Raw genomic sequence first — 112,539 nt, forward strand, 5'->3', positions numbered from 1 at the left:
AGTTTTTGGGGGCAAATCTGGTCATTGATAGTTGGCAAGCTACCCCAGTTCCTACAGCGTATTTTTTTTGCTAGGTCTTAGCGTGCATCTACCCAGGCCTGTAGACTTCATAACCACAAACTGATCTAAATGCTGAACACATCAAGCACCAGAAGGGAAATTGCAGCAGGATGTACTTCTCCTGCTGCTTTGGTTCCCAGTTGCCTACATACTGCAGCCATCTGGACCGTATGACAATGCATCAGAGAGATGAGTGGTGCTATCCAATGCTCTCCCAAGGGCTGCTCTGGTATTTTGTACCAGCAAATACAGAGCCACAGTAATGCACCAGTAACGAACTTGAGTGCTTGATTGTGCTAAACACTGTCTCAGCACACTAAGCAACACAACACAACTCAGAGGTTAGATATTAGAACTATTTCTACTGGCGTTATTTTTTTCAGAGACAGAAGGAGCACAGAAGACTGAGCTGGGAAATCTGTGGGAGTACCAGCAGTTGAGTTGTAGCCTTGCTTCTTAGTCACAGAACTATCTTTCTTCTCTCCATCTACCCTGTTAACTTGATTTTCTTGGATACAGCTTAAAATGCATGAGAGACAGTTGAGGAAAGAGTTCCTGCCCAGTACTCCAGGTATATTAAGCAAGTGTTGTATTGAGAGTTTAACCTGTGTTAGGATGGCAGAGTTGCTTTAGGCAATGTAAGGAGGTGGTGTCAGGAGAAAGGAGCTTGGCACTTGTGTAATCTTAAAATGACCTTAAGCCATTAGCCAGGTAGTTTTTTACTGTATTTCTGACTTTCAGTGCCCTAGAACTGCATCCCATCTTTCATCTGCCGGCTAGCTCAAGGGGTTGGAAAATGCTACAAGAGAATTTATTTTTCAAGCAGCTTCGCTTTCAGTGACTTTGATGTGTGTGAGCAGGTGTAAATAATTTAAACAGAGGTGTCCATTTTGAGCTGCTGCTGCACTGTTCTTTAGTGGATGTCACTCATTACATGTGCCTGTGCCTCACCCCCGTTCAACAAGGCCAGCTTTGAAAAGATAACAGTAAATGGAGTTTCTCTTGTTCAGCCAATACTCAGTTTCCTTTGGGAGTATGGAAACTGTGACCTGATGCACAAAGCAGGAAGAAGTCCAAGTACTTCACTGACAGTATCATGAACGCTTCGAGCCACTTTTAAGAAAAGATGGTTTTTTGTTTTTCATTTGCTGTAATCTCAGAGGGATTATGTGTAGTTTCTCAGAGCTGTTTGTTTGGTTAAGACTGCCAAGCCCCACTATCTCTGTCTATGGGATAATAACCCAGAGGAAGACTTTCTCAGAACTGTTAACAACCATTCTTATTCTCTCAGGAATTTCTTGGCCACGTTGTCTTTAGCAAACCCCTCACAGTTGCTGAACTGGAGTATGAATTACATTAGAGACTTGTGACTTTCACATCTGCTCTGTGAGCCTGTGCGTGCCTGTGTGCAGGCAAATAACGTGAGACCCTATGGATCAGAACCATGACAGGCATTACAGGATAGGAAATACCATGGTTTATTACTCATATGGATATCAACATAGGGAGGTCTTTGATCTAGTTATTACTCCCATTCTGCTAATTCATCATTTAGCTACTATTTATCACGTGGCCATGGCCTCTTTTAGAAATTGTGCATACATTTCAGAGAACCTATGGGGTTGTTTAAAATGCTCTATTCACAAACAAATGTACAACATAAAGAGGGGTGTATGCATGTACATACACCAGTAAGGCTTTTTAAAATCAACTTTATTTGAGGAGCACACGTGTACAAATAATCTCAGCACTTCACAAACATGACACATAACCTCTGAATAGAAATAAATTGTTATAATCCCTCTCACCATTAAAGAAAAGAGTGAAAAATCATGGCTTTGTGTCAAAGGATGCCTATGTGGTTGTAAGGAGCTTGATATGCAATAGCTGATAGAGGTTCTCCTCTGTATGTTGACCCTGATAAAGTGTGTTAAGGCTTTGGGTAGCTGCTATTGAATTCTTAGTCATCTTTGACCACAGAAACATCCCCATGGGATCTCTGTTGATATGAACAGATACCTTTACACCATCTAAGGACAAGATGTAGTGTAGAAAAGTCAGTGCCTTAAATTTGAGTACCTGACCCTTAAAATTATAAATCAGATGAGTCCCTTGTAATCAATTTATGAAGCTAGATCCTCATACTGAGATTGACCTTCAGTGTTTTTCTGCTGCCTGCCAATTTTATCTTTTGCCATTGTCCTTGTTGTCAGGAGGTTTCTGCATTTTTGACTGACAGAAATTTCTGGATCAGATTTCAAAATTTCTTTTCTGCAGACGAGATCTGAGGTGGCTCCAGGTGGGCTGTTCACAGGTCACAGCTAACTTATTTTAAGGAGACTGTCTAGGGTGCTTTCTTTCCTTCTTCCTAGGGAGGGCATCTAAAGTTTTGCCTCTGCTGGAATACTGGGGGCCTCTGCTGGAATACTTCTTCCTCTATGACTAGATTTGATGCATTATTGAAGGACACAGATAATAGCATGTGACTTTGATGAGAATCAGGGTCTACCTATATTTACAAGGTAACTTGGGCTATTTTTGGTCTCTACTGAAATCATCTAGAATGAAAGAGGGAGTGGAGACAGACATAGGAAAAGCAATCAATAAAATTTCTGTTCTCTAGAAAGGAAGTTTTTGACATGTGAAGCTTCAGAGGATCATGGCTTACAGTTAAGGAAAAAAGTGTTCTCCAAACTGTACTGGATGCATACCATAATAGTGTAAAAACCACCAGAAGGAAGTTTTAAGGAATTAAGTAAGATACAGACTGGCAGGTCTTAGATATGTAATTCTGAGTGGCTGTTCTTGAACTCAGAATGTTTGTCTACATGGAAAAAACATGGAGTCTGATGTCCTGCAGAGAGTTGCTTCATGATTCACAAAACCTGTTGCATGACAAGCAAGGGTATCCCTTGCACACCTGAATGGTGCCTGATAGATGTTTGCCACTTAGAAAGCAATCATAGACTGAAACAAGCAAAGCACTTCAGTACATGCTTAAATTTAAGTATATGGGCCAATCCCACTGACACAGGTTGAGTTCAATAATCCTGCTCAGGCTTAAGTATTTTGCTGGATGGAAGCCTGAAGGCAAAATCTGAAGGAAATTATGACTTAGTCCTGCTTAGTATGGAAACTTGTTAATACTAAAGTTCTAGTATTCATACTGAATTTTAGTTCCTCCTCATTTTCTCAAGTAATCTTCAAAGGTTATTCCTCCCACCAGCTCCCACTGCCCATTTTCTTGGCTTGTCCTCATCTTATCTTTTCTCACCATTTCTCTTCCAAACATCAGTAAAACTCATTAGTCTTCAATAGCTATAACAGAGTTTGTTTATATGGTGCTTAGAGTAAAGTTTGGGAGAAAGACACTGAGGTTCTCCCAACATAAACTAAGCAAGATAGAAACCAGACAGCCTTTTTGAAGACAAGGACTTTTCTAAACAGCAAGGAAGCGAGAGGGAAAGTTGCTAGTGGTTTTTCTTTATGCAAAGCTACACATATGCATGTAAAACCAAGAGAGTTTCAAACTACTTTTCTTGAATTTTTTTTCTCTTCCCTTTGCCTTTCCCCTAAGCAGTTCTGGATGCTTTAGCACTGAGAGCCCATGTTCATGCTGGCAACAGCTGGAGACTCTTGAGGATTAATGCCACTTAACAGAGTGCAAAGAAAACTAGATATAAAACATTTTTAGAAATACTCAAGAGAAATTCAAGCTTTGACTAAAATTTTGTAATAAGTATTTCCCTGACAGGTTGAAATAACTTCTCAGGTTATCCTATGAAACTAAGTAGATTATAACTTTGTAAATGTTAGTATTTTTGTTATTCTTTTTTTCCCCCCACAATAAAATGTAGAATTTTCAGAGTGGAGACACCCACTAACAGATTTTAATTAGCAGCAATTCAAACCTCAAGGAAGGACAGAGGGAAAGAAAGAGAAATGCATGTTCCTGTTAAATTATTCACAAAAAATGATGTTGAAGCAGATCTCTGAATGCTATTAACCTACTAGGACAGAAGAAATTGCATACTCTTCCTCAGTGGGAATCAGGAAGCTCCATCTAAATGCAGAGGAGTGACATAGGTAGCAAGGATCCAGACTGAGAGGACACACAAGTCTTTTTTCCAAGTAACGTATAAATTTCTCATCAATCATTTCAGAATTTACAGGTGGGTGCAACATAATTTATAATGTTTTTCTTCGTGGAGAATTTGATTGCAACAAATTTCTGTTAACACTCATAGGGCTGATTGAAACAGAGGTGGTGGGCATATTTTGTGGTTGAGTCATTCACAGGGAAAAGTTAATTGAGTGTATTAAGTTGCCATTAAGTTGTAATGATTTGTCCCATATTGTATTGCTGCAGGAAAGCTGTGTTTGTTTGTTTGTTGTCAACTGTAGCAATATTTATATTTTTTTGCCTCTAGCCAGACAAACAGATGCAGAGATGATTTTTTTTTCTATTATGCTATTGAAGTACATCAGGAACAGTAAAACTTCTCAAGGATAAAATTACCTGGTATTGCCTTTTCTAATGATGTCTTTAAACTCGTGTGTACATGAACAGATGTTTAAAATGCCATAGTAAATAGATGGGGGAAAGTGGTTAGAATTCTAAATGACACAAAGGGACAAAATTCTTACCATTCTTTGCACTAGGACAATGCAAGTGACTTTTATACAAGGGATATCACCATTTATCTAGTAAGCAGATAACATTTGAGTATGAAATCTCAACTATTCTTTCTTTAATATTGATGTGGTTTCTTAATCACAGGACAATGATCACTATAGCCAGCTGTGTTCCCAATTGTGACAGAGAGAGGAGTTTTTATCTAGTTGTAGCATGACCCTTTCCTCATCTTAGAATATCTTGAGCCTTCATTGCCCAAACTACAAGCAAACGGGGAAATGGCAAATGCTTTTTTATGATGTGGTGAAAAGAACAATCAATTCAGAACTTAAGTTCAGTTTGTTAGAGAAGCCATGGCCAGTTCTAGGACTGGGAACATGTAACAAGCAATCTTACTTTTTCTGCCCAGTTACTGCGAGCACGTCCTGAGGATGAGTCCCTGGCACACGAGAGAATCATCCCTTGCCAGTGCTCTCCAGCTGGATGTGGCTGTTCTTGTCTCCACTGCGTTGCTGTTACACTGCAGATGAAAAACAGACAGCTGAGAGTTGCACGTGAAAAACCTCCATGGCTGAGCCTTGACATCGCCCTCCCCGTTTGGGCTGCCAAAATGCAGACGTGCAGAACGTTTCCACTGGCTCGTATTGCTGCCTTATCACAGGAGACAAATATAGCCTGGGGAAAGCGTGCTGAGAAAGGATACCTACAGCTGTGAGAGAGAGAGAATCGGGAATAATCCCATGTGGGAGGCAAGATCAGAGTGTGGGAATTGTGCCCTACATAGATGGCTCTGACACATCCCCTCCTAGTGTCAGGTGGGAAGCCAAGGAGGCTGGTGCCAGCACATGGCTGCCCAGGTACCTGCTGGGAAACTTAGGCTGAAAAATACCTGAGACTGTTTTAGGATGAGTCTCTACCCAAAGAAACTCTGCAAACTCACTACAAACTAATTCCTGTAAAGAAAGGCCTTTCTATCTACTATGTTTTGCAAACTGGTCTCATAGGCTATTTATTCTAAAAACTATGGAACCTGGTACAGCATTCATTCATGTTACTGGTCAATTCTCATTATATTCTCAGCAGGATTTCAGCTCTATCAATCACAGTTGTTTATAGTTTTTGCACACTACAAATTGACTGCCACACTCACCAGTCAGCATTGTTTACACAGCTAATGCTATAGACTCAGACAGTGCAACATATGCTGTTATGAAAACATTCAGCTTCGAGAAAATTTTTTGGTTTTTTTTCAGAAAATCTACAATAAAAGAATATGGCTTCTCTCTTGAGAAGAGATTTACAATATAAAACATTATCTTCAGCCTTGTGGTATTGCCAGTCAGGAAAAACTAATACATGTCCTGAGGGGAAATCTACTTCTGAAAGAAACAGGAATTATTCTCTTTATAACCATTATGAGGAGCACAAAGAACTTTTCCAACTTTTTTTTTCTTACTGCAACAGTGTAGATTTTTCTTTAATTATAGGAGTTTTCATAATGGGTACATCATATTGCTGCCAATAGCTCATACTTTCTTCAGGGCAGTTCTTATAGAGAGATCTGCAGCTGCTTTACATCCTGAATTGATGTGGATATCTAGAATTGATTGCTACCACTTGTATTAGAATAGTGCATGTAAGTGCCACTCAGTATCAGATTCCTGATATGTGTTAAACATTGTCCCAACTCTACACATTGTTGTTTTCCGAGAGAGAATTATCCTATGTAGGAGTAAAAGCAGAATCACAGAATCGCTAGTTTGGAAAAGATTTGGTCGTCAAGTCCAACCCTTAACCCAGCACAGCCAAGTCCACAACTAAACCATGTCCCTAAGTGCCACATCTAAATGGCTTTTAAATAACCCCAGGGATGCAGACTCAACCACTTCCCTGAACAGCCGGTTCCAGGGCCTGAAAACCCTTTTGGTGAAGAAATGTTTCCTAATATCCAATCTAAACTTTCCCTGGCACAAGTTTCAGCTATTTTCTCTCATCTTATTGCTTATTACTAGGAGAAGATCAATCCCCACCTGTCTCCAGCCTCCTTTCAGGCAGTTCTACAGAGTGATGAGCTCTCCCCTGAGCCTCCATTTCTCCAGGCTGAACACAGCTGCTCCTCACAGGACTTGTGCCCAGACCCTTCCCCAGCTCCCATTTCCCTCCTCTGCACTCACTCCAGCCCCTCAGTGTCTTTCCTGCAGCGAGGGCCCAGAACTGGAGCCAGCACTCTCAGTGTGGCCTCACCAGTGCAGAGGGACAATCCCTGCCCCGGCCCTGCTGGCCACACCATTGCTGATCCAGCCAGGATGCCCTTGGCCTTCTTGGCCACCTGGGCACTGCTGGCTCATGCCCAGCTGCTGTCCCCAGCACTGACCTCCCTGGTGTGACGTGGCCTCACCCCAGGGCCTGTAACACTTTAAAACTCACCTGACTATCCACAACCACTCCATTATTCCAGCCACTTGAGGAATTCCTTGTTGTAAGAGTGAAGGATGTTCAAAATGCCGGGCTCAGGGTCAGTCTGTGAGGTGACTGCTCTGTGTTATTCACAGTGTGAAGGACCTGTGACATTTGCACGAACAGCTGAGACACTCCATGACCCTGAATCCTAAGGACACCCTGTTTGCTGTCCAGAGGCTGGAAGCCTGGCCTGTCTCACCAAAGCCTGTTTCCTGTGACTGCCATGGTGTTACTTTCTGTTATTTGCTTTTGCTCCTTTAGAGGAGTTCAGAATTTCCCCTCTTTTCTTTGACTATAAACACTAATTAAATGTGATCCAAACTTGCCAATTGTTTTAGCCCCCTTGTCTCTGCACTATTTTGCCCAGCTTAAGGGGATTTTTAGAAGGTTTGGTACTCAGGCAGTCTTATTTATCGTTGTCACTAATTTTTAACTTTCCTATACAAATTTATAGAGTATGTAAGAAAATATTTTTCTCTTGCTATAGAGAGTGAAAAATAATGCCAAATTTCAAGACTGGAGGGAGTTGTACAGCTGTCTCTTTCTTTCTGCCTTTTTACAAAAGCTACTCAGGTCCTCCTAAATATTGAATAAAGAATTGTTACCCAGAGCAGAGGATCTCTGTTTGGTTTGAGGGTTGAGGCTGTGGACATCTGCCCTAAGTGAGGATATTCAGGAATTACTGCTGCAAGGAAAAGGTGTCATAGACAATTTAATTTCCTGCAGAGCTTCACACCTATAAATCCAGGTAGAGCACTTGACTGTACAAAAAACCACTGTACAACTTCAAGAGATAATGAGCTTCAGGTTCAAATCATCATGAAAATAGGAAAATTATAGAAAAAAAATACTACTGGCTGTAAGCTTAATTACTAAACTATTAAATTAATTTTCTTTATATTTTTTATGGGTATTGATTGTTTTAACTCCCTTGAGCCTCTGAAAATCCCAAATGCATTCTGCATGTGGGTTGAGCTCAAGAGAAATGTCTCCTGAAATAGGCCTTTTAAAATTAATTAGGCATGTGATAAACCACAACAGGGAATTAACAGTATTTGCTATACAGGAACAAACCCCTTGTTTTGGGGTTTTTTTATAAATTCATAATGTGATTTTTGTCATTATTTTAAAAACTGGAATAAATGCTACATTGTTAGCTCTTGAAAATAGAATGAAGAAAATTTTGAAGGGCAAAACTTCATTAAACTACAGCACCCTTTCTTTTCTGCATAAAAAATTTCTGCATAATTTGGTCAAATAGCAGCACAGGATAAACACATTCCAAATCCAAGTCTGAACTGATACCTTTGTTTCTCTCTAATTGTTATGTCAATTTTCCCACTGTAGAAATTGAGGGTAGTGTGGAACAATTCCTGGTGGTCAACAAATAAATCAACTAAAACGCTGTGTGCCTAAGCAGAAAACTGTTTTATATTCTGAAAAAGAAAGATGACATCTTTCATTTGTTTCTAATAATCTTCAAAAAACAATTCAAATCTTAGTTTTCAGTCTTAATTTGTGGTTTTTGAAAGGGTTCCAAGAAAGGCCAATGACTTTTACCCCTGTTAGCTTTTGGAAATTAATGCTGGATATATGTTATAGTTATTTGTTAGTGCATGTAATTCTCTTAATATAAACAGGCAGAATAATCTTTTCTATGCAAGGGGAGCATCATAACAGCACTGAACTGAATCAGTAACTAAAATAATATTTGCTGAAGAATCCCACACTGGAGCCAGCACGCGAGTTGTTTATTGGCACGGGTTAGTTCACAGCACTCAGCTTATTCCCCAGAGGAAAACACAACACTTGTACTACAAGTACTACACAGGGAGTACTCAAAACATTAACCATTTAGATCCTGGAGGTGAAACTAAGGTGTGAGGTGATCAGTGAGATCATGCAGAGATTGTAAAAGTTCATCTGTGCACAAGGATAGTCAGGAGTGAATAGAAAGTTGGTTTAGGGTTGTTGTTGCTGGTGTGGAGAATCCTGGTGATGCAGGAGGGCAGGGAAGCATCAGGAATATCCTTAGGTCAGGCTGGTAAGGGAAAGAGCTCACAGCCCTTCAGGTGATTCACCCTGAGTTGTGCCAGGTAGCCCCAAGTACGCCAGTGTTCGTTTAACACTGCATAGGAGAGTAAATGAACAGAAAAGTGAGATTTTTCACCAGGTTTCAGGGGCCAAGCCAACACTGCTCTGGCTCTACCTGACCAGGAAGCTACTGTTAAACTGAGGAGCTAGTTCAAAGCAAGATTAACTGGCTGGATGTTATATTGGATGTTGGAGAATGTGCTTCATAAAATGACTTAATGATGGAGGTCATTGATATGGCTGAAGCCACAAGATGTCTGAACACACTCAAAGATAAGCAGTTCCAATCTAAAACTTGTCTGAGTGTTTGCCTGAAGATGACTGCCCTACAAAGAGTTTGTATTTTGTTTCCACTCAAAGATAGATCTGCTTACTCATAAGTTCTTTCTTAATTTTTAATGAGGGACAGTAATTAAAAATTAATAAGGCTTATTTAGAGAAAAACAGCTATTTCTGTGAATCTCTGCACTATTATTAAACTGAAAGAGGGCAGGTTTAGTTTAGATATCAAGAAGAAATTCCTCACTATGAGGATGGTGAGGCACTGGCAGAGGTTGCCCAGACAAGTTGTGGATGCCCCTCCCTGGCAGTGTTCAAGGCCAGGCTGGATGCAGCTCTGAGCAACCTGCTCTGGTGAAGGTCTTCCTGATCATAGGAGGGGACTTGGAACTATGCCTATTGCATGAATTTTAATAGCAGCACCTTAGACTATTTTTCAAAGAAATTTCTGAAGTGGTTTTTTTTGTTTGTTTGTTTTTGTTTTTGTTTTTGTTTTTTTTTGGTCAAATGATGTCTTCTATGAAATGATAGGATGGAGTTGTTTGTTTCACAAGAATGAAATAACACTTTTCTCTGGAGGTGATTTTTTCCCCTTTTTTCCCTCAGCCTTTCCCAATGTGCTTCAGAAAGGGATTGGTGACTTCCTGCCACACATGTATATTGCTTTTTCTCTCTTCTTCAGGAGCCGAATTTAATAGGAACCAGAAGCCACAGTTTAGTGGATATTGTTTAGCTAATTCTAAATCACAATAAGAGTCTGCTTTGTTAGCATGTTTTCTTAAATTTCCTATTTATAATTGTCTCATTAATGACTTTAAAATACACAGGCAATTGGAATTTTCCTGCATGATGCCTGCATGATACCTAACTATCATAACTTTGAACATGGGCTGTGGCTGTTCAGAATTTTCAAATTTTGGGGGGTTTTTCTATCTGTGTTTCTAGATGCAAAAAAAAGCACAAAGCTGCATAGTTATCTACAGTAACAAACCATGATTTTTAGGTAGAGAGCATTTCATTGATGCAAAAGAGAGTTCAGTGTGAAGCAGCTGAATAAGAGGAATGAGAAACAAATGACAAAAGTAGGAAAGAAAAAATGAAAGCTCTCACATAAATGAATATCTGTTAAAAACAACTGAATTCTGAAGCCTCGGTGCTTTATTACAAAACCAAAACCTGTCTGCATCCTGTCGACAAAGTAAAAGTCCAAGGCAAGCATAAAAAGTGATTTTTCCTTGAGTTAAAAGTATTGCCCTTGTATCTCTGGAAATCAATTTTATATAATCAAAATGCTTTTAAACTATTTCCAGTCACCTACTGAATGTGCTAGCAGCTGCCAGTATCTAACTTGATGTCTCATTTCTAACATACACTGAAATAGTGAAGTAGGAAAGTGACTTCTTTTGAAATGGAAATAGTCAGGAGTAAGAGAAATAAGATGTAAAGGGACTTCAGTGGAAAATTAGATTGCATTTGCAACATGCAGATAAACGTGGCTGTCTACCTGTTGGTTTCATATTTTCTTTGCCTTTTCTGTACTTTGAAAAGGAATTTTGCTTCACAAAGAAATTACAGTTTTGAGAAAGAAACTATTCCTCTGTGACCTGCTCCAAAGCCCACGGGACCAGCAGAGATAGTGTGGGTAGGAAGGTGCCGTCCTTTGATGCCACAATCACATCTAAGCCTTTCCTAAGAAAAGGATCAAACTCTGTCTTAGCATTATTCTGTGAAGTCAGAAAATGGCTTTCACCGTTTGTGAATGAATAAGGAATTGTTATTTCGCGCTTTAGTAAGCAAAACCAGTATTTGCGCAGATTGCTCACTTTATTTCATTGTAACAGTAGGGACAAAATTGGAACACTGTTATTAGAAGTTTCAGTTATTTAAAGTGTGTGTGTGTGTGTGTGTGTGTATCCCTGCTTTTTGCTATGAATGCTCAGTTTACCAATTTCAGTTTACTGTTTTGATTTCTGTCAGTCTGGGTTTTTTTTCTGTATTTCATTAAGTCATTAATTCCCCATTTAATCCACCATCTCTCTGGTCAGATTGCCAGCACGTTTCTGACTCAGCTTTAGCTCTGTTGTAGGACCTGAATTGAGAACATTCATTTTAAGCCACCACATTAACTATGTAATCCAGGCTGTGTCTGAAAATCATTGAAAAGATAAATTTCAAATTCAAAACCATGGAGTTTCCTGATGTTTTGTTGTTTAAGATACACAGTTTTTTCAGTCTTGTGACTGATGCCTTGTTGTAAAGGAAGATGGTCTAAAGGTTCAGAAAACATGCAGAGGCTGGGTATGTGTGCTCAGTTCTTGGATTTCTTTGCAGATGATGGCAAACTTTAATTTCTGTGTTAAATTCTCTGGCCACAGTTATTTCTTCCACAAATATTAACCATGATTTCAGCTTCCATAGTGTAAACTGCCAAGAGTTCATTGTTGCTTCATATGCAACACAGAGATCTTGTCTCACTTGGGGACTCAGGAAATGCTGAAATATAAATGACTTTTAAATTATCTGCATGTAAACTGCTCATACTGTTTATTAAATAACTATTAGGATAACAGAGCTGAGCTTGACCAGAAGCTCAAATGAATGCTGGATTCTGTCCAAAACTTAAAATAATTATAGTCTTTCCAGTGTGGGTGTAACTTTCACATTTGAGAATACATATACACAGGATTTGGCTTGGGGTTTGTCTTTTAATTTTTGTTCTTAACCACATTGCTGTAGCTCCAAAAGACCATATATAGGAAATAACATTCCATGCAGAGAATTGCTTTTTCTTTGCTCCTGTCCAACAGCAAGATCAATACAGAAGCATGACAAAAGTAATTTTCAGGTCTATTAGTGAAGCTGTCTGTCCTAGAAAATGAATGTATCTTGTTACGTTGAAGGAAGAAGGAAATTTTTCATTTATGGGTTAATTTCCCTTAGAAGCATTGAGCCAACTCACAGCTTTTGCATTTTGAAGAGTGGTGCCCGGATATATGGGCATTATTTGTTTGCATTTCTCTGTAGGATGCATTAAGTTGTGTTAGATACTCAGCAAAGCGATGGAAAAGCACCAGTAGGAATGAAAGGAGTTCCAAGGGAAAGGATTTGGTCATGAATCTTTCTGCTGAGTATTTCATGGCTGTGCACCAGAGATGTTTGAATCTTGGACATCGATTCAGCCTGTGCTGGGAAGTGTGTGCCAGGGGCAGACTTCTGATGCACATCACATTTAATTTCCAGTGCTATCCCCCAGTAGAGAGGTATTTGATCAGAGATTTTGTTTGGCTTTGGCTCAGCTGAGCCTAACTGCTACTGAAGAATAAAAGGGGTTAGAAAGTTTGATTTGTAGATTATTTTGGTGTATATAAAAATGCTTAGGGAGTGATTTGGAGCCCACTCAAATTAATGGTCTGATTCTCAGAGACTGAGGCAGTCTTGGTGGAAAAACAGGGTTTAACTCATTTTAGGGGTGAAAAAAAGGTAGGGCACAAACACAACAGCTGTTCAGGATGTAATGTTGAAGTCTCCTTTGGGAGGAGAGTATACCTGAATACATGATTTAATCTAATAAGGTCTTTATCATTGTGGAGGAAAAAAGCAAAAGCTGACAAGGTTGAAAGAGCACAATCCCCTTAATCTGTGATTCCTCTGCCATCTCTAATTAAGTGTTGGATATTTAATGTCCTGTCATATTAACGATGCATAAAGCACTCAACACCGAGCCCCGAGAGCCCTGGAACACGGGTCGGGAAGGGAAGGGAAGGGAAGGGAAGGGAAGGGAAGGGAAGGGAAGGGAAGGGAAGGGAAGGCTCGGGGCTGTTCGGGGGCGGTGCCGGGGCGGTTCGGGGGCGGTGCCGGTGCCGGGCGGGCGGAGCGGGGCCGGGCCGGGCCGGGCCGGCGCCGCTGCCGGCAGGTGCGGGCAGAGCCGCGGCCGCGCCGGCCCCGCCTGATGTGCGCGGAGGCGGAGGCAGCGCCGGGCTGCGCGCAGGGTCCCGCCATGGCCCTGGCGTTCTGCGGAGACGAGGGCAACTCCACCGCCTACAACGTGGACCACGGCGTGCTCAACAACGGCTGCTTCGTGGATGCGCTCAACGTGGTGCCGCACGTCTTCTTGCTCTTCATCACCTTCCCCATCCTCTTCATCGGTGGGTGCCTGCGGCTCTCCCTTCCCCTGTCCGCCTGTGCCTCTGCTGTTTGCCCCGCTGTCCCTCCTGCCGCTCTCCCCGGCCGTGGCTTTGCCGTGTCCCCCCGCCCGGCTTTGTCTCGCCGTGGGTTTCCCGGTGCCGCGGTTCCCCCGGCCCGCCTGCTGTCCCCTTGCCGTGTCCCCGGCCTGGCCCTGCCCCCGTGAGGCTGCGCTGCTGTCGGGATGCGCTGCGGGATGCGGGATGCTCCCCGTGCCCGGGCTGCCCCGCACCGCCCGCTGTCCGCCCGGGAGCGCTCCCGTGTCCGTCTGTCGGGGCTGGCCGCCGGTGAATCCCCTGGGCAGGCAGGGCAGCACCGCGCGATGCTGCAGCACACCGCAGGGTTTGCCCTGCCGGTTGTGTCGGGAAGCAGAAATAAAGGTGCTATTAGGACAGCTGACAAGTGAGTGTTGCGTTAGGAGATATTGCTCCCAGAAATTAGTGCGGGGTCACAGCCGCCTGGCTGCCCCATCTCATTACGGTCCTGCGGTGCCTGGGGCGGCTGTGATTTGGTGTCACAAGCCCGGCGGGGCCGGTAGGTGGCCCGGTGCTTCAGCACACAGGGCTGTCACTGCTCCGGGTACCGTCCTGCCAAGCCCGGACCGGCCCGCGGCACGGGCTGGAGTGACACCCGGGCACGGGGATGGGAAAGGGTCCGGGGAGGAATAGCAGCCAGCACGGCTGTGAAAACGGGGTCAGCTCAGAGCTGCTGAGGGTTCTCTGCGCTTATCTGGAATCTCTCAGTATTGCTAATTTTTAGTGAGATAAAGCTTCACACCTTATCCTTTTTTTTTTTTTTTTTTTTTTGGTAACTTTTTAAAAGAATCGAAGGGAAAAGAAGTAGTGCATTTATTACAGTGTTTGTGCATATCTATTATAGTGTTGTGTGTATTTGTCTAGACGCTAATATGTTGCTCATTTAAGCTGTGAATAGATTTGAAAAATGCTTAGTGCACATAATTACTTGATAGTAAGTTGCTAGAAGTATGGGAATTTAAGGCTGTGTCCTGTCTGAATTATTGATTTTATTCCCTTTGAAGTGAGGTAATGAGAGCACCGTTCTGATAATATTCAAATACACGTGTGTTTAACAACACAGCTGTGTCAGTGTTGGAATGCATGGCTGTTAAATATATAGTTTTGGGTTTTTTGTAAGCAGGAACTTTATATGTCACTCTTGTTTAGAAAGCTCTCTATAAATCTCTTTTTTCTTTTAGGATGGGGAAGTCAGAGTTCCAAAGTACATATACATCACAGTACATGGCTTCATTTTCCTGGCCACAATTTACGCTGGATACTGACTTTTATCCTCCTGTTTGTGCTGGTGTGTGAAATTGCAGAGGGCATAGTGTCTGATGGGTAAGTGTATATCTGCCTTCTCCTGGTAGCACTGAGCCATTTAAAGGTTTCAGGGTGGCTGTTTCCTCCCTAAACTCTCATCTAAACCATATTCCTTGTGGTTATGAACATATCATCTGTTTTCTTAGTGATTAACCTACCAACCTTGTACCAGAAATTCCACAGACCTTGCCAAGTGATGTACACATGCACAACTGACCTTCATAATTTTTAGTTCAGCTTAATGACACTGTCTTTCCAAAGAGTAATCACAGATAAATCCTAATGATTCAAGCAGATGGTGACATTTTCATGATATGTTTTATGTCCAAGGACCCAGTCCCACAGTCCTTAATTAAGAGGAACTCCCAGGGGGTCACAACATTCACCCCCAAACTGAGTTGTTTTCATCTAAATAAAAGGAATGAATCTGCTGGGCCTTGTGTCACACCTCACAGAGTTTCATCTGATGATTGTGCACTATATCTCTTATTGTTACCTGGAGCAGAGCAGCTCATATTATGTGAGCATGAGCCATCATCTGTTACTCAGTTTAGGGTGTCACTCAACAGAAATCTGTGGAAAAAAATTATTCCAAGTGAAACAAGTGATACAGGAGAGTGATTTATTATGAAAAAAGCTAATTATATAACAATGAATATGATCTCTTCCTATGAAGAGAGGCATGATTTTTCATAACGATTGTGAATTTGAACCCAAGGATTATGAAATGGAAGCTCCTCATTAAATAGAAAACCTCCCCAATTAGCCATCTATATAACAAGTATCCACCAACCAGTGTGAAATGCACTGCAGACTTCTGGTGTAGAAAATTATATCATCATTATTCTTTTATCTTCTCTTAAACATATATAAATAGGATGTTTCTTGGTGCCAGTTTTTTTTTAAAAGGAATTTTTCTCTTGCTTATTCAGAGTTATCAGGGTGTGGGATGCTCAGAGCAAAATCTCCTGCTTTGAGATTTCTCCTTTATTTTTCTCATTTGCAATGCCTCTCATTATGTTTATTTGCTATATAACTTGACTCAGAGCACTGCTGTTAAGTAATAGGTGTCACCTGATGAGAATCAAAGCTGGGAGCTCTACTGGGGGAGTGCCAACCCACAGTCGTGCTTCCCAAGCACTCAGCAGGCTGGCAAGGGCTCCAGTGAATAGAAGAGTTTTGAGACTCATCAGCTTTCTAAGAACCAAAATGGATCATGCTGGTGAGTCCTTTTCACAGCAAATGGGTGCTAAAGGCTTTGGCATCTCAGCAATAGAAGCAGCCTATTGGAGGTACAGTTATATAGGGGAATTCCAGCAACTGTGAAATAAATAGATTTTAAAAAGCCTCCCACTGCTGCAGTGTTACCTTCTGAAGCTTAGGCTGTCTGAAGAAATCTGTTCTTGTTGGCTTTTTTTGTCCTTGCTGAGAATTCAGCCCTGATGTATAAAACCTTCTGGCTTTACTAGGAATTTCAGAGCATCATTTCTCATTTTGCTGTATTGACATCCAGCTCTTGTCAGCAAGAGGAATTCAGTGTTCATGACAGGCTGTGAGTGTGGCTCCTGCCAGCTCTACAGAGTTCACCACAATCTTCATCGAGGGAAGGCTCTCCTTTGTAGAGCAGAGATGCAGGAAATTATTGTCCTGAACCAATGGTTCTGTTGGACATTTGGAATGTTCTGCTCTCAGAAATGTGATGGCCTGTGATGATCTTTCATCTCTTGTCTCTCCAAACTCCACAAAAGTAATGTTTGATGCAGCAAGAAGAAATCCATTCAGAGGACAAGGTGTGAATTTCCCTAAGTGTTTGTGACCAAGTCATCTTGGTGCTTCTTCTGGTGAAGCTGGCTAGGAGACAGAGAAAATTGTAGCCCTTGATAGCACGGGGCACTAAATGCTCTTCGTGAGAGGAAAAAAAGGGCAGAGAGAAGGAAGAGAAAATAAGTAGGAGGAAAGAGTGGGGAAAACATATTTATATTGAATGCTGCACAAACCAACATTGTCCAACAATTTCAGTTTTCCCAAAGGACTGTATTTGGCAGGACCCCTTCTGCTGATACCTGAAGCAAAGCAGCAGCACAGCTTTGCTTTACAGGACAAAAGCATAAAGGTGGGTGATTCTGTTATAGAGATTTATTTTTGATGGCTTGTAGTCACTGAAGACAGACCTCACTGTAAGTAATGCCAGTGCTGTGGTGCTGTTCCTTCTCCCAAACAGAAAAAATGAAACACTTCCACAAAAAATGCTTCTGTAGAAAATCTTGAACTGTGCTGTCAGTTGGTCTTATCTGCATATTTTGATAGACAGCTCCCAAACTAGTTTAGCTTAAATTAACTTTTCTCATTTTGGAGATGAGCTGCTTGTCCTAATTTAAACAATGTTCCAGTTGATTTCAGTAGGAAATAAAAAGAGTCCACACCTTTCATTTTCAGCACAGGAGAGGAATTTGAAATCCAGCTGTGTGATTTAGGAGCATAAATTCAATTAAAACTTGGAGGGGTTTGCATCCATAACTCATGTTAGAAAATCTTGCATCAAAACTGGGTTCAGGGTACAGTTCATTTATTAAAGGGGAAACATTTAAATTGCTGAGAGGTTTGATTTTAACTGTTTTGGTTTGTTTTGTTTTCAAGGGTTTCTGAATCTCGCCACTTACACCTGTACATGCCAGCTGGAATGGCATTCCTGGCAGCCATCACATCAGTTGTCTATTACCACAATATTGAAACATCCAATTTCCCCAAACTGTTAATAGGTATGTCTCAAAATCTCTGCACCTGGAAGTGTGGCTGTGGTGCTGTGTGTCTCCTTCCTCAGTCCCATGTCTTATATGTTCAAAGCTACCCCTCTATGTATGCTCAAACATTTCCTTATTTTTAATGCTTTTAACTTCTAATGATAGTCTGTGTTGTGTTCTTGGGGATTCAATAAGCCAAAGACTTTTCTAGGAAAAACTGCTTTTGGGGGAAAAGCAGCAGTTGTCAACTCTAAATCCAAACCCCCTGCTTGTCAGCCTGCTGTGTGGAAGAGTGATGCAAGAGTGAAGAAATCTTCATGTGCATGGTCTGTTGAAATATGCAAGGAGTTAAGGAATGACATCCCTGACTTCCAGTCATGAATATATTACTCTGCCTTCTTGCTCTTGCTTCCTAAAACTCCCTTTGAAAACTGCTTTAAGGCCTTTTAAATGGAAAATGCTATGAATGAGAATTACCTACTATGTATTTTGCAAGATTGTGAATAAACTGTAGCTATAGAAAAAACATTGCTGCTGTCAGTCATGCAATTGTTCATGTGTTCTCATCTGTTTAAGCAGACTGCAAGCTGGGGATGTCTACATGCTTAATCACATCTTGTTATTTCTTTGGTGATCCTGGCTCATCAAATTTTTTTTGAGCTGGATTTCTGTATCAATAGAGCCTGCTAAAGTTTGTTTTGTGCTTTTGTAGCTCTGTGTATTAAAGTTTTGTTCTAGTTTTTGTCAGATGAGGAAAAGTCAGTAATAGCTAGACTTGAGAAAGCTTTTAAATCTGGAAGACTATTTTGAACTACATGTTGGGGTAAGTGAGAATCCTGTTCTGCAGAAAGAGGCTGTAAATCCTGAAAAAAAGTTCTTCTCCAAAGACTTAGATTTCTATCCAGGCTTAGCAACTTTTGTCTTCTCATTTGGGATTGCTTTTCTTCTTGTACCTTTCTTTTAAGTATGATCTTTTTTATCCTTTATGAACAGGAGAGGTCATTTATTTGCTTTTTAAATAAGTTCTGCACTGTCTTTTTAATGCCTTCTCACAGGAAGGCATTATGCCTCAGGAAGCATTGCTAGCCTATTACAGTTGCCTGTAAAGCAAGCAGTATTTTTTGTGGTTTTGGTTTTTTGGTTGTTTTGTTGTTTGGGCTTTTTGTTGTTATTTCAAATGTATAATGTAGCATTAAATAATTTAGTGTCACTACCACATTCCTGCTGTTAAATCTTTGAGAAGGGTAGCACAAAGTTACAGCTGGTAGTTGATTACCCATTTTTGCATAATTCCTGCTCAGTAGTGATTTCTTTTTTTATGATAATGTTTTTTCAGTGTTTAGAGTGCTGATGCTTGATAAACTCTGGACAATACTTGAATACTAAAAAGGTATACCAATGAATGCCAACACTTACTTAAGTGCTATGGATGAATTTTAATTTCGCAAGAATTTCCAAGGAATAGACTCCCTCAGAAAATCTGGTCTTAATAGCTCTTAGGCAAAAAAGAAAATTGGACCATCAGTCTTTCCAGCTTGGTTTGTCTGATTTGAATTTTAGTCCAAAATCTTCACAAGCTGATGGTCTTTGATTTTTATTTTATTTGTTCTTTTGTTTTTCCTTTATTTGTCCTAAGACAGGCATTTCTGGAAGTCTCACTCCTTTGTTCTTAACTGCACAAACTGTGAGGATTGTAATTTTTCAGTCTTAATTTCAACTGCTCTGCATTGACATCTGGGACCAGATAATGAGCACTTTATGCAAATGAGCCCACCTTTACTCAGCTGTCAACCCACTAGAGTGCAGTATGGCCATGAAGCAGCTTTGCTTTAGAGCCTCACTTGATGAGGTAAATGAGAACCAGGAGGGAAACTTAAGTTGGTAAACTTTTTGCTAGTTGTATGGGAAACAGGTTTTGTGTAGAAGAGATCTAATATTGCACACACAGAGTGCAAAGTAGAATAGCTGATGTGACATCTTGCTGCTTCTGAGCATCAGTGAATTTCCAGCAAACTTCAGGCCATCATCTGCCTCAGCTGGAGGGTGAATGCTCACAGCTGCAAAGAGTTGGTAGCTGTTTAAAGCAGAGACTAATACGGCCTTATCTAAAGTCTATTAAACCCAGCAGGGGAAACTCTCACTGATGCAGTGCAGTGGACCCTTAAGGGTCTGTTCATTAATTCTGAACAGGGTAAAATTTTCTAATCCCATGGAATTTTGAGATGTGCTCTTTTTTAAAGATCCTTTTCACTCTGTGCCTTAAACAAACCAAATCCATTTGTAGCTTTTCATAAAGAAGTAAGAGGCAGATACCTTGAGAGTGTGTTTCCTTGGGTATCCAAAAGGAAGATTCAAAGTTCCTCTACTGATTCTCATCCTGCCTTTCAGTTTAACCCAGGCTATTTTGAAGTAGTCATTCTTAGTATTTCTTATCAAAAAAAGTTGACAAGGTTAGGAATATTTATTCACTGAAGCTATTGATTGAGTTCATGAACGTACTTGAGTGACCCAACTATTTGGAACACCTTGATCTGGTCTGAATGTGTTTTTCTCTGTGTGATTTTGGTTTGTAATTATATTTCAACGAGTGTAGCTGTTCCCATGTGGTGCTGTTTATCAGGGCACTTTCACAATAATGCTTACTTTGATTAGCTCTTTGCACCACATGGTTGCATAACATTTGTACAGTTAAATAGGACTAATTTTAGAATAGTTTTCACCCTGGGTTGGAAAATCTGCTTTCTCAATGTTTAAAATACACAACTGAATGGTAGCACCTGATTCTACTATTTTTAAGTTGTTTTCTTTGTTTAAAAGATAAACCTAAAAAATTAATAGGAGAAAACTGTGAATTACAACAGGACTTTGAGGCTTTAATCTGAAATGGGTGGTAGTGTGGGAACACATGATTTTTTTTTTTTAATATTTTCTTTTTTTAAAACTAATCATAATTATGTGACTGCCTTCCTACTACTAGACAGGGATGTATTTTTCTGATTCAAAATTTTTTGTCCCTTTGCGTTGTATTTGTTCCCCTTGGAATTAGTTTATTCTCTAAAATGGAACTTCCTGCATAAAAATACCGTGTATTGCTTAGTACAAAAAACTTCTCTCCAAACAAGCACAGGTTAAATAATTAATCCTATCCAGTTAAATGGGTGGCTTTTTAGATTGGACTTAATTCAATAAAGGCGTAGAAGAGTCTGAGTTGCACATTCTTATTTTTCATAGGTGTGGCCCAGGGGAGAATCTACACCCTGGTGTTGTGGGTTGAGGTATCTTACCTTATGGCCCAAGAAAAAGTGAGGTCATTTAGGCATCTAGAATAGGTCTAAAGCAGTCCAGTAAATGTAAGTGTGCCTCTGTGGTTTGGTCACTTCGGAGTTCAGACCAGTGGAAGCTCTCAGACATAGTTTCTAAAAACTCTCAGCCAAATGTACTCACCAGCCAGATAATAAAAACATCATCTAGAAAGAATAGAGTCACAATTGTATTTTCCAGGGAGCCTTGAGTGGCCTGTGAACATTCTCCAGATCAGATTTAGATACACTTGTATTCAAAAATTACAAGCTAAGTAAATTCAAATGCTTCTAAGGAAGTGTGACAGCAAGTGGCCACTCATCACCCGAGAATGTTGTGTTTGGCTCTTTATAATACTTCTTAGATAAAAGATAAGTTAATGTTTTAACAATAATAATAAAAGGTAACACAGACCCTTACTTAAACCCTAAATAGGAGAATGGCTCTGCTAGCTCTTATTTACAATTCCAAAACATACATAAACACCCTGATGGCTTGGTCATTTTTTTGGAAGTCCTCCACTGGTGGATATTTTCAGTGTGCAATGCTTAAGTCCCTTTTATTCCAAGAGGGATGTGTTCTTAGCCTGTTGATGGAAGAATGAGACAAAACAGGGTTTAACAGATCAAGATGGTTAAGAGCACAACTGCATGGAATGTAGTTCTTGGATGAAGTGAGACTTCATAGTCAGAACTCCTGTGAATAGGGAGGAATAGTGCCTCAAAGGAAGGAAGCAGTCTGAAATAGGATGAGAAGAATTTAAGTTGGGAAGATGGTATAAAGCCTCACATATAAAAATGCTGAAGTTTTATAAGAGAAATTTGGTATGTATATCTTTCAAACCCTCTCTGCAGCTGCACTGGCCACTGAAGTGCAGTGTGCAGGTACCTGACCACTCAGTGTTTTCCTCTTATGAGCTGGCCTCTTAATTTTAGATGAAGAGAGGCTCCCTTGGCAAATGTCCTAATGCACAGTGTTCCTGTATTGTTCCATTCACTGTCCTCATTTAAAAGAGAGGTTTTAGCTTGTTTACTGTAGAAGCAGGACTGGCAGTCCCAAACCTCACATGGATTCTCTGCATTGAATTTAGCTTTGCTTGGAAAGGGTAGCCCCAGAGTAGATCTCCAGAGAACTTTCTGGTGCCTCAGGGTAGCTGGAACACCACCAATTCTTTGAAATGTATGCAACTTCCTGATGATTATCCATATTTAAGCTAGACTTACAGTTGCTAATGCCTTGGTTGAAGTCTTTCTCTGGTGTTCCAGCAAGACACTTGGAAAGCACATCCAAGCTTTTCTTGGCAGTTGGAGCTCATTCCATCTGTTGCACCCTGGCAGATACAGCAGCAATGAAAGATTCATTGAAAAGAATATAACCCTGTGAGGCATTTCCTTAAGAATAGGGAACAGGAGCTGGCTTATGGTGTGATGAATGGTGTGGAGAGTGCTTCTAAACCACCAGAGTTTATTCCAGCATTATTTATGTGTAGCTGATGGTAGCACAAGCACCTTGAGACAAGAGGTTTCGTAGAACACCAAAAAGTGGAAGTTGTATTCTGTGAATACCAGAATATCCTTCCTTCATGTGAATGTTTTATGCACATTGTGAATTACAGATATAGTATTTGTGTTGAACAATAGTGCAGCAGCAGTTTGGGCAAATATTTTAATATCTGTTCTTAACACATCCCAGAGTTTCAAAGGAAATTTTCATTCAGGCCACATTCATAGCAGTCCTGTCACATTAACCAAAACTGAAGAACATTATTCACAGACATCTTCACTTTTGGGACAACACCCTCCCTTGAGCTGATCATGTGGGCACAAGTTTACAGCAGATGAAATTTCCTTCAGCAGACTTCACTTTGTGAAACTTTTGAAATATCACTAAATCTAATAGAAAAGGCATTTAGAACTGACATTATCATAATATTTTAATGTTTGTGGAATTAAATTAGGCTTCTGTTTAACATGGGAGAGGCCACTGTCTGGTTTTATATATTTTGTTTCAGTCTTCCTTAATTGTATTTTATAATGCCATTGTATGTTTTTGCAACTGTGGAGCTGGTTAATTTGGATTTTTTTTTCTCTACAGCATTGCTGTTCTACTGGACTTTAGCTTTCATAACTAAAACCATCAAATTTGTGAAGTTCTGTGATAATGGGGTTGGATTTTCTCAGCTTCGGTTTTGCCTCACAGGACTCTTGGTTGTTCTTTATGGAATGCTACTAGCTGTAGAAATCAATGTCATCAGGGTGAGGGTAAGTAGCTATGAGAAAAGTCTCCTTCTGTGTTTTTTATTGGTTGCTTTTTGGGTAATTGCTATTTTTTTCTCCTTTTTTAAATTTCCTTTTCTAAATACTTGGTGTAAAATGCTTTACTAAAGGAGAAAGAAAAATCCAGTTAGAAATAGAAATATATTTGACAATTCAAGATTAATACTATTTTACTAGGCCAGATGAATCTAACTTCAAAAAACGACAGACAGTTGTTGTTAATTTAAGATCAATTTCATCTGTTTGAGTTTGCTGTAATTCTTTAAGTTATTCTGTTTCAGTCATGACAGCCAAGTATTTCTGATGCTAGAGAAGACTGGTAGAAAGGAATTGTCTGCTCTGTCAGAGGATATCTTAGACACACAAATAACATCTCTCATTTTCTAGGAGACAATCACAATAAGTGATTTATTTGGACTACTAGGGTTCCTCCCAGCTATAATTTTTTCCCCTTTGCAGTGTCTGCAGTCATAATCTAAACTGAGACTTTGGAGATTGCTGGATACATAAATGCCAAAGTTGCCTTCAGCTGGCACTCACCAACTGTGCACAAATTAAATTTAGGAGGGAAAGAAATATTACCGTGTAAATTTTCTTGCTGCAGCACCAGTAGCTCTGTGTTCTGAGGTAACAAATGTGAAGCAGTGTGGTGGGGGAGATGAATCCCTGTGATAACCTCAGGGCTGTGCCTAAACCCATGTTGTGCAGCCTGGAACTCAAAGCTGTGCTGGGGCTGTACTGTTGAGGGGGTCAGTCTCTTCTGACATGTCTCATGTGAAAGGACAGGAGGAAGTGGCCTTAAATTGTACCATGGAGGCTCAGATTAATTATTAGAATTATTAATAATTATTAATTATTTGCACTGAAACAGGGGGCAGGCACTGGAATAAGTTGCCCAAGGAGGTGGAGGAGTCACCACTTCTGGAAGTGTTCCAGAGGTATCTGGAGATACCATGTTGGGGTGATTAGGGTGGTTCTGGTTTGGTGGTTCAACTGGATGGTCTTGAAGGTCTCTACCAACCATGATGATTCTGATTCTGTGAAGTGTTTTGTTTTTTCCTACACGTATGCAATTTTTTTCACCATGAGCAGAGTCATAGTGAATGATAAGAATTATTTATTTCTAAACTGGATGTCTCTGATGGTCCTCAGTACCTGAGGAAACTGGATTGCTGTATTGGTTGTACTTGAGAGTCTTTTAAGAAACCAAGACTGATGCATTGATTATCTGCAATGTCCTTATCTATTCTTTGTGCACTTGTATTTTCTATGCATTTACCATGATTCTGCTGGCATTTTTCTGGATTTCAGAGGTATGTTTTCTTCAAAACTCCTAAAGAAGTTAAACCTCCTGAGGACCTCCAGGATCTTGGTGTCCGATTCTTGCAGCCCTTTGTGAATCTGTTATCCAAAGGAACATACTGGTGGATGAACACATTCATCAAGACTGCCCATAAAAAACCAATAGACTTGAAGACCATAGGCAAGCTTCCCATTGCCATGAGAGCTCTGACCAATTACATTCTCCTTAACGAGGCCTTTGAAGCACAGAAGGTATGCAAAGCTTGGAGTTACGTCTGTCTGCTTACTCAGAGCTTGTGGTTTTCATCACTTTTTATCATATAAGCATGACACAGAGTTATAAACAGATATGATGCAAGTGAAGTATTCATTTGTCATAACAGTCCATATACCAAGAGCCCACATTCTCAGTTGTACCTCATATAAATAGTGAAATTTCTCTAACATTACTGGTTAAATGTGTATAAAATGTGTACAGCCTCTATTTTGATGTGACTGTGTTCACTGAACACCATTTTTTCCTCCTAATAAGACCTTGGAAACATTCAGTTACACAGTCAGGATTAATTAGGCCTTGCAGGGCTATTTTTTTTCCATGTTATTTCAGTTATAGTTTGTCCATAGGAGAGTTTGGGGCTGAAACCACCTTGGTTCAAATTAATTTTCACTCCTCAGTGGGAGCTGAGCATATACAGGATTTTAAGAGAACTTGTTTGCATCCTACCTAAAAAGTGTATGCTTGCAGTTTCTGTGTTCACCAGAGAACAAAAAACCTGTCACTTCCCTCCCTCTTTATTTCTTTCCTCCCAGAGCAGGCCACAAACAACACACTTACTTGATTCCTATTCAGGGTAGGAAAGAAATCATGGTTCTTTTTGTGGAGGGAAATGCAAATTATTGCTTTGCTCTGAGTATAAAAAGAAACAATAGTTGTAGTTGCTCTGCTTTCTACCTGAGAGATTACAAATGGTTGTCAGTGAATTAAAGCAATATAAATACCAATGATTTATCAGACCTGAGTTTAATGTATAACAGAATTCTTACTAATTTGAATTTAATTCTGACCAGAACAAGAGATCATCATCTCCCCAGGGCTCCAGATCCATTTGGCGTGCTCTCTGCTGTGCTTTTGGAAGACCCTTGCTTCTCAGCAGCACATTCCGTATTCTGGCTGACTTGCTTGGGTTTGCCGGGCCGCTCTGCATCTCTGGGATCGTTCACAACGTTGGCAAAGGAAATAACACCATCCGCCCTCAGGTACTGACAAAGTGTCAGCACAAGAGAGGAGTGGGAAAAGGGATGCTGTGGCTCTGTGGTTTGTTCTCAGTGAGGAAAGAGACTCTGCTGTGTGTTGGTGAATGCTGCAAGTGCCAGTGTGAGTGTGCTGCCTGCTCTGCTCGGTGCTGCCAAGAGGCAGTGGGCAGAAAGTGATGCACAGCAAGTTCCACCTGAATATGAGGAAAAACTTCTTTACAGTGTGAGTGACTGAGCACTGGAACAGGCTGCCCAGAGAGGTTGTGGAGTCTCCATCCCTGGAGATACTCAAGACCAGTTGGGATGCAATCCTGTGCCACGTGCTCTGGGATGACCCTACCTGAGCAGGGAGGTTGGATTAGATGACCTCCAGTGGTCCCTTCCAACCTGACCCATTCTGTGATTCTTTGGGGGGAAAAAGATGTGAGCCATGCATCTAGTCAGCCTTGCATTCCAGAAAATAACCTCATTCAAGAGAACAGAGAAGCATGTCCAGAATCCCATCAGTATCGTAAGGAATTTAGGTACAACTAAATTGAGTAGAGATTGAATCAAGTATGTGACCAAGTGCTTTCCAGAAAAGTGTGCTTTTAATAGGTTTGGCTTTTCATTTCCAAAAATGAGAGCTTTGTCCTCATCATAAAGTGCCAAGTAATTTATCTGTGACCCACTAGTGCCTTTGGGGAGGTTAGTTTTGAAAGATCAACTCAAACACATTTTTAAAGGATGCTATTTAACTGAATGCTCTCCAAGAAGAAGCAGACATATTTCTTGATTAACTAAAAATAAATATGTAACTCAGGAAGCATCTTTTCATTATAAGGTGAGGTCACTCAGGCTGGATTTCTATGAGATAGATCAGTTTATTTCTGCAGCTCACTTAGTGTCTGGTATCAGACTTTATTTCTAAAGTCTGTTGACACTAATGGAAATATACCCATTTGTTCAAGTACACTTTGGATTAGGTCCACTGTAAATATTGAAGTCCATCAGCTGCAGTGCAGAAAATTTAACAAAGGCCTCAGGCAAAAATTAGCTGTTTGTCCATTTTGCAATCCTTATCCTAATATTTGGAAACTTTATTGCAGCAAGTAGGTTCAATGGAAACCAGTTAAAGCAGGAAATGAGAAAATTAAGACTATAGTACTATGTCACAGCAAAGTACTGTGGAAGCTCTTGAGCTTTGCTTTTCAGTAATTTGTTTGGGATACTGTTTCAGCTGAAATTGTGGTTTGATATAATTTACAGATTGTCCATTTTAATTTTCCTATGAAAGTGTCACCTAGTGCTTCTCTGTGAAAAAGAAAAGGTTCAGGTCTGGTCCTGATAGGCCCTAAGCAGAGCTTCATCCTGCCTGGTGTTCTCCCTCACTAGCTAAGCAGTAACTCACTGTCACTGACACCAATTTGGGATCACCTAACAGCAATATACACTGATGGTCATAGTCCACAAGTGACAATTAAGGGTGTACTTTAGCTTTGCTGAAATGTCTCCAAGAAGCTTTTCCTTATGTTTTGACATTGTTTTTTTCTGGTAAGGGTCTAACTACATTTAAGTTTGAAAGTTTCTTTTTCTAAGTGAGATGAAATTTCTTTCTAATGAAGGATTTCTATTCACACTATTTCGAAGCAGGCTGTGCTCCCATGTATGTTCACATGCTTAGCCAACTTTGTCTATTTTGGAATTAAATACACCAGGTCTACTGCTAGGAATGTTATATCCCTGCTTGTAATGAGTCAAAAGAAGAAAACCTTACCTTCTAGTTTGCCACTGTGAGCCTCACAGGTGTAAGAAACAAGCTTTCTAAAATGCTGTCATATGATGGTGAAGATGAGTGCAGGAAAACAGTGTTTGTATTTGAGTTGCCACACAGTGGGACAAAATCACATAAGCAATATAAGTTGTGAGTACAATGGAGGGTGTATTTTACCCATCTCTGACCCAGCTGCATCTTAAATAGTTTAGATTGAGATATTGTAATGAGTCAGCTGTATCTTTCAAAGAGAAATTCTGTTTGTGAAACTGAAGGCACAGAGATATAATAAATGTTCTGTTCCTCAGGTCCTTTGTGACAGATATAAGCCACCATGGAGCTGTAACTCAGATCACATGGGTGTCACAGGCAGTATTAACTGCTCTAGTTAGTGCTGTGGTTAGTCAGAGCACGACAGCATCTTAAATTCTGTCATGCTCTCCATGTTTATTTATAACTCCAGTATCAATATTTATGGCCACCCCAGAATGTTCCTATGACACGGATTTCTCTGAGTGTTAATCATTTCACACTGAAGAAGAGACTGACAGAATGATAACCTTTATAATTTGCTGGTAGCATCTTCCACGTTGCCATGTTAGGATTAGCAGTTCCAGTATTAGGAGTAGCTACTGACATAACACATTCAGAGATGCAGCAAACTCATTATTTTAAAAGCTGTAGGACTCACAGGCCCCAGTATAGCAAAAAGCCCAGTATTGACATTTAGGTTGTGTGAGTCTAGAGTCTTTATGCATTTAAATCCCAGCTTTTTACCCAGCCTTTTACTGGTTAGGGTAACTTTTACGAATTGATCTTACCCTGAAGTTGTCAGGAAGGTGAGACACTGAATATTTTCAAAGCCATTTCTGAAACTAAAACATCTAGTTATTTCCATCAACTTCTAAAACAAACTTATTTGCCTTATATGTGAAAGGTTCAGGAAGTGTTCAGGTATTTGTTTCCTACAGGCTGACAAGTGTGTGTAGACACCTACTGTAGCTTAAACATGCTACAGTAAGCTCAGTAAGCCATAATGGCCTAATAATGCATCTGAGACTGGGCAAACATCTTGGTGCCATCAGCAAGTGTGTGATCTTTATGTATTTGTGTTTGTCCTCTTTCTCTCTCAAGGGAGTATTAGAAGAAAGAATGAAAATATTTGTCTCACTTTCCCTCCTGTCTATTATACAATGTTTTGATGGGAGTCAGTGCTGCACCAGAATCTCATGGCTAGACAAGCGTGATTTGTCAAATATAGTTGTGGGAAAAAAATGTGTTCTTTTACATACAGTAAAAAATGGTATTAGCTGCAGAGAGCAGCGGTGCTGGCCAGATGTGTATGACAGCACTGAAAACCTGAACTTGTAAGATTGTAAATAATCTGGAAGAGAAACTCATTTTTAGCATGTCACAGACTATTTGTAGTATAAAATGCTGCTGTAGCCTATCTGAATTGATATAGAATAAGTAATGGATTAGGGTTTTTAAATTGCTTTAGGGTGCAAATAAGTAAAATAGCAGTTAAATGTCTCTTTATCTGAATTATAATTGCTGACATGCACTGTAATTGTTCAGAGTTTTGCACCGAGTACAGATTTTAAAATTTTCCTCCTTTTACATTACTTGTTACCCCTGCTCCTGTTTTCTCCTTTTGCTTTAACTCTGGCATTGATTGGGCACTCTTCTGGTTCATTTGGCCTATTATTTTTTACCTGTGCTGAGTTTCTTATCTCAATGATTTGAATTGGCTCAGAAAGAAATCCAGTTAGCTCCCCAGTTAGTGCACAGCAAGCAACAGAAGCATGCAGGTTGGAGCAACCTGAATGTAAATAAGAGTAGGGAGAAGTTTGTTCCTTTTCCAGCTGGCTCAGCCAAAAGAACAACTTTAAAAACTAAATTTTGCCTCTGTATGAACTTGCCATATGGTTTTTTTAATGAAGTTAACTGTGAGGTGCAGATCAGATCTCATAAAATGTACAGACACTGAGAATTTGTGAAATATAGCTGATTAAGTGCTATAGCAGTTGTGAAAACTTCAATAGCAAAGAAACTATGTAGGCAAGAAAAAATGTGCTGAGCAAGGGATACAACAGGAGTGCAAGTGGCAAGAAGACTTCTGAAAGGGAACAGTCATCTTCCTAATTTTGCCTTTAGTGGAAACCCAATCCAACAATCAAAGTTTTGAAGGAGCCAAGAGTAGGAAGAGGCAAATGGAGACATTTTAGTTACAGAAGGCTTCCCATAGTGAGCCAACCTCTCAACTTGTGGTGCCACCAAGGGTGTCATCTTGTTGAATATAATCTGAAATCAATGCACTGTTTTCTCATTGAACTGTGAAGAGCTTCAAAATGCACTTTGGTGATCTCATGAGCCTGATTGAAGGTAATGACCATATATAAAAGTGAACAAGATGCTGCAGGCCAAAATAATTTGCATGGTTCCAGGAATTTTGGGTTTTTTACAAGTTCTGAAGGTCATTTTTAGTGTTCATAACCTGAAGTGTTAAAATAATGAGAGTATTTTTCCCAAAGGATGTTAACTGTTCCTTTCTGATGATGGGCAGTGCACATTTTTTGATAAATGACCATATGGAGTTACTCAGTGTTCTAGAGTTTTGGAAGGATATCAGAAATCCTGTAAGCATCATTCAGCATTTAAGTGAGGCTTACTGAGTTGGCATGTTATGAGACTGCTTCTGGAATTGATAAACTGAGGTTTCAGACAAGGTTGGGAGCACTTTCAAAGTAATAAACTGATTATCTCTGCTTATTAATTATGCAAAACTGGGAGTTAAATTACCATTGCACCTAATTCTTTCTAACTTCTTTTTTTTTTAATAGATTAAAATTCTTGGCGTTTTCTTTATTTCATCACAAGAGTTCCTGTCCAATGCTTATGTTTTGGCTGTACTCTTATTTTTTGCCCTTCTATTGCAAAGGACATTTCTGCAAGCATCATACTATGTTGCTATTGAAACAGGAATCAACTTGAGAGGCGCAATACAGGTACCCAATATATTACTAACTGACCTTTTCACACCCTCATAAACATGTTGCTGTAAATATAAATTATTTAGTTGTTAAATTCTGAAATACTTCTCTCCTGAAATGTATTGAATGTACCATTCCTGCTAGAAATGGTTAGCCCTGAGTTGTTCCCTTTACATCTTATTTTGATGGTTTTATATAAGTGTTTATTTTTAATTTCCAATGCTGTATTTCTTCTTACCTTGGAGCAAAAATTTGCTTACAGTAAAACTGAATGTAACTTTTGAAGTAGTTTGGGTGTGAACTGCATCTCTCCCATCTCAAAGGCGTTTTTGGTAATGTCACATCCCATGCAAATAAAACAATTTTAAAATGTATTGTAAATAAATTTTGGACAGAAGGATAGGTTGTATTCCCTATCCTGTGCATGGAGTAGTGTTTTATTCCATGGATCATGGCACAAAATCTGCCAGGCACAGTGGAGTCTGTAAGCACTGAACATAAGTCAGGTTGCAAAAATGGGCTCTGCAATCGTTGTGTAAATGACAAGGACAGATCCAGGTTTGATGTAGCATTAAAAGCCCTGTGCCTGGAAATGAGAATTTGGTGTAAGATTACAGTGTGGGATTGCCTAAAGGACTGAAACCTACCCTGTGACAGCATGAAAGCCAGGCTTAGTGTGACTTATAAGTTACAGTATTTATCCCCTGAGCTGCATGGATCCTGTGGGGAGTCTCTGTGATAGATGGATGCTTTCAATAGCAGCCTAATTGTTTAATTCTCTTTTGATCTTACACTTGGAAGCACTTGTCAGCTGACAGACTTCTGGATTCTATCCACTGGTTTTGCCTGACTAGAGTGAAGTAGAAAAATTCTACTGGAATAAAAATTTGACCCAAAAGTATGAAAAAAAGAACCCAAACCCATTACTTGTATCAATTGGAAGAGCTACAAATGACTGAAAAAGAGAAGGACCAAAGCAAGTGCAATAGGGGAATAGTTGGAAAATAGTGCTAAATAAATTTTGCTTAAGGAAAACGTTGTATTTGCTGTTCTGGATATTAGAGGTCCAGATAATGCCAGCTGGACTATTCAAATTGGAAAATTTTTAGTCAACACTCTAAGCTGCTAAGATCAGTGTCAATGGCAGTCTATGCGCCAGTATTTTTATAATTTTTTCCTATTTTTTTCTTTAATTTTTTTCTCTCCTCCTGTCTTGTGTAAATCTGCCACTGTGTGTCCTGTTTGATTTTTACCAAACTAGTTGGTAGAAGTATGCTTTTATTATTCTGTACTGACATCTGCTTAATTCAGGACAGAATTGTACCTGTGACATTCACTGTCTGTGAATTGAGCTTTGTGATGGAACTGAGTTCTCTAAGCAAAATGTAGCAATGTTCTCAGCCAGGAATATTGTTCTGAGGTTGGATGGGACCTGAATCAATTGCCAGAGAAAAATAACAAGGATTATAATAGATTGAAGGTTATTTATTGAATCTAATAATACCTTAGTGTTAGTTACAGGAAGGGCACTCTGTGGAGATGCTGGAGGTATAAATCATAGTTACTAATGTGATTCTTGGGCATTTTTGGGCAATTTCATTATTTTATTGATGCACAGAGGTGCAAAAAGGGAGTACTTAGATAACCACAATGCAGGTAACAGTGCTGTGCTTTGTGTCAGTGAAGAATAGTAGCTTTAAATTTGATGAAATAATATAAAAGGCCAAATTTTATTCTCTTCATTCAAGTTATTGGAAATATTGTTTTCCCTTAACATGCTGGGCCTGGGGTTTAGATGGAGCTGGAAGTCTCATTTTATTTCTGTATGCTACTACCTTTTGATCTCTCTTCCAGACAAAAATATACAATAAAATTATGCAGCTCTCAACTTCCAACATGTCTATGGGGGAGATGACAGCAGGCCAGATCTGTAACCTGGTTGCCATAGACACAAATCAACTGATGTGGTTCTTCTTCCTCTGCCCTAACCTTTGGGCTATGCCTGTACAGGTAAGGTGATTGAATGTGCTTTTGTTCTTAATGCACATCAGTCTGTAGTGGGTCATTTCATGTGAGCTTTATGAAGGTGGGGATATTAAAGAAGTTGTTCTTTAACTTGAAATAAAATTTCAAGCTATTAACATTTCGAAACATTGCCTGTAATAGTTTCCACATGTGTGACTGGACTTTAGGTATTTATGGTTGTATTAGGATCTTGGCTGCTACCAAAAATGCTTTGCATTTGTAACAAGAATTTATAGGGTACAGCAGGTTGCAGTGCATTTGATTATTACATCAGGGAAGTTAACTGGAAGATATTGCAATCATTTGTCTTCTGAATCCCAGCAGAAGCAAGAGAAGTAGCATAAATATGATTACTTGGAGATGATCCTTTGGACATCCCTTGAAGCTACTGCTGTGTTTTGGATGACAAACTCCACAGCTTGTCATTGTTTTGGTTTTCTTGTGTGTGTATGTGGTTTTTTGTTTTTGTTATAACATATTTGTTACGCAAAATGGTTTTGCTGCTTTATCATCCGGTTTCTTTGGCCTCATGTATCTAAATGCTAGTCTGATCCCTTCAGTTTCCTTTCCCACTTTGCTCACCCTATACTTCTGTTTAAGAATTTCCTGGAAATGCTGACAGTAAAGCATGGTTTCATCCGATACTCAGTACTCTGCAAGTCTTCCTGCTTTCTTCCAGCTACTTGGTGCATTTTTGTTGGGTGTGTTTCGCTGCTAGCAGTAAATACAAACAGAAGAGGTAGTAGGGTTTAAATTCACTTATTGATGAAATTGGTATTTTCTTGGTGTATAATTTAGTTTCAAAAACATGATGAAAACTTGATTGTGTTCATGTCACAAAGGCAGTCTGGTTCCAACACCACACAGAGGCTGATTTGGCTGTGTGTAAATCAGAAACCTGCAAACAATCTATGCAACAGCTTTGCATTTTGGGTTGCTTGCCCTTGCCTAAAAGTTAAATGGTTTTCATGAGACTCTGTATAGACTGCAACTGGCAGATTGGATTTCCAGGCAGTTTATAATGTGGTTTTAGGGGTGTTACTTAGGAGTTTGTGTCCAACAGCATTTTATACTAGTGATTTTCTTCTGTAAGATGTTAAGCTTGTAAGAATATGACATTGAAAAGCTGGGAATGGGGAAGAAAAGCCAGCAGTGTTCAGATGGTTGGGTAAACTGTATGAATGTCTTTCAGAGAGTGAGGTGTTAGTCTGCTGGCCATCAGGATTTTTTCTGACAATAAAAATATTTACTGAAATTGAGTTGTATTTGAGTTTGTAATTGTTCCTGTTAAATACAGGAGGTTTTTATCAAGCTGCTACATATCAGATGAGCAACTCCTCTTAGGATCAGGTCTTCAAATCATCTGATCATGTGATAAACCCAAATAGCTTCCTAACCTGGGGGAAAAAAAGCCTGATTTAGCTATTTGCCCTGAATTTTTTCCCCTCACTGAGGAAAATACTTGGTGGGGGGGCAATGCAAGTCCTTTTTTATTGTCAGTTAAAGTGAGTCTTTGAATTCATCTTGTATCCTCTTGTGTAGTCTCGGTCTTGGGGAATATTCATTCTCTGAAAAACCAATAAGTGTCCTCCTGAAATACTATAAATTTTCACACTTTAGTCACATGTGCTGTTTTACCACAGATTTTTTAGTGTCTCTGGTAGTGGGGGTAGATTGCTTCTGAGCCTGCAGTAGGACATGGAGGAAGAAGTAATCTGTCTGAACCTCTGATAAAACTCTTGCTGGTTCCATGAGACTTGTGCAAAGCCTCCAGCCAGGATAGTGAGCATATTAAGGGGTAAACAATCAGCAGTTTACTGACTGATGGCTTCTTTTAACTGTACTCTCTACATGTGTGAGATGTATGAAACCATGCCTGTTAAAATATTGAGATTTAAAGTGATTGTGGCCATATTGAGGTCACAATGTGGGTGAATTCACACAGTATAAATGCAATTTTCTCTTCCAATGCAGTTACTCCTGCATGGAAGGAGGTATGAACTAGTTCTTCTGATCTATTGGCAGTTTAAAACATTTTGCTTTCTAGAATTAAGGGAAGGTGATGGATATAGCAGTTATCATCTGGATTTTTTCAGCAAGCGACTTATTCTTTGGCATGGTTTCCCTGAAGTTATGGATGGGGGAGGAAAAATGTGAACCACATTATTTTAAGATGGGGAAGAAAAATTATGAAGGAATAGATCCTAATATTAATATCTAATTGCAAAAGGGATGATAATTATAATGAAAATAAATTAAGAGGAAATATGGTATTAAATATGATATGGTTACATATTGACAGTTTGGTAATAATATTGATATCAAGGTATATTTGTTCCTTTTATGGGAGGCACAATAAGAAGTCAGTGACTGTAGACTGCTCAAATGATATTGATGCAAAGCTATGGAGCATTAAGAAGAGTCCACCCCCCTTAATGATAATATCTAGGGTATCAATTATTATAGACAAACTGTGTACAAGCTACCAATTTCATGTGCACTTATTTTCTAAGACCTCTCTGGCAGCTCAGCGTAGTGAGGGCTTTAGTGCAACTGAGAATTAATCCAATTCTGTTGCATATTCTGTAGCAACATTTTGCACTAATGGGCCAGAAGTCACAGACTCATAAAGACTTCCTGACAGTCTGCAGAAAATACAATTATATTTGCATTAAAATTCCCCCTATGATGCTCCTCACCAGATGAGGATGATCAGTGCTGGAGCATGCTCCTGTTTTGTGGGTGGTGTGCTCCTTGCTAAAATATGAGAGTCACATTGGTCACAAGAAATTGTTTTCCAAACATTCGTTCAGTACCTTGTTTTATGAGGCAGTGAAAACAATTACAGGCTGCTTGAAAGATGGCTAATACCATGTTGCACAAACTCCATTATTATTTAAAACAGATTTTTAATTGTTTTGTTGCTCTTAGCTAGCAATCAACATTTCAGCATTTGCTGTAGGTTTTGTAATAGCCATTCATGACAAGTTAGGTTTTCTATACAGTCTGGATAATTTGAGCCCCATCTTTGCTCTGGCTGGAGTCAATAGGAGCTTTATCATTGCCTTAAGTTGCTGTTTGAGTGTCATTGAAATCCATGAGAAGAGGCCCAGGGATGCCAATCAGTTGAAAGATGCCCTCAGTAGCTTGGCTCAAACCCTGGGAGCAAAATGAGACCTTACAAAAGCCTTCCCCCCATGCCTATAAACACCCTTGTTTGATTTCATTGTGATTATTAAAAAATGCTGTATTCTCATATCTCTGGCTCATTGGTAGGGATAGCTTACACTTGTAATGAAAGGACATTTGTCTCTTTCAAAACTGCCCACAAAGCAGTTTCTGGCTGCAAGTATTTGCCATCCTCAATAAATAATCAAGACAAAATAACCAGAGCTATTGGTGAGCTTTTCACTCCTGATATATATCTCTGGCACAGAAGAGCTTTGGGATTTTGATGAAAGAGAAGCAGTGTTTCATTACACAGGCTTTTTTTTTTAAATATTATTTTTGCCTTCTCAGGCATATTAATGAGTGCCTTCCCACCTGCCAGATACTGTCCCCCAGAGCTCAGATGTTATCTGTGTTCTCTTTATTCCTAACTCCATACTTTGTGATGTGATAGAGAATTATGTTCAATAAGATTTCAGGTCAGCTCTTTTCAGATACAATTCTTCACTCTATTTTTCCCATACATGTTGAACATATTTCAAAAGTTTGCCTGTGTTATCACATTATAAAGAAGATGAAAATGGGAACATTTTTAAGCTGTTGGAAACATGGGACTGTTTTATTTTTTAATTTTTTTTTTTTTTTTTGCAAAGCCTGCCCCTCTCAGTAGCTAGGATGAGGGTTGGAAAAGCAGCTGTGAGCTAGCAACTCCCTCTGCATCCAGCTGGGATAGCTTTCTCCTTGTCTATGGGGAGGCTGATGCTCTCTTTTTAGAACCAGGTGGTCCCATAATGTCCTTGACAATCAAGCAGTAGTGAGGGAAAGCAGGAAAAAAGGGAGTCAGTGTTCTGCAGTGGCTTCTCACTCCTCAGTGCTTTCCTGTATTTTGAGTGCCCACAGCATTTGCCGAAGATGAAGCACCTGGGAGTGAAAATCTCCATCTGTAAAGAGCAAGATTTTGTGTTAGGGAGGAGAGCTCTGATAGGAGTATCTGGCAGAGGCCTTGTGTGGTTTGTTTGGCTTCAGACACTCATTAATTTCCTGACTTCAGGTGGAAGCAGATTGCTCACTTACTCATCACTGAAAGGTTTTTTTAATTTGCAATTTAACCTTGCCTCTTACTAGATTTGTGGTGCATCTACAATGGCATTTTACTTTCATGTCAGTGTGTATTGTCTAAGTCAATACTGTGGCTCATTTTGAGAGTCCTCTTTTAGTATAGTTCAGCTGTAGAGAGGCATCACAGGGAAAAAAAATCTTTTTTCTCTCTGTGCTTTAAATTGAGATGTGGAAACTACAAACTCCTTTTTTCATGTAAACAGCAAATTCCTATGAATGTGTGGAAATAGGCAGATGGTTATTGAGCTTGGAAATGATGGAAAACTGCTTCTGTGAAGGTTATGAGTGTGTACAAACATAGCAAGAGTAGTAGATTACACTTTAAGGAAATTTCCAATTATTGAGGGTTTTTTTTATTAAAGGAAATTGTGTAGGAAATTAACTTTCTATCCCTTTGTCTTCTGATAGATTTATCAGCTTACACTTTTAAATACTTAGATTGTCAATGTTGCAGATTGTTCAGGAGTCAGTCATTACAATAGTGGTAATTAAATCTGGTAACTTGTATATATTGTTTGTGTTTATTGAGCTGCTTACAGTAAACCCTCTGCATCCAGAATGTGACTTTCTGTTTAGATTCTTACTTATCCAAAGACCAAGGGGTTTTTTTTTTGTTTTTTTGTACTGTTTCTCTAACCCTTTTTCAAAAGTAATTGTCTATCTGGCACTGTAGATCATTAAAACAGACCCTTTCTACTTTGTCAGAGATTATCTGAGGTGAGTGTTCTCAGTGGTATAATGCATTATTTGGAAGTATTTTTAAATTAAATTTTATTTCAAGATGTTTTTCTAAAATTTATTTTTTAAATAAAGTTCTTTTAAAATCATTTTGAGAGTTAAGTTATAGAAGGTACACAAACCTCTAAAACTTTTTTGCTGTGCATAATGGGGAGAAATACAGAAACAGAAATGCAGAGAATGCCCAGGCTGGGGAGAAGGACTGGGTGGGTGTCTGAGAAGAGCCCTGAGTGATCACATTGGCAGTGCCAGCAGTGCTGAACTTTGACATTTGGGGTGACTGCTGTTGGTTGAACATTGTCCCTTACCCTGAAATTGGTCTTTGTGGTGCATACCCCAAGTGAAGCCAAGATCTCTTCCTCACCTTCTTTTATTGCAACAGATAATTGTAGGAGTTCTTCTGCTCTACTACCTTCTTGGAATCAGTGCCTTAATTGGAGCAGCAGTAATCATAGTCCTTGCACCTGTTCAGTACTTTGTAGCCACAAAACTCTCACAGGCCCAGAGAAGCACTTTGGTAAGTGTATTCAAACTCATTTGTGATATAAATATCATGTAATTATGCATTGATCTGTGCTTGGAATTATGAAGCCAACCAAGGATGTTGACCCAGAATTGCTTCTTTAACATTTCAAAGTGTTCAGGAATGCCACGTTTGAGAATGTGAAATGGTAAGTGTAAGCAGTAAATACATATTTTTGGGCGTTTGTATTTTTGAGCAAGTATGGTTTCCTAAGTGTGAAAAAAACCTTAAAAAACACCTAACTTACCAATATAGATAGTCAGTAGTGATTGACTGAAGTAGCTTTGGGCAGTGCACTAATTGAGTGAGTTGTGCAGGGCGTCTGTCCAAGGGGAAAGGAGAAAGAATGCTGCATCCAAACTCGGATCCCAGACGTGGAAATCTATCAAATGGACTTACTTAAACTCCATGCAGTCCTAACTCCCACAGTGTGCCTCAACTGCGGAGCTTAGAGGTCTGCTAAGTCACAAGCTGTTCCTTGATCCCTCACTTGTCTGCATCACTTCTGGAAAAGTTACCTTGCTTCACTGGCATTCCCTTGCCCAGCTGCTCTGAACCTTGTTCCCCCTTTCAGCAACTTTTGAGCTGCCAAGGAAGCCACAGGAACTTGTAATGGAGCCAGAGCTTGCTGAAATCTCTTCCACCACAGATCATGGGTAGTAATGAGAGTTATTTGTGCCTCTTCCTGTGTGTACAGGAATTCTTTCCCATCAACAGTGTGCAGACTTCCAGATACATGGACAGCATTCATTCTTGCAGCATCCAGTCGTTCTGTCAGTGTCACCTAGAAATTCCTGCAGATGGGAGCAGTGCTGTTTGTGATAGGAATGTGCAACTGTGCTTATTATTTTTGCACCATCCTTATGCTTAGGGAAGCGGTGTATTTATTGTACTCTTCAGGTAAATGTGTGTGTAACTGTTGCAGGAGTACTCCAACGAGAGACTGAAGAAGACAAATGAGATGCTTCGGGGCATTAAGCTCCTTAAGCTCTATGCTTGGGAGCACATATTTCACAGCAGCGTGGAGGAAACCAGACAAAAAGAAATGACTAGCCTCAAGTCTTTTGCCCTTTATACCTCCATATCCAGTAAGTCTGTTCCTCCATGCTAATCCACTGCTCAGCTAAGTGCTACTGAATTATTAGCTACTAATGAGTTTACCATTTCTCTGTTGAGATGGTTTCGGTTGCTTTAGGCTCTGATCTGTACTCCTCGCTTTCCATCCAGTCAGACCATCTATTTAATTCAGTAGAACTTTGTTTGTATGGGAAATATGCCTGAAAGAGAAAATAAGTGCTTCGAAGAATTTACTTTTGCTGGACAAAAGCTTTCAAGGGACAAATTATTCACAGACTATATTTAGCTAGCAATATTCTCTTCTAGAACACAGCATTCAAGAGGAAGCTGATGCTGAAATTTATTATTTTGTTGAGGGCTTTTTCTTCATTTTGCACAATTCAGAGCATACAAATTATGTGTTGTCTTTGCACTGAAGCTCCAACACACAGTACTTACATGTTCTTACTCAAAACCTGAATTTCTTGTTAAAATAACAGGTTCTTAAACCATTTCTATGTACTGGAAAGAAAAATATGAGCATCCTGGCAATTTCATCATTCTGTCTCCAGATTCTTTCCTCTCCTGTTATTTTTCTAGCTGCTTTAAGACTTTATTGTGCTTTTAAAAATACCTACAGCAAATTGAACTCTGTATTTGAGGGGATTGTATGCAAAACCTATATAATTGCTACTGTGTTATTTTAGAAATAATTAGCAAAGTCACACTGAAGAAAATATAATATGTGAAATGTTATTGAAATGGAATATTGTAGCAAGAAGTTTTTGAATGCCTCTAGGTACCTGTACAAATATCTCCTGGGATAATAAGGAAGCCTCGTTCTTATGATCATGTAGGCAATGTACTCAAAGGGAAACATCATTTAACTGACATTAAATTGAGATATTCATTGTCTTCTGAGACCAGAATTTCTCTCTGGCAATCCTAAGCACTGTGGGCTTGGAGAGGAGTTTCTGCTTTGACATAAAACAGAATTTAGCTGCAGGCTGTGAGACCAGAAATTCTGTCTTATACCCAGATCAACATAGATGGGTTCCTTTTGTCTGCAATGCTACATGTGGCATTAAAATCTATTTATAGTCAGGGCCACGGGTTCAGCTGTAGGGCTGTGAAGGCTTATTGGATTTTAAATCCTCACAGTCATTTGCAACAGCTAGAAAATGGGTATTTATCCCAGGGATACTGATTATTCTGTGAAATAATGACATGAGAATCTGTATTATTAGAAAAACTTGAAGCATTCCAAGTTTGAATTGCATTCTTACTTTGTATTATGTGTGATATTTGTGCAAGACACAGGAGATATAATTTCTCATGGTTGGGGTAAAGCAGTGCAGCTTTATGTTGATGTTTACAATTTTGGCTTATAGAGGTTCTTATGGCTTCAGCCTAGGAGTTCCTTGCACCTTCAGACTTTAGCCAAAATTACACTTACCTTTTTGCTGACTAAAAAGGGAATATAAATACAGGAGAATTTGCTGTTTTCTCTTACCTTAAGTATAATTAGAATGAGAGGCATAGTCAGCCCAAAACATGTTAGCCAATATTGCAGTGAACACATGATTTAATTTCTTTAGGAAAAAAAAATGTTAAAAGGCAGTTGAGTACCACAATTGTATGTATTTGTGATTTAGAGAAGACAGGCAGATGCCAGAACACTAAGAAAGCAGAAAAGAGATTTTTATATGTAGTTCTTTTAACAGTGTTGAATAGACTCTGGAATTCTTTTCTAAGTACACATAGCTACTAACAAAAATGAAGAATGTGGTTGGAGCTATTTTATTCATATGGAATAGATTTGCATTGAATTACAGAAAATATACCTACAAGTTTCAGGGCAGTGTTGACTAGGCCACATGAAAATTCCATTTCAAGACCACATGGAAATTGGATCTCGTGTGCCTCACCCCTGTGCCAGGATCCAGGCTATATGAATATGGAATTGTTCATGTGTACTAAAAGAGCTATCATAGAAATTACCTCTTCCTGTGTTTTAAAGAAATGCCCCCACCAGAATCAAAATTGAGTGACATCTTTACAGGATTTAATATATGCTAAAACTCATTAAAAACAGAGAAACTAAGGAGTGGTTTTCCTACTTCTATGATTTTTTGCCTGATCTGTCAGAAGCAAAATAATTCCAGCCTTTCTCACAGGAAGATAACAGTGGTTACTGTTACTAAAATATCCAGACCACTGAACATTTTTCCAGTTTTTAGTCCACCTTTTTCCAGTAATAAAGTCCTTTTGACTAATTAAATGTAAAACCTTAGCTGCAAAATAGTTATTTTAGGAAAAAAAATTATTATTATGGATACTTGCATAATTGGAAAAAAATATTTTAAAAAAAAAAAAAAAAAAAAAAACCCAAAAAAAAAAAAAAAACCAGGAAAAATTCCAATGGCTTGAAGTCGTTGTATGTACTGGTGAGCTCACATAATAGCAAAATTCAGATAACTTCTTGGGAGCCACCAAGTAGTTTAGATGTCTTAACTGCAGCAAGCTTTGCCAACCTTACGGGATATTTAGTCCATCCAGCTTCCTGTGTGACAGGTATGATCTTGTACTGTGGACAGGAGTAGAGCAGGATCCATCTCTGAGAAGCTGATGAGCTTTGCCAGATTCTCTCCCCAGATTCATCCCTAAAAGCAAACCCATGTACTGCAGCAACCTCAAAGGCACATTGCAAAGGCAAGGATTTAATGGCATTTAGAAGGACAGAGTTGCAGGCAGCACACTTCCCTTCTTTACAGTTTCTGTGCTGTAACTGCCTTGAGTTGATACAAAGTGGGAAAACTGGTCAGCAAGTAGAACCACTAGAGACATGAGAGAATGTTTTTCTCAGAAAAACAAATTTGTTTCTTTTCCTGGGGGTGAGGCATAAACTATGCATTTCTAGACTTTAATACATGTTAGTCTTTCAAAGCCTAGGCTTTCATTTTGCAATTGCACACTAACATACTTATCTTTTCCGACTCCCCTCTCTGGAGCTATGTGCAATAACTTGGCTATTTTATATAAGCATGACTAGATGAATTACTTGGGAAGAACTGTCACTGTTTGAAAGTTGCTGTATCTGAGAGAAGAAAAGGACAGGCACAGTTTAAACACAAAACACAAGTGTCTAGCCTTTTTTTTGTTACACCTGTACTGATTCCTGAGTTCTATTTTAGCTAGAGAGTCTATATTCTTTCTCTGTGTTACTTAAATGTTTACTTACGTGAAGGTCAAAATGAAAAGGTGATGATTAAATAATATCCTCAGGTTGTGATGGAGGGGACTGACATGCAGGGTAAGAGGGTAGAAAACACCATTGTAAAGCAGTGCTAGCAGCATTTTAGCATTTAGCATGTCTGAATGAAAATTGTTTTTAAATGTTCCTATGTGTTTTCCTTCACAGTCTTCATGAATGCAGCAATACCAATTGCAGCTGTACTCATAGTAAGTATGGACTTTTCTAAGTTGTGCAAATTATGACTGTATTTTCAAGTATAAGTGATGTGGAATTGGGGAAGGACGAGAAAACCAGGATGCAAACCTACTACACATTTGCAGTTCTGGGAGAGAATGGAAAATACCCACTTGCCTTCCAGGAGCAGCCCAGAGCGTGCAGCCCTCCCCCAAACTGTTAAGAGAGTATGAATTAAGATACTGTAAATGAAATGCTTGTGAAATATGAAGTCTTTTCCCTTCTGTATGGCAAGGCACTGACTGATGTTTGTCTCTGCAGACATTTGTTGTCCATGCCCACCTGACAAGAAAGGCTGACTTCTCCCCATCAGTGGCATTTGCCTCCCTCTCCCTGTTTCATATCCTTGTGTCTCCATTGTTCCTGCTCTCAAGTGTGGTTAGATCCACTGTCAAAGCATTAGTAAGGTGAGAACTGTAAAATTAATATCTACCACCTATCCAATTTCTGAGAATGTGTCCATTGCTGGTTTTACATTTTCATTTTACAAATTGAGTGATTATTTATCTGTTCTTGTAAACTGCTTTCCCTTCCATCAAACATGTGGAAAGGTAAAAGGTAATCACAGAAGGACATGTGTTTGAGCATGTATCTCTTGTTTTTCAGCTGCTGCCTGTTGGACCAGAGATAGACTGAAACAAGCCAACAAAAAATCTTAAAAATCACTTCTAAGAGTCACAGTCAGTTAATGACTAAATGTCTAATCCAACTTTGATGAATTTTTACTTTCTGCTAAACATGTTAGTTTGAATGTTCAAAAGGTAACCAAATAACAACCAGTAGAATTGCTGTTTCACTGGGGATTTTGAATATCAACAGATTATTATAAAAACCACCTAATGCTTTTTCATATACAGTGTAACTCTACCTGACTGGAGAGGGAAGCAGAGTTAGGGCTTCCTTCTTTATTAGGACAACTTCATGACCTCCATTGAAGCTGTCTGACAAGCTTATTTAAACTGTAGGACACATACTGGACACCAGCCCTTGCTTAATTGCCTTTGTGTTGCTTTGGAAATGGAAGGGAGACTACAGCACAAGGCTGAGATTGCCTTCAGTGTTTGAAATTTCCCTGACAGTGCAAAGTCACAGCTGTGCCCTCTCTCCTAAGGAGTGTGAAATCTGAGAGCATCAGCAGCTGGCAGGAAATGTCTTGCAGCCGCTGTGGTAGTCCCTAGAGCCATGGCAAATTGTCATGCAAAGATTACAGCCAGCAAAGTGCCTGGGAGCCCACACTGACACTGCCTGTTACCAACAGGCATTTCTTTTGGCTTGTCTAAGGATTTCTCTGCAAATGAATTGTGCCTGCTAATGCCACAGGAGCAATTTGAGAGCAATTAGCATCAGCCAAGTATTAATTGTTGCTAGTTGGGAGTTCTTCATGGGTTATTCTGGAGATATCTTGTTGGCAGGCTGTTGCCCTGCCATTTGTGGTGCAGACAGGCATCAGACTCTGTAACCAAGCTGGCATCATCCTTGCTGTCCTGGCTCTCTGTATCACTCAGGTGGTGTTCCAGAGTGCTTTGCTCCATAGTGCTCTCTCTAGAGTGCCTCACCCTTCAGAGGAATATTTTGGAAGATATTTACAAGCCATGCAAAGATGTGTTTTCTTAAACAATTTAATAAATGTTAAAAAGCAGACTGTTGTGTTTGCACCAATTGAGCACAGCCATGGTTTGCTTGCTGCTGCTGTCTCCTGCTGTTACACCTTCCTGCTAATAAGTAGCTGGTCAGGTAAACTTGGCAAAGCTGTATTTCAGCCTTTTTAGGCTGAGATAGTCTAACTGGGGTTAGCAAGTGTGCAAAGACAACTTCTCCTGCACTGACAGAAAGGGACTGTGTGGAGCAGAAGATGATCCAGCAGTAAAACCAAGGTGTAAAGGATGGTGAGAGTGTGTTACTGGCTTTGCTTCTCAGGCACTCCACAAGCCCTGCTCTGTTAGTATTGGCTAGTCTTTGATGCCTGATGCTATCCAGGACAATAATATCAATCCATAACCTTTTCAGTATCTTTAATTGTTACTCATATGCCCAATTGCAAAGCATCCCCATGGATTGTCATTGTCACACTCAGAACCACTGTGTGATTGACAGAGCTTCTGTTCCATGTAGGAGCCCTGAAAATTTTCTAAATTATGGGCTTGGGTGTCTGCTTCTGAGACAGGCAACTGTTCAAAGCCTTTAGGAAGGTGACAAATTCTGAAACCTCTTTCTGTAGTGGTGCTTTGGGGTTTTTTTAATATGGGGAGTGTTTCTACCACTGAAAATTAAAACTGAGGAGCCAATTGATGTATTTCCTCAATGTTGCTTTAGAGAAAAAGGGTGCACTGTATCATTTTCAATCAACAAAGGTTAAGCAGCAAGAGTAGCATTATGTCTCTTACTGGGTTTAATATCAAACCATCTTTCTAGTCAGCTGTGCAAATAACAGTGTTTTAATCAATATGTCCTTTCTGTGGCTTAAAAATAAGTTCCCCTGTGGAGATATTGGAGAACTGGAATTGCGCTGTCAGCAAGAGCTCTGCAGAGAACGTCCTTTTCCTATTCTTTAAGAGTTAGAACAGTCTGGCATCCTGAAATAAGAGCTGTTGCCTCTAACACAAGATTTTCTCACAGCTCTGCTGTGTTTCTTCTGAGTAATTGCCTCAGGAGCAGAAATTCCAGAGTTCTGCAGAGCATTGGGCAGGGGTTTTCAGAGAGTACAGATGCCTGGATACACAACTAGACAAGAAAATCAAATTGTTGGGTGGATTAATAGAGACTTACCCTTGTTTAGATCTGTCTGGTCTGTTTGCTGTCTTCTGTTCCTACCCCTCTTGACCCTGGATACAGGGGGGACTTCTCTGCTCCTCCTGTCCTCAGAGCAATTTTCAAATACCAGTGGAATTTTCATGCAAACAATACAGGTGCAGCTGCATAGCAAATCCATTTAGGCAGCATCTAAACCATCATTTGGTCCATTCAAAGACATTTAAAATGTTCTTTTAAATGTTTGGTAAACAAAAAGGGTAAGATTCCTAGTCCTGTTTTCCAGAGCTTTGTGCAAATAGATCTTAATATCCCTAGCAATTGAGCTGAGAATCACTTCCTTTGAGATAAAAGACCTTCCCATTAAGGAATTCTGATCAAAAATTCATCCCAAATTAATTACTATTCCTCTTATCCCATCCCAGATATTCTCCCCCCTTTTGTTTAGATTGTAGTTCCTGCTCTAACTAAATTCCCTCTACTGAGTCCTCTAAGAGATCCACTGATCTCAGTGCTCAGCTGCCAATAGCAATCAGGCAGGTTGACAGAAAAATTCCAAAACTTCTTTTCTGGGAGTCCCCAGGTGACCTTGATCTCTGCTTGCAGGACTGGTGTTAGCAGTGCAGGGAGTCTGCCTCAGGCAGCAATGTAATGCTTGGATCTAGCAATGTTTTGGCATCAATGGGGGATTTCACAAGCTTCTTAGGAGAAACTCAGTCTCCTTCTAAAGAAAAAAACCCTAGTAGTGAAATGCAAAAATAAATCTTGGCAGGTTTGTTCTTATTTTATAAGATTGGCATCCTAACAGATCACCACCTATGACAATGCTTCAGTGGCATTGTTTTTCCTCTTTTTCCCCAGTCAGCCTGAGGCTAGACATTGAAATCAATTTTTTTCAGCTCTTGTCCATAAATTTATTTTTAGTCCTTCTGGCACTTTATAATTTTGAAGACTGACTTATTTCCAGCTAATTGAGCTTCTTTGATGTTGAGTTCATGATTCAATCCAATTCTTTCACAAATTTCATTTGCTGTCCCTGTGAGTAGATTAGACATACATTTTATAAAGTCAGGTACAGAGATAAAATTGATGCCCTGATCTGTTAAATGTCTTAATAAAAGCACATTATCTCTTAGCTAATTAAATCTTAAAGCAGCTAGTGAAAATTTTATGCCTTCTTCTTTGTAACTGGTTGTCAGGATTCCTTTTATATCTCATCTGTTGAATACTATTCTGTTAAGGTATATTCCTTTATCTGGTTACCTTTTGCACATCATATTTCACCATAGCTGCTTGAATTTGGCTCACAGTGTGCAGCTTCCATAAGACTGTTCAGTAGGACTGTCTGGGCCACTCTTGCTCAGCATAAATGACATTAATTCTACTTGGGTGGGTGGCTTCAAAACAGACCACTGTTGCAGCCCTTCTGTGTCCCACCAAATGCATGGAAAAACCTTTGTGTGAGATCTCTCTGGTGATGTCTGGTGTTGAGGAACATGTGCACAAACTGTGAAAAGATCACAGTTAATAGGCAACAGGGCAGGTTTTGAAAGCTTCCTTGCAGTAACTTCCCATTGCACATTTTCACACACCTGTAACAAAACAAGGACAAACAAACTGTGCAGCAGACAGCAGCTGAAATACCAGAAGGGAGGCTCTGTAATAAATATTGCATGAACAAAAGTTTTACTTTTGAGGTTGAGGTGTGGTTGTGGGTTTTTTTCCCTTTCAGTGTGCAGAAATTGAGTGAGTTCTTGTCAAGTGAAGAAATTGGAGAAGAGCATGATAAATCTTCAGAGCTAAGAAGTGCAGACAATCACAGCAAGTACCAAGCAGTGGTGAGTAGAGCTGTCTCATTGCCAGTGAAGTGGCTGCAATCGTTTGCACCCAGAATAAATTTTTCACTTCTCCATTTCCTACTGATTATTTCTTGCAATTGCAAAAACCTCTGTTTTAATACCCTGAACTGTATCATTCACGCTGTGGTTGCCAGGGTTTAGGATATTTTGCTGATGCTGCCACCAATTAGTGCTTATTTCTGTCTTTCTGATTTTGCACAGCCACTCAAGGTTGTGAATCGCAAGAGGCCTGCCAGGGAGGACTGGAACAATTACAGCTCTCACATGAGAAGACCCATTAACATCACAGAAGCAGATGATTTTTGTGTAAAGGTGATATGAAGGTCACTCTAATAGCACTTATATTAGCTCGCTAATAGTCACTTTTGTACTCTGATGGTAGTTTCGAGTTCAAGAACCAACGTTTGTTGTGAACTGTGAGACACTTGTGCACTTGTCAGAGTTAACCTCCACCTTTCTTGTGTCTGTCTTCCTTTTTAAGAATTAACTACTAATCTCTAGGTTGTGATTAGTTGCAGTTATTCCTCTAGATTTCACCCAGCCACTTTCTGTTTCGAGTGTTTAAGTCATTAACCCTGTTCTCAGGTCCAAAATTTTTAACTTACAGCAGCCTAGGTGGGAAGGAACCTCAAAAGATCATCTGACCCAACCTTTTATGTATGCCAGAACTCTTTCTTCCAGTTCCAGGGTCTGTATGGAATAATGGAAGGAAGAAAATCAAAAAGAATTTGTTCTAGACATTCCCAAAATAATCTCATCATGGATCTTCCCTTCCTATTTTGGAATTCCTAGTAGCTTTTCCTCAGATGAAACTAAAAACTAACTCCCAAAGACCTAACTTGTCTGAAGAAAAAAATTACAATTGCCCATGCCACTTTGAAGATTGATGCTCTTGATTTACTGTGGATATGGCCAGAAGTAATAAAAATCCTGATGGTTGTTATAGTGATGAAGCTGTTTATTTAGAAAGTCTGCTATTACATTTGCATTTCCAGCAAAAGAGGATGAATAATTCAGTTTCATGGGACTAAGTAGGACAACTGGGAATGCTTTCAGGTCTTTTTTAGATATGCTGAATTGGTGCAGCATCCTTCTTGAACAGAATTCCAGGAAAATAAAAGGAATATTTGGAAGAGGATTTTGGGGGCAGTGTTGGGTCAAAAGATGCCTGGGGTGACAACAGAGGAGTTTGTCACAAAGGAGAGGCCAGTGCAGGAATCTCTGTAAGGCTCGAACAGAAAGCCAGGCCAGGGATAATCTTTGGCTCCATCTGCTGACACCACTGTCACTGGTGGCCCCTGGGTCAGGGAATTTGTGCAGGTCTGCAGCTCCTGGCCCAGGAAGGGGCATGAGTTGAGAGAGGATCCTCTGGCTGCCTTTGCTAATCCAGAGGGAGGAACACCACACTCGCTTTTGCTCAAGATAGGAGCATCAATTTTTCTCAAGGGTGTGATAAAAGTGTCCTCTTCCACTCTTCTCAGATGAAAAATTGTTCTACCTTGCATAGCTGAAAGGCTTTGAAGGCTTTAGAGTCTCTGAAAAAGTGAGAGAAGAGGGTCCTGTATAAATGTGTGCTTTTTAAAATTGTTTCTGACAGTATCCATGGAAATCTCCATTTAAACTCTGAACAGGCTTTGTTTCCTGGTTTTAGTCTTGTTCAATGGAACAATTTCTGTATCTAGCAAAACCTAGATTATCTGAGAATTGTGTAAATAGAAAGGAAGATGCTGTAATGGGCAGCAACATCTAATTTCATGGAAGGTTCTGCAGATCTGCTTGGGATTTGAATGGTGTAATTGCTGGAAAAGCTGCACTGTGTCTCAAGTGACATTCAGGGCTCTGCAGAGAGCAAACTGGGCATGGATGTAATTTAATTGTGCTGTAATCATTTCACTTATTACATGTACCCACCTTAAATACAATAGAACAAGAGAAACTCTAGATGGCAACTATTTTCCCCTCATGATTTCTCAGTAATTTTTTAATAGTTTTGCTTGAGTTCAGAGGTTTCTGCCCATCAAAGCACAGTCCTTTAGAAAGTCAGTCACTTGAAGATCCATTTCCTGCACTGGGCAAAGGCTAACTCTGTTCCTGTGCTCAGTGTAATGAAAAAAGAATGTCTCTAATGTTGGAGGAAAAAAGTGAGCTCTGAAGCTGAGTTTCTGTTTATCTTTTGTCTCTATCTTGGTATAGATCACAAATGGATTTTTCACTTGGACACCTGAAGGTCCTCCAGCATTGTCCAATATTGATATCCGAATCCCTCAAGGTAAAAAATTACATCAGATAAACAGAATAAGATATTTTTCCATAGTTATTTGGTAAATCATAATCTTATGTTTACCTTCCACCCTTCCAGGTCAGCTAACAATGATTGTAGGACAGGTGGGCTGTGGTAAGTCATCTCTCTTGCTGGCCATACTTGGTGAGATGCAGAAGATCTCTGGGAACATATCCTGGAGCAGGTAGGGGCATTTAATTTAAAATCCTAATTTAATTTTAAAATTCAGCTCGACTAGAGTGGCAGTGCAGAAAAAGCCCAAAATCTCTCCTGGGAGCTTGTGGAGTTGGGGATTTTCTAGATACCCAAAAACCTTACCCTGAGATCAGAAAGAATCCCCAGCCAGGGTGAACCTCTGCACTCCAGCAACATAACCTGAGTGAAATTTTAACTAATTTGGAATTAGAATTAATGAGCTTGAGGTGTTGTGCAGCTACAGAAAGGTGTTTGCACTTTCAGGGCTGAGCTCATGCCTTTGCATGGAGCTCTAAAGAGGTGCTGGCTCACTAGGATCAGTGCCTGGCTCAGATGTGTGGATGGCTCCATCCCAGCACCAGGCTAATTCCTGAGAATTTGAAGAGTCTCTTTCAAGTGGCAGTGACCTCAGAGTTGTCCCCAGTGCATCCTTGCCTGATCTGGCAGCAGTGATTAGCCATGTCCTTCCCAAGGGGACTCAGCACCTGGACTCTGATGGCCACTTAGAGATTCCATTCCTGTCTAACTTTTGTTTTGGCCTTGAAGGGAGGGAGAAAAATAGTACTGAACTCAAACAGCTTCTCTTGGGACTTTTCTCTTGACCCTCAGGCGAGGTGACTGATGGTAAAATATATTCCAGCTCCTGTATATGGTTTCCAGTAAATTCCTACCATCTCTAATACACAGTTTGATCAATCTGTGTGGACATTTTTGGCCTGTTTATTTCACAGTACCAGACTTCCTACCCATACAGACTGCACTTTGCCCTTTAGGTATAAAAAAAACCAAAGCTCAACAAACTGCAGAAGGACCTAGAGAAACAATTAATTTTATTTTGAAGTGATTGGGAATGAGGGTAAACCAGGCTACCTGTAAATCAAATCTACACACTCTGATGGACACAGGGTCATTGTTACCCAATAGATTCTGCAGTGATTTTGTGGAACAGTTCTCTAAATTCCTTGAGTGTTTACCAAGAGATGTGATTTATATCCAGCCCTCATGTGTAAGCTAGTCACACTACTCAGAATTGCACGTGCTTTGATAGCAATAGTACGAGGAGGGAAAGTTGTCTATGAAAATGAAACCGAAGAAGGTGACCCTTTCAGTTAGTGAGGAAAACAAGAACAGAAGCCAAAGTTCCAGAATGTGATGATCTATCCATGAGAATATACTTCCCTAAGCACAAAATCAGACTGTGGTGAGGAACCATAGAATCCCTGCAGCCTTATTAGGTGGACTAATTTCATTTCAGCAAGGCTGTATTTTTTTACAGACTGCATAACAAGATTAAGAAGTGTAATTTGAATGTCTGACGCTAAACTAAAACAGATGACATGATGTTTCTGATCAAAAACCACTGTGTTTTTAAATAGCACTTGTTTAGAAGTATGTTCTTCACAACAGTGGAAAGGTCAGAGCTGGTTTTCATGTCTTCTGTATGCGCCAAAGTATCACAAGGTGAAATTCAGTTGTTATCACATTTGCTGTGCTATCTGTCAGATATGTAGGAAGGGACTTGTGGCTGAAACAATCTGAGCACTCTTAAGTGCTGGCTGCACTGGGACAGATTATGTGTTGTCTCATCTTTCAGAGCTGCTGCCATGTGCACTGGTCTGCTCAGAGTGATGGATGCAGCCAGTGTGGGCTGCACACCTGTGTTGTCAAGCTATCAGATGAAAGCTCCCTTAATTTGATAAGAAAATACTAATGCCTGACCAGGAGCATGCAACCTTATCCCAGGCTCAAGGAGAGTAGTCTTATCAAGTAATCACCAGGGCTAGTAGCCTCAGCTCAGGCAATGGAAAGTGTCACCAAAGTCATTTCAGTCCCTTGTTACAGCTCTTTGGGAATGCTTGGCTTCAGTCATTCATGTTACAGAATAGACCTGAATTAGTTCATCCAAATTTCCTTCCCCTTCCCTTCCTCCAAGGTCATAGCTATGAAGATGAAGGATGTATCCTGCTGACATGTCACTCAGTGCTCAGGAAATCTGGATGCTATTCCTGGCCCTTCCCTTGGTCTAGTGGATAACAAGTCATTTCCCTACTCTTTACCCCCCTGCTTTATGAATAAAACAGGATTAAATGCATATAATTTTTGCTTGTTTCTTACAAAAATTATTTCAAACCCTTAAAAAGTAATGTAATTTATTCCTGGGCTAGGATGGAGATAATCAGAAGCCTCATTTGTGGTATTTTTGTTGTGTTACAATGTGGGTCCACAAGATCCAGCTTAGATTAATGCCTCTTGTCCAAAGCAGCCTGAGAGCATCTCAGTATAAATATTTTATAATGCAGTTAGGGATTTAACAAAAATAGAAGAATCATTATTTACATTCTGGAAAGGTGGTAAATAGTAATGATCTGACCTATTATTGAGTAAATAATTATAGTATATGCCATGCTAATTTCTTCTGGGCAGTATCTCACATTTAATAGTCCCAATTCAAGTCTTGTTGCAGTAAATAATACCAGAAAACTGACCTAATTGGAAAAAAGTTTGCTCAAACATAATTATGTAATTTGTTTTAAACAGGACATAAGTTCTTGCAAGTGACTCTTAAGCCTTTATAATGTGAAGGAAGATAGAGACTTAAGGTTGTTAACAGTAGGTTTTCATCTTAATGCGGAATTTATTGTTTCCATCAAATTAAAAAAAAAGAAATTAAGGTTGTTTTTATGCCTACAAAGTAAATTGGTATTTAAAAATACATGTTCACTGGAGTTTTCAGAAACATCCAAGTACTTAATTTTATTTAAGTGGGAAGTTGAAATCTGAAGGCTTGAAAATCTCAGTAGGCTCATCTTTGCATCGTTAGACATCTAAAATACCTTGACAAATTAGATCTAGACCTCATTATCAAACATATGTTACTTTGGCATTTCAGTACTGGTAGGAGAACAAAGCATCCTTAATTGCCAAGAGTATGCAGGAAAAGGGGGAAAGAAGGGATAGAACAAATGGGGAAAAGTGAATTGAGAAGTTTGAGCTAGAACTCAAATGGAGAATCATTTTCCTGCTACAGAAGAAACAGATCAGGGAATTGATACACAGTTGGTTCAGGGTCTTTGTGTTGTGCATGGAGGGGCTAGAAAAGCTATTTTCTATTTCAGCCTATCACTAGTTCCTGTAAAGAATGTGTTTCTCATTAATGATATGCAACAAGCTCGTGGGTTTTTGGAGAATGGGCCACTGAGTTCACATGGTCACTTAAGACTAGTGGAGTGTGAGTTTATTGTGGAAAAGCTTTGATCAGTACACAGACCTTTGGAGTAAAAGTACTGGTGGCTGGCTGATGCCCTCAAATTGTTCAGTAAATTTGATTTAGATGTGGTCATTCCTTATTATGCATAAATTTCATGGAAGTGTCTCAAACCAACCTTTTAATCTGCAGGTATCATTTTCTCTCCTGGATATTTATAATCAAATTGTGTTGGCACAAAGTTGATGAGCCTGTCTTCTTTAAAGCCTGAAAACTTTGTTCCTCCTTGATTTTGTTTATATCATTTGACATACAGATTTTTCACTCTTTTGAATGGAACTGAATTTAGCACCAGTAATAAGTATGCCCAATCATCCTGTCAAAACAACTCTGAGCATCCTTTTGCACGTTCAAAAATAGCAAAATCAAAACCTGTGTGTCCTTTGGACCTGGTTACATTTACACAAGCACATCACCCCAAGGATAGGACTGACACAGAACAGAGTATGTGGCAACTGAAGGAGGGACTTGGGGTTCACACTAACCCGTTATATGCTGTAAAGGTGCAGTTACTGTCACGGGGAAAAAAAATACATATCAGGAATTATCACTTTGTTTTCCCAGAAAATGAACTTTTTATAATGGAACTGCATTCTTGTCACAGCAGGACTTCTCAGTTCTGCTAGCACCTCCAGGACAGGGTGGAGGTGATTTTATTTGTTGAGTCAAATTAATGTTTATAAGGTAAGAAAGGGTCACCAAATCTTTTTGCCTGATGAAATCAAGTCAGTTTGTGTAGAAGGAACAGATGCTGCACTGCAGCCCTGTGATAAGTAATGTTTGCAGCCTGTGCACTAAGTGGAATTTAATAGTTTTTCTTTCTGGGGCAGATTGCTTGTGCTCACTTAAGTAAACAGTCTTTGCTTTCTGTTTGTGATGCAGCTGCACTTCTGACAGTGAGACGGGGGAAGATTTCAGGTATGGTATTGTGTGCAATTAATGGTTTTCCTGCTGAATCAATAGCTGTAGAAAAATCCAAAGGTTTATAAAATCTGTGCTTAAGATAGAGAGTCAGAATTCTGAAAATCAATTAAATTTTAACTGCATTATTGCAGCATATGATTTTTGAAACCACTTATACAAGTTATGAAAATATGAGTTGGATTTCTGTTATGAAAGCATCACAATTTGGAGGTTTTGAATATTGTGTCCTATTATGTGTTTGAAAATCTTTCTCTAAAGGTCTGAACCAGATTTTACTGCATTTTGGAAAATGTATTTAAAGGTCTCATTTATTAAAGCAAATTCTCCTCATTACTCTTCATTTTTTTACATCCTGTCAGAAGTTTGTTTTCTCACCTGCCATTCTTCAGGCACACACAGAGAAGTGTGGAGAGTAAGAGATTAGTCCATCTGTTGGCACAGAAATTATTTTTACCTGATTAACATAGCTTATCCTGAAATGGGGATGTAAGCTCATCTGGGAATATCTGCCAAATCAACTAAGAACAAAGCTTTCTGACTTTGGGGCACAAACCTCCAGAATGTTAAACCTTGTAAAAGTGATGACCTTGTTCCTGCTGGACTCAGGGAGAACTTTGTTATTGAAATCAGCAGTGTCATATGGCCTCCCTTTCCTTGGCTTAGGCTAAATTACGTGGCTTTTATTGACCAGAATATTTTCTTGGTTCTGTGATTCTCCACTTATTCCCCTGCTTTTTCTTTAGATTTGCCAGTTTCTTCTCTCCCATTTACTTTATTTCTCAGACCTGCCTGGTTGCCAGACTGAGTCCTGCCAAACTGGTGCTCCTATCTGTGTGTAGCATAAGAGGAACTTTTCATGTAGCTCATGTCCAAGCCTCCTGGTAGAGGACACTTTGGAATCTCACAGTCCTTTCTGTGTTCAGAGAGAGTGAGACAAGCTGAAGGGAAACCATTAGAACCCATTAAGATACAAGAGAAGCATGATCAGAATTAGACAGTCTCATGTTTGAAACTCTTGTGGAGATGGATGGCAAAGGGTTAGATAACATGTACAACAGCATGGCAAGAGTATTCAAAATAGGGAAGACTATTAGACTGTATGAAACAATTGCCTACATTATTGTATGTTCTGGGAATCCTAGTTGTTAAAGTGCTGTAAGAATGCCTCTGGTGGTTTTGTTGCACTTATATCCTTTAGAACATCTTTGGTGTTTCGGGTCAAAGTTTTGAAGTCCTTGAGTATTTACTCATAAGTGTTGAAGGCTTTCCACAAGGTTCAGCACTTCTCCAAACTGAAACTTTAACTATACTCTTTTTAGGTCAACATCGTGTACCAGAGAACTTTAGCATAAAAAGAGCTTTATTTTTGCTATGCAGTCATTTTACTGTATTTTTAATGATAGCATAGTGATACTACTTTGTGGTGTTATTTGCACTGTCTGAAATAATTTTTTTAAAAAACCCTTTTTATTTGTTTTCTACAGCCCAGAGAAAGAGTCTCCTGTTGACACGGAATTCAGGTACAACATTTTAAAAACTGATGGGAAGCTCCAGAGGTGCCTTCCAAGCTCAGCCATTCTGTGAACATTGTTCAGCAGTCTCTGCACTTAATGAGTTAAATGTTCCCCCTTTGAAGACAAACAGGATGTCTCTGTACGCACCTACTGCAAGATTTAAAATAGAAACAAGCAGGTGACCCTTGAAGTTTAATAATGGCAGAAAGATTTCTTCCTGAATACTCAGGACTGGCAGTACCAGAGTGCTAAAATACTTTCCATCAGGCTGAAAATACAAGAAGGTTTTGTTTTTTGGGGTTTTTTTGCATATGCAGTACACATTTCAGAGCAGTGCACATTTTTCTCATATCTGGAGAACATTTGAATTTGAGTGGAATGATAATAGAAGTTAATGGATTGTGTAAAATAATCAAGATAAGACTGTAGTCAACAATCCCAAAAACACACAGGAAAGGCCTTGCAATGTATTATTTCTTCTATCATCATAATCCTAACTCCATTGCTTTTTAAGTGCATATATTCTCTTTTTTAAATTGCCAACAGCTGAGATTTCATAGGTTTATTAAGGCACTGAGATTCATACATTAATGTCCCTTAACTAGTTGTGTTTAATCTTGAAGATCTGCTGTGCCTCCTGGACTTAACAAAATGAAATGTGAAAGTAGGGCTAGATTAATAAATTTAAACAAACACTCTTCTCAACAGAATGACTGAAGGAGTAAGGTTGAAGGGACCACAGGGGTGATCTGGTCCAACCTCCCTGTTCCAGCAGGGTCACCCCAGAGCACCTGGCACAGGGTTGTGTCCAGATGGTTCTTAAATCCATCTCCACTGAGGGAGACTCCACACCCTCTCTGGGCAACCCGCTCCAGTGCTCAGTCACCCACGCTGTAAAGAAGTGAATGTTGTTCCTTTTGACAGTGTTGGTTGGGATGAATTAATCGGATTCATAATTAGTAAACAGGGTTGATTCTATGTTAGACAAAGCTCACAGTCTCCAGTGAGCTCAGGGAAGGCCTTCCTTACTTATTGCAAGGCTGAATTTTTCTGTCAACATCTCGGTGATAATTAAGAGGCTATGGTTAGTCTGTTGTATTATCAGAGAGGAAAAAATGCGCTCCATTGCTGAAAACACATTTGTGCAGTATGGGGCCAGGAAACAATCACTTCCACCCACAGAATATTCCCTCAAAAGCCTTTCTCTCCTAAACCATTGGTTTGCATTCAGTCCTAAAACTGTGAAACCTTATGTATGTTCAAGGCAGGCTTTCTGCACACTCCATTGCAGAATATTTTGTTTTCTGGATTTTCAGTCACCTGCTTTTCACAGTTTCAGTAGCAATTGTTTGATATTGTCTCTTTACTGTAAGCAGCACTGTGGGCATGCAATAGATTTTATATATGTGAAGAAGAAGCTTGAAAGCACTTGGAGACTTTTTGTTTATGTCAAAATATGATCAGTCCTGATATGCTATCCTATTGTCAGTTTGCAATTACGATTAATTTAGAGGCTCTTACTAAATCTTCAGTCCATAATAAGTTTTGGCAAGCTCATTGCCCGTTGCCAAGTTCTTGCAGTAATGATTCTCAGTGGTGTCCTAAAAGCAGAATGTAATCAAAGTGTGAGTGGCATTCCCAGGCTTTGTGCTGGTTCTCAGCATGGAGTGCATCACATTGGCAGGGCCCATATCTTCACTCAACCAAAGAACACTTTCTGCTAAAGTTGTAAAAACTTTTTCCTCAAAACCTTGCTGCTATTTTTCAAAAACTAAATTAGCAGTAACTTTTTATTCACATGGAGAATTATGAGCTGCCAAGTTACAGTTTCAACCAATGAAAAGGAGGGGAAGGGAATAAATCTTCATTTTGGAATGCTCAGAGTAATTTTTTCTCAATTATTGTGATGAAAATTTCATACTAATTGAAAAAATGCCTCTCTCGAGGCAGACCTGAATGCTCTTTGAATTAGATTTTGGGGCTGCAGGCTGGGCTGCCTAGGGGATCTTTTCTGCTTTTTTTCTTTTTCTTTTGTTTAGCTATTTCTGTTTCATTTTCCAATAAAGAAAATACATAAAGCCTAATTAAATTCTAGTGAGCCATCATAAATTTCAACTTGGAAGCACGTTACCAGAATAGTGGAATCGTGTGTTCTTTCAGGTCATCGACAAAAATTGGATCCTATCTTAATTTCTGAACAAACTTGGTAAAAGCCTGAAAAAAATGAGCAGGGCAAGTGACCTTAACTTATAAAGAGAAATAAAATGTACTTTGTCAAGGTATGATTTGAATTGCTTTCAAGGTCCTACTAGAAATAGGTTCCATTACAGCTGTCTAGCAGACAAAGGCCATGTTTGGGTGAGAGGTCCTGTCTTTTTATTGGATTAGCTGATAGAGCTAGGAAGAAAACAGATATGCTTTTAGGCATGTGATCCCTCTTTTGGCCCTTTTCTATAGACAGGTTGATATGCCAATGAGTTTTCCAGCAGTATCAGTTGCTCTGGTAAAAGATGTTGCCTTTCTCCCAGCTCTGCCTTACTGGGATCCTTAATGCACCACAGGCAACAAAGACACAAATTCTCTAGCAGGCAGACACTTTCCTTTTAAAATAATAATAATCATTTCTGTGAAATAATATGTGCATGGTGAGTAAGATTCTGTTGCTTGTACATGGTAAATTGTCCCTTCTGACAGTACATTGAGGGGCATTTCACTGGGGGAAATTTAGCAAATTTTTTTTTGTCTGTGTTCTCTTTTCTTGCCTTTACAGGCATAGAAATTACTTACTCATTTACTTTCTAACTCTAGTTCTCTTCTTAGAATGGGGAGGAAAAATGACAGAGGGAATTGCCTTTGTGCATGAGTGGAGTTGTTTGGATCTTTTTCAAGCACTTTATCTTTCTAGAATGTCCCTCCTGAAATGTGTTGCCTTACTACCGATCTGCTACACATTTGATTTTTTTTTTTTTTTTTTTTTAATCTATCCAAACAGATCTTGCTTTCAGTCTTTGGTAATTTTCCTCCTGCAATCCACTCTGCTCAAGAGGCAGCTTTCTTGAGCTAGGCTCTCGAAACCCCATCTCACAGTAGGATGAGAGGGAACAAAGTGAAATTCAGTTGGGTAAACAGTTTCAGTATTCTGTAGGAAATTTATTATCTTATGTATCTCCTTGATGGAAGAGCTGTTGATTGTCCAAAAGAAAGAAAGGAAAGCGTTTTTGAAGACTAATTGTTAATTTGTTCATTTACAAGAAAATGGTTTCCAAAAGCATTAATTAGTAATTGCATTGGTGTGCTGGGAACTCCTGTGTTTGTTTTTTTTTTCCCCAGGAAAAGAGGGGCAGTAGCTTATGCATCACAGAAGCCTTGGCTGCTCAATGCCACAGTGGAAGAGAATATCACATTTGAAAGCTCTTTTAACAAACAGAGGTAACAGGTTCCAGCACTGCTGTGTTTGTGTCCCCTTTTCCATAAATGTTGTGGTTGTGGGGGTCACACATGGGTCCCATCTGCCTGTAGGAACAAACCTACTGCACCTGCCTGAACCTGACACTCTCCCCCTTGGACCATGTTTGTCCTGAGTGACACAAGGCACAGGGTTTGTCTCACTTGAGCTCCAGTGTACAAATGTTTCCATTTCCAAGGACCATGTTTGTTTTGCATGCAGTGTTCTCTCACCTGACTGACTTATTTGTCTCTCCTGGAAGGACATCACCTGTTTGGGAGTGGGAGTATTGTTTGTAGAGAATTAGTGGGCTGCTTTTTTATTCAATATAAATTTCCACCAGACACTGTAAAATATTTAGAAATCATTTGATTAAAAGAAGTAGCTGATTATGTATTTGCATCCTACACTCTTTTTTTTTCCCTGTTATCCTTGGATAGTGAAACAAGAAACATAGGTCCTGGGTGTGGAAAAAGGGCTGCTAAAAAATAGTAGTATACCTTGGAAGAAGTTATGTTTGTTTTTCCTAGGTTTAACTATTTGAAATTTTTATTTGGGAAGCTGACCTAAGATCCTTTTTCTTAACTGAAATATTACTTACTTGCATGTGATTGAAAGAGATCCCATTAGAACAATTAGTGGCTAACAAATACCTTTTCCACTGTGTGATTTTTTTTTTTTTCCAGCTGGTTAATTTTTGTTCCTCTGCAGGTAGGAAATGTGCTTCTTCAGCAGTATCTGTGTGGATTTTGTTGCCCTTTTTGTTTCCACAGGTACAAAGCAGTAATTGATGCTTGTTCCCTCCAGCCTGATATTGACATTCTGCCTCATGGTGACCAAACCCAGATTGGAGAGAGGGTCAGTAAACAGCTACAGGCTTCTATTTTTGGTTTAAATATATAGAAGGGGGTTTATTATTTTGTTGGTTCTTAAAACCTTACAGGTTATTTGGCAACAAAGGTAATCTTTTAGTTAAGTGTATGTTTGGGTCATTAGCCTGAAAGCTCATTGCTCAGTGAACATGGAAACACTGTCATTTATGTGAGGTGCAATGATTTAAGTGTGCTGCTATCAGAATGTTTGACTGTTCTGCAGCTGCTATTGCAGATATCCCGACTTAACAGGATATTTTTGGTTTCTTTAGAAGTAATAGAAAAATAAATAATAACACATAGATTTATTTCTTTTTAGAGCCCTTTCATTTACAGAAAGGCAGGTGTTTAATCAATGGCTTTATCACATCAGGGAAGATTAGGGAGTGATGAGAAAGGAAACAGAAGTCACAGATTTATAAACAATTTACTCTAACATATACTGGCACTGGCATAAACAAAAGAACCCCAAAATGCCTCCTAAAACACCACAAGGTTACATTACAGGCCCACACTTCAGAAAAATTTATAATGTTTCTCTGCCCAGAATAATCCCCTATGAATCATCCATAGAATAAGGAATATGAATATTTACTGGATGTTTTCTTTCCCAGTCTGATTGTTTCTCTCCTGCTTATCTCCAGGGTATTAATCTGTCTGGAGGGCAGCGCCAGCGGATCAGTGTGGCACGAGCACTTTACCAGCAGACAAATGTTGTGTTCCTGGTGAGTTGCTGCCCTTCTGTTTCTGCTCCATGCAGAAGCACGAGCTGCTCCTTCCCTTAGAGTATCTCCTTTTCAGTATTTCATTTCACGTTGTGTTTTGCTGAGCCAAGCCAAATGTGCACTGTGTATTTTCTATCTGTTGTTAGCCAGCCTGCAGGTAGGAAGCATTTTGTAAATGCTGTAGACAGACAGTTAGGTATTGCACATTGAAATGCTGATGCTTGTCCTCTCAGTATGTTGAAAATTCAATTTGACCCTTGCTTTTATCTTTGGGTCTTAGAAATGTAATAGTTTCAACTGTATTCATGAAATTCCTAAGCTGTCTCAGGCCTAAAATTAATGTTGTCTTGTGTCTGGGGTGTTTCCTTTCTGCAACAAACTAAGCTGCTTTTGCACCCTGAACTGCCTGTTGTATATCCTGTCCCACCTTCAGCTATGGAAGGAGAGTGACAGCAGGTTCTAACAGCTTCACAGGTGGGGAAACAGATGCATCCTCCACACTCACTTGTAGTGAGCTTGCTGGCTTCCCAATTTAGGACTTCCTCCTTTAGCTCAGTCTTCTAGAAGGTTTGAATCCAGCTGTTATGTCAGTGAGACACAAATCATGTGGATTAGAAAAGCTGTGCACATTAGATGTCATCCCTAAAAGAAAGGGAGGCTATTTAGACCTTTCCCTGTTTGGGAATTGGGCTGATCAATCTGTGTTTGCTTCATGTGTAGGACATTTCCAGGCAAAAAATCAGAGTGTAGGAGCATGGGAGCAGTTGGGTCAGGAGCTGAAAATGAGCAGATCCACTATTGGTCTGTAACTTGGTTTTGCCCATTTTGTCCTTCTGTGAAGGACACTCAATAACCTCCTAACAGCAGCAGGTTCTCTTATGATTTGACAGTGGAAAAACAGCTACAAATAAATTTTATTTCCAGTATTAATATTTCGAAAATAATCAGGAATCCTATGTGTTAGTATTAGCAAATACTCAGTTCTTTTAAGGCTGGTTTTGATAAGAAATACTTATGAAACTTCAGTCTCACAAGTATAAATGTCATCTGGCTGAGGTTTAGGTCTGTGCTAGGTGAGAAGAGTGCAGCAGCAGAGCTGACAACATCCTTGCTCAGCAAGCACAGTGCACACACACATTTGAGAGAAAATTCTGGATCGTGAAGTTACTGTGTTTCAAAAGCACTTTTTCTAGGTGCTTTATGTTGTGATGCTCTCATTTATTAGAATCTAAGTGATCATATTTATCTTATTACTAATTATAGATATTTTTGATTTTTAATGAAGCCTGGGTTTAGTGTAATATTACATAGTATGAAATAGTAACACTCCGTAAATCCTGCAACCAGTATCACTATTGCAAACAGAAATATCAAATCACAAGGTTTGTGATTCCATATAAATAGGATTGGGTAAATAAGTTTCCCAAAAGATAGTTCAGATTAATTTATACCTAAATGAATTACATATAATTGATTGATTCAGTAAGATTATGTAGGTCTCAAATCATCTGAGCTGAGTCAGCAAAATGATCAATATTACTTCTTTTGTGATTCTTTTTTTTTTGTGATTCCTTGTTAATAGAGTATTGATTTATGAACCAAAAAAAAAGACTAAAGGCAGTGGTGTTCAAGGGAAACAGAATTAGCTCGTTTTCCCATCCATGAAGCAGTAATGCAATTTCTGCCACAGACCCACACGGGGACATTGTCTGGAGCCTGACAGAAGCTGTGTTATCTAGCTGTGTGGGCCATGAACACATCTGGGGAGAGGAGCAGGTCCCAGAAAACTCCACAGAACTGTAGAATTGACACAGCTGGCACTGTGCCAAAACACAGTTCAAGGTCTGGTGTTCTGTAAATGAAAGGAAACTGTTCCTCAGCACAGTTTTGATCTCATGGCCTCTTCTGTGTGTCCATGTCCATCTACCTGGGTTTCCTGCTATTAAAACCTCTCAGTTTCCTTGGATCCCCTAAGATCTGACCCCAAAAGCTGACCCCTTATCCTCATGACAGGATGATCCTTTTTCTGCCCTGGATATCCACCTGAGTGACCATCTCATGCAAGAAGGGATCCTGAAAATGCTGCGGGAGGACAAGAGGACCATTGTGCTGGTGACCCACAAACTGCAGTACTTGCCCCATGCTGACTGGGTAAGGAACCTCTTCCCATTTTTTCTGAGGAGGCAGGGAACAGGTCTTGCTGCAAACAGTGCTTTCACTCCATCTGTCCACCAAGAGTTCAGTGAGAAGATATGTAATAAAGATCTTTTGATAATCAGCCAGTTAGAGGAGCCATAATTTTGAGATTTCCATCTTAGAACACCTAAATAGGTTGGATTTTTGTAGAGCTGCTACTTAATACTTTTATTAAAGCAGGTTATATTTAAAATATATTGAGTATCTCAAAAGATTAGTTAGGTTGGAAAATTGCAGCTAATTTTTTTAATCCAAAACAGTGAAATGTTTAAGCAACACCTTTGCCTCTGCTGGGATGTTTCTAGGAATTTGTGCTATCACATTTCTGCAAGGTAGATATTGAGGGGTATGAAAACACAAGGAAGAACCCAGTATTTCCTTGTGGTTAGTACTACTGTATAATATATTAAGAATATCTTTGCCCTTTGTATGTGGGCAAGAATTTAAGAAATGTGTAGTATTTCATTTGTGTTAGGTTTCTTGTTTAAATCTTCTACTTTAAAGGAAAAAACCGGAGATATGCTTTCTGTAACAGTTTGTAATTGGAAATGTCAAAGATGAAGAGGGAATTTTCCAAGGTTTGGATTATTTTTTTTAATTAATTCATTGGTTCCCATTGGCCTTGCACTTATTCCTGCAGTTTTCCAGCCTCCCAGGTCTCCTTGCCCTTGTGATGGATGACTGCAGTTATTCCTCCTAGCAGGACTTCTCTCTTTACATCTTGCACAGGCTCTAGCAGCAGTTTCCTGGTCCCAAGAAATAATCAGATTGCAGCTGCTTCCCGAGCTTCATATTGACTTGGTGTAAATTTGCAGATAGAACATTCATCTTGTTCTGATGGGGTTTTTGGTGGGCAGCATTTGTTATTTATCATCTCTGCCATGACCTTGTCCCTCAGTTGTTTACCTTTAGAGGTTGTTACCACTGCTCTCAACACAGTCCTGGTTTTCAAATTACTGTCTCTTGGAATTTTCTGCCTTCTTCCCTTCCCTATGAGGGCCATCTTAACTTATTTTTTATTGTTACGTATCTGCAATTTTTACCAAGTATGTGCAGCTATGGCCTTTCATCAGTGTAATTGTTTTAATTTTCTTTGTGAATCTAAGACTCATTTCTAGATGTTGGTGTTATAGGAGATGTTGGACAAAAATTGCTTTATTTTTATTGTCTTCTAGATGTGTAATTTTTATGAAATACACTGTTTCAGACAGTAGCACAGGAAGGATTTGTATAAACTTTATAATAAAAAATATTTATTACAAAATAGTTCATGTTTTTTCCCTAAGTGTAGGTTTCATTAATCCTTAGCAATTCTTACCCAGTGGAGTGAAGAGGGAATATTTTATTTTGTTAAACAATTTTATATAAAAATATAGTTTGAAGTATTTGTCATGGTCCCCCTAAATCTTTTCAAAAACCCTCAGAAGAATTCAAGGTTTAGCCCAGTTGCATGTTTCCTAAATAAATTGATCACAAAAAGATCCTTGTTTTCTTTTTATCTTCTCTCTGGTGTAAATTCTTAGCAATAAACAAAATAGTTTATTTCCCCACTCCCTGCCCATGGAAATTTCTTAGTTTCCAGGGAAAGAGAAATATAAACAGTATGTTACCTGTTTTGTAATGATGGGAGTTTGCAATCTGCATGCCTCATTTTCCAGTTGTCCCTGTCAGATCCAGAGTGATTTCCTCCAGCATTTTGTGTTTTTTTTCTTTATATGAAAATATGATTTAGTAATGAATGAAGAATAATATGAATGTGCTGGGTGAACTTCACTTGTCAATAGCTAAACATATTTGTTTAGGGTTTAACATAGGAAAAAGATTGCAATTGAATTTTATCTAGCCAGTGCTTTCACATCTCGCATCCAGAGTAGACATTGTGTGTATAACATAGTCACATTGACACAAAACTGGAAACTGCTCCCTGCAGACTTTGTCTTGCATATATCTATTTTTCTTTTCCAAACTGTGTCCACTATTTATGCTTTTAAAACTTCAGGGATTCAAATTCCCTAGCTCTTCCTTATCAGTCCATGGTATCAGAGAAGGAGCCAGCATGCTCATATCTAATTGCCTGAATGAGGGCAAAACCTCCTGCACTCAATGTCTTGCTAAAAGCTTTTTCCTTTTAGGAGGTAAGAGAACTCTAAAATGTTATCTTGCTAATGACTTGTATTTAGGAAGAGTAGCATGCCCCCCTGTCTGCCAACAGGGTTCCCATTCTTCTTCCTTGAAAGCAGCCTTTTCTGAAAACATGGAGTGCAGGAAGTTTCTGGGTTTTCAGCATCTTGAATGAAGGGGATGGAGTCAAGAGATAATGTCACTGTCTTTCTAGAAGACAGATTTGGTTGTGAAAATATTATTTATTTAAGAAAAGAGAAAATCCTGTCAAAGCACAGCAGCATAGCTATAAAATAAATAGACATACCTGGCTATTTATCTCACCACTTGTGTTTCTGACTTTTTAGATAATTGCCATGAAAGATGGAAACATCCAGAGAGAAGGAACACTCAAGGACATTCAGAAATCAGAGACTGAGCTCTTTGAACACTGGAAGACATTAATGAATCGACAAGACCAAGAGCTGGAGAAGGTTTTTGATGGGCAGGGCAATCAATATATGCAAGAAAATGCCATCTTTTTTTTTCCCCTTAGTTTGAAAAATTTAACAAGAATTGACATGCTGTGTGTGATGTCTAACTTAATATGAATTATTATTACAATTATTAATACCATTATTATTTCTCTCTCAAGATAAATTTGTTCATCTGGCCATTTCATATTTCCTTGATACTGTTCTAATCCATTCTTGAAAGGAAGCCCTATCAAAATATTGTCACCTAAGGAATATAAATATAGCTGTTTTAGGAAAAGCTTTGCTAATATTGACAACTGATTTTGTAGATATGCCTCAATTTACTCATTGCCTTGGGTGGAAACTTTTCAGATATGCCTGTATCAAGTTCCTTAAATGATGAAGATATTTTGTCTTTCATACTTATAAGAAGAATGAGGTATTAACTTCTTATGAATTTCAGGATAACTGTCCAAGGTAGGATTCCAGGAGGGTTGGAAACCTGAAATTAATGTTAGATATCTAATTTATGTCCTTTGGTTTCGCACAGAGGTAGCAAATCAATCACTTATGGCTGCCTGCTGTGAGATTCTCACTTCTATTTTTCACTGAGAGGAAACAATTTTATCACAAGTAGCAATTTTTCTGTATTAATTTTCTGGTTGGAAACACATGGACTGTCCCTTTTTCAGGAAACAACAATTGAGGAAAACCCTGTTTTGGAAAGAACAAATCTCCGGAGGACGATGTATTCCCGGGAAGCATTGCTGAAAGATGATGAAGAGGATGAAGGTAGAGGGCCAGTACATTACTGTTTCAGTTAAATGTTATTAGAAAGAATTAAAACCCTTCAAACTGGAAAGAGAACAGAACATTTTTCATGTGGGTCATGATTTACAAGAGTGCTATTTCCATTGCTTTGACCTTTGGACTAAAGTGATTGCAAGCATTCACAAACCATTCCTTCCTCCAGACTTTTGAGGGTTTCTTATTATATGCAAATAGGATTTAATAATGAATGAAGAATAATATTAACATGCTGGGTGAACTTCACCTGCCAATAGCTAAATATATTTGTTTAGGGTTTTACATAGGAAAAAGATTGCAATTGAATTTTATCCAGCCAGCGATTTCACATTGCAAAAACATGGTTGAAGGAATTGATCACTGAGTGCTGAGGGGTTTTGCATCCTTTTAGTGTGCATTACTATGAAGTGTAGCAGGTTAATATATGCAGGTCTGAGCAGGTATTTTGACCTTAAAACCACCCTTTGTCCTGGATGGTAAGACCTGGTTTGTGGCTACCACTTGCCAGTCCCTTTGATGCGCATGTCAGCGTGGCTGTCCTTTGTTCTTGCACCTTGCAGAAGATGTAACAGAGAGTGATGATGACGACAACCTGTCTTCAGTGCTGCATCAGAGAGCCAAGATGCCCTGGAGAGCCTGTGGCAAGTACCTGAGTGCAGCAGGGATCCTGCTGCTGCCCCTGCTGCTCCTGTCCCAGCTGCTGAAGCACACAGTCATGGTGGCCATTGACTACTGCCTGGCACTCTGGACCGAGCATGTCATTTCTCTCAAGATAGAGCCCGAGACAAAAAACTGCTCCCACTGCATGGTAGGCACTGCCTTGTTCACCTTCCTCCTATGATTTAACTGGGGGTGTTCTCCCACTGTCAGCCTCTGCTCCAAGATTTGTATGCAATGTGCTATTTTTCTATAAAAGAGCCACTCCAGAGTGTTTTGAAGCTCAATGCATTTTTGTATACACAGTGCAGTAAAATGAAATTAGGTTTGGTGTGTTCTTCTTTTGCTAGATTTATTGTATTTTAGTCATCAAGCTGATGTATCTAAACCTGGCTTTCTAAAGTAATTTTGATATCAGAGTTCTTTTTTGTTTTCTCTGCACTGTTGCATTCTCACAGCAACTTGGGCTTTTGATTGTATACTGTGACTGTATACTTTAAATTTCTGATTTATCGCTTATATTCATGCAAACACTTCCCTCTCCAAAGGATCATGAATTATGATTTAAGATGGGTGAAAATCATGGACAGTTTAATTTAGGGAGCAACAAAGATATACTCTCACATTTTTTCACTCTTGTGCTTGTGTGTTTGCAATAATTTTAAAACATAATTTCAAGTGAATAATTGTGTTGTTCTTTGTTTCTTAGGAATTTGACCATTCTCAATATTCAAAAATTTTCAGCGTTCTTTGCTGCCTTGGCATCGTATTATGTCTAGTCACATCAATAGCAGTGGAGTGGACTGGCTTGAAAGTCACCAAAAAGCTACACTCTTCTTTACTCAATAAAATTATTTTGGCTCCAATGAGGTATTTCTTTGATTGTAATAGAAATTTTATTATGGTCATTTTGTCATCTTTACTTCAAGAGAGTCTCCTAAGTGCAGTTTTAACTAAGAAATGATTGTGCATCTCATAATTTTAAGATGTCAGTGAAAAATCACCAGGTGTCAAGTTTCTGAGTAGTTTTTGAAAATGGTACCCAGGCTGCTTGAGTTCCTAGACACAAGTCAAATGTCTCTCCTGCCTGACTGTGACTTCAGAGATTTACTTCCTCACACGTTTAATTTCTCTGTGCAGTTTTTAATTAGGGAGAAAACACAATTATTGATCCGTATGTGGTACAGATAATTCATAACATGCTTCATCATCTTAATCACTGGAAATATTTACTGTCAGGCAGTGATTGTGCAAGTCTGGGAGAGGTAATGAGCTTAGACAAGTGTCATTGCAGGCATCATTAGAGTACACTGGCATGCACTTTGTTCCAGCAAAAACCTTGATTGTCCTCCATTAGTTGTTTTTTTTCTTCCCATGCATGAAAGAAAGGTATATCTTGATTCAAACCTGCAGCTCTGGGGAAAAAACCTTTTTATTTTTAAGCTAACTATATTTGTCCCAGAAATTATGGGAAAACCACATACATGAAAAAACCTCAGACTTTTCTTTCGATTTTTTTTTCCCCAGGATAAAATTAGACTTCATGTTTCACATGAGTTATGGAACAGCTAATAGTTGCAGAACAATAATGTAGTATGCATTTTACATATCTAAATGTCTTTTAATATATTATTCCAGCAATAGTTGTTCTTGTTACAATTTTCTGTTACCAGAAAGATGCAAGACTTTGCAATTTAGCTTCTTTTGAATTTTTCATGAATTGAAGTGGCCTCAAATTAAAATCTGAAAGGATTTTTTTCAAGTGTAATCATGTGATGTCCATGGCTTAGGCAGTAGAGGGAGCTGAGGACATGCTTGCAGTTGTAGGGTTTTAAGTGGTTGTAAATTCAAGACATTTCCATTTAATTGGAAAGCCATAGGTACTGGGGAAAATGAGAAATTTTACTATGGCTGTCTAATTATTTTCTTCTTTCTATGATACAGTACCTAGCTTAGGTAAGACAAAATAATAACATGAATCAGTTCTATTACCAGTATTGTAAACTTTGCCATTCCTTGTACCATTCTAGGTTTTTTGAAACAACACCTCTGGGAAGTATATTGAACAGATTTTCAGCTGACTGCAATACCATTGACCAGGTACTGATTAAATATTTTCAAGCTCTCAAGTTATCCTATCTTAATCTTAAAAAGTGGAGTTTCATTTTTTACAGACTTATCTAGATGAAGCTTACAGATGAACTATAATTTTGACTGTATCAGTTTGCATCATGATGTTCTTGGTTCTGAATGAGTTCATTTTACATGCACGTTGAAAAAGCATTTATTTTGCTAAGATGTCCTGGATAGAAAAGGGAAGCAAAATAAGATCAATAGTGATATCCTGAAATTGAAGTGTCTACTTTTTTTGTAAGTGGGTAAACACATTCATTTGGGGAAATGAAATGAGGAAAAAGTAAATGCTCTTGCCCAGAATAGCAGTGACTGAAATTCAAATTACCATTACTTACCACAGACTGCACTGCCAGTTCATAGGATTTATGCAGATGCTAAAATCATCCATTGCATCACATCTGTAATCCTCTGACATGAGGATTGTGTTCCACAATGCAGATATGAAGCAGCTCCACAGAAATCCCTTCAGATGTCCCTGAAACCCAGTGGTAAATTCAAGAGTAGAGCTGTATGCTTAAAATACGCAAGGAATACAATTTTTGAGGAAACAGGAGAAAGGAATATGAAGTTATGTTTTAACCTTGGCATGTTATGGAATATTGTGTGGGGTTTTTTTCTTCTCTGTACAGCACATCCCAGCTACCCTGGAGTGCTTGAGCCGTTCCACCTTGCTGTGTGTGTCTGCCCTTGCTGTGATCTCCTATGTCACACCCATGTTCCTCATTGCCCTGGTTCCCCTGGCAATCATGTGCTACTTCATCCAGAAGTACTTCCGAGTGGCATCCCGGTAAGAAAGAACCCAGAGCATCACCATTCAGGAATGGAAATGTTCCCTGCAGTGCAGAAGTGCAGTGCAGGGCAGCTTTGTGTTTAAACTGGGTCCTGTCGAGGCTGTGGCACTGTCTGCAAGTGGGACAAATCCACTACAGTGGAAATGTCATTTTGTTGGCAAGCAGAACTTCTGAGAGGCATGAGCAGGGGTTTTGTGCATGATCAAAGGTTTTTGGAGTTCACAAAAAAAACCCCAGCTGGGTTCTGTCCTCCCCCAAGGGCTGTGTGCTGGGTACATCCAAGGAAATGTGATGACAGGACAAGGAAACTGCAGTTTGCATGTCTAGGTGAAAGTGGGAATATGTTAAGTCAAGGAGAGGCTGCAGAATGCAGTATAACCATGGTGGTACTGCTAACCATGTAAGGATCCATCGTGCATGAGCCTCCTCTCCTCTTCTGGGTGCCTAATAATTTTTTAAAATACGAAAAATTTTAATGAGACCTTACTCCTTCTAAAATGATAGTTCAATGCAAAAACATCCCCTCATGTATGCACAGATTGAGAGGGAGTCTGCAACCAATTTACTTCCTGCTGGAAGAAATTGAGACTAAATAGATTTCACCCTACATGTGCTTGTACTGATATGAGGACTAAGTATGACACTGAGAAATGCAACCTAATAATGAGTGCAGACTCATTTGCTGAGTGTATGAGATGCTGTTGGCTCAGTGAGAAGTTGTGCTGTTATCTGGGGGTGCACTTTGCTACTTACCTTGAGCTCCAATTTGCAGCAGTCCATTAAATTGATATTCAGTACAGAGACAGAATGGTGTTTAAATCAATAAAAGATTGAATACAAGAAAAAGGAATCTAGGAGAAAGGAGGGAAGGCAGTGAAGGGAAAAGGCCCATTCAGAACTCTGGCTAGTTAAATGTGAAAAGTCCTCCTGGGGAATTCATTCCCCTGCAGCATTGCTTTGAAATCTGTCTGAACCTTATGTATGTGATTGTTGAGATGCTATTCCTTTTCACTCCCTGGACCTGATTCAAGGAGATAACTGCACAACAAAACTGTGTTTTTTTTACAAAATTCTTTTCATAACCCTCTCCAGGGACCTGCAGCAGCTGGATGACAGTACTCAGCTACCATTGCTCTCCCATTTTTCAGAGACTGTTGAAGGTCTGACCACCATCCGAGCCTTCAGGTATAGTTATGTTTATAAGAAACATAGATATTCAAGAGTGAGGTGATTTTTGTTTTTAAACTGTTCTACCTGGAAAATCCAGAGTCCTCACAACATGGGCAAGGGGGGATGTCAAACACTGAAGAATTTTAAGCATTTTGTATGTAGAGGAGTCACTGTAAAAAGAACAAGCTCATGTGGGTCATCTGCCCTGTGCTTGCTGTCCAGACACTTGCATGCAGCCTGAAAAAAGAACTTGAGGGCAAATGTGATTTAAGCAGCTAAATTAGCCTGCAATTACCACAGTGTGTGGTGTGCAGATGATGGGCTTGGACAGTTTCCATGGCAGAACTAATATGCACTAACTTGGCACAGACTAATCTGTGTCCATGTCCTGGTCAGACAAGCTGTGCGTGGCTTCAGAGGCACCAGTAGCACCTACATTGCTGGCTGAAAATGTGGGTGTTTGCGCTCATTTTGGAAATACACAACCTGGAGGAAAAGTTTGTTTCCTTGCCTGTCTTGGTTTGTTTTTCCATCCACCCACCTCAGCTCCCAGGAGAGCAGCTCAGGAATACCTGATAACGTGCCTGGGTTCTGTATGTGTTAGAAAACTGGCAGTCATGCTGATACCTCAGAGGTACCAATAAAACCTCTGCTGAGCTTACCAGCTGCCTCCCTGCTCTAGGGCTATTCTTGTCTTTTCCTAGTTGACTCAAACACTGTCAACTTTTCCACTAGATTCTCATCTAGATGATGTCTACATGTTTTGTCAGTCAATTATAGCTGTTACCCTTCTATCCTTGAAACAGTAGTGTTGATTTATTCCTCCTAACCTGCAACTGTAATTTTATAACAGAAGTAATGTACAAAGTCAACTTGAACTTTTTTTAATAGACTATAAATAGATCAAAGAAAGAATAACAAATTTAAGAGTTTGTTCCTTTTAGACTAAAGGTAGCTTACCCTCAAGAATGGTAGAGAAACTTAGTGTTTTCCATTAATTACTGTTATTGAATATTTAATTCATTAAATGCTCAATGTGTTCTATAGTTTGTAGTTATGTCCATGTTTCAATTTGAAGGAATATCAGTTTCTCTTTTAATTTCTGGTTTTCTCATTCCTATGTTCTTTTACTTGATCAAGAAGCTCTTTGAAGCATTATGGCTGTATATTTTCTGGTGCTGATACAGAGAGCAATATTCAGTGACATCTAACTAATATTTTCAGTCTGTCAGAGCTTCCCTCTTAATTCTTTCCATCACTTTGAAATTAATTCCTCTGTCAAAGAATTGTGTTTGGTGCCTTTTCCCCCTAAAATCCTGCAGTAAGTGATGTGTCTCTGACCCAGTCAGCCATGTGTGTTCAGTGAGTTTTGTGTTCCATCTGTCTGCCAGCCTCCTGCCTCAGCTGCTAACCCAGTTATTTTTAGGCCTGTGTAGCTTTTCAGCTGCCTAACATATTAGCAGGAGTGGAGTTTAGACTTGCTAGCATGAGCATCCCTAAAAATAACACTAAATAACACTAACTCAGGAATTCATCCTGTTAGGAGGTGCCAGTTGTTCCTGAAGCGTCCTTCCCCTCGGTTACTCTCCATCCTGGATTTATTCAGAATGCACATGGAAAGAAATGTACAAACAAATCTGGGACAGTTCAGAAAGGCAGCTACTGCTGCACCTACAAAAACACCTTTAGCAAATGTCCTGACCTGATTTATAGCTTATTTTGATACTTCAGATAACATTTGTTAAACAATCAACAAAATGTCAATGTGAAGCATTCTGCAAAGACTTGTCTGTGTTCTTAAATACCTGGTAATCTGGGGACACTTTCTGAAGAGAAATTCTGATATTTTTGCATCAGTGGTAACTTTGCATCCCTGTTCCACGTGCATATGCATCACTGACTCATGCTGCATACCTCACATTCTCTGAGGTCTATCTGCCTCACACAATCCCTCATGGTATAGAGATAGGGGAGTTAAATGTGGCTGAGTTGGTTCCAGAGGCAGCAGAGCCACGTGTGTATGGTGAGGAGCTGAGGGCAGGGAGCCCTGGGGAAAGGAAGGGCTCCCTAGCTCTGACGTGCTGACACTGATGCCTGCTTTCAGGAACAGCCATTCTGCTGTGCAAACACACCAACATGCTCACAGCCAGCCTGGATCCTGGGCTGCATCCAGAGCCTTGTGGGGAGGGGCAGGGAGGGGATTCTGCATCCAGCTCTAGGGTCCCAGCACAGGAAAGGACAGGGACCTGCTGGGTGAGTCCAGAGGAAGCTACCAAGGTGATCAGAGGGATGGAGCACCTACAGGGAAAGGCTGAGAGCTGGGTTTGTTCAGCTTGGAAAAGAGAAGGCTTTGGGGTGACCTAATTGTGACCTTCCAGTACCCAAAGAGAACCTGTGAGAAAGATGGGAGAGGCTATTTGCAAGGACATGTACTAACAGGACAAAGGAAATGACTTCAGACTGAAAGAGAGTAGGTTTAGATTAGATGTTAGGAAAAAATCTTTTATTGTGAGGTTCGCAAGGCTCTGGCACCTGCTGCCCAGAGAAGCTATGCATGCCCCATCCCTGGAAGTTGCAAGGCCAGGTTGGATGGCAGGGGTTGGATTGAGATCATCTTTAAGGTCCTTACCAGTCCAAGCCATTCCATGATTCCCCACTGCACACAGCAGACATGTCTCTTATGTCTTAGCACATGCCTAGGTTGTGGACAGCTGAATTATTTCTTTTCCTCAAAATCATGAACTTTGTATGTGAAGTCATTATTTTATCGTGCTCAGAAGGAGGATTAAGGTACTCTGCAGTGAACAAATTTGAAAGCTTCTATAAGCCATGTACTTCATCATACATAGACATTCTTCTATATCATGTTAGGAGAGCTGAGTTTATAAATAATCATTGCTTGTCACAACCATAATAGCTAAAGGACAAGGTAAAGTTTCAAAGGGGAAGATCAAGGGTATTAAACTTGATCATGTAATAAAAGGGGGGAAAGGCAAGGTTTGGGTGCTTAAACTAAATCTTCAGGGCTTTGAGTTTATATCACTGCCCTGGGAAAGACTTTTGTGCCAGGCTTGTGCATTATTAGCTGTAATTGTTGATACACTTGATTATTGGCATCACTTTAATTCACAACTGTGCAATTAAATGTGCCCAGCTAAAAGGGGTGACTGGCTGACTTGCACGCTTGCCAAGACCCCAGCAGGGAATCATCTCCCTTACCTGCTCAATTGATGGCAGATTTCATTGGCACAGCTGTGCAGATGAGTGGATGCAAAGTAAATATAACAAACTGTAAACAGGCTTATTTGTGATTAATCCTGATTTGTGTACTGTGGATAATTCCTTGAGAGAAGGGAAGCAGTTCTTGTCAAACTAATACTTTTTGTTGTGCCATGTACTTGGACTTCCATTTTCTAAAGTGCTCCGTTTGTTATGATGATAAGGACAAATACATTTGTTTAATAGGAGTGCTACTATAATGGGAAGTTCTTTGAGTTTATACTTTTTTAATTGTTACATTTTCTAGGCACTGTGGTAATATAAATTTTAAAACCTGAGTTTATATGATTGAGAAAAACTGAATTCTGTAGCATTAATGCTTCTTTTCCCAAGTACATGCATGTATTATTTTTCTCATACATATTTTAAATATTTTAGATTTAGATTTGTCTCTCTCTCTCAATTTCCATGTCATAAAATACATTTATAAAAGGCCCAGTGAGATCTGGAAGGCCCACAGAATTTCAATGCAATATAATCAATGCAATAATATCTATAAATTACCTCTCAAGATACTGCACAAATACACTTTGCCTGTGTCTAATACAAGACTACAAATGATGTCACTCTGAGCTATTGATAGGCTGATTTATACCCTGTGCCAAGCTGTCCATAAGCACATACCCCAGAAATTAAATTTTACTTTGCATTTTTCTGAGACCCCAAGGCCTGACTCCCTTTTTTTCTCTTTTCCTCTTGCTTTCCTGCTTTCTTCCTTTCTTTTTTTTGTTTCTTTTTTTTAGGTATGAAGCCAAATTCCGACAAAAACTCCTTGAGTACACAGATTCCAACAACATTGCCTCCCTTTTCCTCACAGCAGCCAATCGCTGGCTGGAAGTTCGCATGGCAAGTACATTCCTATTGTTGTGTGTGCACGAGGAATTCTTGACTTTGTTCCAAGTCACCTGATGAGGCATCCAGCAGTTTTCCAGCCTCATCTCAAAGCTATACCTTTGCCCTCTATGTCTCTCTGGCTGTGATGAGCATATGCCCAAGCCATCCTGGGCACTGGATGGGGGATGAATTTTCCCCATAGCCTGCAGCTGTTTTTCCAAGACAGGAATAGTTTTCAGGGGTCACATTGGCTCCTGTGTGTGAGGGGTTACCAGAGCAAGTTGAGCTGTGCCACCAGCCAGCATGTCATTGTGGGACCATGTCAGTCAGATCAGCCTTGTGGCTCCCTAGGAACATCTCAGTATCTTGGGAGCTTTACTAACGAGCAGAAGGATGTAGATAAGTTTGAGACTGTTTTGGGGTCATGTGAACAACACCAAAGATCTTCAGTGGTCTGTTTTCTGCTTAGTGAAGTGGGCTGTCATGAGAAATGGTTTATTAAAAATAATTCTCTAAGAAGCAAGTCAAGGAATTTTATCTTGTGGAATCACAAGATAAAATGTTATATATCATATAATGTATATAATATCATAAAATATGTGTTATATCACAATTTTAAATGCAGGTGTAGTGCTACTGTTCTGGTAACATTAGATGTGCTAAATTTACAGTAATTTCACGATTATAAGCCGCACCATTTTGACTAAAATTTTGGTCCAAACCCAAAGTGCGGCTTATAATCAGGTGCGACTTATATATGGACAAAGAACGAAAAGTTGCTGTTTTAGTTTGGAGGACAGGCGTCTGCTGAGAAAGGCAGGAGCTTCTCTTTGAAATGGAGAATGTAAACCCCCACCCTCCAAATTATTATAATTTTGAAATCAAGGGACTTTCAGGCAAAGATATGGGACTTAGGAATAACAGTTCTTTATTAGGGAAATTAAAATAGAAATACACTACTACAAAGAAACAAACTCCAAACCCTGACAAAGTCAGAGTACAACCTGACACCCTGTCAGGCAGGGTGTTGGTAGTAGTCCCATTAAATGGTGGCTGCATCCTCCTGCAGTGACAGATGTGGTTCAGTTGGAGCAGTGCTCCTGTACAAGGTGCAGTTTCCCTCTGGAGGTCCAGTGGTGATGTGGAGAAATCCGGTTTTCCTCTGGAGTCCAGTGGAGAAAGGACTCCCTTAGTGTCCCAAAACCTCTGTTTTTATCTTGGTAAGAAATGTTGGGCTCTTCCCCCTGGCTGGAGCAACTTCCAATGGGATGCAGTAATTTTATCAGTCACACAGTGAGACTCAATGGGCCATTAGCAGAAAATGACTGGCTGGAGGAAGGATGGGTTGTGAAAAGATAAAGAACAATGCCCTGCCTGGTTTCAATGGATGGCCCATTAGCAGAGTATCTCCTGTGGAGATAAGGATCACTGCCCCCACCCTCAATAGATGGTGATAGAACAGATACCTTTTATCACACCCTGTATTGTAACCCAAGACAGTTGCTGACACCCAGACGTGCGGCTTATAATCAGGTGCATCTTATAATCATGAAATTACTGTATGTTAATTCATTTTTCCTGTCACACTCTATAGCTCTGTTTTGGACTTCTTAACTGGTACCTTTTGCTAATTTAGTTCTGGTATTGGGTATGACTTAAATAAAATATTACTACCCTATTATATGTTCAGGCCTAGACCACCTGAAGTCCCTAATTCTGATCAATGCCTACATCATTGCACAGTTTAAGCTCAGACAAAGGACAGTTTCCCTCCTACAGAGTTTATTTTCTAGTCTGTTACACAATTTTACTCAAAGAATTGTCTGTGGGAAGTCAAATCACCAATGATTTAAATTAAAGCAGAAAAGGGTAATAGGTGTGTGCTGTGCAAGAAAGGCTTGTTTGAGCAGTTATGGATGGCAGGAACTCAGCAGCAGCAGCAGAGCCTCCCAGTGGTACATCAGCTACAGAGATAGGATATATGAGCATTTCTCTCCTGTCCCAGGTAACATCAGCTGCATGATTTCAGCCACCTCCATTACATGCTTGAGGTATCTGTGCTGACTTCCCAGCACAGCCCTGCTAAAAGCAGTAAGGATGGGTTCCTAGGTAGAGTCTGGATGGAGTTCCGTGGGGTTTTCTGCCTGTGCTTCGAAATTGTGCAGTGGGTTTGTTATTTGGTATGCAAAGTTATGAGAACGTTTTCATCCTTTGTAGACTTATAATGATGGAGCTTATTCATGTTCCTTCAGGAGTACATTGGAGCATGTGTGGTACTCATAGCAGCTGTCACTTCTATTACCAGTTGCCTGTATAATAAAATCACTTCAGGACTTGTAGGCTTGGGACTAACCTATGCTCTTATGGTAAGAATCTCAGGATCCTTTCTGTCTCTCCCAAACATTTTTTTGTAATTCCTCAGGGCACAAAGATGAACAGGAAGATTGAAGGTGTCTGTACATCTATAGTGGGTACTGTAACATCACTGAAACCATGTGTTTACTTCAGTTCACATGTGATGGTTGACATATTTGAGTGTATGCTTTCTTCAGCTTTGAGATCAAATCTCATCAAGGTGTTAGTTCAAATATGTCAACAAAACATGGACAAGCTGCATCATAATTTTTTATATTGTCTTGCATTGTGAAGAATACATTTTCAGTGCATCAGTTGTAATTATGCCCTGGTATGTCATTCTAGATTGTCCAAACTTAGTTACCAAAATTACGTCTTTTCACCTGTCTTTATTGTTCCTCCCCTTCTTTTCTGTTGGTGTAGATCAGATCTCCATAGTACCAAAGTATCTGTGCACTGCAGTTAGGAAATTTAACCTTTAGTCATTGTTGCCTCCCTGTTGGTGTTGTACCATCCAATGCCTTCACAACTTCCACTTACTGAGGTGTTCCTGTGTAGGAATATGAACTGCATGCTGGTCAAATGATGCAAACTAGTAAAAATGTGGGATTCAGTCTTGTATTTGCTTTACATCAGGTGTCTAACTACCTGAACTGGATGGTTCGTAACCTGGCTGACATGGAGATCCAACTGGGGGCAGTGAAAAGAATCAATGGCCTTCTCAAAACAGAAGCTGAAAATTATGAAGGGCTCCTTTGTAAGTGCAGTTCTGTGCAGCCTGCAGAAAGAGCTTGCTGAAATTTTAATGAATTTGCAGTGTATTGCCATGAAAAATGTAGTAAATCACTTAATGAGCCTACTACAGTAATTTCACGAATACAAGCCGCACCAATTTGACCAAAATTTTGGTGGAAACCCGGAAGTGCGGCCAATATTCCGGGGCAGCTAATCTATTAACAAAATTCTAAAAGCTGCCAACACGGAAGTGAGAGCCCGCGGCAGCCCCAAGCCAAGCTGGAGCCCGGCCGGCCCCGGCAGAGGTGGGAAAGCCTGGCAGAGGCGGGGCCAGCAGTGTGGGGGGCGGGCGGCAGAGCCTGAGCCAGCAGGGCGGGGCAGGGGGGCGGCAGAGCCCGGGCCAGCAGGGCGGGGGAGCCCGGGAGAACTGGGGCTAGCAGTGCAGGGGAGCATGGCAGAAGCAGGAAGGCCGACGGGTGGGGCTGCCTGGCAGCGGGGGAAGCCCAGCAGAATCGGGGCCAGCAGCGTGGGGGAGCCCGGCGGTGCGGGGGCCTGCAGTGCCGGCCAGGGCGAGGAAACGCGGCGGCGGTGCAGACGGGAGGGGGCGGCCGGCGAGCCTGGTGGCGGCGGCGGCAGCCCTGCCGGCGGGGCGAGCGAAAGCGCCGCTCGCGAAAGCGCCGCCGCTCGCGAAAGCGCCGCTCGCGAAAGCGCCGCTCGGCGAGCGAAAGCGCCGCCGCTCGCGAAAGCGCCGCTCGCGAAAGCGCCGCCGCTCGCGAAAGCGCCGCTCGGCGAGCGAAAGCGCCGCCGCTCGCGAAAGCGCCGCTCGCGAAAGCGCCGCCGCGAGCGAAAGCGCCGCCGCTCGCGAAAGCCCCGTCGGCAACCATGAGCGGGCCGAGCCTGCCTGGCCCCGCCCCGAGCCAGTAAAGCCCGCTATGCCGCGATCCTGTTACTAATTGGCCAATTTGTGAAAGCTGCGCACGGATTCTCGCGACGAACGAAAGTGCGGCTAATATTCGGGGTGCGGCTTATCTATTGACAAAGACAGCAACATTGTCGAGGCACCGGGGGTGCGGTTTATAATCCGTGCGGCTTGTATTCGTGAAACTACTGTAATTTATTATAAGAGTGTTCATGTTGGGTTTTTCCCTCCGTGCTTGTGGTACAGCTTCCTCCCAGATTCCCCAGAACTGGCCAGACAGAGGGGAGATCCAAATCCAGAACCTCAGTGTCAGATACGACAGCAACTTAAAGCCAGTGCTAAAACATGTCAATGCCCACATCTCACCAGGACAGAAGGTAAAGAACTGCAGTGCTTCTCAGAAACTCTTTGCCCTAGCACATCACATAAATCAGAGTTAAAACATACCACAGAATGCTTTGATGACTGAATTACAGATGATTTTTTTTTCTCTCAAAGATTATAGTGCACTGGAAAGGAGTTTGGGGGATTCTTGTCTTGGTGTATTGAGGCAAACACCACCCCTCAGTATCCCAGTGCCCTCCTGTCTGCACACAGTGCCAAAAGAAGTGACAGTGAGCCCTTACAGTGCTAGACCTACTTGTCATCCTTCTCACGACTCTTGTCTTATTCCTATCATTGCCATTCTCCTATTGCTCCTGTTATACGACTGGCCTTGATTTATCCTTAAATGCTCAGACCCCTAAAAGACAAAAAGTGAACATGGGAATTCTGTAATGGCTGGTTCAGCTGACTGACCTGTCAGGAGGAGAGGAGGCTCATGTGAATCAGAGCAGCTCCTCAACCCTCTCATCTGAAGTGTCAAGTACAGATATTGTCCATTTCCTGTGTTTTCATTGCCTGATGTTCATCTGCTTTCTGTGTCACAGATTGGGATCTGCGGCCGAACAGGCAGTGGCAAATCCTCCTTCTCTCTTGCATTTTTCAGGATGGTTGACACCTTTGAGGGTAAGATCACACTCATGTGTCACTCAAGCTTAGCTCCTGAAGGTTTTTGGTAATCTTTTCCTTAGCAGCAGCAGCAGCAGCTCTGAAGTGTGATTCTTAAATGTGCAGGGGACACTCTCTAGCCCTGTTTAAAGCTGATGTCATCTGTCACCTAACAGCTGTGCCATTTGTGAACCAGATCAATAAAAAATTCTGCTTGATAGGAGCAAAAGTCCAAGAGTGACAGATGACAGCCTTTAGTACTGTTAAATCACAACAGTAGCAGCAAAGCATAAAAGGGCAAGGTTTTCAAAGGTAATGAAGGATCTGTGCTCAAGGCACAGCTGGGATCCACCAGGCCCAGAAAACTCAGCAATTGGGGGTTGCAGCTTGGCCTGCTGCCCTGGAATTTCCTACCAGATTCCCTGCTCTATGGGCCATGTCCATATGCCTCATAGGGTGCATCTCAAAAAGATGTCAGCCTGTTTCCCAGCCACATCGCCCACAGAGCCCCTATGCAGAGACAGACAGTTGGACACAGAGCTGTGATTTCATGGTGCTCAACAGCAATTTGGCTTTCTGAAAGGCTTGTTGCCCCTGGTAATTAATCCCTGGCTGAGTAATGTCCAACCTTGTTGTTTGATAGATGTCCACTGGTCAAGCAGTTAATTAAGTAGGGTTTCTAATCATTCACAAGACACTTCAGGTACACTCTGTGTGCTTTCCAGTCTCAAGAAGGCTGTGCTTGCTTTTTAGTAAAGCAGGTTTCTTTGTGAAGAAGGGGATGCAGGATACAAGGCCTGCTCCTGCTGTACTGCCTTGCAGCCTGGGAGTGAGCCATGTGTTTGCCAGCAGCTGTGTGGCACAACAAACACACTGTCCCCTTTCTTTTGAGCAGGGAGGATTATCATCGATGGCATAGACATTGCAAAGCTGCCCTTACAGACGCTGAGATCCAGGCTGTCAATCATTCTCCAAGATCCTATTTTATTCAGTGGAACAATCCGGTAAGTGTTAAACACCAGCAATAAATAAAAAAAACACAGAATTACTTATATGTCATACAATATGAATTATATATTATAGTTGTACTATAGAATGACTTTGATACCCAGCTGTTCAATTCCAGTCTCCTCAGCTGGAATAGGAAGGATCACTGCCTTCTCTCTGTGCTTTTAACTCAGCCCTGCCAGACTAACTTTTCCCTGAGCCTGGACAGGACACTGTTGGCAGAAGACATCCCATGCATGGGAAGCAGAGAAAGCCAATATTTATTCCTTCAGCATCCAGTAATCAGCTTAAGCATGCAGACTAAAAAATTGCTGTAGACAGAAAGCAAAAGAACATCATGAGAAGCACTGGGAGACTGGGCTATTTTCTGGAGCCTCCATCTGTGTTTCTTCTGAACCATTTCATCTGCAGCACCAAATACCTTAGCTCTTTAGCTCTTTCTTTTTTCTTTTTTTTTTTTTTTTTTTTGTTTTGCATTCTCTTCCTACTTCTCTGAGAAGAAACAATGGCCAATGATGGCCAATGATGCCAGTTTCCAACAAATGTCCTTCCCTGTGTCTGTGCCATTTACCTTAGGAAGAAACAGTACAATCCTCAATGCACATTTACATCACCTGCAGTTTTAGTTTCTACATAAGTGTTTTGAGTTCACTGAAAAGGTTACAGGCTTCAGGACATGCCTGAATATAGACCATGATTCATTCACATCAGATGATGTGATTTTATTCCTTTGTTTTATTTATTAATCTATTAAAAATGCATTTAGGCCAGCATCAATCCTTCGCAACTCGTACAACAGGAGTAAAATATAAAAATAGTGTTATGCACTATTGAATCTGTCATTGTCATTCTATATGCTAATGGAATATGATGTGATTCACATTTGCTGCTGTCACTTCTGGGCCACAGCAAGCTAAAGTAATGTTCATTTGGTTCATAAATCCAAGATTTTCTGAATTGCAGCGAAGACTTGAATTTCATAACGCATAAGCTTGATTATTATGTTAACATTTCTATAGCAGTGAAGAACAAAGAGAGATTGTATTTAAAAGGAGAGAGGGTAGAATTTTGGCCTTTGTTAATGTTAATTTAAACAGTATAGTCAAGCTTTTCCTAGTAAAACATGAGATTTCTTTAGTTTATACAGAACGGAATAAATTCCAAAATCATTAAAGATATCCACAAAATAGGGAACTTTTTTCCCTTTCTGCTCAGCCGAGAGTCCAATTTTCATCTTAACCACCTTGCCATAAATGTTGATTAAGTCTGGGAAATTCAGTGGATTTGTACCAATGATGGATCAGAATCAGGCCCAGACCTCCAGCACGTGATTCTGACTGTCTGCAGGTTTGTTTCTGAGCACACTAAAAGAAGAAATCCATTACAGCAGTTTCTGTTGACTGATGTTCAATTACTGCAGGTTTAACTTGGACCCTGAGAAGAAGTGCACTGACAGCATGCTCTGGGAAGCACTGGAAATAGCACAGCTCAAGCATGTGGTGAAGGCACTACCTGGGGGCCTGGGTAATGAGACTTCTTTTTGAGAATATTTTTTCCAGAATTCACAACATTCCTGTTTCATTCTTATTTATTAGAAGGGTAGTTGATGATAAAAGGGCTTTTAAAGTTTTTGGAAGGTGACAGTGCCTGCAGGCACATGTCCTGTGTAATTCCTTTACCAACTGTTCCTGGGGGACAGAATCCTCTTTCAAATCCATTGTAAAATTATTTTATTTCAGTATGTCTTTGTTATGAAGCACTGAGGTTTATGGGTCTTGTGAATTCAAATGAGATGTCAACAAGTCAGGTGTTAACTAGAGCACATTATTCTGTATTTGCCAATAGTCATGTCCAAGGAGGGATATTTCTAAATCTTCTAAAGGTGTGAATCATTTGGCCATGCAGGGAAAAAAAAAAAGAAAATGCCCCCACCAAACACCTAACAGAATCAAACATAAAAACACCAATAAACCCCCTTAAAATGGTAAGTTATACAGCCCTAGGGTAAAGAAATGATGGACACTGGTTTGGCTGGGGGTGCAGTGCCCTAGACTGCACATGTTTCAGAGAAACTCGCTCTTGAACATCCTCAGCTACTTTGATGTTGAACAGATACAGAGAATAGAGTGAGACAAAAGTGCTGGTTATTTTGAACAGTGGAAATAAGCAGACAAAAATGTGTCACCAGCAGCTGTAGGCCTAGGAAATAATTACTTTACACTGAAAGTGAGACATTGTTTTCCTAGCATCTGCTGCTCTGTTCTGATGTGGCCTTACTGATTTTGCTCTATCACTTCCAGATGCAATAGTCACAGAAGGGGGTGAAAACTTCAGCCAGGGCCAAAGGCAGCTGTTCTGCCTGGCAAGGGCTTTTGTGAGGAAGACAAGCATCTTCATCATGGATGAAGCCACAGCCTCTATTGACATGGCAACAGTGAGTTTGAAGTGCTTCTGATTTCTTGTCTCCCCCTCAAGGAAAACTGATGTGTGAAGAAGGTGGAAGGCAGTTCTGTCTATTCTGTAACATGCTTGCACCATATTTAGTGCAGGTATATTTACATGCCCAGGTAGTTATGAATCACTGCTAACAAATCTAAAGAGCTTTTAAACCATTTTAATAGGGATTGAACAGTTATTCCAGAGCTGATTGCATTATGAAAATGAAGCATGTTGTTTTAATTGGCAGTGGTGTTTCTAAAATGAACAAAGCTTGGGAAGGTCAACTGTGATGATCAGTGAAGGCTGAATTGGCAAGTGGCAAGTTTTCTCAGCATGGCTGGCAGGACAAGTCAGGAAGTTAGAAGGCTTGGAAGTAGAGTCAAGGAAATAAATACAGACAGAGAAAAGGCATGCTGGAGTATTGGATTAATTGCCTGGAATTTCTAGGCAGATGTTGAAGCACTCAGTAACACTGGGTTTTAGCCAAATAGAATAGTACATTTTTTCATCTGTTATGTTGTTAGAGGAAATATTTCAGTTTTCTTTCTGCTGCAAGTAAAGAACATAATTGGAGGGATTTGCTAAAACAGCTCCCTTTTTAGCTCAGTAAGATGTTAGTGCTTGAGCTGCAGTGAGGGAACTATAGTGCATGCAGCCCAGTTAAAACACATTTTGAATTTTGATGCATTGAGAGTCCCTCCTTTGAAATGCTTCTCTAAAGAGCAGCTAACAACAAATGTAGGAATCTGTGCTCGTGACACTTCCAGGCAGTTTGGAATGCAATGCCGAGTCTCCTAAATAGCAGAGGATGAGTACTTGTTGAGTGAGAGCTATGTGTGTTAAGGCCATCTTAACTATCATCTCCTCTGTTAAATATGCCAGGTACAGCACAGTCCCTTGCTTGTCCCTGCCACCCCTTGGTGTTAGATGTCCCCATTGTGCTGGAACATTCCTGGGCTTGCAGTGGGGTGACGGACGTGCCATAGAGGCATTGGCAGAACCTGGAATTCACCTTGGATTTCCTCACTGCCAAACTGAGGCCAGGATAACAGGGGTTTGGGGCCAGAGAACAGCCCTGGTGTCTGCTGAACCCCAGAGGCAGTGGGAATGGCAGGAGTGAGCAGTGGGAATGGCACAGGGGACCAGACTCTGCCTTAGTTCAGACATGGAGCTAATTTTTCACTTCTGCAACGGAGGATAAATAACAGCATGGAGTAGTCAGTGGTTACTTAAGCCCTCTTAGTGTCTATCATGCAACTTCTGTTGTTTGAAAAGCTCCGAATGTATTTCCTTCCCTAGGAGAACATTCTCCAGAAGGTGGTGATGACTGCGTTTGCTGATCGAACTGTGGTTACAATAGCAGTAAGTACAGTCCCTGCTGCCATTCTAATGCAAACAGGGATCAGAAATGCCCCATTAGTCATTTCTTGCCAGTGTTATTAAATATGTTCATTAGGCTTTCATCTTTTTCCTTTTTTAAGTCGTGTTTAAGTGTAAACTTTCTTTTCAGTTTTAAAATTTCTTATTTAAAGTCATAAAAGTAGCTTCTTAAATGTGTTGCATGATGCTAAGTTAAATTACCTCTCTATCTTGTTTCCTATTTTAAGCTAATTTAAAATGCCATATACTTTGCTGTGAAATATATAAGTTCCATCAAGCTAAAATAATTTAACTAAGGACAATATACATATTTCAGGGAGGTGAAATGAAGTCAGTATGCTTCCTTACATTTAAAAATTCAACACGAGAAGTCTGTGCTCAGGAATCTCTGAGCATCATTTATTTTCACCTAGCAGATATGTAACAGAGGACCTGATTTATCTTATGGTGTCATACATCCAGTCTGTCTTTATAAAAAAGAAAAAAATCATAACCATGACATTTCCTGATTTCTCTGCATGAAAATTCAGATTTGCACTGTATTCTGCATTTATAGTTGTTTGGGGACAGGCTGAAAAAACTTTATTATTCTTTTACTATCTTAGTGAGTTTTAAACTGCACAGTTCAAACAAACAACACCTTGGAATAAACTTACTTTGAATGTTTTTGTTTACTTCCAATTGTAAATGTGGTTTACAGCAGGTGGGTTTATATTGAAAATATTCTGTAGTAGAAACATAACATAAGGGGTTTTTGGAATAGGTGATAGTTTGGGGAGGGGGTTGGTTTTGGTTTTCAGGTGTGTTTTTGTTTTGAGTTGGTTTTGATGGGGTCTTTTTATTTTCCCCAGAAAAAGCCATATATTCCTATTTTCTGTTTAGAAAGAAAGGAGTTCTAGTACTGGCTCTGTATTATCTTCTATGTTACTCACAATTACCAGGGTGGCAGCACTGATTGTGTTACACTGAAGGAGATCAGACAAGGGCAGCAAATTCAACTGGAATGTGATATTTCAGTCCCCTGCCTGTGGACCGGATAAATGTCATAGAAGCTGCAGAAGATAGGAGATTTGTAGATGCCATGAGTGGTTATTTTATGGAAAATCTGGCCAGGAAAGCCAGAGAAGGAAGTACAAGAGTTGTTTTGATGCTGAGGATACCCAAGACTTGATTAGGAACCCCATGGGTGAAGAGCAAATGTGTAACAGCAACCATAATATTCTGAGATTAAATATCCCTGCAGATACAAAAACATCCCATGCAGTTACAGTTAACATTAAAAAGTGGAATTCTGTCAATATGAAGAGGCTTGCAAAAAACTAAACCCAAAATAAAATGGTGAGGGAAAAAAAAAAGCTAAAAGAAGCAGCCAGGGAGACTGAATCTGGCAGGGGTTATGAAAATTACTGAAGCATTTTATTTAAAAAGCAGATGGAAACAATGCATGGTATTTATTTAGGTGATGTTTGAGTTAGGATAGAAAAATGTGGTATGGATAGAGAAATAAAAAAATTATTAGAAAGAGGAACCTTGAATATTTTGTGCAGTTCTGGTCTCCTTATGCCCAGAACAGCACATTACAACTGAAAAGTGTTGAAGATGATTCTGGAGGTGCTGGATTTGCTCCTGGAGGGGAGCAGCTGAGCAGGCTGGGGCTCTTCTGTCTGGAGGAAGGACAATGCAAGGACAAGTGAGAGAGGTCTGCAAAGTCACCAGGCAAGGGGCATCAGATGGAATTCTGAGCAGCACTGCCCAAAGCCTGCAAAAGGAGGGAGCACTTGTTCATATAGTGGAGAGGAAGTATGGAAAAGTCTTTTCCAAAGGATATGGGTGGAAAATTATTGTGAAAGCTCAGGAGAGGACATGACCCAAGTCCTGCAAAACTGACTGGATCAGCTTTCTAAATAGATAAACCACACCAAGTGGAGAACCAGCCCAGACCCAGATGTAATCCAAGACTGGGGGAATTCCCAACTTCCCACAGGCAGCTCCACACTCAGTTGCTCAGTTCCTACTCTGCCTGGTTGCCTTCCTGTGGCTGCACTTGGTAGCAGGACTCTGGGCTGAGGACATTCTAAAGGGAACTCTTAGGACTCTTCATACTCAAGTACCTGTGTATTTTTTTGGGTGCTTGAGTATCCACCTGGGTCTTGGTCTGTATATTTATCTGCAGCACTTACACCGAAATTAGGAGGATTAGTAGCCTTAATCAAACCTGAACTTCATAGGAAAATTAATTTGTGGAAGTCTGTCTTACCCTGGAATATATTGTATAGAGAGATACACTGACCTGGCATTTTGTTTATTTGTTTTTCAGCATCGTGTGCACACAATCCTCAATTCAGACTTGGTTATTGTAATGAAGAGAGGGGTTATTTTGGAATATGACAAGCCTGAGGTTCTACTAGAACAAGAAGACAGTGTCTTTGCTTCTTTTGTACAAGCAGATAAGTAATAAAAAGAAAGCATTTTAGAATACAATTTTATTATTTTCTAAAAATGTAAAATACCTGTAAATAAATATTATTTCATAATAAATTGAGCTTTTCCTTTTTTAATAAAATGAGCCATTTTTTCCATCTGAAGCATTAATGAATTATCTGTGTACTTTACTTTTTTGTATGTTACTACTTTTCTTTTTATTTGCTGCCAAAGAATCATGAAATAGTTGAAAAAAACTACATGGATGAACTACAACAGGATACACATCAAACAAACATAACCAGCATGGAGTTTTTATGTAGCTCTCAACTGCCCCATCATTTATTAACATGTTATTTTTTTATGTGTCATAGCCCTACTGCAGATAATGTTGGTGACTGACAAATGCAGAAGGAAAAATTATATACCAAAGCTATCTCTCAGAAGCTTGTATCTCTTTCAATCAAATGACTCTGTAAAAATTTAATATCTAAATATAAAATCTATAAAACATTTTTATACTGTGGTTTATTGATAGTGCCTGATTTGTGCCTTAGATCTCCTTTAATGCTGTCTAGAAATTAATCACAATCTGATTCCATCTTTCTGCCCACTGAATACTATTACACTGATTCCAAGCAGGATGGAGGCAGACTCCCTCCCAAACTGTGAAAAAAGCTGAGAGGAGGCAGGCTGTGGTAAAGTATCAGTGTTTAATGTACACTGTTTCCAGACCAGTGCAGATGTGCCAATTCATCTGGAAATTATCCCTCCAAGTTTGGTAAATAAACAGCATTAAACCTTTCCCTGCAGCTCAGGGCCGTGAGAGCTTGACTCATCATCTCCTAGTTTCACATATTTCACCCACTGTCGTGCTGTCTCTAGATTCACTGTGACCCTCACCAATAAGTTCTGTATGCTTGAGGTGACTTTTAACCACTGAAATTATCCCAATTTAGCTAGACAGCTATTAATCCCTGCCCTGTGACAGTCATTCTGGGATTTTTTCATTAATAGAGGGTTAGAATGTCAATAACTCAATGGAAGGCTACAATGAGTTTTTACTGTCTTTTCTTTTACATCGAGTTTGCCTTTACATCCATTTTTTGTTTTGTTACTTCCTGTATTCAAAGGATTTCTAGTGCTTAGGAGAGCTCTTTATCTTTTGGAGTTTTTTTTTCTCTCTCTTTACCCTGCTCGATTAGTTTGGAACCTGTTTTTAAAAGCTTTATTTTCTAGAAAAAGACACCTCATGGGACATGTGATATTTGAAGGCATTACTTTCAGCTCTGCTGCAGAGAGCCAGGGAAAATGAAGAACTGTTAATGCAGTTTGTGTTACCAGTTCCAGAGCAGAGCATTTGCAGCAGATCCCTGCTGTTACTTGGGCAATAATGAAGGGCAGGTAAGTGGCACCAGAGGGGAGTGTAGAATGCACAGTGGTAAAAGTCAGGATATGGTTATGCAGATGGAAGGCATGAGCTCTGTCATTGCCTACTACTCTTTGGAAGAGAAAAAGGGCAGCTGGGAGCTTTTTCCTCCTCCAGGGGATTGTTTGCTGGGCAGTGTCCAAGAAAGAATGGCTGCAGAACTGCTGGTGTGTTTGCACCTTGGAATAGCAGGCTTCCATTAGGGCTGAGAGAGGAGAGGTGGGAGCAGCAGGGCACAGAGCAGGTCTCTGCTACAGCTGCTGGGCATGCTGGCTCCTGGCTTCCCCTTGCTGTTCTAAGGCAGCATCTCACCCTGTTAAACACCACTCTGCAGGACACGTCTAACTCACACTGCAGAGGCTCTGCAGCCCTCTGTGGAAATTCTCAGAGATTCTAATGGCAGGGGGAGAGATGCAGAGAAGTGAGGTTTCGTGTGCTTTTCATTAAGTGCCTGGGATTTGACACTGCAATTTGGGCTCTCTCCTGCTCCACAAGCTGCTGACAACCTTACCCAGAAGGGAATGCAGGGGAGGAAAGGACACAGGATATGGCTAAGGAGGCTGTGCTTTCTCTTGCAATATTAAGAAATTAGAGCTTGAAAGTGCAAGTGTCATACATTTCCATTTGAAATGGGCTTTCCCAAGTAGCATTGCAGGAGAGTAGGGTGAGTTCATTCATATCCAGCAATTACTTGTCTTTTTAATGGGAACACTCTGCTGAATCAATATGTGTGAACAGGGAGGCTCTTAGCTGCCACTCGGGACATTTCCTCAGCACATTTCATCAGGCCTGGTTTATATGGGGCCAGAGAGTTCCTGCCCTTAACTCCAAAGGATTAAGGGTCCAGTGACCAGAAGCAGCACCCAAGAACATTATTCTGTTATGAGAGGCTCACTGATCATTATCTGAGCCAATCAGCCTTGTTGCCATGAGCTAGGCAGCCCAGGAGTTGCTGCTAAGCCAGGCTCACAAATGTGTTTGTGTGGCACTGAGGCATCACTAAGCAAAGGCTGCACTGCCATGGCTGCTCGACAGTGCAATCCAAGGCTGGACTCGGTTTTCCTCAGGGACAGGGCTTGTCTCAGTCCCACAGGTGTTGGGGCTGCGCATGGAGATGCCACCAGAAGGGTTTTTGTTGCTTTGTATAAATGCTTCCATTATACAAAACACTGTATAGGGTTTATTTCCTTGTCCTAGTGGGGCCAGGAAACACAGCATGGCTGCTTCATCAGCCCTTCCCAGCTCTGCTCATGCTCCCCCTGTGGCTTTGCAGAACTCTGCTCTCCTTTCTTCTGCCTACCTGCTCGTACTGCAAGGTGATTTACGAGGCTTAAATTCTGTCAGACTAACAGTGTGTAGCCTCTGAACTTAACTTCTAAAGGCAGAGTAATAACATGGCAATGACTAAATTTTGATTTGACAGTTAACATAAGATCTTGTTTGATAGCCATTAAAATTAGAATAAATGGGGAGGGGGAGAGTTTTGAAGTGTAAATCCTTTTCTGTGGGTGGAAGAACTTACCTCTCGTGATTCAATACTACTGGGATTGCTCATTCCTGTGAGCCCAATTTTTTTTAAGCAGCTCTTAACACAGATATGTTGGCTCACTCAGAAGATCTGTCACTTTTTTCTTTTAAGTATCTGTCACTTGATCCATAAAGACAGCTCTATTAATTCTTCAACAGAAGCCACTTGCTTTGCTATCCCACCTCAGCCCCTAAGTGCTCAGAGATGAAGCAAAAGAAGTGGCAAATGAAAGTGCTGTTGCAGAAGTGGAAACAAGGCAGCACTGTTCTAGTGCTTTAGGATCCTAAAGGATTTTAGGATTCCTAAAAGCAGCGCGGTGAGTGTGTTCATAGAGCTCTCCTCCTAGCACCAGGCGATGCAGCAATTCACTCTTCCCTGAAAACCCTCTGCCCCGACACTTTTATCCACTCTACGTTTATGGAGGTACCGCCCTCTGCAGGAAAAGGCACAGAAAAAAAAAAACAGGTTAGCAAAGGGTAAGGAAAAACGGCACAAAAGCCAGGATTGCCTCTTGAATCCCTGTGTCCCTGTCTGCCAGGGTGTCAAATGCTGCTCATGAGTTCCCTGGTGTTGTACAGCCTGTTTGTGCTCACTGCAAAATGCGGGAAGTAGGACCTGCCTTCAGCTGCAGAACTACACATCTGACAAGTAAAACTTAGCTTATTTCATTCTTTTGAGTTATGGGGTTTCTTTTTTTTTTTCCGGAAAGAAAAAAATGGGGTTTAAAAAAAACTCCCAAACTTTATTAAAAATTCCATTGTCATATAAATCATGTAGTTAACAAACGAGAAGTGCAGGTGCAGGTGACATTCACACCAAGGACACAAAAGGAGTCCAGGAGATGAAGGGATATAGGGAAAGGGGGAACACCTTTGGCTAAGCTCAGTGTCCTGGTAGCCACGTGCTGCCTTGTTGCTCTTCTAGCTTTATTTATCAAAGCAGCAAGAAAGATGAACCAGATTGGGAAATGGACCCCTCCAAAAGGAATTGATCTGTGCAAAGACAGGCCACTACTCATACATAAAAAGTATTAATAGTCTAAAGTAATAGTAACCATTTAATTTCAAGACCTATAACTACTGCTCAGAGAGCTCAGAGTGATTACTTCACTACTATTCCAAAATCCCTGGGTGGGCAGTTTAAGTGGCTGTAGGTGGTGAAAGTTAATTTCAACCCCAACTGGCTGATTCCCAGACATCAACTGGACAATTGCCTTGCCCAGGGAATCAGTGCCAAGAGCTGTTTACAGCATGTACCAAAGCACTTTGAGCCAAAACTAAAGAGAAAGTCCATGGACACGTGTGGTGCAATTAGAAAATAAATAATCACAAATCCATTGGAACTAAAGAAAAAAACTCTCATCCAGAATATCCTGGGATGCTGCAGAAACCCCACAATGTTGGGGTCTAAACTGAAATAGAAACAAACTATTGAAACCAAAGGAAATAAACACATCAGTGAGAATAGAGCTGTTTACACAGCAGCAAAACCACATCAAAATAATTTAAATAATGCATCTTGTCAGGAGGATACATCCTTACAGGCATGCCCATGTATGTATTTATACCCACAGAGACATCCCAGTGTCCCAAACAGGTTCTAGCTTCCTGCCTCCCTTTGTTGGCTTTTCTGAGGATTTTGATGGCTGTCTGGAAGTTCATATCACTAGGGGTTAACCTTTTGCATCCAGATTTTTAATTTTTTTTTTGGCAACTTTTGCTGCTGTTTGGACTGTAGACGTTTTCCTGAGCAGACACAGCTCACATAATTTAAAAAAAACCCAAAAAAACCCAAAAAACAAAAAACAAAAAAAGAAAAAACCCCAAAAAACAAACAAACAAACAAAAAACCCCACAAAAATCCTTGTTTATTCAAATAACTCTGGCGAAATTTTAAGTGGGATTGAGCCCTTTTAGTTCCAGGTCTCTGTTTAGCCATTACATCCTTGGATTCAGCATCTTCAGGCAAATTTCCTACCACTGCCTGCCTGATTTATCAGATGAACACTTTCCTCTATTTACCGAAAGATATGCAGGTGAATTTCCATTTATTATTACTATTACTATTATTATCATTATTATTGTTCTTCTTCTTCTTATGTTTTTAATAATAATAATAGTAATAATAATAATAACGGTAGTAAGTAGTAGTAGTAGTAATAACAATAATAATAATAATAATGATAATAATTACTGATACAAATTCCTTTTTTAAACTGGCCAGTACCTTCCCCCCCCGCCCCTTCTTCCCCCTCCATTTCACGGAATAATCACCCGACATGAAGCCACGGCATCCCACAAAGCAGCCCCTGCTAACGGAAGGCAGCAAATCCGTCCTGGATGGCATGTTTACATACGAACCGCGGCCCGAAACCCTTCCCCCGGAGGGGAAAAAAAAGGCGAGGAGGGTGAAAAGGTGAAGGAACGCCCCCAGGCGCGGCGGGGAGCGCTCCGGGCCGGCTGCGCCGCTCCCGCTCCCCGCTCCCCGCTCGGCGCCGGGCGCGGCCGCGCCCCCGAGCCCGCGGCGCTCGCACGGCTCCGGCACAGAGACACGCAGAGCCCGGAGCTGCCCGCCGCCGCCGCCCGGGGCCATGCTCTCCAGGAAGGGCATCATCCCCGAGGAGTACGTGCTGACCCGGCTGGCCGAGGATGTGCCGGATCACGCCCGGTACCGCGCGCGGGAGAGGCGGGCGCGCTTCGTGGGCAAGAACGGCGCCTGCAATGTGGCCCACAAGAACATCCGCGAGCAGGGGCGCTTCCTGCAGGATGTCTTCACCACGCTGGTGGACCTCAAGTGGCCGCACACGCTGCTCATCTTCACCATGTCGTTCCTGTGCAGCTGGCTGCTCTTCGGTATGGTCTGGTGGCTCATCGCCTTCGCCCACGGCGACCTGGACCACAGCACCCGGCTGCAGCGGGACCCCGCGGAGGGGACGGCAGGGGCCGCGGCCGCCTTCGTGCCCTGCGTGACCAGCATCCACTCCTTCACCTCGGCCTTCCTCTTCTCCATCGAGGTGCAGGTGACCATCGGCTTCGGGGGGCGCATGGTGACGGAGGAGTGCCCGGCCGCCATCCTGGTGCTGATCGTGCAGAACATCGTGGGGCTGGTCATCAACGCCATCATGCTGGGCTGCATCTTCATGAAGACGTCGCAGGCGCACCGGCGCGCCGAGACGCTCATCTTCAGCAAGCACGCGGTGATCGCCCTGCGCGAGGGCAGGCTCTGCTTCATGCTGCGCGTGGGCGACCTCCGCAAGAGCATGATCATCAGTGCCACCATCCGCATGCAGGTGGTCAAGAAGACCGCCAGCTTGGAGGGGGAGGTGGTACCCCTCAACCAGATCGACATCCAGATGGAGAACCCCGTGGGGGGCAACAGCATCTTCCTTGTCTCGCCGCTCATCATCTACCACGTGATCGACAAGAACAGCCCCCTCTACGACATCTCCCCCACCAACCTGCACCACCACGAGGACCTGGAGATCATCGTCATCCTGGAAGGCGTGGTGGAGACCACCGGCATCACCACCCAGGCCAGAACCTCCTACCTGGCGGATGAAATCCTCTGGGGCCAAAGGTTCGTGCCCATCGTGGCCGAGGAGGACGGGCGGTACTCGGTGGACTACTCGAAATTTGGCAACACGGTGAAAGTGCCCACGCCCTCGTGCACTGCCAGGCAGCTGGAGGAGGACAAGAGCATCATGGACACCATGCCACTGTCCCCTAAAGGCACAATAAGGAAAAGGTCTGTCAAGCTAAAGCCCAAGTTTACCATAAGCGAGGAGCCTTCCTGATGCCTTCTGACTGGGAAACTCTGTTAGGGCTTTGTGTCTGAAAGATCTCATGAACTCAAAACACTGAGGTGGCCTCTTACTGTTTTTTAAAATTCAGGTTGGTAGCACAAGGTATGTTCTGGTGTTATTTATTGTGGGGAAATCTAAAGCTAATTATATTTTTTTAAAGGTGTGAGATATTTCAAGCAGAACCAGGAGTAGGGAAAATCAGGGTCTGCAGCTTTAAATTTCAATTCAGACTATTTAATTGCACGATCATTCTGCCTTGATTCAACTGCAGGTCATGACACATTTTCTCAAAAAATAAATGTGTATTTATCCTCAGAGATTGCAGTTTTTAGGGTCTTGCAGTGTTTGCAAGTCAGTAGTTTTTAACTGGTGGTTTTCTTCCTAACTTGAACAATCAATATAGCAAAATAAAAAATTAATAATTAATAAAGTAGGCTGGATTTAAATGATAAAAAAAAGGGTCAGGCAATGACACAAGACCAGATCTGGAAGTGTCTCTATATTATACTGTATGTCTCAAAGAAATTAACTGCTGGATTTGCATCATCCATATTGTGTTGTATGGAGCCACTCCTACCACATGCAGTATGAAATGTATTTGAATATTTACTTTTGTTTATTTTAAAAGCCTTTACACTTCCAAAATAAAACATTCAGGAATACCTCTTTGTACTGTACATTTCTGAGAGTAAGCAATGCTTTGCTTTTAAAAGGAGTAGCAGATAATATACAGTTGATATTAATTATAAATAGGACAAAAATTCTGCATTTTAATTTTGTAACAAAGAGAAGCAACATTTCCTCTCTCCAAGCCACAGGCAATAGGATATTCAATACAAAAATTAACCTCTCCCTTGGGCCACGGTGAATTCTGCTAGATAATCAGGGAATAAAAATAGAATTACATATTTTGAATGAAAGGACAGTGCTGAATGCTGAAAATACATCTGCATGCAGTAGGGAAAACCTTTTTCTCCTTTCCCTTTTGTAAATGAAACCAAGGTTTTTTGTGCTTGTGTACAAGACAGCGTGGTCGCTTTCTGGGATGCTGTGTCAAAAACATTGCTGCTGCTGAGGAAACAATTCCCTTTCCAATCTCATCCTGGCCTCCCTCTGCAGCTGGTGCCTGCCTCGGTTTTTAGCTGAATCCAAGATCTGTCATCTGCCAGCAAACATGAAGGAGCCATGTTCACTCTCCGAGTCCCACAGTGCCGACAGGAACAATTCCCCTTCGCCCACCCCTGCAAATCCACTCTCTGGAGTTCCTGCTAACAGCAGCAAGTTTATTTCTACACAGGGTTATTAGGAGATGGCACCAATATTAGCTACAGGGCAAATTCAGATAAAAAAACACATAGTGTCCATATAAAACTTAAAGAAGCCTCACAGAACTGACCCCACACCTGGCTGCACAGGCTGTGCAGAGAGACACCAACTTACTTTAAACATAATTAATTATTCAAGAAGGATCTAGTATCAAGTCTTGTGTGCTCTGTAGTTCTCAACAGACGCCTAAAATTGTTTGTGTTGCCAATAATATGGCAAATTTCTGATGCCTTGTCAGTGTAAGTATACAACAAACTCATTCCAAAGAATAAGAAAACTTCCATGGTGACTATAGAATATTTTCAGGCATCTATAATAAAACAATCAATGGCTGAAATCAAGTACTGGGTTAAAATGAAAGAAATATTTGTTATGTTTTTGCTGTTTATGTATTTCAGTTTTATGAGGCATTATCAGACTGCCAGTTACAGGAACAAGTGCCTGCTCAGCTTCCAAATCCCCAATACACCTATATTATTTTGTGAACAGCTCTGAAAATGTGAAATGAGTTTCACAACAAAATGACAGTAAAACTAGCATTAGCAAGTAGTCAGCAAAGAGAATTTGGAAAGGCACATTTTATAATTGTAATCATAACCCCCCCCACCCCTCAGTTTTTTAAAATAGGGCATGATTAAATGCCTTGCATGATTACATTTCTTCTGTAAGACCGAGTTGATTTGTCACATTATTTTCTGGCTTTCCCTCTTTTCCTGCCCCTGTCTCTCATTGCTGTCAGAGGGCACTTGCAGTAGAGCTCCCTGCATTTCCCAGGCACCTCTGCTCCTTTGAAAGTTCATTGTTCTTTATCACTTGCCACAAAATCACTGCTCTGTTTTCACAAGAGTCATTCACAAAATATTAGTTGGCTTTCCAGTGGATTGAAATCTCCCCATGAGTCTCCTCAGTGCCTTATTTCAATGTGTGAGATGCACCTTAACGTTCTCTCATAAAACCACTTCAGCTCTGGTTGAGTTTTAAAGCTCTTCTCAAGATTTGACCTACATGTGAAGCAGTTTCAGCAGCAGTACCATGCAACTATTTTCAGGAACTGATGCAAGCTTCTTTTTGCCTCGGGGAAATCTGTGAAGCTGAGAGGTGGAAAATTCTCTTTGTTCCCTGTGAAATGGGAGGAGAAGGATGGGAAGAAACAGCTTCTGTTCACTGGGCTGCTGTCAGGACCTTCTTATGTGTCACTTCTTTTTCAAAAATCTGCCTGATTTTTCTGAAATCTTGCAAAAAAGAGGCATCATAATATTATGAGGAAGGTAGGATTTGTGCTGTTAAAATCACCATAGTGAATTATTTGAACCAAATCTGGTGATTTTGAATCTCGGGATGGTTGTGATATAAAATCCTTCTGTTCTTTCACCATTTAAAATATTCAGAAGCATTCTGGGGGCTGAGCAAGGAAGGATGAGCATATTTATTTTGCACTAAGGGTATTACTTCCTTCTGGGAATCCTTTCATTTTGTCATTTATGAGGAATTTGGGAGCACAGGTGTCTGCAATTGTCCTTAAAGTTGTCCTGCTGACCACCCCCCTTCTCCGTGGGAAGGCTCTGCAGAAGGCGTCAGTGCCATCATTTGACACAGAAAAGTCTTCATTCCTAGCAGTGAGCAAACACTGTGTTTTCCATAGTTGAACTCAGAAGTGAGTGGGCTTTTGAACTTTCTTTCTCAGCCCACTCCTGCTTTTCGGTGGGTGGCACCACAGTTTGGATCCTGCTGGAGAGAGCTGGGGCTCCCACGAGTCCTCGGCACAGCAATGCTGGGAGGGAAGCTGGAGGCTGCATCACCTGCTCTGGGCTTACCCTGGCTGAGGTATGGGCATGGATACCAGAAGGAAGTCCAGAGTGATGAGTTTTGGCTGTGGCAGAACCAGCTGAGTCCATGGAATTGCATTTTTGTGTGCTCCAGGAGACCATCATCAGTTTGTACTCACAGTGTTCGGTGCATTCAGATTAGAGTTTGTGGAGCTTGGATGGAGAGGAGGATCACAGAGTTGGGTGATCAGAAAGGGAGACTGCAGAACACTTACATGCCATGGTTTTAAAATACTTGTAGTGGCTGCTGGTGAGCCACTGGGCATCTCAGTTCATGTTGCATTTCCTAATGAAATCCAAACATATGTATACAAAATTAGATTATAACAAGGTCTGACTTACTCTCTTTATCCCTCGAGGCACATGATCAGTACAGTGTTATAGCAGTGTACTTCGGTAGGACATGTCCCTATAAAATGGATACAAGCCACAAGTGAACTCAAGAGATGGTATTATAAGGGAAAAGAGAGTCAGTGATACAAAATAAATACATTTAAAATCCTGAAGTTACACAGTATGAAGACAATGTCAAGCAGTAATAAACTATTTGAATTTGAAGCACCGGCAAAGGTGTGATGATGATGAGATGAGAGATCAGAGAAAAAAAAGCAGAAATGAGAGGCTGGAATGAGAGTCTTTAACAAGGCCAAGGTCTGCATGCTAGCATAGATTAGCAACAGGGTCAATGTCAAAATCCAGGCTGCCCTGTAAGGCGAGACTGCAGGCTGGGCAGGATCAGCATTGCTCAATCCGGTGGGTAAATATTGCTGCTTGTTGAGCAAGGTACGAGACACAACAGAGCCCTGCTGCAGGCAGTGCTGGGAGGAATTGGGATCTGACCCTTGTGGTCAGTTAGGTATTAATAGTTAATAATATCAAACTAACGAGTAATTAACAGCTCTTGGAAAACTGAATTTGTTTCTCCATGTTTTCCTTCCCTTTCCACTCTTTGTACCTCAGCCACCTCTGAGGGTGACTATCATAGGTGTGCTAGCACAGACTGGGACAAAGCACAAGAATATTTTGGGAGTAAAACACAAACTTAAAACAGATACTAGGAACCCAAAAACTTCTGTGAAATTGCCAAGCTTGTAACTTTCACAGTGATTACTTGTACAAAGCATGGAAATAGCTATTCTTAGGAGCCAGATATTGATAAACCACCATGGATTATACTCCCCGTGCTCAATGTCATCCTGGCATTCCCACTAAAAAGGGGCAGGATGAGTGCTCTTTGCAGGGCATGTTCCCATGTGGAACTCATTCCTCCAAGCCCAACTACCCCATTCCAAGGTGGACCTCTCCAACACAACAGCCCCAATCCCAGCATCCTGGAAGGCAGCGGAGAAATTCCCACCTATTTCATGGTTGGACCCAACCTACTAGCAGCACGTGCTGCAGCACAGGGAGGGATTTTCTGCTCCCTGCAGCCCTTACTGGGGCAGAGGTGCTGCTGGAGGTGAGCAGAGCCTTGGGGAAGGAGGGCTGGGGGAGCTGGAGCCCAACAGGCACAGGGACTCGTGCTCAGCGTGGCTGGGGACTGCCGGTAACCAGTGACTCAGTGCACTATTTTTGATTCAGCAAGGGGGGAAAGATATGTGATACAAACCTCCACACCCCACTAAGGAGAACTATTAAAAGAGCAGAAGACATTCTTGAGAGGCTGCAGATACTGCTCTGTCCTGCTCTCAGCACTGTGGGGTGCCTGCAGAATATGCTGCCTGTTCTTCTGCCTTATGCTCCTGTTTTAATTTATAGCACGACTTTAATGAGTGATCACAGGGCAATGACTCGGTTTAAACAGAATTTTCAAAAATCAGAACCTGCAGCCCCTCTCTGCCTTTTCCCACTTGTCTCTTGACCTTTGTGCCTGCCTCACTCAGGAGTTTAAATGCAGGTGACACCACGCCATGAGGTTTCCTTACCAGCCCCCTCCCTGCAGAGCAGAAATAAATGGCAATCCCATCAGAACTGGAGGGCCCCACAGAGAAACTTGTCCCCTCTTCCCTTCCTTCTCTGGGAGCACCCTTTTCCTCCTCTAGCTGTTCATTCACTGTTTTAAGTGAATACCTGCTTGTAAGTTTTGCCTTTGCTCTCTGCCCAAGAGAAGGGAGGCACAGGATATAAATACCATTATTGTTTTTTCACAATAATATTATTCCTGAGTGGAGTTGAAGCACTGAAATTGGCAGTGAGCATCAGTGCCAGCAACAGGAACCCTTAACTTCAATGAACTTAAGCTCCCATTTTAAATTCTGGATCTTCAAGTCCAAGAAGGATTTCCAGGGAGTGTATTAGCACCAGGCTTTCCCTCTTAGAGCTGGGCACTCTTAGGTTAATAAGGTGGGCAGCTGACTCAAATAGCCTCTGATGGGGCCTTTGCTGCTGTAGTGATGTTGTTTCTCAGCTTCTGCATCTCCTGGAAAACTCTTCCTTTACCTTGTGAGTAAAAACCTTGGTTTATTTCCTTTTCTCAGGCTTGGGAGAATATCGTGCATATTAGGTAATCCTTTTTGCTAAGGTATTTGGCTTTTTGCAATGTTTATGTCGTGGTTTTTACCATATGTGTGAAGGGTGATTGTGGAAAGGTGAGTGTTGGTCTTTTCCCAAGCAGCAAGGGACAGGACAAGAGCAAACGGGCTGAAGTTGTGCCAGGGCTGGTTTAGGTTGGATATTAGGGAAAGTTTCTTCACTGAAAGGATGCTCAGGAATTTGAACAGGCTGCCCAGGGAAGTATCTAAAAGCTGTGTGGATGTGTTTCTGACTAACCTGGTTTATGCTGGAGTTGGCAGTGCTGGGCTAACAGCTGGACTTGCTGCTCTTGAGGTTCCTTTCCAGCCCCAACTCTTCTTTGCTCATAAGTTCTCACTGTCTGCTGGTGAGTGCATGCTTATGGTAGTGGGCACAATAAAGGTGTTAGCTCTGCTTTAGCTTTACCAGTTGAGGAATAAAAATAACCAAGGTGATGTTTCTTTCATGGGATAGGTGGAGAAAAGAAGCAGTGAGATGAGTAAGATAAGAGTGATGTTGTTACAAATTTTATGGATTTTGGTGGAGCAGAGTGCCCAGAGAGCAGCTTCTTTATGTTAAATGATGGCAAATTCTTATTTAAATTATAAGCAGTAAACAAAAATTTTTCCAAAGTCAGTATCTGTTTTTAGAAATTTCTTTGTAGGAAATAGCTGTTACTTTCTCACAGGTTTTCTTCTATCAAGTGTTGCCTGGATATTCTACATTTAAAAGCCACCTGCTTTACTAAGTAAATGCTTTTGACTGTGATACTTGATTATTTGGTTTGCAAGATTGTCCTTCCATGTTTCCTTTTTTAACTTACACCAAAGTTGCTGTTAATTTAATTGCCTCTTTTTCCGGCTTTCTTTGCTCCTTATGTAGCCTGAAAAGTGTGTCACTTCTGCTGTGCTCTTGTTTAGGGAGAAAAATAGAATTAAAAGTTCCCCAGCATGCCATGGCCCTGTGACCCATGGTCAGAACTCTTAAATTACAGTACTACCTCTCAAGGTATTTCAATGGTATCACAAGTGTTTTCTACTCTGTGTGCTCTGTGATCACTGAAGCATTCATTTTCTTTTCTAAATGGAGCTAAGTCAAATTTTAAAATTTGTGTTTCCTCCAAAGTCCTCTCTTCAGTAGAAACTCACATCTGAACCTACATTCTTCACTCTTTTTGCAAGTTATATAGGAGATTAAATGAGACCTAGCCCCATCCAGTCCTTATTTTCTACTTTTTTCTCAAATGAGAATAGTCCCTTAAACCAGATAAATAAAGTCACCCATGTTTTATTCCTTCCTCACATCCAGAGCTGAAGTGTCACATCACAGTAGCATTTGGATGTGCAGCAATGCACTTTTATCTCCAAAGTGGGAACTGCTTTTGGCTGGATGGACCAGGGTTTTTTATTTTCTATTTTTCAGGGGAAAGTGAAGAAGTGTTTTGGCAGCAAAGCTGCTCCATAAATGTGTCACATTATGGCTGAGTGGTTTGTGTTTTACCATTAAAACTGTAATTTCTGTGTTTCACTGATGTCCTGTAGTGTTAAATAATTACCTGAAAAGACAACTATAAATATAAGAGAGACTGCTGCCTCATTCCCATTGTTTGGACTTAGCCTTGAGCAGGCCCAGTGTGCAACTTGTGTGTGCAAAACCATTCTCTTTATCTCTGCACCTCTCTGGACTGCCAGAGATCCCTTACCTTCAGCTGACTTGCATATGCAAAAAACCATCTTGGTTTAAAAACTGTTTGTATTAACCTGGAGACAACTTGTGGTGAAGATGGAAAATACAGATTCTGCCTCTTTCTTCCCATTCCACATGCATGTTGCTGATCCCAAACCTGGAGTTCTGTAGCCAGTATAGGGCCAAGCAGCTGCTGAATCCTCTCCCTTATCAAATGTTCCAGTGATGTTTGCCTGCTGAGGTGAGGACTGTGCTCAGGGGTGATATTATCAGAATGGCCTTTACAGTTTTGCTGTGTTCTAAAACTATAGAGACTTTATGTGCCTTTGGTTTGCTGTTTAGTAAAGGCAGTTATTAGCAGCCCTGTTGGCTTCTTCTACAAAACAGGCAGGAATTAATTGTAATAGTAATGTTCTTTTACTGACCTGTCATAAATGGAGTTAGTATACCCACAGAAAATCCACAATCTCACATTTAAAAGTATGTCCCAATTTACACAAGTCCACAAAAATTTTTAGTAATGTTGTTCTCATTCCTCAGTATCCAGTGATCATTGCTTCTCACATTGACTCTCAGGGAAACTGCTCCAAAGCGTGCTAAATTCAACAGATGTCATTCTGCCGGCTTCAGAAAGCCTGGATGTGGTTCAGAGCATGCCTGGCTAAAATGGTGTGCTGGCACTCACATTTCATTTTCCTGAAGCAGTTTAAATGAATGAAAAAAATACTGAGCAGTAATTGTCGACAGGTTTCACTTGATGAGTTAGAGGTGCAAAGTTTTGTTAGTTTGTTTTTGAAATTTACTTTGTAGCTACAGCTCATTCACTGCTGCAGTGGGGTGGGAAATTCTGAACATTTCCACAATTTTCTGACATACTGAAATACTTGTTTAAAGACATGATCTCCTTTAAGTAAGATTCCAATACCTTTAATAACTTTGTGGGGTCTCTTATTCCTTTATCCCGCCGCACTAGAAGAAACTTGAGTGTTTGCAAAACTAGTGCCCAAATTTAAACTAACTTCTAAGAGGTAACAAATAATCATAAAATAATACATTTTGCAAGAGTGAGTTGACAGGCTTGTGCTAAACATATTTGATATTACCAGGTACAAAATCTGGTATGGCAAGTACAAGACTCACAGTCCTGTTGGCTGTGGTTTGTGTAGAAATTTCTCATCTCATGTGGACAACAGAAGACTTTGCTGAAGCAAGAGAGAAAGTCTTCCTTGAAAAAACTGCTACAGTAAAATACTCCTGGGACATTGAGCCAGGAGTGATTTATTGCAGAGGAAAGAGTTGCACCAGAGCAAAAGAATGCTTGGGTGTTCAGTGAGACACTGCGCTCACATATGTACATACAAAGTGTGTCACACTGAGATGTTAAAAGGGAGAACTGTTGCTCATTCTTAAAAGGGTGTTTCTAAGGGTTTTTTTTCCTTGCAGCAGGAATAAGACCAAAGTATGGCTCCTATCACTATGATAGCAATTAAGCACTTGACTTGAGCAGGCTCTTTTCAGCCCAGTCACCATCATCCACCAACTAAAACTTTGTGACTTTGCTGCAGAAAAAGGAGAAGGTTTCTAGTTTGAGGACAAGCCAGTTAAGAACTCAACCACAGGCAGAGGTTTGATGTTAGTCCTCAAATATGACAAGCAAAATCTATACTGCTTTCTAGCCCCTGGGATTTTACAGCAGGGTAAGTATGAAATTACATCTTGTGGTTGAGAGGGGAGAAGGAAAGAGAAATTGTTCCTGTCAGATGTGATCTCATGGAAAGCAAATTGGTGGTGGAATGGCAGGATTAAAGATAACAGAACTCAATTTGTGGCTTTTATTTTTTTCCCCAACCGCTTTACTTTCAGCACTTCATAGTGGGGAGTATAACATTTTACATTCACTTGAAATAAAACAATTCGAGCAAAGAAAAAATCCAAGTAAAATTCAGCCTTTGTTTATACCAGTTTGTTGGAGCTTTTGTAGAGACTCTCAATAGCAAAAATGACATGCCAAGTGAATAGATCTTGTGGAGCACTGCATGGATTAATTTGATAGAAAGCTGCAACCAGGGTCTCCTGGGCTGAACTGTGCTCTCACAGTGACTCACGAGTTACACCTTCCTGGCCCGAATGACTCTGTACAACTGAAACAAAATTATTGTCCCCTGCAAATTGCATCAAGCAGTGCTCTGTACTGCCCTTCCAGTGAGAGAGCAACAGAGATTTATTCTACATGCCTGAGAACCTTAGAAATGTCTCCCTTTTAAAAATAGGTTTCTCCAGGCTTTGTGTATTATTTTGAAAACAACTTTGCTTTTTGACAAATGTGAAAGCTGTAGTGTCATCTGAATTACAGGATAAAGGTAGAAGCATTTGCCTGAGTGGCCCAGTAGCTCTTGTCTGACATTGGTTATATCCTCCTCCAATAACCACTGAATTTTAATCTCTTTAGGTCAGAAACCACCTATTCTCTACACACAGAAAAACTATGGAGTATTTCCTACTGCTAGATAAGCAGGTAAAGATGTGAAAAGGAGGTCAGAGAAACTTGAGTGTTTATCTCTTAGCATTTATATATTTGGTTATTTATAAAGGAAGCAAGAAGAATTCAGTCTCAGTAAGAAATATGAAAAATAATGTTCTTTTGACAGCTTAAACACAACTAACCTTTAGTCCTCTGCCTATGAAAATGCATTTATTTATATTAATTTAGTACTCCTCCAACTACAAGGCTTCTGTAACAAATGTACCATGTAATTACACATTTTATTTTCCCTGCCTTATGAAGCTCCCAGCTTCTCCTTGCTACTCCTTCTCGTGTCCTTGAAACAGCTATGCCAGCACAATTTTAAAACTTAGAAATTACAAAGTGCAAGTGGCTTCCCTGCTGCAGGAGGAATAATCTATTTATTTTCTCTTAAAGCGTCAGTGTCATCCTCAGGAAAACATGAACTCCAAGAGCTATGCTTTCCTCTTTTTTTTTTTTTTTTTTTTCTTGCAAGAGTTTCTTAAAACCTTCAAAGATAAGTAGACCATTGCTCAGTGGATAAGGCTCTCTGATTTTCACTAGGGTAGACAGGAATACAGATACCATGGACACTTTGAAATTCTCAGGCTAGCTCTGTTTCTTAAGCTTAATCTAATCCTCAGGCTAGATTTAGATCTACATTTTTCTTTTTTCATGCCTTGCTTTGCAAGTGCAGTGCTCTGTAGATGTTTCATAGTGGGACAATCAGGTCTGTGTGGGATTCCATTTGTTTTTTTCTAAATACTTTATTAGTTTGTGACAAATCTTCTGAAATCTTACCAAGAACAGCATTTGTATTGCTCCTTAGTTCAGCCCTCTCACATCTCCCTATTTCTGGCGTGTCAGTGCTTACAGAGCTGGACATGCAGGACACAGCTGCCCTGACCTCCCTCCAGGGCAGACTTGGGGCCAATTTGTCTCATGGCAGAACTAGCACAGCTTTAAAGGCAGTGTGTCCTCTCCAGATGTTTTCAAGTGGACAAAAAAGAGAAAAGCATCAACACACTGCCCAAAGGACACAGGATAAGAGAATCACCTTGAATTTCCTTGCAGTACCCTTTGAGTGTGCAGCATCAGCAATGACTGGCTGTGGGGTTGGGAAAATGCAATTTGGTTGGCTTTACAATGCAGTTGTGTCTCCAGCAGCAAGCAAAAGATCTTTGTTTTTAACTTCAGGATCTGCAGAGGATCCTTCAGAGAGCTACTCATCATCATTTTGCCTAAAGAGTTCAATTCCTTCAGGAAGGAAGGAATGGGCTGTGGTTGAAGAGCCTTCTGAGCAGCTGGCTGTTCATTCAGCACTGCACTGCATCCAGCCCTGGTGGGGCTAAAAAAGCAAATCACCAGATTCATAGAAAGTTTTGTCAAGAGAGGAGAGCACAGCAAGGTGCTGATTTAAGGTGTCCCCCTCTCCATGACCCCCAGAGGAGCCCATGCTGGAAGCCCAGAGCACAGGCAAAAAGAAGGGTTGGGGTAGGATGGGCTTTATGATGGCACCTGGTACAGATGTTAAATTCCTCTGGTGAAATCCCCAAGATGTGTTTGCTTTTCCTGGTTAGGGAGATCCAGTGACTGTGACCAACAGTGCACAAAAGTCTCATTGTCCTCTATGTGTGCCTGAAACTGAAAAGCTTTCAGATCCTCTTGTTTCTTTAGTAGAATAGCTTTGTCTTCTCCCACAGCACTGCTTTGTGTGTCAGAGGAAAATGTGTGCTTTCCTCTCTTGTGGATACTTCAGATAAAATGTTGTAGTAGTAATGGTTTGGGATGAAAGCCCACAAGCTCATGATTCAGAACAGCTCCTTCCAAATGCTCCTTTTTTGTGCTTCCTTTGAACAATGCTACTTTTTGAGGAGCTGTAAAGGAAAAAGGATTCCCTTGTCTGTGGATACACACTTACCCCAAGAGTGGGACAGTCTGCTCAGCTTCTGGGCAGCCTTGAGGAACTATGTGGGAACTGAGCTGCATTTGCACAGTGCAAGTACCTGCCTAAAATAAGCTGGAATTTGCTTTTTTATTTTTCAACTCATAAACGTGAGTCAGTTCTTCACTTTACAGAAGTTTAGATGCTGGACTGTGATAGTGCATACAAGTATTTTATTGTCTTACTGCTTTAAAGTGTGCAATTACAATCTCTTAATTGAAAAGCTGAAGTTATTTATATAACCTTTAGTCCACCAGTGTTGCCAGATATGTGACTGAGAGTCAACTGCAGCCAGCCAGCCTCCAAAATTTGTTCTCTGTGAATTTTTTTGTGAAAGGGTTATTTAGATGCCTGAGTTTGTCACCGTTTAATAATAAAGAAACCATGTCATCAAGCAGTTGGGAGTTATCACTTTGGAGTTCTCCCGATGACACCTGTGCATCAGGCATGAGCAGGAGGATGTACATGAGCTGTTTTTTGGGTCAATCTGCATCTATTCAGCCAGTCATTTGTGGCAGGATGTGAAGGCACTGCCTCTAGTCCCAGCACAATTTTCCCTATGTTTCATAACTGCCATGCTGCAATATGCTTTTGAGGGAGTAAAACAAACTTTTATTTGTTTGGGGTTTTGTTTTGAAATTTTAAAAAACGCTGTGTGCACACTTGGTGCCACCCTGGCTTTGCCCAAGAGGCATGTGAAACATTCAGGACACGTCTAGACTGAAAGCTGAGCCGTGATGGAACATGCATGAGCTGGCAGGGCCCGGGTCTGCAGTGCCACGTCAGGCACAGATGGCTTTGCAATCTCCAGCCCAACTGCAGCTGCCAGGGAACCAAAGGAAAACGTTTTGCTTTTAAGCAAAAAGTAAAGGAGTGTGGGAGTAAAAGGAGAGTAAAGGCGTGTGAGTGTTGCTTTTGGGAGCTGGGGTAAAATCAAGTACTCCAAGTTAAGAAGTATTCCAGTGCTGGCTGCAGTCATGCATCCTTCCCTTTAGCCTCAGAATAAAATCATAGGAATAGTTTTCAGTGCAGAAATCATAATAGAGTCAAAATAGAAATTTAGACACACTGGAAGCCACTGATGTGGTTGATAGTGCTGAGGAAAGCTCAGCCCAAGAGCAAGACAAGCAGCTGTTAATCCAAAGACTGAGCCAACTGAAGAGCAACTTGGGATCTGTAAATAATTAATAATTACTAAAGACACTTATGGTGATACTGTCATTACCTGTAGATCAAACTAAAGCTACTCATCAGGATGGATAACTGGATGGTTATTTTTCTCATCTGAAAACAAAATAGAAAGTTAAAATACAGGTAGTCAGACTATGAATAGTGTATATGATTTCTTAAGTTCCTTCACATTTTATAATACTCAGTGAGCACAAATAAATGAATATTTATAGCACTTAACTCTTGTTTTGTTAAAAAGTAAAATGCATAGAAAGAGGAGTTTTAGGCTAAGAATTATTAAGCTATTGTAGATGAAATTGAGTTGTGGCTTTATATGCAATGAGCAACATGACACTGAACATGAACTGATGCCTGGAAAGGCTGACCTGTAACAGAGACTAGACAGAGCAAAAGGGATAAAATAGGTATTTATTGAAAGGACACTTTGGGCAGTGCAAACTAGGGATAAAGGGAAACTGCTCATAAATTTAAGGTGTGCCTGGATGGCAACTCATTCTTTGATCTGAGTTTTCGTATTTAACAGGATGATTTTTATGAGATTTCTTGGCTGTTTGCTGGTGATTATGCTTCCCTGGGACCTTCAGAGACTGAGTGAAGCAGCATCCCTAAACTGGCTTTGATATATGCAATTTTTACCTTTAGAACTCCCAAGGAGAAAAAATAACTTGCATCTGCCTCCAAAGAAGCTGTTTCTTGAGCAGCCATGAGCTGGTGCCTCTATAATCTTGTTTCCTCCAGAAAAAGGTGCTGCCTGTTTTGGTTTCACTAAAGTGTAGAATCCTACTCTAGCACTGTGGTTTCAAGTTGTAAATGTAAAATGTGAAAATGTAAAATGCTTTTCATGGTCAGTATCTTGGGGTTTTAAATACCAGGCAATCCTCATGTTGTTTCCTATTGCTGTACTGTACTCAGAGATGAAGCCTGGTACAAAGGTGTCTATTCAGGAAGAACATCATTAGCTTAGTGCTCATTTGCACTTTCAGGGTCTCTTTCAAAAGGAAACAGCGTAATGCAAGAAATGTGTTTCTGTAGAAGGCAAAAAACAAAAGCCCTTTTTGAGATATGGCAGCTGCTGTTGGCTTTTGAGGTATCATTCCATTTTCAGCAGCCTCTTTTGTTATGCCACCACTCTACTTCTTAATTGGCTCCGGAGAGGGCTCAGCAATCCTTGTCTTGAGACTCCCTCTAGTGAGGAAATGGTGCGCAACGCTCTGTGCTTGTTAGGTGAGAAATCCTTGTGTGTTGTAGCAGATGTTGGATCACTTCTCCATGGTACTAAAAGCACCGGCAGGGTCTGCAGAGCCGGTGGGACTGGCGTGGGCTCAGGAGCTCAGGGCTGCTGCAGTGGGCACTGCCTTCCTGCGAATGGGAATTGCCTGCACAGGAGTTTGCTCAGGGCTCAGCTCCACGGCTGAGCAACTCATCCTCTCCTCCTAGGGGGGCCCTGCATTTGTGAATTGGGATAACTCCACTGTGGTGCTCATTCCAGGCTCAGAGGGCTGCCTGTGCCTCCATCCCACTTTCTGCCATGTCTCTGGTGACAGGGAGCACAAAAATGGAAGTTCTCTTCTCAGTGTATTATTAACAGCAATGATAAGATAGTGAGAGAGGGTGTGAAATGAGATATTAGGGGGGAAACTGTGCACTGGTACCTTCTCTAACACAGAAATGGCTCTGTGGGCAGCTCTGGGGAGATAGCAGCTGTGGGCTATTATGTGTTTAAGGAAACACACGTTTGAGTAAATACAAATTGTTTGCACGGGATCTGAGCAGCAACTGCTGTGCAGTCACTCAGACTAACAGCTGCTCGAATTGATGGCAAAGAATGGAAAGGTCACTTCTGGTGTGCTGCTCTATCCCTGCCTTTGTCACTGTAAAAATACACCAGGTGTAGAAACTAAGTTATCTCTGAAAAGTTCTTTCCCCTCAATGATACTGTACTTTACCACACAAGCAAGTAGGTAAGGTGTTATTTAGTACAGTTTTTTGATACTGTAATTCCAGAAACTGTTATTGTTGGATACAACCTGATTCTGGCAAGTGTAGCTTTTAAGGCATTAGGTAACATTAGGGTAACTGTAGAGGGTTTTGATATTTGCTATCTGTGGATGCATAAATAATGGGACTCGAGAGTTCCTTCCTTTATCATTATGTAAAAATAATTCATTTTTAGAAATATAACTAAACTATAGTCAGTGTTGGTGTTTTCAGATGGAACTCTCATTTCACAGCCTTGGTACACCTGGAACCAACCTTAGGGACAGCTCTTGGCATCTGCTACCTACTTTTACATAAATCACCAAAGGACAAGCCCTAGTTCAAAGCTTCATTTCTGTACAAAACCCTACTATACATCATATTCTTCCTAATCCAGATAGATTTATGAGATGGAAAACTTTAATGTGACTGGATATCCTGTGCATGCCAAGAGACACCTTGCCCCAGTCATTCTCTCACATCCTGAAGTGGCAAACACCTGACTAGAAATACAAAATCTAAGCAAAGAATGCAACCCATAGAAAAATGTTTTATTAAGCCCATGGGTGCTCTACCTTCCTTGGGATTTCTGTTTTGAATGTGAACAAGTCAGGGAATTGTGGGGTGGTGAATCAGTTTGTAATGCTGTGGGACAGCAGGATTTTAATTAGCTTGGTTTGTGTTTTTATGAATATAGAAAATTAAGCATTCGAGTACTAATTAGTGAATAGCTACTGCAGTGAGGCAGGTGGTGCTAGGGAAGAACACAAGATTTCCTGCATCTCATTTAATTCACATCTTTCCAGAAAGCAAAAAGTGAAGGGCAAATAGGAAGGACTCCTATGGAGGCTTCAGTGTGACCTAACTGTGGCCTTTCACTGCCTGAAGGGAGCCTATGAGAAAGATGGAGAGAGACTTTTCACAAGGACATGTAGTGACAGGACAAGGGGGAAATGGCTTCAAACTAAACAGGGAAGGATTAGATTAGGTGTTAGGTTCGATATTAGGTACTAGGAAGAAATTATTTGCTGTGTGGGTGGTGAGGCTCTGGTACAGGCTGCCCAGAGAAGTTGTGGACTCTCCATCCCTGGAAGTGTTCAAGGCCGGGTTGGATGGTGCTCTGAGCAATCTGTTCTTGGGATATGTGTCCCCTTGGAACAAGATGAGTTTTAAGGTCCCTTCCAACCCCCACCACTCTGATTTTATGAACAGAAACCCAGCTCTTGCCCACCCACTAAAATAAAACATTAAACCTGTGTCACTGTGCTGAGTTTCAGTTTAATCCAGTTAAAAACTAATCTATACAAAGTACAGAGTGGGGCTTCTTTTTTTTTTTCTTTTTACATATATTGCACCAGAGATATGAATTTGTACAACATTAACCAAATTTTACCCCTTCATCCTCCTACCAAAATCCCAGCCAAGTACAAAACCGAATCTCTTATTCTTTGTGGTGGAACTGGTGCCTGTATAAAGTTAGATACAATTTTGTTGTAATCACCTCCTAAATGAAAAGCAGAATACAGGCATAAGCACTTGTGCCCATGATATTCCAGTCCCTTGTATTTCTCTGTGGTTATAGTTACAACAATTCTTTACAAAGCTCTGGGTGTTTCCAAGTACGTGGGATAAGGGGGACAATTGCCAACAGCAGAGTCAGGAGCTTAGAATCAAATGTAAGAGGCTGCACTGAAATGAAGCTTGAGCATTACATTACAAAGCCATCATGCCATTTAATGGCATCTTAGGAGGCAGAGTAGCCTGAAGGAATGACTTGTATGGTAGCAGTGCCTTCACACCAAAGGTTTCAGTCCTTGAATCTCTACAAACATCTGTGGCTGTATCATTTGTCCTCTGTAAACTTCCATGTGGGATGGGGAAAACACAGTAAGTTTCCCCCTTGCCTTTACTATGATATGTGAGTCATTCCCTCTCTGTTTCCCTTCTCACCCTGTTACTCATTATCAGGCCACAACCCCAAAGTCAGGGCTGTGCCCAGAGAAAGTTTATGTAGCTGAAACTATGTCTGGGCCTCTTTGGAACCAGATGAGGCTGTGGAAAGATTTTAGTCTCCAGACAAAGACAAAAATCAAACTGTTGTTAGATTGCATAGAAATGACAAACAGTGGAAACATTGGTTTTGCAAACTAAAAATGTCATCTACTGCATAAAGAACAGAAAGAAAAGGTAAAATAAGTCAAATTGAGTGGTAGAAGTGAAGGAAATGCAACATGACAATAGGCTAAAATAGGTAAGGAAACCTAATCTGCTCTGGCACTGAGTTCTGCTGCATTGTGTGGAGAACATGGATATGCTCAGGTTTGATGAAAGAAGCCTTGAGCATGGAAGGAATGTGCCTGGCTTCCATCAATTCAAGTTCTTCAGAGTGAGAAGTTTCCAAAATGTCAATACAAAATGTCAGCAATTGCCCTCTGGTTTTTTGAGTTTGCCTAAAATATTCAAGTCTTCTTCTGAAAGGAACATCTTTCTCTAACAGAAGTGTGTTTCTGTGTCTTTGCTTGAGCCCCAAAATATCTCTTTTAATGCCACTGTCAGCAGCTAGCCACAGAACAGGAAGGAAATGTAAAGGATGCTAGCAGAGGTGTGTGTATCCATTCAAAGCCAGCATTATACAATCAGAACAATCCATGTTTAAAAAACAAAACAAATGAAAAAACAACCACAAAAACACAAGCAAACAAGGAAATCCACACAGGGTTTACACTTCAGGAGAGTTTCAGTTTGAAATGAATAAGAAGCAGGGGCACTGGCACAACTTCTCAGCATTATAATAAAACTGATATGAAAATTGAACTTACTCTTGTTAAACCTTGGCTTGCAATACTAGGGACCTATTCTGGTTCAATAGCAAATATATTACAATCAAGTAGCACCCCAGGCTTAGGACACTTCATAACCTTTCACCAACTGCTGAAAGACTCATAAGAGTCCACAGTGAGACCTTAACAAATCCCAAATGTCTGAGAAGAGCTCTCTGAAGCACATGGTGCACTTTGAAAAATCTGGTTTTATTGTAGGAGGTAGGATAATCTGCACAGAAAAAGACAGTGAGTCTTGTTCTGTTTTGCACAATATTTCCATCAACATAAAAAGCTTACTTAATAACATGCAAAATTTTGAGATCAGCTGGTATCTGATGAAAGAAATGGGGACAAAAGTACTGTCCCAAGGGCCAGTTGAGCTTTCAACTGCTACACAGAATTAATCTCAACAAGGAGGACGGTTCAGATCAACACACAAGTACAGTATTCCTTTTGAAGGCTTTCAGTGAAATTCTTAGGTTTCTGTAAACATGAAAAATATTCACTGTTCCACATAATTCTTTGCTGTGTTTAAATTTTAGAAAGTGCAAATTTTCTGTGATTAAGAAATTTCATTTTTATTTGGTCTCAAAGAAGAAAGGGTTTGGTAGTGCTGGAAATAGGCCTTTAGCTATGGTCTTTGTTTCAGCATCTCTGGAAAGAGTTGCTACATCGAACTAGAC

The 112,539-nt window shown here is 40.5% G+C and overlaps 2 protein-coding genes across 4 annotated transcripts; both read left to right on the forward strand.

The window, feature by feature from the left end:
• Positions 1-13,431: 13,431 nt before the first annotated feature.
• On the forward strand, positions 13,432-87,823 carry ABCC8 (ATP binding cassette subfamily C member 8). Of its 3 annotated transcripts, XM_033062828.1 has the most exons (39): positions 13,432-13,674; positions 14,928-15,069; positions 17,689-17,810; positions 23,187-23,353; positions 24,680-24,922; positions 25,739-25,927; positions 30,521-30,685; positions 32,525-32,680; positions 38,103-38,237; positions 39,169-39,331; positions 42,721-42,761; positions 43,051-43,196; positions 47,270-47,375; positions 47,598-47,708; positions 49,590-49,665; positions 49,756-49,861; positions 54,020-54,055; positions 55,546-55,581; positions 58,906-59,004; positions 59,794-59,878; positions 60,537-60,617; positions 62,631-62,768; positions 65,282-65,407; positions 66,082-66,181; positions 66,757-67,004; positions 67,563-67,723; positions 68,884-68,953; positions 69,619-69,776; positions 70,873-70,965; positions 74,973-75,075; positions 77,316-77,429; positions 78,055-78,175; positions 79,319-79,449; positions 80,002-80,080; positions 80,958-81,066; positions 82,491-82,594; positions 83,371-83,504; positions 84,809-84,871; positions 87,207-87,823. In XM_033062828.1, the coding sequence occupies exons 1-39, from the start codon at positions 13,479-13,481 to the stop codon at positions 87,342-87,344; spliced, it is 4,791 nt and encodes a 1,596-aa protein (XP_032918719.1). In that variant the 5' UTR covers positions 13,432-13,478; the 3' UTR covers positions 87,345-87,823. The 3 variants fall into 3 exon arrangements, 2 of the variants coding, with proteins under 2 accessions (XP_032918719.1, XP_032918720.1); XR_004418236.1 differs by lacking the exons at positions 79,319-79,449; positions 80,002-80,080; positions 80,958-81,066; ... (2 more) ...; positions 84,809-84,871; positions 87,207-87,823 and having other exon boundaries at positions 77,316-77,534; positions 78,055-78,104; XM_033062829.2 differs by lacking the exons at positions 77,316-77,429; positions 79,319-79,449; positions 80,002-80,080; ... (3 more) ...; positions 84,809-84,871; positions 87,207-87,823 and adding an exon at positions 77,486-77,534 and having other exon boundaries at positions 78,055-78,147.
• A 4,955-nt stretch (positions 87,824-92,778) lies between these two features.
• KCNJ11 (potassium inwardly rectifying channel subfamily J member 11) lies at positions 92,779-94,731 on the forward strand. The gene has a single exon (XM_033063835.2). It carries the CDS (start codon positions 92,858-92,860, stop codon positions 94,058-94,060), a length of 1,203 nt encoding a protein of 400 aa, XP_032919726.1. The 5' UTR covers positions 92,779-92,857; the 3' UTR covers positions 94,061-94,731.
• The last annotated feature ends 17,808 nt before the right edge of the window (positions 94,732-112,539 follow it).

This window comes from Catharus ustulatus, chromosome 6 (genome assembly GCF_009819885.2).
Source record: "Catharus ustulatus isolate bCatUst1 chromosome 6, bCatUst1.pri.v2, whole genome shotgun sequence".
Classification (NCBI taxonomy): Eukaryota; Metazoa; Chordata; class Aves; order Passeriformes; family Turdidae; genus Catharus; species Catharus ustulatus.

Excerpts from the sequence above, each read along its gene's own strand:
- KCNJ11 (XM_033063835.2), top strand. The coding sequence starts at position 92,858 with ATGCTCTCCAGGAAGGGCATCATCCCCGAGGAGTACGTGCTGACCCGG.
- ABCC8 (XM_033062828.1), top strand. The coding sequence starts at position 13,479 with ATGTGCGCGGAGGCGGAGGCAGCGCCGGGCTGCGCGCAGGGTCCCGCC. Across the intron at positions 62,769-65,281 it reads ACTTGCCCCATGCTGACTGG|ATAATTGCCATGAAAGATGG; the intron begins GTAAGGAACCTC and ends CTGACTTTTTAG. Across the intron at positions 80,081-80,957 it reads GATGGTTGACACCTTTGAGG|GGAGGATTATCATCGATGGC; the intron begins GTAAGATCACAC and ends TCTTTTGAGCAG.